The sequence below is a fragment of the Molothrus aeneus genome, chromosome 3 (genome assembly GCF_037042795.1).
Source record: "Molothrus aeneus isolate 106 chromosome 3, BPBGC_Maene_1.0, whole genome shotgun sequence".
Taxonomy (NCBI): Eukaryota; Metazoa; Chordata; class Aves; order Passeriformes; family Icteridae; genus Molothrus; species Molothrus aeneus.
This window is the reverse complement of record NC_089648.1, coordinates 110,949,936-111,094,114: the sequence shown is the minus strand read 5'-3', so window position 1 is coordinate 111,094,114 and position 144,179 is coordinate 110,949,936. Positions and strand designations below refer to the sequence as shown.

The window sequence follows — 144,179 nt, the reverse complement described above, 5'->3', positions numbered from 1 at the left end:
GTTAGAAACAGAACAGCAGCTTCTCATCAATATAACCATGGCCACGGGTCGGCTCGGGAATGCTGCTCGTCTTTCCTGGGTTTGCTGGGAGGTCAGCAGGGCTGGGAATTATCTCTGCTGTCCCTGTGACCCTCAGGTGTCCTTGAACCTTTTGGTGACTGCTTGTTCTCAGCTGTAAAATATCCACTACCAGCTTCAGAGATGAGTCAAGCCCAGGGAAAAGTGCCAAAAGCCTCTAATTCTTGGGTTACCGAGGAATATTGGCGTTAGGAAAAACTTCCTGACTTCAGGAATGGCACAGCACTAAGCAGGTTATCTACAGCAGCTACAGAACATTTCTCAGGAGCAAATCAGCTGAAATCTGTCAGGATGGCTCTGAGATACTTGATCTTAATGCAGAGAGAAACATCAGGTGATTTCTTTATATTTTTTCCAGCTCTTTCAATCCTGTCATAAGGTGTTCATTAGTCAGCAACTTCCAGGGGGAGATTCAACTTCATTAAATCCTTTGAGATGCAGGGAATGGGTTTTTTTTAGGATCTTTGCTGTTTGTGCTCCTGAAATGCTTCGAGATCTGAGCGAAGGCACTTTGCAAAGGCACCCAGCAAAGTTCACTTTACCACTCACACTAAGGCAAGATCATGTGGCTGTGTGAAGGTTCAAGTGGTTTGGCTCAGGGTCATTGCTCTGTGTCTTCATAAAATGCAAGAGCAGCCATTTTCTGCTTGGCACACAGGATCTGCCTTATTTTGCATTAGATCAAGCTCTGTTCCCTCTCAGACATGCATAATATCCAAGCTTCCTATTCTAATCAGCTGTAAGCAAATCCCAGTTGTTTGGCAGATTGCAGGCAGTGAAATAGAATGTAAGGATATCTGCCCAAAGCCTCACCAGACTCTGGTTTCTTCAAGGATCCAGCACCTATTGAGTTATTTTGCTTTCTAGAGAGCTCAGGTGCTTTTTGTATCCTTGTGTTGTCTCTCTCTCTTTTTTTTTAAATAATAAAAGATGATCTGTGGGAGGGGCAGCTCCTTGCAGCAGACCTCAGATAAAATTCTTGTGTCTGCCAAGGTCAGAATAACTGAAATCAACATTTAGAAAATGCAACTTTGTCAGTCTGGTCTGTAACAGCTCTGGCTGGTGCAGCAAACCCACATTTTAGAAATGGGAATTCTCCTCTAGTCCAGATACTCTGCTGCATTTCTCCAGCACCAGTTGAGATCCTCAGTGTTCTGTCCCCCTGCTCATGAAGGTGACAAGCAGGATCTCATCCCCAGGTGATGATGGTTGTGATGTTTATCTTTTTTTCTACCTCTGCTCTTCATCCTGTGCCTGGCTCACACCTGGCCAGCAGCCATGTGGCTGTGGACAAAAGCTCTTATCTCCTATCCTGTATTTTTAATCCTGTTATTGCAGCTCTGGGTGTTCTTATTATTCACATAAATATGTAATTCCTTCTAAATCCTGCTAAGGTCTTCAGGGTACTTCTGGAGAACTAATTATACCTAGTTTCATTTTAAATGCTAAAATGTGTTTAAAAAGTCAAAGGTCCCTTTGGCATGAGTATCATGAGAAAGAATAAGGCAGAACTTTGCATTTATCCAGGATCATTCTCTGTATGTGCTGCTATCAATGTGCTGCTCATTTATCTCCTCTCTGAACTTAACAGTCACTCTCTTATCTCTTCCCAGACACCAAGGCTTCCCTTGCCTCTAATAATATTAATTGTCACTCTTCTCTGGACCTTTTCTATTCTTACATTCAATTTCTAGTGACCTGGGGCAGGTGAGTGGGGACCCAAGCAGAGCTGATTTCCATATTTCCAGGGTAAATATTCCAGCTGAATCCAAGTCCTCTTGTTCTCTGACCTCCAGCCTAACATCTGGGTTTTTTTTGCTGATCACTTTTGTGTATTGATTGAGAGTATCTCATCTTGGAATAGTCTTTCCTGAAGAGCTACTACTGATTTAGACCTGGTCATGTACGTGAGGAGTTGGAATTTGCTCTTTTCCATGTGCAGTGCTTTGCTTAATGCCAAGATAACAAATGAAGTTCAGTCGTGGGAGTGTTAATTGCTGTGAATTTCAAAAATACCAGCTTTATTTGTATCCAGTATAAATAATTCTCCTTTGCAGAACTTTATTTACTGTAACTGTTCATGCCAGTTGTTCTAGGGCACAGCTTGAGTGAGTCAAGGGCTTGTGCTGGGTTCATGCACAGAACCTCTTGCTCTTTGCAATCATGTTGAGACCTCTAGATGCTGCCTGCTGTAAGGACAGTGTGAAAACAGAGGTTTGGTGCTGTGATTTCTGTCTCTTCGAGCTTTCTTGATTTGCCTCAGTCCTTCGTGGTGTTGTTTTTCCTGTGATTATCCTGTTTAAAGGACACAGAAGGAATTAGGAACAAAAAGCTTGTATTAATCAGCTAAATTGTTCTTTTCTCAGGTATTCTAACGTGGATTCAGGAGGCAGGGAAAGCCATGACAGTCTTGTCACACAAACTGTGTGAAGTGGCCCCTGGCAAGTTCAGGCTGTATTTTATGTGGTTGTTCATAATGTTTGGGCTGTCCAGAACAGCTCCAAGCTGTGGGAAGTTTCCCCTCCCTGCAGGATTCATCCAACCCGTGTGTAATGTTACCCCTGGAACAAACCCCCTGAAGTGAATTGTCAGGACCCAGGACATTCCTCTGACTACCCTGAGTGATTTGAAACCCCAGCAAAGAACTCAAAGACCTTAGCACAAAGTCAGAAACACCTATGCCTTCGATTTTAGTCCATAGGAAAAAATTACCAGCTTTGTGTGAAAATTTACAAGCCACAAAAATTTGAGTAAAATGATAGCTAATTTGTCACAAAGTGAAAAAGTAAAATTTTAAAGTTTTAGAATGGAAGTTCAAAAAACAAAATAAAAGAATCTGAGCATGTCCTGTCCTTCTTCTCCTTCTTCTTGTCCTCCATCTTCTACTAAGATAGTGACACTTTTTAATTAGTTGAAAATAAAGACAAACTGTCTAATATAAGTAATAAGTATTGGAAAATTATTATAAATAATTATAATAATTATATTATAATAATATAAACAAATTACACATAATTCATAGTATAAAAAGTTAACACCACCCCAAGGGCAGTGGCTGTGCCACAACCCAACCTGCTAAAATAATCTCAACAAGTTAAAGAAAGAATGTAATAAATAAAAGAAAAATAAACAACCCTGAAAAGCAGAACCAACAAATCTTGACTTCTTCAGTCGCAAAGCTGAAAAAAAAAAAACCAACTTTCTGATACTTCAGGGGTCATCTCAACCACCACGAAAACCCAAAAGTGAATGACAGAATTCACTTCCTGAGTGGTCTGGGAAGTGTTCAGAAGGAATTCAGGACCAGGCTGGCACCTTGTCACTCTGCTTTGCTGCAGCCAGGGCTTTGCTGCTCCTGTCAAAAAGGAGGATCCAGGAGCACCACCCAGCCCAGACTGGGTTTATAATTTTAATTTAATTTAAGTTTAATCCCAGACATTAGGATTTTCCCATTCCTGCTTTCCAGAGCTGTGCAGAGCCTTCCTGCTGACTCTCACTGCAGCTCAGCTCTGAGCAGAGTCCAGCCCTACCTCAGCCAGAGGAAATTCTCTGCCATGGAGTAACAGATGGGAGGTCTTTACACAAGTAATAGAGAGAGTCATTACCAGCATAGTGAGCGAGGAAAATTCCAAAGTCAGACTCTTAAGTTGTTGCATCATATATTTATGGGCTCTTGGTCAGACTGTGGAGCACTTTAAAAATGTTTAAATGGAGCACCTGAAAAAATGTTCTATCAGAGAACCATATGGGCTTTAGCCACAAAAGTCATTACCACATCCTAGATTATTTTTTTATTCTTTTGGGGTTGTTGTGGTTTTTTGGGGTGTTTTTTTTTGTTTTTTTTTGGTTTTGTTTTTTTTTTGTTTGTTTGTTTGTTTTTTTTGGTTTTTTTTGTTTGTTTGGTTGGTTGGTTTTTTTGGTTTTTTGGTTGGTTTTTTGGTTTTTTTTTGGGGGGGGTTGGGTTTTTTTTGTTTGTTTTTTGTTTGGTTTTTTTGTTGTTGTTTTTTTGGGTTTGGTTTTTTTTTTTTTTTTTTTTGTGATCCAGGATAACCCAGCTTTCTTATTTGTTTGATTTTCCTTTGGAACACACGTAAGATTTAATTTGTTTTGAATACTTTGCTGTGTGTGAGTGAGGAACTCTGTCAGCAGCATAGAAGAAGTGCCTTTTATAAAAATGCTTTTCTCTCTGGATAGGGAATAGCAGCATCCCCATCCATGTCAGGCTTGGCCTTTTTGGTGCTTTTGTTGCATTGTATCTTTTGGTCACAGTGACTTCACAAGAGCTGATCTTCCCAGCTGATGATCTTTCTGTGCCTGTGAAGTTGTTGTTCCCAAAGTGGGTGACCTTGGCTGCTGCACTGTTAAATTTCTGTTTAGTTCTTGCCCTTAGGATTCTCTATTACTTTTTATGGTGCTTCAATTCAGTGTATTGATGTGGCTTCTGACTTTGGTCTCAGCAGATTCATCACCATGTGCGGACTTTCTGTCAGGATCATTAATTGGTTTTATTTTTAAGATGCTCCAAAGATGATACTTGAGGAGTATCCCTGATTGTTGTCTTCAATACCATTATTTTTTCAGCCTCTTCTTAGTTAGATGTTTCCTTTCTATCCTATCTCGTAATTATGCTAACCTTTGTATTTCCCAAAATCATGAATAATTTCCCATTCGTCACTTTATCAAATACTTTACTAAAAGTCCAAAAGTGCTAAAAATAATTAGTTTTTCTGGCCAACAATTCCTCAGTTGGCTTTGGAGCTTTCCTACCAGCACTGTTTAAGTCATGCCTCCTAAAGGATTGTCCCCAGGGAACTCAGCTGATCTGAGTGAGGGTGACAATGACATTTAAGAGGAAGCACATGGCAAAAACCATGGCTCAGGGCAAGGAGCACAAATCTTGGAGTAAAGAGCTGTGGATTGATTTAATCTGGTTTCTTGGCTCTGTATCTTTTAACTTTGATGCTCTTCTACCTGTAAATTCTTGTAATAATATTAAAGAGTAAGATGAAGAAAGACAGTTTCAGAATACTTTGAAAGGAGTTGGTGATCTGGGTATAAAAAGTGCTCTTGAAATATGAAACATGATGGATGTTGGTAAATGAAATAATCTTTTGAGTCTTTAGTGCTTATTATTTACAAGATAATTATTCACTATACTGTAGGCAAAAAAAAAAAAAAAGAAAATAGTAAAAAATTTGGATAATAAATGCAGGTATTTCCTCTCCCTATGGATGGTTAGTGGTCACTGAACAATCTTTAGCAAATAAAGAAAAAGATGCTTCTGCTGCCAGGTTTGAGAAATATTCTTTAAAGATCCCAAAGTTTCCTGATGGCTTAAAATGTCCCTTAAACTTCCTTTTTTGCTGTGTTGTCTTTGAAGAACCTCCTGAAGTTGGTCTTGGCACTGTAGTAGTTTAATTCACTGGCATTACTGGGTTCATTCATTATTTCTCATTTTCCTTTGCTTCTGTCCATCTCTTGTATTGTATTTATGTTGGAAGGGAAGAATAGATTGATATTTAAAAATTAAATACATTTTCTGCTACCTGGCTGTAAAACACTTAATGGGATAACAATTTTGGCCCAGATCTTGGAGATACTGTGTGTCAAGAAAAATACATGTATTGAGCCAATGTCAGATTTCATCTTGATTTTAGGTGCTGGATATCCAGGTGAAGGATAACTTCAGGTGCTGCAGGAATTGGCCTTGTCTGTGGAGTCCTGTAGGATCCTTTCATTTAGCTGAATTAATTTTTATTTTCTGAAAATGCAGCAGCAACTGGGGGCTCTGCTGAGCTGAACCAAGTCTGGTCCAAAACTGGAAACTGAAAACAAAACCTTGTGGTTTTTTGAGGGAAAATGCTGGTGGTGATGTTGGGAGCTGTCAGTTTATACTGAGATATTAACCCCAAATTTCATGATTGGTATTTTTCCTCTCCTGGAGGCTTGGGACAAAGGGAGGCTCCAAGATTCCCATCCAGAACAACTAAAACCTTACTGAAGCTCAGGTGAGGGAAACCTGAGGGACCTTGGTGCTCACACTGACATTATTTACACACATCCAGTGTGGTGGTGTTCGCAGGGGTCCCAGGACAAGAGAAGAGAATGTTGACTCCATGTTTAGAAGGCTGATTTATTATTTTATGATATATATTCTATTAAAACTATACTAAAAGAATAGAAGAAAGGATTTCATCAGAAGGCTGGCAAGCAAGAAGAAGAAGAAAGATAACAAAAGCTTGTGTCTGACCTAGAGTCCGAGACAGCTGGACTGTGATTGGTCATTAATTAGAAACAACCACATGAGACCAATCCCAGATGCACCTGTTGCATTCCACAGCAGCAGATAATCACTGTTTACATTTTGTTCCTGAGGCCTCTCAGCTTCTCAGGACAAAAAAATCCTAAGGAAAGGATTTTTCATAAAACATGTCTGTGACACATCCAGGGCTGAGCATCCCACTAAAGCAGAGTTTTGAGGCAGGGATGGGCTGTTATCAGAATACCCAACCAGATGAGCTGAAAACTGAGCTCTGCCTCTGCTGAGTGGAATGTTTTGTTCCAGAGAGCAAACAAAGATGTTCTGAGTAATGTAAAAACCCAAGTTTTGCTATTTGTTTATGTTGCCGTATAAAGCCTTGGAACCCTCTGTTGTCCCGTGAGGGGTGTGTGTAAAACCCTCAGTGCTGATTAGAGTTTGTCTGGTTGGAATTGTGGGGCAGCAGCAGCAGAGCAGCCCTTCCCAGTGGGTGGGCCAGGGCTGATTCCTGGTTCATCCCTCCTTGGAGATGTTTCACCCATGGGCTTGACCCTGCCTTGGCTTTGCTTGTGAGGACCAGATAATCCAAAATACAACTGAAATAAATAACTCTTGCCCTGTAGCACGTTAAAAAATGAAGATGAGATGTTTGTTTCACAGTTGTTTGCAGAAAGGTTTTGTTTATCACTCGCAAAGTCCAGCGCATTTAAAGCACATAAATATCCCTGCAGCATGGAGGTCTCCATTTAAATATTCCAAGTAAATAAAAGGGAACAAGAGATCCTATTATTCATGCTTAGATGCCTTGTTAGGAAGAGCTTTGAAGATGCAGTTTGCTTACACAAACCAGCAGGACAATTCTCACTTTATCTTGTCTCGATGTGTTGGTTACTTGCTGGCTTCAAAAAATGTCCACTTTTATTTTATGAACAATTTAGTGAACTGCGTTGGCTTTGAGAGTCTGATGGTGCCAGTAAGTTTAAGTTTAAGGATATTCAAAATCTCAGCTGTCAGTGTCTTCAAAAATGTCCACTTTTATTTTATGAACAATTTAGTGAACTGTGTTGGCTTTGAGAGGCTGGTGGTGCCAGTAAGTTTAAGTTTAAGGATATTCAAAATCTCAGCTTTCAGTGTCTTCAAAAATGTCCACTTTTATTTTATGAACAATTTAGTGAACTGTGTTGGCTTTGAGAGGCTGGTGGTGCCAGTAAGTTTAAGGATATTCAAAATCTCAGCTGTCGGTGTCTTCAAGGTGCCTTAAGCAAAAAGTATCTGTGTGTTTCAAATTGCTGCAAACTCCAAATCTTGCCATTCAGGAGAGGCCTGTTGTGTAATTTCAGAAATGCTCTTATCACCAAATCCAATTAGAAGGAAGAGTAAATCGCCACCTCGGATGTCTTAACTATTCTTTTTTTTAATTGTTAATTATCTCGACAGTAGGGTGCTAGAGATTATCTTTTGCAAGTACAAGGCTTTCAGAGCTATTATCAATTAATTCTGCTTCTAAACAAATTCTAGGATAATATGAATAGCTTGATAGGATTGTGGTCCTCGAGACCACTGTCAAAATTCTGAGAAAATGATGTTGAAAGAATGAAAACCTCGTTGTTCTGTCAGCTTTGAAGGTCATCCAGCTTTACCCACTCCCGTGCAAGGTGTATTTTTGGCATTTTAATCTACGTGGCAGAGGAGATTCCTGCTAAGAAACATCAGTGAAATGCCTCTCTTGGAGTTTAGACAGCGACTTGTAAAGCCAGAATTGAGAGTCAGCTCTGTTGTGTGAGGGTTTTTAATGTGTGCTGACATGGCTCTGGAATTTATGTATTCAGACACGTCCTGAGGTGTGAAATTATTTCACTTTCTCTCTGTCTGGTGCTCTAAGTCATCTAGGGCTGGTGAGATCTCTCCTCTAGATTTGCACTTGCAATGAAAAGAAATCCAAGAATGAAACATTTCTTAGAGTGAGAGGCTTAAAAACTGTGCTGTCCCTGGACAGAGTGTGGCCATACCCTGGGCCTGAAAGCTCAAGTGGGGAATGAGAGAGCTTTTTAAAAAATGAGGATTTTTTGCAGTTTATTTCCAAAGGTGATATAAAGTTACAGTAGATTCTGCATTGGATAAATCCCCTGTTTTTTTATGTTGTGACTGGATATGTGTGCAGGTTGGACAGAAGATCTGGGCTTAATTCTGGGCTTCCAGAATTGCTGGGACACCTCTTGTCAGTGCTGTAGGAAAGGTCAAGCTACAGTCCTGCAGTGGTTTCTCCATTCCTTCGAATCCATGGACCTGTGGAATCCATTGGCTAAATGATGGTGCTGTGGAAAAAGCAGCAGAGAGCTGCAGCCATCGTGTTTGTCAGTGGTTTTTCTGGGCCAGGGATTTTTTTCTTAGATTTGTTTTGCTGCTTAGGTCTGGTTGAGCTGATGCCTCAACTGAAGTTCATCCAGAGAGCTGCACTTCCCATCCATGCCTGGTTATGTTTTGCAGTCCTGGGGGAAGTTCTCAGCTCCATCAGAGTTTATCTGTGGAGGAGATATCTTAATTTTGCTGTCAAAAATAAAAATGACTTTATATCATGGGTTTAGTTGACACCCATGTCATTACTAGGGAATCAGTAAAAATATCAGGAGATAAAACTGGTGGTGTCATCTGCTGACCTCACTGAGAGTGGCATTAGTGATATTCTTGGCCAGTATTTACTGGGAAATAAACCAGTCATTACACTTTCTGATGAGATTATGCTCTGAATGTCACTCCTCTGACAGTCTGTCTCATGCCATGCTGAGATAAGATCTCAGGCACAGATGACAGACTAACTTCAGAAATATTTCCATTGATTTGACAGCCTGAATAATAGTTCTGCCACAAGCCACAAAGGCTGGAACAGTGACCTCTGGCTGCTGGGTGGTACTGGGGTGATAAATGTACTAATGAGAGATAAATAGGTAACTACATTTGAGTGTTTTCTGTACCTTGTCAGTGGAAAGCAGAGGAACTCATGGGAGGGAAACCAGATAGGGAGCTGAAATTACAGGCATCTTATCAGAGCCAAAGGAGCAGCTTTCACCTCATGTATTTTGAGACACCAGAGAATTTGGCAGGGAGCTCCAACCCTGGGGACAGCACAAGCTTCTGTTCATCCACAGGGGTGGGAGCTGGACAGTTCTGCTTTTCCATCCCTCTCTGGGCTGGTGGCCCAGCCTGTGGCTCTGGCTTTGCTTTCAGCATCCCTTGGGAGAGAATCTTTGGGAGCTGCTGTGGAAGGAGCTGGGCCCAGCTGCCTTTTCAGCCGTGTCCTCCCGCCTCCCTTGGCTGCACAACCGCTGCTCTTGGCACGTGGGGGGAGCTGGACCGGGGAGGCAGCTGGGCACAAAACATTCCTGCAAAAAGGAAATGAAGGAGAGGATGGGATCATTCCCTTTGCTCTGTGATTAAATTGTGTTAAGCTGGACTGCAGCCTGAAGATAAATCTCCCATTTCTGGAAGTGTCCAAGGCCAGGTTGGATGGGGCTTGGAGCAGCCTGGGATAGTGGAAGGTGTCCCTGCTCATGGAAGGGGGTGGGAATTATAGAAGGTCTTCAAGGTCCTTCCAGCCCAAACCATTCTGTGACTCTTTGGTCTCAAACAGAGGAGTTGGAGCCCCCACAAGAGTGCCAGGATATTTCACTTGCAGGTGAAGCTCTCGCAGGGGTGGAAGTGGGAACCCAGGGATGCAAACACAAAGTGAGGGAGTGAGCTTGCAGCATGTCTGCTGTTCTTCAGTAAATATCCATCTGTGTATTCTTGCCACCCATTAATTTCAAGGTCAGTTGTCCTCCAGTGAGGGTCATCTGTGTCCCCCTACCTGAGTGACCTCACCTGGGAATGATTCAGCTGCAGCAGCACTATGAATTGTTACCTGCAACACATTTGAGCCCCTCCACTCTGAACCCCTGCCACACTTGGAAGTTCTAACCATTAGGTTCTGCTGTAAACCATGCATTTCCTCAACTTGGGGTCTTTTGATCAGTTTTGGGGGGCTTTATCTCTTTCCTTATCTGGAAAAGCACCAACTCCACCCATCCTTCCGTGGCTGTCATTTCAGACACTTCCCTGGCAGCTGCAAAGCTGATAGGAAGCAACAAAACTTCCACTGTGGATTATCAGGAACACTACTGAGGCATTGCTTAATGCATCTGATATCTCAGCCTCGAGAACAGAAGGGCAAAAAAAAAGATTGGCAGCTATAGCAGGAATTCAGAGAGGGGCACCTTGGTGAAGAGCTGGGGGGAGACTTCTTCTTCCATTACAGAGCCCTGGGCTGAGATGGATTCCCTCTCCATCATTGTCCTAAGCACATTATCCCTGAAAGAAAGAGGGTTTCTCTGAATCTGCAATTTTTCTAGGCTTCAGTGTTATTGAAATGAAACGGCTTCAAGGATATCTACATTCTTTACCATCATATGGATTCTCATCTCATGTAAATTATTTGGCCACTTTTCATTTTAATCCTCCACTGTCATTTTCTACAAAAGAGATCATTTGGTTTCTTCATGGAAGGTATTCAGCTGACAGCTGCCCTTTGTCTAGAAAGCAGTGTGCCTTTGCAGGAGTTACTTGTGCCTGTTCCTTTTTTTTCCTTCCTTTTAAGTTCATATGGCTTCATATTTTTCATCTGTAGCTTTCAGAAACTTTTCAGACTGTGAACAGGTTTGTGGCTGTGAAGGGAATTTCAGACATCCTGCGTTCTTTCCCTGTGTACCTGGCTGATAAGAAACAGAACTAGAGGGCAGAATAATTAATTTACTGCGAGAAGAACTGTAGTCCAAAAAAATCACAGTGTTTTCACAACTTCTACATGAGCAAACAAAATAGTCAGTGATGAAGTCTTGAATATTTTTCCATGGCTTCCTTATCTTGGAAACTTAATTATTCTCATCTGCTTCTCAGGAATCATAGAATCATATAACCATAGAGTCATTAGGGGTGAAAAAGACCTTTAAGATCATCAAGTCCAGCCATCAACCAGCATCATGTTCACCACTAAACCCTCAAGTGCCACGTGGTGGGAGGTTTAAAATGTTGTGCTTTGCCACAAGACCTTGATGGGATGGGGATGAAATGTGATGTATTGGTAGAGTTTATGCACAGGGGATTTGGAGGGTGAGGAGGAAAATCAGCAATTAGGGTTGGATATTTAGGGTTACCTGGAGCTGTGAGACCTTTTCCTTTCAGGTTATGAACTCTGATGAAGCAGCTTGAACTCCTTCAAACACTAAAAGCACAATGTGGTCATGGAGAGAAACAGAATGGCCTCAAGAACGGCCTTAAGCTGAAGAGGGGTAGATTTAGGTTGGATTTTGAGGAGAAATTCTTCCCTGGGAGGGTGTGAGACCCTGGCACAGGTTGCCCAAAGAAGTTGTGGCTGCCCCTGGATCCTTGGACATGTCCAAGATTGGGTTGGAGCAACCTGGGATGGTGTCAGGTGTCCCTGCCCATGGCAGGATGTTGGAAGTGAATTCTCTTTAAGGTCTCTTCCACCCCACACCATCCTGGGATTGAGTTCTGAGGAGGAGATTCAGTTTTGGGGAGCACAAGTTGAGGGCTGGCCAAGTTTATGGAAGTGTGGGGGAAGGAGAAGTCCCATCACTAATGAGGACAAGGAATAGTCCAGCAGGGGGAGGAGAGGCAGGTTTTAAAATTACTGTCAACTGCAGAAACAGAGTTTTAACTGCTCCACTAGTTCCCCTTCCAGGTGGTACCTACTTGACTTTGGGATCCCCACAAAAAGGACCAGGACAGCTGTGTGAGAAAAACTCACTGAGATTTTTGATGCTTTTTCATAAATTGAGATTTAGGGTGAGAAGAATTTCACATTTTCTAGTGAGAATCACTTTTCTTGTAGAAATTTTTAGACATTTTACGTGAAAAGATCAGAAATTCCTGTTTGAATTTAAAGAAAATGTTTCAGACTGATGAGAAATGTCAGGCAAATTAATTATTTATAACTTAGTTGTAAAATGTTTAGAGATAAGAATTACTGCTTTAGCAGTTTCTGAATCACAAAAATGACTGGAATACACAAAACTCCCTCATTTGCTAGAAGAGATGCCTCATTCCTTGTCCAGTTCTGAGAGTTTGCTCCATCACAGGGAGATTTCCTGTTATCCCAAAGAAATGTAAGCACGGGCTGAAGTTTTGTTGTTGGTAGAAAATATTTTTATTTGTTGGAGGCAGCAAAAGCCTGGCTGTGGCTTGGGAAAGGGACATTGTTGAGTTAGGTGACAAGAAAAGGGTCACTGGTAGCTCTGGTGTTGTCTTTGCTGCTTTAATTAGCGTCTCAATTTCTTGAATTAACAAGAATGGGCACTTCAAGGTCACCCTGATTGATAATTTTATGTATTTTGTAATTCTTCCATGAATGTTGTTTTTTGTACATGTGGTGCTGTTTAGGACTCCAGGGCAGGCAATATGTTCATGTAAATAACAGAGCAGCAGTTTTCAGCTGTGATCTCTTGATGCTCCTTTATCTCAGGGTGCTTAGAAGAGGAAATGATTCTTGGCTCTGGGCAGAGGGCAGTGCTCTGTAGGTGGGAGAGCTGAAATATTGCCATGGGTCTGCTGAACTGGGATCTTGAGCTTCTGCTTCCATCACTAACTACTGGAAAAAGCATTTTCTGCTCTGTCTTCCAAGCTCTCCATTCCCCAAAAATGCACCTTTGTCCAGAACCCTGCAACCCCTTTGAACAGAAATTTGCAGGTTGAGATGGACACACACATCACTTCAAAGGCTGGAATCACACAAAGGGGATAGACGTGGAAGAGGGGAGAATACACTTTAAAAATTACCATGTCCAGAGGGCCTGATGTGCATTCTAAATTCTCATAAAGCTGAACAAAGACACCAGTCCTGTGTCAGGGAACTCCTCCTTTGATTCTTCAGTCACCTTAATTCCAGCAATTAGTTTGCTCTAATTTGACAAACTCCCAACTTTTCCAACACTTGAACTGAAGTTTGAGGCAGAGCTGCCCTTCATTTAGAGAAGATTGAGCTATTCCTGTGGTCCCATTTGCTCTCTCCTAGGAGATCACCTGGAAGTACATGAATGGTGCAACTCTCTGAGCTCATGTGAGATTTCTGTTACTCACTGAGCAGCTTTGAAATAGGACCCCATTTTGGGCATAGCTGTGACTGTAAATGACTCTGTGAGCAGGGGGATGACGTAGTGGCACCTAAAATTCAACCTGAGTGTTCAAAGTTTGGACAGAAACAGTTCCTGTATGGAACAGAATCTGGATTTCCATAGAAAGTAACTGGGGCCATGAATAATGGAAAATAATAATTGCCTCAATATGCCTGAATCTCCTATTACCAAATGATCTACAGTTAAGGAAATAAATATTTTATTTTCAAATCCAGAGCAGCTGTCCAACAGCTGGGCCTGCTGCTGATCAAAGTTGATAAAAGAAATCCTAGGATTATATATTATGGATAATCTACATAAAAACCAGTGGTAGGCCCTGCTTGTGGTGTGATTAGCAGAGTCCATTGAAGAAAACAGGACTTTTTGTTGGTTTTAATGCAGATCTGATAAGCCCTGTGGAATGTAAATCAGTTCATTAAAATTTGCAGAACAGTTCAATGAGGTAAAAGAGGAAACAGTTTTAACTTCTATAGGATGTTTACTGCATATAAAGTACAATAAAATCACAATTATTCCAGAAAAAATACTGTTAGAAACGTGCTGTACTCAATGTGTTGTTCTGAGGAAGATTGAAGAATTTTGAATTGTGGTTTTAAAAAAACAGTCTGACTCTAGAAATCATCCTGTGTAATTTCATGGCATCTCCACACCACATCTGTCTCTGCAGAATTTGTGGGGTTTTGCTTAATACAGATGTTAAAAGTATGTATGGATGTGTATATATTAACAAATACATCAAAATAAATGTTAAACAGCTCCTTCTACCTAAGCTGGGGCTGTGTCAGGGGATAAATAATAAATAAATGATGGTAAAATCAAAGGCCTGTGGTGTCTTGGAGATGATGCTTCACTTGACATTCTTAACTCTGATATCCATGGAATTGCCTACATTTTTGAGTGTCCTAGTACAATATTCTAAATTCTGAGATAATACTCATTTGTCTGAGGGATTTGGGAAGTTTCCTTCATTCCATGTGGACATAAGTGCAGGCTGATGTTACTTTACCATAAAATTCACTGTGGTACCTTTGGAGGAATGATGCATAAATCAGCAGCTGACACCTTTTAGTGGAGCTGCTTTGGAACCTTCATACTCTGATTTCTTAAGGAAAATTGAGGGTTTTTTTCTCCTTTTGCAGTTACTTCAATGAGAATCAATATCCCGACGAGGCAAAGAGAGAAGAAATTGCCAACGCCTGTAATGCAGTTATACAAAAACCAGGTGAGGAGCTGCTGGGGGGGTCCTTCCAAAACCAAAGAGGTTTCAGCACCTTGAGTTCTCAGACTCATGTTTGGAGAATCATTTGGGTTGGAAAAGACCTCTAAGGTCATCAACCTTTGACTGATAAATCAGGTTTTTGGAGGAGGAAGGAGCTCAGCTCTCCTGTTTTTCAGTGTTTTACAGCTTCCTGACATGGATCTCAGATTAGAACCTGGGTGTGAATGGAGGACCTTCTCTTGAGGTCAACAAGTTGCATTTTCCCCGTTTTTGGAGAAATTATACTTAGGAGAGGAGCATGAATATTCAGTGTAATGTTAGTGGATGCACCTGCCTTTGCTTAGTTTTGCTAACCAAACATTTACATAGATTTCAGAACTTGTGTTTTGGATATATTTAGATTTCTTACAACCAGAATAAAAATTAATGAGAAGGCAACTAAAGTGTGAGTCATGCACGTGGAATCACAAAATTATTTAGGATGGAAAAGCCTCTGGGATCATTGAGTCCAACCATCCCCAGCACTGCCAAGGCCACCACTGATCCATGTCGTCAGGTGCCACATCCACAGGAATTTTAAATCCCTCCAGGGATGGGGACTCCACCACTGCCCTGGGCAGGTGTGACAGGGCTGGACAGCCCTTTCCAGGCAGGAATTGTTCCCAGTATCCAATATCCCAATGTTGGGAACAATATCCCAGTTGTTCCCAATATACCCGAGCATCCTTGGTGCATCTTGAGGCCATTTCCTCTTGTCCTGTCCCTGTTCCCTGGGAGAAAAGATGGATCCCCACCTTTTTATCCTTTCAGGGAGTTGTGGAGAGCTAGGACTGTCACAGGATAGCTGAGGGTCAGACAGTTTAGAATGGAAGTGACCTTTGGAGTTCATCTGGTGAGGCAGGACCAGCTTAGATGAGATTGTTCAGTTTTAGTATCTCCAAAACCAGAGGTTTTCCCATCTCCAGGCCTCTGTTCCACAATTTTGAGCACTCTCATGGCAAAGTACTTTTTCCCTAATACCTGCTGAAATTTTCCCTCAAAAATCCATCAGGTAGAGGACCAGAGAGCTGAGGATTTGATTCCTGGCTGTGTTGCTGGTTAGTGGAGCAACTTGGAACAAAGTGCTGCAAGGCCGTGTCGGGGAGCAGTAAAACACAGCCAGTGCTGCCGATGCAAAGCATTAGGCAGCAGCCAAGCTATCAATTTCCAGAGTTTTCTTTCTTTCACTTGTCTCATCTCTCCTAACTTATTTAAGTGTGCAGATTGCTGCAATTACATGGGTGTTTTGTATGCTGAATAAATAAACTTTGGAAAGGAGTCAGAAGCAGGGGGGGCTCAACCCTGTGTAGCCTGCAGAGGTCTGAGGATGCAGATGTGGGAATATTTTATATAGGGTCAAGAGAAACTAAGAGGTTTCCAGGATGTCCTTGGAATACTGAATCCCTCCAGTCTTCCCTTATTTGTGCTGATGACCAGATAAAGGCATAGTTTTCTATAGCTGCCTTCTGGTTTTGGGGAATTTTTTGTTGGTTTAAATGTAAAAATCCAGTTTCCAGCATCCACCCCCATTCTCCCAAAAGATCCTGAGTGTCCTGGCACAGTTGGGAGGGTGTGATGGGGGCTGAGAGAGAGGAAAGCAGATTGCAAGGGTGACACAAAACCGCTTAATTCATTTTACTGCTGTATGAAACAGTGAACTGTACCCTCGTGACACATAGTAAGAGAAGGAGCCCCAGGGATGGGGTTTGTGGCAGGAATTTCAGTTTTTTGGAATCTCTATTTTGTGCTCAAACTGGAAAAGCAGCCCTTCATTCTCCCATGGCTCTGGATTGAGTTGGTTAAAGCTGCAAACAAATTCCTGTAATTCAGATCTTTAAAAAACAGAAGAAAAGGAGACATTTGTCAGTTAGTGCCACAGCACTTAGACACTGGAATGTGATCCACATAAAGTTCACTTTTTTCTCAGTTATAATAACTTATTAACTATTTAATCTATATCTATTAATTATTATAATAACTATTATAATAACTTGCCAGTGCTGTTTGTGTTTCAGGGGTTTATCCTATAAAATCCCAGACTAGTTTGGGCGAGCAGGGACCTCAAAGCTCATCTAAAATTCCAATCCCAGAACAGGGACAGGGACACCTCCACTATCCCAGGTTGCTCCAAGCCTTATCCAACCTGTTCTTGGACACTTCCCAGGGATGTGGCAGCCACAGCTTCTCTGGAACCCAGTGAGTAACACCACTGAAATATTATTTTAACACCACTGAACTATTATTTTTCCCTCTGTTGCTTTCCTAGGAAAAAAGTTGTCGGATTTGGAGCGAGTTACCTCCCTCAAAGTGTACAACTGGTTTGCCAACAGGAGGAAGGAGATCAAGAGAAGAGCCAATATTGGTAATGTATCACAGAGCCTGCCTGCAGGGCTTGGGGTTTGCTCAGGAGAGGTGGCAATTACGTAAGAATAAATTAGTGAAAACACCAGAGGTGCTGACAGCCTCGGGAGAAATGTGGAGGAATTATGAAAATGAATCCCTTGCTGTTCCAGATTTTTTTGTGAAATACGTGTAATTTGTAGAATTCTGTCATCAGTGCAGGAAAAAGTGATGCAGTTACAAAGTTTTACTGGAAGATCAGCTTTAAAAAGCAAAGTGAGAATTTTATAGGTGGAAGGGGAGTTGCATTTCCCTCCTTTGAGTATCCAAACTCAAATCTGAAATGAAACCTCAAAATAAAGGAGATAGAAATGTTGGCAGGTTCACAAGCTTAGTGTGGTTTTTATCCTGGTTATACCTCTGCCCCTGACAGCTTTCCAAGGTTTTGCCCAGGGACATGTGGCTAGAAAAAAGCCACTTTTTTTGTTGATAATCAGGAAAAAACAAAAATCACTTCAGAGTTAACCCTCTGGGTTCTTAGCTGATTGTAGGGAAATCAGAAGTGGCTCTGAACTTGTTGGAAGGAGACCCTCTGTGATGTGGATAAGATATTCTAAAGAGAATAAATCACCTCAGTGATTTATTATTTTGTGGATTCAACAAACTCCTGCCATTCATAAAAAGTTTGATGCCCTTACTTAGATATTATGCAGAATTACTTTTGCAACACATGGGTGAACAGACATCCATATCTGCTCACTTCAGTATTTTTAATTATTTCAAATATTCCACTATTTTGCCTTATTTCTGAATAATAAAAAAGCTCTCTTATTATACCATTTAACACGTTACTGAAGTTTAACTAAATTTATTTTTCTACAAGTGAAAATGGCTTCTCAAAGGGATGGGAGAATAAAGCAAACTTAGTGTTTGGAGAGGAGGTTTGAAAAGAGATCGAAAAGAATCAAGGGGAGGTTTAGATATATGGATCCTACTGGAAGATGGATTTTTTTTGTTTTCAAATCCCTGAAGTGCTTTCAGAAATTTCTCCCATCTATTTTCAGACACTCCCCACCCCCTTGAGTCCTGCCAGTCCAAACTATGGGGGAAGATTTACAGGGAATGCCTTTGCCACCCCAGTACCTCAGAAATGACGCTGACTTCTCTTAGGACTGGCTGGAAGACAGGGATTTTTACTCTCAGACAGGTCTGGAAGTTGGCAGGGAAGGATTTCAGGCAAACCAGTGTTTGTACCTGTGCTACATTCCCAAATGTTGGAGAGTGACGAGAAAGGTGCTAAGAACTAACCCTGTTCTTCCAGTTATTCTAACTTCCTAAAAAAGCAAAAAAAAAAAACCCTGAGTTACTTTAACTTCTCCAATGCATCAGATAAATGAGGGATCCATTTGCTTTTTTCGAAGAAGCAGCAATCCTGGAGAGCCATGGAATAGATGTACAGAGTCCAGGAGGTCACTCCAACAGCGACGACGTGGACGGCAACGACTACTCAGAGCAGGTGAGCACTGGAGCCTCATGGCCCAAACAGGGAGAGCTCAAACACCTCAAAAGGCCCTTTTGCCTCTTGAAAATCCTGTTTCGTTTGGCTTTTATGTCATTGTGATGGGGAGAGGGTGAGAATACCCAGTATTGACCCACGTGGATTTGTTGCCTCACAACAGGACACTTGGCAAGTACGCAACGGGGAGGAGGAGGGACGATGTTCCGAGGGAGGCAGAGAAGCAGAGAAGGTAGAAGAAGACAGGAGGATCTGCTCCAAACAAGCAAGTTACACCCCTCACACCACACACAATGTCTGAGGCACGGCAGGAGAGCCTCACCTCAGCCAGAGCCCTGCCATATCCATGCTCTCCTTCCCTGTCACTCTGAGTTTCCCTCCCTCAGGAAGGGATGGACAGGTTTTTCACAGTCCTGTGTGTTAGGCACCAACAATTATCCCTAAAAAACCGGGCACCTCTTGCATCTCTGATTTCTTCCTGCAAGAAAGGCCCTGTTCTAGCCAGGGCCACCCCTTCTGTGAGCTGCTGACCCAGCCCCAGCCATGAGCAGGAGGGAGCCCTGCCCAGGACCTTTCAGAATTCCTTGTGCCAGCCTTTCCCAGCAGGATTCTGAGCACTGAGCACCCTCCTGGAGGTTCCTGAGCTCCCTCTGTTCTTTCAGGAGCTTCTCAGGATCACCCCTCAAACACTGGCAGACAAAGGGTGAAGGCTGGGGGGAAAGGATTTGATTTACTAAGCTCTGGACTTTAATTGGCCTATTCCATATTGTTCTGCAAGAGTGTGCCACTATTTGGATTGTTTACATTGAGACAGAATAGAAATTTTTCCAGAGTATAAATCTATTTTGATTTAGGTGTCTTTATCTGTCTTTTTTGTTTGTTTGTTTTTGCATTTTAATCCTTGCCTGTTCTCTCTTTTTCTTGGTTATTTTTAACCCTTGACAGCAACTTCTTTTTTAAATTCTCTAGCAAAAGAATACCCCTTCCCACACTGCCTACCCTGCCCTCACCTACCCTAAAGCTGGTGACCCTTCCTTCACACACCTTCCTGACAGGTATTGCATCCCCTTCCCAGTTCTCCCAGTGTTTGCCAAACCCCCGTGGTTTGGAACCAGTGATTCAACCAGTTCACTCCTGCTTTTTAGAGGAGATATTTTTGTGCTACCCCACAGCTGGGCTGGATCACTTTTCCCTGCCTCTTTCGGGAGAATCTGGGAGTTCTCCCTCTGCAAAGGCTGCTGCTGGAGTGGAACAGCAGCTGAGTGTCCTGGAATGAGTCCCTGGCACACTTGGCTCTGGCCCAGTGCAGCAGATCCCTGGCAGAGGCATCCCCAGATGCTCTGCTCCTGATGGGGATTGAGACCCTTTTTGTAGGTCAGCACCAGCAGATTTGGTGGGACCAACTTTTCTGGCTCTCAGTGATGAGAAGCTGCTCTGTGACTGCCATAAAATATTTAGAAACCACTGCCAAGCCCAGAAAATTCCCTGTCAGACAGACAGGACTGGAATACTGAGGTGGAGCATGAACTGAACTATGTTTTTCTTCTGTGCATTAACCAGGATACTTTGAAAAGATAAATAAATGGGTTGTTAAAGTTTAAAGATCTTTGTTTAGAGGCCTTAGAAATGACATTTCTCAGTAATCTGGGCTCCTCTACGAGGTGTAATTAGTCATGAGCAGCAAAGCAGATTAAATGGCAAGTTCTCCTGATGACCATTTAGCATCCCTTAGTTGTTAAACCCAGAAATTCTGTTTTCCACAGATAGACTTAAACTCTTAATAAACTTTAAAACACAAAGTTCATCTGAATACTAACAAAGGGCCTAAACCCCAGATTTTAGGGCTCTGTATTTGTACCATGACAAAGATTTCTGAGTGGCCCTAAAATTTACCAGACCCTTGTTATAAATGAATGAATCCTTCTAAATAACCTCAGGATTTTACCAAATCCTGGGGTTTTTTTGTCCTCCTTAACATTTGCCACCCATCATCTTAATTTAAAAATGCTCTATGCATGTTTTAAATTTTAAATCACAAAAGTTCATCACTTGAAGGCTGTTGGGATACTGATAAATGTTTATCATTTCCTTTCTGTAAATGGTAATGATTTAAAAATCCAAGATCACAGGTGGGTAACTATTAGTGCCCTGTTTTAAAGAAGGGAAAGCACCATGATTTTTCCCAAAATTCCCTATTTGATTTATGGTGGTTCCAATCCCCTTCAGTCACTGGTTTTCTTAGCATTGGAAGAGTTTTCCAGCATCTTTTCACCTGTATCTGTGTGAATTCAATGTTTCAGAGGATGCTGACTTGGACCAAGGCTTAGGCTCAGTTTGTGTCATGGTTCTGGTCAATAATAGCACTTAAAGAAAAAATACTTCTCTAATGTATATAGAATTATTTCATTCTAGTAGCTTCCAGCTTCTGTAAGTCAGTAGTTTTAAGAGGCTTCCTGAGTTTCCATAATTTCTAGCAGACTAATTTCCCCTGGATTTGTCAAACATACACCTTTTAAAGCCATTTTTACTTTTGTCTGATGTAAAAATCAGTGAATCCTGAACTGAGCTGTGCTAAGTGAGCAGTGCTTCCCACTGCTGCCTTGGACCACATTATCATTCCAGCGAGTGTCTTTGATTATTAGATCATAAAAAACCAAGGACAATTGTCCTCTTATTTTCCAATTATTTGTAATCAACATTTATCGTATCAACCGTCAGCCATTTCTTCCCCAAACTGGAGGACTTAACTCTGTTTAGCTTCTTCTCATGAGGAAAACTCTTCCCTTGGGATGTTTTTTTTCTCTGCCTTTTCTTTTTCTGTTGTGGCATCAAATAGAATCAGAGAACCCACAGAATGGTTTGGGTTGGAAGGGACCTTAAAGTTCATCTTATTCCACCCCCTGCCATGGCCAGGGATGACCAGAACTGTATATTCCAGCTATAAGCATGGACCCGTGCCATGCCCAGTGATTCCTGTCTTAATTTGCTTTCCTGATTTAACCTTATGTATCACTTGTGTCTTTATAATTCAATATTTTCCTCCACAGCTGGGTCCCCCACTCCCTGCCTGGTTACCTTTGTCTGCACAGTGAGGGAAACCAGTCCTAAACCAGTTGGAAACCAGTCCTAAACCCACATTATGACCCTGCTCTGTCCCTCTACAATCACTTGGCGCATTTTTTTTTTTTTCTCCGCTGTGGTTTTCTGGACTTGTGGAATAACCCTGCTTCTCTCTGCTCCTTCCCACATGGTCCCCAGGATGACAGCACTAGCCATAGTGACCACCAAGACCCCATTTCCTTAGCTGTGGAGATGGCAGCAGTCAACCACACCATCCTGGCGCTGGCCCGGCAAGGAGCCAACGAGATCAAGACAGAGGCTCTGGACGACGACTGATGCCAAGAGAGGGGAGGGTCAAAGCAAGAAGTAACTTAGTTTTAGACGTAGCACCTTAGCAGACTTTCCTCAGTCCTTAATATGTGTTCTTACAGTATAACTTTGCAGTTTCTTGTACGTCAGTTAGCTGTTAGGGTCTTGTTCTGTGAAGATGGCATGGTGCCCTCAGCCTTTGCATATACTCTCTCAGTATTAATTCCCAATAAATAATCAATCAACCAACCAACCTCCCTCTCCCGGCCCCCAGTGGCTAGAAAGGTAAAATTAAAAAAAAAAAAACCTAAAAAAAGAAAAAAAAAGAGAAAAAAAAAAAATCTTGCTGCTCTGTCTTAGCATTCAAAGTGCTTCCAGGTATTTTAGACAGCCCTCAATTACAAGTCTTTAGGCTACACTTAAAATCTTGGATAACCTTAGAGATGGTGTTGAAACCGATAGTCCGTACGCTTTCCCTGCCCTGAGACTGGAAGGATGCAAGCTGAGGTAGTGGCACAGGGTCGATGGACACCAGACTGGGAGTATCAACAGAGAGTAAAAAGAACACTTAGAAACCCCACTCCAGCATGGGAATAAATGATTTCCAGCTGCAATAAGCCGTGCCTCACTGGTCACACAGTGACTCCGTTTACTTTTCGGGTGCTGTGCCGAGAATGTCCATTGGAAACACATTCCCACATTTCAGTTGATGCTCACATGTTCAGCACAGACATCCTCTGCTCTCACAAGCTGCGTGGCTTAGTGGAGAAGTGCTGCCTTCTGCCTCTGCGACCATGGTTGAAGCCCAGCCTGGGATCAAATGAAAAATGAGCTGAATGTCTAATGGACAGCAGTCCACTTCTCAGAACCACTGCTCATTCTTGGCATGGCTGGCAGTGCCTGCTCAGAAGAGGTCTAGACTCTTGGCCATCTGTCATTAACAGTTTCACCTTTAATTCCTCCTCTCTCACCTTTTCTGTCCCCGCTCTGCTCCCCTCTCCACTTTGCCACTTTCGAAAGCAATGTTTTCCAGGAAGGTTGTTAAGGTCCTAAATGGGTGAGTGGATTTTTACACGCCTGTGTAAGTAATGCCTACGTCCTGACTAGCCTGAAAGGTTACTGGAGAATTTGACATCTGACCTTTGCTAGATAACCATCAGAGCATAAATATTCTCCTAAATATGAACTTTTTTTGTTTGTTTGAAGGCAGGAGGATCTCTTACCTGAGAAATGGGGTGTGAATGTTTTGTGTTCTCTTTACTCTGTCTTTGTTAAGGTGTGAGAAAGCTATACTGCTACGAGCAATTTAATTAATAATTGGAAGCCATACTGATAATGGATGTGGTAATATTTGTAAAGCAAACCTACTCTAAGTAGCAGGAACTAATGGAATTGTTTTCCTTGATCATATGTAGCACTTTTGTTACTTTTTTCTTAAAGATATTTATATTTGATAAGTCTTTTTTTTATCATTTGAGAATTCCAAATACCAAACAGCGAACTTGCATTACAGTCACCCTGCGATCACCTTGTCATCTAGTATCTAAATGATGAACTGTGTGTGCATCTAAGAAAATTACATCTGCTAGCATTGTGTGGAAATGATCTCCTGGCATCCTGATAAAATGATATGTTGCTGCCGGTAAGAGGATGGAAACAGCATGAGAAGCGTTAGAGACGGGCAGGGCTGTGTTACATTAACAGAGAACAAATTCAAACAAACCTACAGAAATTTTTGTATAGAGACACATATAGACAAGTTTGCATAGCATTTCCTCCACATTCCTCTTTATCTTCCCAGTTTGTGTGGGGATAGCCTAAAGAGGGGAAAACAGCTCAAGGATGGGTTTCCCTTTCCTCCCCTCCGCTTTGGAGGTAGAGCAAAGGGAAATTCCTGCTACTCGCCTTGTTCTCATCCCTTCCTCCCTCTTAACCCTCAGAGAGGTTCGTGATGGCTCCAGTATGGCTCCTCAGCAGGTTTTGAGCCAGGCTGAGCCCTCCAGGTCAGCTTTTCCTCTGTCCATGTGGAGCAAAGTGCTCCCCCACGTGCCAAGGGGATCCTGTGCTCTCAGAGGGCACCCCCGTGCCACCTCTCTGTCCCTTGGAAGATCTATAGGTAGGGCTTGGCCTTGACTTCCACTTATGGATTTCATTGGAAAATGTATGTGCTTTCCTTAGATACAGATCACTGGAGCAGAATGAAGCCGTCTTTTTTTTCCTGTTTTATTGCATTTCTGGAGTAGGCAAATTCATGAGTAGCATCAGGGCGGACTCAGGAAAGGCAGGACTTGGATCAGTGACCATTGCACCACTGCAGTTATTTTCTTACTGCCTGTATGAATGTTTTGGTACTTAGGAGTGAAAGGATGGGGAGAGCTTTTATTTCTATTTTTGCACAGCAGAATGATCGAGCAAACTCGAGCCTTAGTGGAATTTTACCTACTTATTCATTCCACAGTCACACACTGAGCTGACAAGCAACATCCACGATTTATAGTAAGGAGATTTTAATAATCGATGACCTCTTTACGTTGGGCTTGCCACCACCATTTGTTCTGGCTGTTTCATTTTAAAAAGAACAGACTCAAACTGTTGGACAGCTGCAATTTTAAAAGAAATATTGCTTATTGCTTACTATAGTATCTGTAAAAAAAAAAAAAGGCATTGTTTGAAGCTTTGCCTTTTTAAAGCAATAGGGAAGAATAAAAATAATATTAGAACTTCTGTATCCTGATTATAGGTTCATGTGATGCAGGATCAAAGTAACACCACTGAAATTGTGTGTCTGTACCATCTAATGTAGAATAATCTGGTCTTAATTCTGTTTGTCACTGTCAGGAAGCTGCTGACATCCCACACAGTATCTTCTCTGAAGGTTAAACAGGTAAAAAACCCCTTGTGAGCAACTGCATATTGGCAGATCTTCCTGGGCTGTAAATACCCAGTTTTCTACCTTCCCACATTGTCATCTTACCAGAGAAAATATCAAGTATCTGGGGAATCAGCCCCTTGGTTCCGTGGGGTCCGTGTTTGGGGTGTGTCTGTTCTGGCTTCTCCTTGGGCACCAGGAGGTACCAGGAATGAGTGGCACCTCAGAGGAAGGAGTGGCACCTCAGCTGTCCCCGGGGTGCTCCTGGCAGGTTGTTCCCTTCATTCTGGAAGTTCATAAGGAGCCATTTGCAGCTGGTCAATCCCTTTTTGGTTTGAGGTGAATGATCTGTGATGGGACAGGTGCTGATGGTACCGAGGCGAGCAAGTGTGATCTGGAGTAAGTGAAACAATCAGTGGAGGGTGTGTCCTGGAATTCAGGAATCCTGGAATTCTTTCTTTTGGGGGTTTTTCCACAATATGGGAGTTGTCTTTGTCTTTCTGTCTGTGGGCTGCCTTGGAAATGAAGCCTCATTTTGGTAGCACTGCAGTGGAGTGGCAGTTTGTTGTAGCCAGGCTGGAGTCACTGCAGTTTGTTCTCTGGGGGTTCCCTTGAAGTGGCTCTGGTGGCACATCCAAGCTACCTTTTTGTTCTGTGAACAGAGAAGAAGTTAATTTAAGAAGCTCCTCATCTGTGATGGTCACAGATTGCTTTTACCTTTGTAGAGTGAGTTCTGGCTGATATTTTGTCCCTCATAAAGTCCTTTTACTTGAGTTGTTGTCTCTGACCATCTTCTTAAAACAACAATTTCTACCTCCACTTCTTTTCCGGATTGTTTTGGTGTTGGGTATTTTTTTAGATTCCCCCCACACACACCTTTTTCCTGAAGTATGAGATCCCAAACATTTGCAAAAGCCTTATGAGTTGATAAAAATCAGCGGATTTGTTCTCTGTTGAATACTCTGCAGACACACATGTGGTTATAGTGAAATCCTGTGCTGGATGTGAGTCTGCAGTTGCACCCTTGCAGCAATTAAGGAATCTCATTAAGAGCCTTCAGGAGGTCCTGGAAAGGGTTTGGACACCTCTGTCCATCATTTGTGGGGCCGTTGTGTGGGCAGGAGGGGGCAGATGGGAGGGTTGGAGCACATGTCACATGCTCGGAGATTGCAGGAGCTGGGATTGTCCAGGCTGGCTCTGGGGACATCCCAGATTTTGGGTTTTAACTGTCTTAATAAATTAGTTTTAACTTGGGGGTCCAGTGCAGGATCAGGAGCTGGACTTTGATGATCCTTGTGGGTCCCTTCCAACTCAGGATATTCTGTGATTCCAGAGAAGACAGAGCCAGGCTCTTCTCAGAGTGCCCAGCAAAACCCTGAGGGGCAGAGGGCTAAAGTTGCATGAAGGAAAATCCCAGATGAATAGAAGTATTTTCATGCTCAGTGGTAGAAATGGCCCAGAAAGTCAGTGAAATTCCCATCCTTGGGGATACTCAAAATTCAACTGGACAGGGTTGGATTAGAGACCTCCAGAGGTCTCTTCTGACCTAAATTATTCTCTGATTCTGTGCAGACCTGCTCAGGCTGAGGTGTTCCCTAGTTCTGATTTGTACATGTTGACTTGTTTAAAGAAATTCTGTTAATTTGTTGAGGGTTTTTTCTGTTTTGTTGTTCATAAAAATTATCTTTTCTAGTTTACTAATAGAGGGGAGCTTTATTTGCAGGGTCTGGCTCCAGGCTCCAATCAAGCCATAAGTTAGAGATTTCATTAATTATTTGCTCTGTTTACACAGTTCTTCAGGGATATTTGACTTATTCTGTTTGTTTCATTGCCTAACATCAGACTGGTAAGTTTTTCATGTTTTTGTAACATTTGTGATTTGTAGATCAGTTTTTGCCTTCATTTGTGAAGATTTATCTTTGTCTTGCTGCTGTGAGTGCAAGTGAGAAACTCCACATAGCTGAACCTATTTCAGGAAAAATTTGGATTAACTCAAGACCACTGGCGACTACTGTGGTGAGCCAGAAATTTTGGGTCAGCAAATCACAAATTGGTGATTATTAGGAGCTGAAAAGGTTTGATTGGGAAAAAGTCAGATTATGCTCACTTGGATCCCCCTTTCCTCATGCTGTTGGCCACTTCTAGGAAAAGCAATGTGGTAGCTGAAATAGGTTTTATTTTTCATACAGATCAACCCACTAAAATTGGTGTAAGAATTTTTCAAACTCAGAATTGCTGCCCTCATGCAGGATGTTGGTTCCCTGTGCGTGATCCTAATTGGAATCCAAAGCTGGAGTCATTTTCCTTTGCAAATTACTAAATTCACTGTGAGACCCTGCCCATAATCCTGAGCTGGGGATGGTTTCCAACTCCTCCTCTGCTTTATCCCCACTCATTTTAATTAATATTTATAATAATGTTCCTCCTCCCACTCCAGCTCCATCCTGGTGCAGCCTCCCTTCCCAGGGCTCATCAGCTTCTTTCAAACTCATGGTGTGATTACCAGCAAATTTTAGGGGTTTTTGTCAAAACTTTGCTCTTATTTTATCTGAGTTTTCTCACTCAAGTAGCTCTTGCACTCTTTGAAGTTATTTAACTTGATAATATTCTTTTGATCAAAGTCTTAAGCTTGTAGGCAATAATCTTTGGTTTGGTGCAGCTTTTGGCATTTGGCAGGAATCTTTCTTGGCAGGATTGGTCTTAAAATTGTGTTACATGTCAGTGACCTTAATATATGTTCCTTCCATGGATTTTGTGTGTTTGTAGCAGCAGTCAGGGGTTGGATCCTGATCCCAGCTACTTCAGTGGAGTTTTGTGGAGTTTTCACTGTGATTCCTTGGAAGGGAAGGTTGATGGCCTGACCAAAAAAACACCTTGCAGTTCCCAAGAAGAGTTGCAGAGATAGTTCAACCTAAAACATTCCCCTTTGGGCTTTTGAGCATCTGGGATATTTACTCAGGATATTGGATCAGTTATTGGCCAAAAGGGATTTGGTACAGGCCTAAAACCTTCCTTTCAACCTCTCTTGCTGCTGTCAAATTTATGGGGTTTAAACTGTCTGACTAAAGACCTTGCACATTCATGAAAACCAGAGGCATTCTAGAGATGGCAGCTACAAATCCAAATTTAAAATACACTGAAATTATCTTTTTTTTTCCTTTGTGAGAAATGTGTTACAACTAGAGGAGCACGGTTGAGTGTTTTGAGGACTGTCAGTAAGGTGACAGTGATTTGATGTTGGTTTTTGTCCAACAAACGTAAATCAAATCAAACCAATGGAAGTTTATCTCAGTGGCAGCAGTGAGGCAGAGGAAGAAAAATTTAAACTCTTTTACTAAAGGGTTTGTTGCCATCCTTGGCCTTAGGTTTTGTCACTTAAAAATAGCCTGGAATTGTTTGTTGTGTAGTTTATATCAGAGAATTGTGGAATGGGTTGAGTGAGAAGGGATTTTAAGGAGCATCCAGTCCCACCCATGCCATTGACAGGGACACCTTCCACTGTCCCAGCTTGCTCCAAGCCCCAGAGTCCATCCTGGCCTTGGGCACTTCCAGGGATGGAGAGCCCCAACTGCCACGGAGCTAGAAAAGAATTCGCCATTTGAAACACGGGGAGGGGGAAAAATTCACAGAACATTTTAAATGTCCCTTTTAATCAGGCTGGTGCAGCAAAAGAACCGATGGGCTTGATGGCTGCAGTGTGGAGCTGTTTCCCATTCTTTCAGGGAGGTCTGGAGTGCTCCAGCCAAGAGCTCAAGCAGGAATGAACTGAAGCCATTGAGCTGGAGCAGGCTGGTGCTGGGCCTTTGATGTTTCTGTATGTGCAGAACATCTCTCCCTCAGCTGCCTTGGCAGAAGCCTCCCTCTGCCATTTATTCCCTCTCTGCTCAATGGCAGCGGGTGTGTTCTGCTGATCAAAACACCCGGCACACTTGTGCTGAATCCTTTCAGGCTGCAGCCAGGGTAATTGGGATGGGCAGGATAAATGCATGGGAGTATGGCAGTCACAGTGATGGCAGAGCTCTTTTCAATGCCTGGGTGTCCCTGACGGGTAATTAGCAGCTTTAGAACTGTGGGGATTGGCATGGCCGTGATTAAAAGGATTTCTGTCTTTTCTGTGATTGAAAACAGAAGATCTCCCACCCCCTAATTCTCTTTTAATACCGGTGTTATTAGTGACACTTGGAACACAGCTCCTCTGTAAACTTAAATAATGACCTCAGTGAATGGTGACTTAAAACAGCAGGGACTGAACCGAGCTCAGTTTTCTATGCAAAGCTGCTCCTCCCGATTCTGTGTTCCTGCTCCACGTGCTTGTCACTCCCAGTGCGTTTGGGAGACAAAGAGGACATTTGGTTGTGTGACAGCCTGGGGACAGATTGCCCAGGGCCTGGTTTAGCTCTTCCGGCTCATTTTGGATTGAAGGAGATGAAGAGAATGAGCCGTGAACTCCACTGGACTCATCCTGAGTTTTCCTTGGAGCAGGGAATGTCCCTGGCTCTTGGGCACCATTCCAAATTCCCATTCCTTGTTTGGAAGCCTTATCAGCACTTGTTGCCGTGTTCTCCACCTCTGCTCTGTCAGCTAACACAGTGTAGTGACAGGGGCTAACTCCCCTTTTCCCTTCAAAAAAATCTCAAAATACCCCCAAAGAAGAGTTGGCTGGACACCATCCTTGCCATTCACCCAGGATATCTGGTGGTGACCCAAAATATCGTATTTTCCCCTGATCTGTAGCTGTAGTCTCCAAAAGCATCTGCCACAGGGTGTTCTGTGCCTTTTAAATCTGTTTTTGTGAGTGTCTGTTGCCCACTGAGCACTGCAGAGGCTGTGCTCCATTTTTGCCCTTAATTTTCTTGACCAGATTTTTCCATAGTGCTGTTCTCCACTTACCAGGCAGGTTTCCACATTTTGTTGGCATGTAAAGATGCTTAGAGGGACTCTTGAGTCAAATTTAGTAAAACTAACAGCTTCCTATCACCAAAAAATCCTCGAGAGAATTTAGGGACTTCCTTAGGCTTTTATTTAAATCTTCCAGTTACTTTCCAGCTTCTTTGCACTGACATCCATGTGAATCCCAGTTCAGAGCAGACCTGTGGCCGTGGGTACTTCAGTTCTTCGAGCACAGTTCCCACCACTGCACTCAACAGTACCAATGGGAGCAACTTCTGTTTTAGAAAATACATTTTTAGATATTCACTTGCTGCTGTCACTGGCCTCAATTCAGCTTCCCTGTCCTCCTCTCACTTCTCCTTAACTAATTAAAGTCTTCCATGTTATGGCAAGATGGCATATGTAGCTTAAATAACCCACCTCTTTAATTAAGAGGTTGGATTCAGCCTTCTGAGATATATTTGACACCATTTGAGATTTAAAAATACATTTTACTTACACAGTTTATCTGTCAGATCGCTCAAGGAGGGCAAAGAGATAATGAAAGTAAATTATTAATTAATATTTCTCACCCAGTATATTCCATTAAGAATATTAAGCATTTGTTCCATTCCTCAAAGCACATTTGGCTTTGGATAGAATTTTTTTTTAAAGTCTGCCTGCTGATGAAGTTGCTGCTGTCTCTCTTTGACAGGGCTGTAGGGACAGGGTGGAAAAAACCCTTCAGGAGCTAACCAGAGCCAGGAATTCCTAATATCAACTCACTGACCAGGTTTCCCACTTCCTTTATGCATTGTGGACAGATCTTTTCAAGCCCAGCATGCCACAGACTGTCCCTGACACATCCAATCTGCTTGAAAACAGTTGGTGAAATTATGGAGCGAAAACAGCAGCAGGAGCATCTCCACCTCCAGGATAGGGGATGGAGTGGGATGAGTTTGGGTTTGGAATGGTGAAGGAATTCGAGATGTTGCTGGGAAGGGCCCAGGGGCATTGCACAGCATCTGGAACTGCTCCCTGAAAGGGGGAAACACCTTGGGATCTTTGTTGGTGAGAGAATTGGAGTGGTTTAGGAGCTGGAATTTGAGCCGTGCTTGTGTTCATTTTCTCACGGAGGTAGTTCAGAGAATCCTGGATTGGTTTGGATGGGAAGGGCCATTAAATCAATCCCATTCCCATTCCTGCCATGGGCAGGGACCTTCCACTGTCCCAGGCTGCTCCAAGCCCTGTCCAGCCTGGCCTTGGGCACTGCCAGGGATATCCAGGGGCAGCCACAGCTTCTCTGGGAATTTCATCCCAGCCACACCCTCCCAGCCAAGAATTCCTTCCCAATATCCCATCCATCCCTGCCCTCTGGCAGTGGGAAGCCACTCCCTGTGTCCTGTGCCTCCATCCCTTGTTCCAGTCCCTCTCCTGGAGCCCCTTTAGCCCCTGGAAGGTGCTGGAAGGTTTCCCTGCAGAGTTCCCTCTCAGTTCAACCAAACATTCCCACCTTGGCACACAGGAACAATTCAAGCAGTTCAATTCAGCACTTCCTTCCTTCAGAGCTCTTTACTTACACAAATCTTTCTTCTGTAGAGCTTTGTAAGTCTCAGTCCTCTTTTTCCAGGGCCTTGGAGAAAAATGCTCTTGAGATGTGGGAATGTTTATAAATCCATTGGATAGATGTGATAAATTTGTAAAGAGTGATGCAGAATAGAGAGACACTTTCAATTAGGGTTGGGTTTGTTTATTTTTATTTCTATTTTTATTTTTATTGTTATGAAGTAGATGGAAATAGGGAGTTTGCATCAGGATTGTGGGAGGCCACTTGACCTTCAGGGTCTTCTTGTAGGTGACACACTGGTCCCTTCTGGCCTTAATTGTAAATCTGTGACTCCAAAGAGATAAAACGTGTCTTTTACCTTTAGAACTTGTTCAGAATATTGAATAGTTTATAGAGATTTGAGTTCTGGAGGGGTTCTCTGCAGCAAGAACTTTCCATCAGAGAACACGTTGTGCCTTATGTCTCTAACCCCAGTTCCAGTTCCATACAATAAAAATCTTGCACCATTACCCCAAAAAAATCAGCATAAATACAATTTGATCAACTACCACCCTTTTATTGGGCTGCAGTGCCTCAGCAGCTGATTTCCACAAATGCCATTTTAAGAGGGCTTCAGAAACATCCCACAGCCAGCACAAGCCCTCTTGCTAAACTGAAGTCTCCTTATTTCCTCCACGGAGCCTGCATTCCTTGAAGGAATTCCTGTGGACTCTGAGCTCAACCCTCCTCAACTGCTCTGAGCCATTTGCTTCCCTCTGAAGTTGATTCTCAGTACTGAATTTGGCACATTATTTTCCCAGATTTCAATGCTTCTCATAGAAATAATTTATTTTATCTTGCATGCAAGCTCCAATAATCCCATTTTACCTGGTTTGCCTGTTCTGAAGTGCTCTGACCTGAAGCTGTTGTCCTTGCAGCCTCCTAGTGAGGGATTTATGTTGTTTCCACCCTATAAAAAGCAATTCAGTGTAGGGCAGAAACTTCCAAACTTTCTACTCTGGGGTTTCTCAGCTCTCAAACCCTTCCCCCTTCCCTCCTTGCAGTTGGGATGATTAAAAAAATCACAGAAATAGCAATTTTTAAGTATAATTTTTTTATTATTATTATTACTTGGTCTGTCTTCTTTTTTTTACTGGGAAGATTTGTTTACTGGGAGACATCCCCCTTTCCTTTGGCCTATTAGATGGTGCTGTATCCATTACTTACTTGAAGTATATATGAAATAAATAAGAACAATTTTATCTACTTTGGCCGGTTTAAAAACAAAAAATCAGCTCATAAATTCAGCCAGTTTACAGCAGGTTCTTCACTTGCACAATCCTGTGTGAATCAGGGGGTTGGACCATGGGAGAGGGACAAGGTGGAAATGGTTTTTTTTTTCATACAATCATGGAATGGTTTGGTTTGGAAAGGACCTTAAAGCTCATCCAGTTCCTGCCCCTGCCATGGCCAGGAACACCTTCCCCTATCCCAGGTTGCTCCAAGCTCCATCCAGCCTGGCCTTTTTTTGTTCCAGTTTATTTTGCCTTGCTTGCCCTTTGTGTTGGAACCTTAATTGGAGCAGTGGATTTTCCTGGCTTGGGTGCCTGCTTTTAATGTGGGTGTTTGGGACAGGATGCCTGGATTTGCACAGCTTTCCCAGGAGTCTGCTGCTTCCCTTGGACACTTCATTTATCCAGGGTTAGGGATCCCTCATTGCAGCCAGAGTAGCTTATTTTATTATTATTCTTATTGTTAATAAGAATAATAATAAAATAAGTAGCTTATTGTTATTATTATTATTATTCATAAGTTGGTTTAGGCTTGAAAAATCATTGGAAAATCTTGAAGTCAGTTTTCCAAATGAAAAATTACAGTGAAAACAGTTTGGATTTTGAGCTTCCCATCTTCCAGTGTTACCCACTGAATTTTCTGTTCCTTTTTTTTTTTTTTTTTTGCTTCTGTGTGAATTTGGATGTCATCCTGAGCCTTATGCTGACCTGAAGCTGGTTTTTGGTTGCTCTGAGGTCAGAGCCCTGTTTGGTCTTTCGGGAGTGACAAATTCCCCATTCTATCGCCCAGTAAAAACCCAAAAGCAAGATCCCTTTTTCCTTGCTGTTGGCTCCTGGAATGTCTTTCTGAATGTCATCAAAGCCTCCCTGATTTTGCTGCTGGAGTTCTGGATGGTTCTGGGCAGCATCTCTCCCCTTAGTGCTGCTGGCTGAGGCTGGGAGAGCCCCGCTGGAAATCAGATCCCGTGGGATGGCACAATGGGACAGGCTGTGCCCTTGGGGAAAACCCAGATTTAAACTCAGTTTAGCTCCACAGCAGTTCTGTCAAAGGGTGACGAGTCAGAGTCAGTTGTGGCCATGGGGAGCACCATTTTCCTGCCACATTGCCTTGGCTGTCTTCCTCTTGGTCTTCATGATCCTCCCAAAGCCTGGAAGTGGGAGATTTGTGCAGTACTTCTTTCATTTTAGGTTTTGTTTTTTCTTAATGTCGATTTAAAAAGTGCCTAAGTGAGGAACAGGACTCCAGAGTGAGCTGGAGGAATAGGATTAGACCTCATTTCCCTCTTAAGAAAAGAGCCCTCCCTGCATCCCTCCACACATCCCTCCAGTGAGTCCAGAGCCCAGCAGAATTTGGCTGGAAAAACTCCCCTGTTCTTCCCTCGTGCTGCCCCCCTTGGTTCTCAGTATTTTGGGAGGGATCTCATTCCTCAGCCAAACGTTTGCAATCTCTGGTCTGGGGTGGATGGCAAAGAGGATGGAATTCAGTAGGAAACTGCCTCTTGGATTGCAGATACAAAGAGCTCTGTGTGATAAATCCACCTCTAGAAAACCAGGTCTGGGTGGAAAAAGCTGATGTGCTTCTTTAATCGCCTCCTTTGGAATCACAGAATGGTTTGGGTTGGAAAGAACCTTAAAAATCATCCAGCCATGGGCAGGGACACCTCCCACTATCCCAGGTTGCTCCAAGCCCCATCCAGCCTGGCCTGGAACATTTCCAGGGATGGGGCAGCCAGAACCCCTCTGGAATCCCAAAGGCAGTTTCTTCCTATATTCTTAATTATTTCTAGGTTTATCATAGTGGCACCTGCTAAACATTTTGTCCAAATAACCCTAACTATTGGCAGGTGGTTATAATTTTGTAAAGGTGAGAATTCTATGTGGGTTTGAAGAATAGAGGTATCAGTGATAGTTGAAAATATTTCATTAAAGGAGGATTTCTTCTGACCACAGCGAGAGGAGGTAACAGAACACTATGAAGGAGTTGTAGTAACACTTGAGGGTTCAGCAAATGAAAGCAATCCGTGTGTAAATGTTTTATTTTTCGTTAGCAACAAAATCTTCTCACTCCGACAACATCTGAGGTGGGAAGGCCTGGGAAAGGACTGTTGGCAAGGAAAGCTGTGAGGGCATCTCTGCAGAGGGCAGGAACTCAGCCTCTGGGGAGTGGATGGGTGCTGATAGAAGCAGTGATCCCGTGGGAATCCATTGCTGGGGTCCTGATGGAAATCAGGACATTTCCTGATGGAAATCCACTTTTTTAGTGGAGCCTGTGGCACACACAGACCTTGGCCCTGCTCCGAGATGCCTTTTGGAAGTGAGATTTTCCCTGAGCAGTGATTGTCACTGTCAGTGGCTGTTGGTGACAGCAGATGGATGCTGTAGTTGAGTGTTGCAAGCCCACGAGTGAGGGCACAGTGGAACAACCTCAGAGCCACACAGGAACAACAAAACCCCAGTGAAGGCCGGGGAGGTTCTCACATCCAAATTCCGTGTGCCTCGACTTTGTCCCACTGTGCTCTCGGCCCAGGGGCTGGTGCCAGCCGTGCATCTCCTGTCTGGGCTGTGCTGGATGGCTCCAGTTGCCTCCTGTCACTTCAGTGTCCCCAGATCCACCAGTGACCCCCCAGAGGAGCCGTGTCCCATCCCTGCCCTGTCCGTTCCTCCTCTCCCACCCAGCTGCTGCTTTGCCCCAGCTGGGCCCTGTGTCTCATCTGCTGTAGGTGTCCTGCCTACCTCAAGAGGTAACCATGGGATCCTGGAGTGATGTGCTCATCCTCTGGTCGGTTTTCCATGAGCACTAGCACACACTCACACTCACACTCACACTCACACTGGAATGTATATTCTCCTTACCCCCCCCAGCCCCCAAATAACCTCTTGACCTGATCCTTGCTGTAGCCACCACCAACTCCTCTTGCAAATTGGATGCTGCTTTAAATGTGAAAACAAATGTTCAAGAAGCTATAAAACCTGAATGAAAGCTAAAGCTGAATTTATAAAGCCTTGTTGCATATGAGCCAAAAGTGCAAAAAGCTCTATATAATGAACTAACCTGCCACTCATATAAATATAAATATATATAAATATATTAAAATCAGACTGTTCTACAAAATTGTGTATTTGTATTTTTGTGTACGTACAATTTTCTGCTAAGCAGAAGGAGGATGTAGTATAGGATGATGTGAGAAGAGATTTTGTTTAATCATATTTCTTTGTTACTTATTTTTGTTAACATCCAGATGCCTGTCTTTGTCTTATGTGTATGACACTGTTCCAAAGGTGCAGTATCCCTCTCCTGCCGTGTGTCCAACCTCCTTCCTCCACAGGGAACGAGTCAGGTGATGCCCCTCATCATCATCATCATCATCCTCATCATCATCATCATCATCCTCATCATCCCCTTCAGATCCACCCTGGTCTTGATCATAGAGGCTGCTCGTTCAGCTGAAAGATGAGATGTTTCATTCCCCAGCTCCTCTTCGTGGTGAAGTTGAATATTCATGTTCTGGTTGGCTCCTCTGCACGTAGTTGTTCCCTAAACACGTTCCCATGGCCTGCTGCTGCTCCTCAGCCTGACATTTTAGGGGAAAAAAAAATGGATTGGATAGGTTGGGAGGGAGGATGGGCAGATCCTCGTGGTGGGAAGTTGCTTGTGGAGAAGGAAGTGCTGGGGTGGTCCCGGGGTGAACCTCAGTCCCACCCCTGGGGCATGGAGGAAGCACCTCGTGTTCCCCACGCTGGCTGCTCATGGAGGGCTTGACTGTCAGGAAGGAGGGCTGGGGAGTGATGGGTTGTAGCTCTCCCTGTGCCCCCTCAGGAACATCCACCCCTGGTGGCTCTGGGGCTCTTTGGCTCTTTGGGAAGGTTGGAGCAGCTCTGAGAGGGGCCCATCTGTTCTTGCCAGATGCCCTTGCAGTGAAGGCCCTGAGTGTTGAGAAGAGCATCCCAAACTCTTCTCCCAGTCACTGCCTTGACCTGCAAGGTGCTGGTAGCTCCCTGTGAGGAGAAAAGGAACAGTGTAGGAAACCTGAGAGCCCTTGGTGTGCTTGGGAATTGTTATTTATCCATCACAGAGAAACAAAGGGCCAGAGGAGACTGGATAGAACAGGATGTAGTGGAGTAACTGATGGGAAGCTTGGAGCAGATGATGGAAGTTCACCTTCAGTCCCACCATAGCCCCTTGAGGAAACTGGTCCAGCCTCCCTCCCAAGTGCAGGTGAGGGTCAATATCCATCACACCTGCACCTGGCAGCAGCTGCTGTGAAGATGAACCATCAACCTCTCCCCTTGTGCCCTTTTGGGTTTTTTTTTCAGTTTAATCCCTGTCTTTGTCAGAGCTGACCCGTGGCCGGGGGAGGGCGATACTGCACCTTTCTACGTAGGGCTCATATTTATAACAATGTGTAATGACTGTAGCAAAAGTCCTTGTTTCTGTATGTGAATGGACAGAGAAACAAGTGCTCTATTGTATTGATTAAAATAGTTCAAATGAGTCCTGTATCATTGTATCTCCTATTCTGGATTAGTGCCTTTTGGACAGTAGACTGTTCTGTAATTAAAATGTAGTATAACTGCTTTTTTGTACAGTTTTGTTTTAATAAAACTTTTTTTTAATTTGTGTTTATTTTAGTATTGTACCTATTAGAAAATAAAAACGTATAACTCAACACTGACCCTTCTCTTCTGTCATCCTTTTTGTGCAGGGCTTGTCTGAGACCTAAAATGTGTCCTGAGAGCAAAGTGAATGTAGAAAATTTGGATTTGTTTGGGGAAAAATTAATTCTTTGTGCACTCCCCCTTTGGAAGGGATGAAGGTGGTGGGGTGGTGGATTTGGAGCAGTGGAGTCACTTGGAATGTGAGCCATGGGTTGATTCCAGAGACCTTTTGGGGCAGTTTCCACTCAAAGGAGATGTTGAGAGTGGAGTTTTCCCTCCTTTGCCTGGGGTTTGTCCCAGGTACAAGTTCTGGCCATACAAAGGTGCTGTGTCCCCTTCCCTTTGGGAACCTCCCCCAGCAGGCCCCCAGAGCCTCAGGAAGGGCCCTGCGAGCCCCATCCCAACCATCCACGTCTCCTGCTGAAGCAGCTGAGCTCTGGAGGGAGCAGACCTTGTCTGACAAACCAGAAGATGCTGAATTATTGAGAAGCCCCAGGCAGGAGGGGCTGTGGCCGCCCTTTGGTCCTGAGCAGCTTGGGGGGGTCTCAGAGAGGATTTATGGGGTGGGAAGAGCTTCCTCAGAGTGGGAAGAAATTCCTGCAGGAGGTGTGGAAGCTGAGCTGGGTGGCAGAGAAGACACAAAGTCACAGGAATTGATTCATTCGGTGAAATGGTGCCCAGGTCCTGCCATCCTGGTTAAAATCAGGATGTGCAGCTGTGGCTGGGGGGTTTGCTCAGGATGGACACCCCAAAACAGGGAGGAAGGCAACTCTGGAGGGGTGCAGATGATTAATAATGAACTTCAAGGGGGGAAACACCTTTCAGACTGCTCCTTGTGCCTCTCAGACATCAAAGAGGGGGATAAAATTTATCTTAACCCTCCCCATCATCAGCTGCTAGAGCTGCTGTGTTTGCAGAGGGAATTTTCTGGAGAGAGGAGACTGGGGATCATGGAATCCCAGAATGGTTTGGGGTGGAAGGGACCTCAAAGCTCATCCAGCCCCACCCCTTGCCACCTTCCACTGTCCCAGGCTGCTCCAGGTTCCATCCAATCTGGCCTTGGACACTTGCAGGGATGGGAAAAACACTTCTGGGGTGTCTGGCAACATCTGGCATGCTGGATGAAGCCCACTCCCTCCTTCACAGCTGAAAACCAGGAATAAAGTAAAAGCTCCATTTGGAGATGTTTTAAAAAACACAAGAGGAATAAATCCACGTTGGAGGTCTGTGCTTTGCAAAGAAGCTGCACTTCCAGCTCTTTGTGCCTGCTTTGGTGGGAAACCAGATTGATCGGGGAAAAACCAATAATTTCTCACAGGTTGGTGTCCAAAGGTGAGCAAAACACCCTTGGAAATGTGCCCAGCCCGTGGCAGGGCAGCTCCTCTCTCCACTCAGGGTGAAGCCCAGGAGCTGCTGCCTCCCATAGCAAAGTGTTTGAAGCCAAGCGAGGCCGATGGAAGCGGTGTTAATTTGAAGGAAAACGGGGAAAAGAGGTGTTCTTTGTTAGTTTTGGAGGTTTTAAAAAAATTATTTTCCTGCTCTTTTTGATGGGAGTCTTTTCAAGCCAGCTTTGGCTGCAGAACAGAACGTGGCAGCGTGGGGAAGGTGCCACAGCCACCTTCCGGGAAGAGCGAGGTTTGAACAAAGTGATGCTGCTTCAAACAGCTCCTGTGTTTCAGCCAAAGAGGTTTTTTTTTTTCTTTCAGAAGGTAAAACATAAAAGGGAAGTGGCTTTAAAGGAAAAAAAAAAAGCTGTTTTCGTGTGCTGATTGCAAGACAGTGCTGATAAAAATATCCTTTGCTCGCTGAGTTTCAGTGGGGATGGGGAGGATCAACGCGGTGTTTGTTGCTTTAGAAAAAAGCCAAGATAAACTGAAAAGCTACACAAAATAATCCCAGTCAAACCCTGCCTGTTGTTTCCAACATGAAGCTGCATGGTGCCAAAGAGAAAGGAAATGATGTGGCCCAGGCAGGGGGTTTCAAGGACATCATGAAATGTTGAGGGGGGGTCTCATCGCCCTGAGGCCTTGGCAGGGTTGGATGTGGCAGCTCCCTGAGGCACTGACCTCCTGGAGCAAGGCAGAGAAATCCTTGGGATCCTCAGACCACTGTGAATATCAGGAAAAAATTCTTTCCCAAAAGGGTGGTCAGGTACTGCCACAGCTGCCCAGGGAATGCTGGAATCACCATCCCTGCAGGGATTTAAAAGCCCTGTGGATGTGGCACTTGGGGACACGGGTCAGTGGTGGCCTTGGCAGTGCTGGGGAACCACTGGAATCAATTTTGGAAGCTTTTCCAACCTAAACTATTCCTATTCTAAACATTTTGGTGCCATGAACTGGAGCAACAAAGCACAGACATCCCAGCTCTAAAGAAGATGTTTATTCAGGTCCTGCAGGCGGCATCGCACGTATGATACAATATTACAGTCATTTAGTATGGTACAGAAATAATTAAAAACTTTACAGCTCATTACAAAGTCTCTTTGGATTTCAGCTCATTTAAAGTACACAGAGCCCCTGCAGGGTCTGACCCTGGCAGGGCCACACGAGCTCCCGGGGAACCCAACGGGATCACGGCTTGGGAACGGTGGAGAGGGCAGAAACCAAAGACGGACACGGGAGATGGAGCAACAAGACACTTGATCGTGACCCCACTGGAGGTGTTGTGAAGTGTGACCAGCCCACACCGTTCCTCACCACCTCATTCCCTAAAATCCAGGCACCCCGAGGCTGCAGCCCTCACTGCTGGCCCCGGGATAAGGCACTGGGAAAACGAAATGTTGTGCAAAGAACCGGAGGAACCAGCGGTGGGAGCATCACCATGGACAGGGCTGGACAACACCCAGGCCCTGCTCAGGTGGGGTCCCACCACTCTGGGGAGGAATGAGGGGGGTTCTGCCTTTGTAGGAGATGGTGTTGAACGTTCCACCCCAGCCAAGGACAAAGCCCTCTGTTCAAGGACCCGGGCGGTGCCACCACACAGAATTTGCTTCTCTTCGTTTTCCTCAACTCAACAACATCATGGAACAGCAAAGGGCCAGAACCTCGGGATGAACAGGCTTGATTTTGGACATGGAGATCAAAACACCTCAAGAGCTGAACCTAACACAGGAAAAAGCCGTGGCTTGGCTTGAGAAAACCCCAGAAAGTCCCTCTGAGCAGCCTCCTCTTGGCTGGCTTGGTGCCACAGACACCCTGTGGGGAGGAGGGACCCCCAGCCCTGCAAACACAGGGGGGATGGAGCCTTTCCAACCCAACAATGCCATTTCCCAAGAATCTGAGACCCACCCACAATTCAGGGACACAGCCAGCAGGACTGAACCCCCGAGAGACACCAGAGGAGATGAGACACTCGATACAAACGACACTCGCCCGCATTAAATCTTCTTCTTCCCTGTATAAAGTGCATGAAAATCTTGGAAATATCTGCATAGCTATTCACACACCAGCCTCAGTGCTGGGTGGTTCCAGTTAACAGCACCTCCTCCTTTAGGCTGAGAGCAGAGCTTTTCTAATATTATCAGTAAAAAATAGATATTATTACCTCCATGATGATTTTTCCCTCTTTTCTGGTCAATTGGCTTAACTGGGGTGAAGTAACAGATGGCTTTGAGTAAAGGAATGTGCACTCACTGTGCCAAAAATCTGAAAAACACCTTTAGAAAAGACCTCACTTGCCCAGGAAAGCTGTGAGGGAGCAGGAGAGAGTCAGGGAATCCTCCAGGAACACCCTCATGGCCAAATTTGATGGTTTTGGCTTTCTGGAACTTGTGCTGCATCAGGGCGATTTTAGGGTGCCATGTGAGGAGAGGTTTTGTTTCCAAAGTCAGGGGAAGGGATGAAAAGCAAGAAAGCTCTGAGCAAGGTCCTCCCACCATGAAGGCACCGTGGGCTCCTCGTGCTCTTCCTGGAACCACCCCAGCCCTGCTGGACAGATTTGCTTCCAGAAGCAGTTATCCCAGAGGAGGGATATCCCATAGCTATCCCAGAGGAGGGATATCCCATAGCTATCCCAGAGGAGGGATATCCCATAGCTATCCCAGAGGAGGGATATCCCACAGCTGTCCCAGAGGAGGGATATCCCATAGCTATCCCAGAGGAGGGATGTCCCACAGCTATCCCAGAGGAGGGATGTCCCACAGCTATCCCAGAGGAGGGATATCCCATAGCTATCCCAGAGGAGGGATATCCCATAGCTATCCCAGCAGGTGTGGGCTGCTCTAAGCACCCTTCACATCCCTCTCTGTGGTTCTGCAGCACAACTGAGGGTGGGAGGAGAGGGAATCCAGCCCCTGGCCACGTGTCCCAGGTGTGCAAACACCAAACCACGGCCAGGGCTGGAGCCCAAACGGGCCAGAGGAGTTTATAACCAGCAGCAGAAAACAGGGAACCACCAACCCAGCTCCTCCCCTTCTCTCCTGCAGCCTGGACACCTTTCCCTGGGGAAATCCTGGATTTCCAGCACAAGAAAAGAGGCTTCAAAAGGACTTGGAGGTTCCTCCCTTTGCATCTCCCCCAAAGGGGCCACTGAGCAAGCAGGGAGGAGTTTTAAAGACATCCCTAAACCCGAGTATCTGAAATGCTGAGACTAAAAACACACAACTCTGGGGAGGGGCTGCTTCGCGCCAGCTTCTTCCGGCAGCACATCAGAACAAAGTGCAATTAAAAACACGGTCAGGGTGGAGTTCAGGGAACCAACAAGGCAGTGTAAGAGGCATCAAATTAATTAGTGGGTGGTCTTTCATTGGCAAGACTCCTCAGACCCCAAAAGGAAGAGTTTCACTGTATGGGTTGCGTTCATGAAACCGGTTTTAATTTTAAAACCCGGGATTTCAGCATCAGAATTCTTTACTACCAAATTCCTCCCCCATCGTGGTGTGGATGGACAGGAGCTTCGTGCAAAGGGAAAAAGAGGGAAAACTGTACACTAAAAATATCTTTAAAAAGCTGCTCTGTACATTTTATATTAAGATTTCTTGAGGAAAATTTAGGAAACACTGAAACTACTTACACCAAGCTGGAAGGATACACAACCCCTGGCAGTTCTACGCAGGCTGCATTGGAACCCAGCCCGCTTATTTCTGCTACAGATTAGTTTCTATTTTAATTTTATTCCTTCTGCATAAATGATATTAATTACAGTAAATCAGCATAATTATCTCCTTCACTAAGCATCCCTATCTCCTTTGATACCAATGGAGCTTTTCCTTGGACCTCGGAACCAGATGTTTAAGGCACTTGGATACCCACGGGCAGCGACTGGAGAGATATTAAAGTTTAATCATTAATTTAGCATCCTAAATAGTCCCCACGTAGATAAAACATCTATTGCTCAGGCTGTCCAATCCCCCCGTGATGACTAAACAAGATACAAACAGCTCAAGATAAAAAAATCTGTGGCTTTTCAGGATTTGATAGGAAAACCACTGTTGGCCGATCCGTGCGTGGACACACAGACAGGGATACATCCCCTGTGCCACAGGCAGCTAAAAACCAGCCACAAATAAAATCAAGTTTTATAAAAGCCAGCCCAAACCTCCCCCTTTCCAAGAGAGAGGCTGGTTCTGGGGATGACAGAGGCACCTCCTCTTTGGATCGGCGCTCGAGACGGTGCTGGGAGAGCTCCTCTGTGGGGGATGATTGTAAAGCGCAAACATTTCACGTTTTAAAAGAATAAATAAAAATAAATAGACTGGATTGATCCTGTTATGAGGACAGAGACACCCTGCTTGGCAAAATTCCGAGTGTCTCCAAAGGCTGGGTGGGAACAGGGGAGCACTTCAGTGCTGACACCTCTGCTAAAATCCTCTTGGCCCACAGGGAGGAGCCAAGAAGGTCCTGCCACTCTGGGGCAAGTGAGAGAGGGGATCCTGTCATGGTGAGAGCAAACATTAAATGGACCAAAAATCAAAAATAAGACAGAGCTGGCCATGGGCTTTCTCCCATTCCCAACAAACCAGTGGGGAAGACCACACTGCTTTCCACAGGAGAGTGGGATAACGGGGCAGTGATCCAAACAGGCACTGGGCCCAGCCTCATAACCCAAGGGCTGCTGCTTCTGTAAATAAAGGGACTTTAGGGGTTCTTTATCTCCAAACAAAGTTCTGCTTTCACTTTTCTGCCCATCTGGAATCATTCCCACCTTGCCCTTTCACGGCGGATTACACGATACTGACACAGCTCTTACGGAATTACAACAGAGCTGTTGCTGTGGGGAGGCTCTTCAAGAACTGCCCTGCACTTCCAGGGAAGCACTGGTGCCTGGGGAGGATTTTGAGGCTGTTGGGAATCTGTGGTTTGACCGATTTTCCTCTGAAAGGAGGAAGAGAAGGAGCTCATTACACCCACCCAGCGCCGCGCGCCGGAACCGGCTGCCGTCGGCTGCCCCCGGAGGCGTCAGGATTTGGGACAGGAAACGAAGGATCCAGCACCACGACGAGGCAAAGAATTATCATGTCAATCACCCAGAGCAGAGAGAACAAACCCTTCATTAGTGTTTGCCACCAACTGGAAGTTGGGATGGTTGGTTTCGCTTCCCGAAGCCACCGGCTCCCCCGGCCGCATCCCAGGGCGTTTGCTGGGCTGGGATCTCTCAGTTTGCCCAGGATTTTCGGTTCTCTGCGTTCTTCTGGCTCTTCTCCAGTCTCAGAGTGGATCCTCCTTCTGCCTTGGCCAGGGCTGTGAGGGAGGCCAGGTTGGAGGCTGACCCGGAGAAGTTCCCGCTCCTCCTGTTCTCCGCTCCCTGCAGCCTCAGGCCGGAGCTGCGGCGCCGCGCGGGGCCCGTGGCCCTCCTGACCCTACCCGGCTTCACCAGCAATCCATAGCCCGGGTTACACCTGAAATACTGCTTCCCCCCGATGGAGCCGTCGTTCTTGCCTGCAACAAGACAATCAGAGTGGTTTGGGAAGGGTTAAATCCCATCCTGGTCCAACCCGGCACCTTCTGCTGTCCCAGGTTGCTCCAAAACCTGTCCAGCCTGGCCTTGGACACTTCCAGGGATGTGGAAGCCACAGATTCTCTGGGCCACCCTCACAGGGAAGGATTTTTCCCTACAAAATGGGGTTTATTCTGTGCAAATTGGTGCTACTGCACCCAGAGAAGGAGGCAAGGAAAACGTGCTGAGAGGGGGAACAAATGGTCCTTAAAAATACACCATGGAGGGAAAACTTCCCTGCTGAATCCCAGCAAGTGCCTCTGAATGGGACACTCTGCCTTGTCCTTTCTTCCCAATTGCTCTCTAATTTCTCCAAAAGTGGTAAATAATCACTTCTGTTACCAAAGTACTGGGAAGGAAGGAAAAGCAGACATTTAAAGAGCTTTTGGCTTTCTGAGCTGGTGTTTGAAGTTGAGGATTGTCATTCTTGCCAGGTTGTAAACCGTCCATAGAACAGGAAAGGTAATTTCTCTGCGCTGGTGCTGTTGAGATCTTTCTATTCCTCATTTTAGATCATTTAAAATTCTCAGGGGAACTGTTCAGGGATTACTCCCATCCATAAAGGGAAGGTGGAAAGATCCAACAGCCCTTTAAATGATACTGAGTCACAGGTTTGGCTTTTGGGGTGTTTCCTTCCTCCTTCCACCAGCAGCACGTTGGGTCCAATGTATCCTCACATGGCCAGGACTTGGGATTTCCATGTCCCTGAAGTTCTATCCCTGTTTGCAGCGTGACAAAGACACCACTCTGTGACCACCTTCCCCAAGGGAAGCTCCAGATGTGCTCCAACAAATCAGGGTCTTATTCCTTGTGGAAACAGAAGGGGGTGAAAAGAAACATTCCAGCAACATCAGCAGCAGAGTCCTCAGCAGGCCAAAAATCTCCTTACTTTTCCATGGAAGCTGCTCCATAGAAATGTTACTGGGATGTTACAGAATCAGCACTGGAGCAGCCTGACAGAGGGAGGGTGACCTTCCAAAATTGAAATGAATCTGTAAATATATATATATATTTTTTAAATTTTATTTTATTTTTTAATGAGGCACGAACCCAAGACTGAGGAACTACTACAGCTTGCAAAAGGATCAAGAGCTCCAGTTTGCTTTCCAGGGTGGAAAACTCCAGAGAGTTTTCTGAAAGCAGCTGGGAAGTCACTGCCCAGTTCAGCTCTGATGAGGACATGGGGAGGGCACAGGGAGATTTGGGATTTCTGGATCCTGGACAGTGTTGTGGTGGATGAACTGCTCCAACCCCAAATGTGCAGCAGGGAGGAGCGTGGGCTCCCTGGGATGTGCTGATTCACCACCCAGCCTGGGAATGCTGCACTTGGCTGAGAGGATTGGAATAAGGAGTTTTTCATGCCCTGGGTAACCCAAATTCTCTCACTGTCACTGCACTTCTCCTGGATTTTCCACTGGCACTCCCTGACTTCCCCCAATCCTGGAGAGGAAAGGGGTTGGGAAGCCTGGACTCCAGCAGGGATCAATCCCAGCCATCATCTTCCTCTCCTCTCCTCTTGTGCTGGAGACAACCCATTCCCATATCAACAGGAGCAGCCTCCCCAGGAACTGCATCCTGGTTTCCAAAAAAATCCTGGAAACACTAAATTCTGGGAATTCCACAGCTGTACAGAAAAGAGTCAGGCAGGGATGAGATGTGAGATAGTGAAAGAAACCTCAAATTACCTGTATCACCTGGTGGTCAGGGGATGATTATTTCCTACTGCTTTTCACATATATAGGGATGTATATATATATATATAGAGTGTATATATAGTATGTGTATATTTATATACATATACACTATATATATACTCTATATATATAGCATGTATATATGTGTATGTATATATTTATATATAGTGTACATACATATATAATGTGTGTATATATACACACACACACACACACTATATATATATATATACACACACAGAAATAGTCTTTTGCAATTTTAAAGCTTACTTTAAAATAAAATCCCATTACCTCTTAATACCTATTAAGAGACTTTGCAACTCATTTAGCCTAAATGTCCCTTTGAGCTAAATCCCACAACTCCTGTTGTGCTTTGAACACCCTTATCCTCACAGCAGAAGCCCAGGAGAGAATCCTATGGACACAAGGCTTGTCCTGCAGCTGCTGCATGGAAGAGGAATCCTGATTCCTACTTCAGTGTGAGAAGCCAAAGAAATGACTGAAAAGGGACAGTCAGGGATCACAGAATGGTTTGGGTTGGGATCTCAAAGGGGTTGGGAGTGAGAGCAAGTCTGGAAAAAGATCACAGCAAGGAAGACCTTTTACATTCCCCTTTTCAAAATGCCTCCTGCAATGAGCAATAAACCCCCCAGTGGGTAATAAACCCCCCAAAAAAGCAGCTTTAAGATGAGCTCTGCCAGCTGGGACACACCAGCTGCTTCCCACCTGACCCAGGGGATGTTTTACCTGAAGGCAAATCCAGCTCCACACCAACCCATGTTCCTTCCTGGAAGTCTGTGGGCCCAATGTACCTAACAGTGCCCGTCTTATTGGTGCCAACTGTGACATATTCTCCCTCTTTCAGCCACTCAGGAATTTCGTTGGCATCTTCAGAGTCAGAAATCACCTCCAGTTTTTCCTCTGCTGTCTCTGACCCGTTGTGGTTCAGTCCACGGGCACTGGAGGTGCTCTTTTCTCCTTCCTGCTGCTCTTCTGTGCCCAGGGAACTGGTGGGGTCTGATCCCAGCATGCTGGTGAAGGATCTTAGCTCTGATGTTTTCACCTTCTGGATTTTGAAGGGCGAGGCTGCAGCGCTGGGCTGGTCGGGATGAGCTTTGGGAAACCCCAGTTCTGAAGCCCCAGTGGATGTTTCCTTTTTCCTGGCTGGTCCTGCTGACTCCACTGATTGTTTGGATATTGACTCCTTTGGAGTGGAGGTAGAGAGAAGAGGTTTTGCAACAGTGGCTGCAGTGGCATCGTTCCCCTGCTCGCTGGGACAAGGAGAAGTGCAAGACTTTCCATTCACTTCAGGGCTGTCCCTCTGTTTGGGGGGAGCACTTGGAAGGCTGAAGGTGGGGGGATTCTCCCTCTTTGTGGCCAGAGAGCTCTCAGGAGCCCTGTCCTGCACATCAGAAGGGACCTGAGCCGCTGCAGGAGCAGGGGAGTCACTCCCTGCAGGTGTTGGACCTCCCGGCTGAGCCACAGCGTCGCTTCCCGCTGCCAGGGCCTCGGAGAGGGTGGCTGTGGAGACACTGTGGGAAAAATACCCACTGGAGGCTTCACTCAGGGGGCTGGGAGGTCCCTCCTGGCAGTCCTGGGCCTGGGTGTCCCCTGTGGGCTGCTGCAAAGGCACTTTGGGTGTCTTCTCCAGACACTTGTCCGCCTCGGGCGTCTGCGCCGCCGTTTCCAGCGGCTGCTTTGCTGCTTCCTCTTGGTTCATCTGAAACACAGGGGGAGAGGGGCTGTGTTATCCAAAATACCTGGGCTAAAAGCACAGATCCCAGACCTCTGGCAAGCACCAAGGCTTTGAGCTTATCTAAATCCCTGTGTAGCTGCCATCTGCAGAAGATGGAAGCTGATCCCCAGTCAGCCCTGCCAGCGTGGAAGGATTGTCAGCTCACTCCTCCCATTAGTAAGGGAAGTGTCAACCCCAAGAAATACACTCCCCAATATTTACTGAAGAATTATTTATATTACAGGACTGGTCATTTGCTGTTTGAACAGCAGGATTTATATGGAATGGGAAGCAGCCATGATCCATAAGTCTCTCACAGTTATTTGGCTTAACCCACAGGGTGGATAAATCATCCCCCTGCACCTAAACTGTCATTTCTGTCCCCATTTCCAAATGCCATTCCCACCTCAGAGCCACCAGCACCTTGCACTTCCAGAGGATGAAATTAACTGCACCTCATGAGATTAACAGCCCATTTCAGTGATGTATTTCTTGGCTGTAAAGTTTACTAAATCTGATAGATCAATATCTTTTGCCAGCACATGTACTCTAAAAGATTAGGATGTCTCTAAATCTCTTTGGGAAGGAGGGAGGGGGAAGAGTGCTAATAGGAAGGGGGGTGGAAAAAAAGAGGTTGGAAAAGGGCAGATTTGAACAAATCCTGTATCAGGTGAACATTTTTGTTTATTATTCACAATTTTGTGATTTCTCCCATCTAGTGTCCCAAACTACAGGATTTTCAGCTTATTCCCAAAATGCCTTTTCCACTGGAAACTTAAGCAGCATTTGAAGAAAGAGGGATTTGACTGGATTACTAGAATTTCAGAACCAAAGGTTTGCTAAGTAAAATGTAATTAAAAAAAAAAAAAGTTTTTTTTTTTTTTAAATATTCCAGCAGATTAAAAACATATTGTTCACTTTTCTATGGCAAGGGTGGTGTCCATCTGGACTCAGGAGCTTTGCTCTTTCTCTGGATTTTCCCTTTGGATAACACAGAGTTTTCTAAGACAATAAAAGCACAGTGGGAGGAAGCTGATGTGCTGCTCAGGAGAGTGAAGTTCTGCTGCAAAGTGGGAGATCACAGGCTCTATTTTCTCTCCAGCTTAGCAAGAGTTTTTCCATGATATCACGACAAAAATGGGGAATTAAGCTCCACACTTAGAATAGCCACATCCTGCTTATAGACACTGTCAGAGCCTAGAAATTTTCCTTTTTAAAGCAGCAAACCAGCTAAATTTCAGCTAATTATCTGCTAATGCTTTCAAATATCAAAGTGGAAGCAGGAATAGGAGAGGAGGCTTTACCAGGACCTGAAACACCCAGCAGAATTTCACTGTCTCACAGCCAGGCAGCAGCACAAGTGCAACAGGTTTTAAACAGCTGAAGCTTTGGCCACCTCTGGCAGGTGAATATAAAAATTTTATCCTCACATCTTGGGATGTGCTCACCTGTTTTATCCTTGCAGCACTGGCCTCCAGACTGGCTGACTGAACCATAATTCGTGGGACAGCCTGGGGGGAGGGAAATGAAGAGAATCAGTCAATGACAGGATTAAATATTGGCAAACTGGTAAATGTTAAGGCTGGCATTTGAAATTTTGGGATCCCAAGCAAAGCTTTGTCATGAAAGGATGGAAAACTAAATTTTCAGTGGCTGAAATGGAGTTTGTCAAAAAAAAAAAAGAGGGAGAGAGGCTTTTTACACAGGCAGAGGGAATGGTTTTAAGCTAAAAAATATTTAGATTAGATATGAGGATAGAATTCTTCCCTGTGAGGGTGGAGAGGCCCTGGCACAGGGTGCCCAGAGAAGCTGTGGCTGCCCCTGGATCCCTGGAAGTGTTCAAAAACCACCTGGATGTGGCACTTGAGGACATGGACTGGTCCTGACCATGGGGGTGGTGCTGGACTTGATCTTCAAGGTGTTTTCCAACTTTAAGGATCTATGGTTTGATCTCCAGAATTTTTCTCCTTTTCCAGTCTCTAAATTCAGTTTGGATCTGAGCATTATTGGCTTTAACACAAAAAGGAAGGCAGAATCCATGTCTGTGCATCCCCTTTTCCAGGAGGACATTCCTCCTGGCACTGACAATGAATGGCCCTCGCTTGCTCCATATTCAGGTTTTTATGTTGCAGATTTGAAGTAATCCCTCTCCTGAGAGCAGAGCAGCACATTGTGACACCTGATATAAATCTGAGGTTATGCTGTTGGCTTGGGCTGTCGCACAGGAGGGGAAGGAGCCACCAGATCAGTAGAGAACCCCAGGAAAAGGAACATGAAGAGAAGGAGAGAGGAGAAAAAGGCAGAAAAATCTCTTTAGCACTGTCAAATAATGCACTGCAAGGGCAGGTTCAGGCTCTGAGGGGCAGAGCTCCTTAAGGCAGACACATTACACAATTTGGGAGCTGCCTGCTTTTATTTTTTTATTATTTTTTTCCCCCAGGGATTCCTTCTGTACAAACACACAGGCAGTGCTCAGCTCCCAGACAAGTGATTCCCAGAACTCAGCACTGAAATCTTCCAGCTGAAGAGTGAGGAACCTTCTCTTGCATCCCTTCTAAGCCCAGTAAAGCAGGGATATGACTGATCTTACCCCCAAGAGGAATAAACATGGGAGAGAAGGGCAGCTTTTATTTATACAGAGATTGTGCCAGGCATTAAAAAACCAAAATGCTTCAAGGTAGAAACTAAAAAGACAAAAAATGGACAAAACCCCGAGAGGGTCACCAAATAAATTTTTTAAAGACATTAAAACTTCAGTTCAATAAAAGGAAGCAGGAGGGGAGGGGTTTTGGCTTGTTCCTAAACCTGCTAAATGAAAATTCACCCCTGGAACAGGGTTCAGAGCAAACTGGCTCTGTTTGGGGTGCACAAGTTTGTGCATTTTGAGATCCTCACTCGGTCAGGACCTGGGGCTCCAGGAAGTAGATGGAATAGAATAAACCAATGAAGAACCCCTGCAAAGTTTAGGTTTTATAAAATTTGGCCAGCCTTAATATCCAGAAATAAGAACTCAGAATTGGAATAAGGAAAAGTATTTAAAGCAGTTAAATCAATGCCTTTGATTCCCTTTTCTCCCTTTAAAAAAACAAATAAAATGTTTGTTTGGGTTTTTTATCTCTCAGAAAAAACCAATGAAGAACCCCTGCAAAGTTTAGGTTTTATAAAATTTGGCCAGCCTTATTATCCAGAAATAAGCACTCAGAATTGGAATAAGGAAAAGTATTTAAAGCAGTTAAATCAGCTTCTTTGATTCCCTTTTCTCCTTTTAAAACAAATAAATAAAATGTTTGTTTGGGTTTTTTATCTCTCCAAAACCTCCAATCTTACAACTTGCAAATCCCCAAAAATCTAAAAATCCAGTTGGCATCACACAGCAAAAGAAAGAAAACCATTAGGCTTTAATCACTCCTCATCCAATTCTCCTCCTGAAAGGATGACAGATCGCCAAACTACAGAAAATGTGCCATGCAAAGTTTAGAAAAGCAGGGAGAAAAAAGGAATTCTGAGGGTGCTGACAAGAAGCAGCAGGGCAGGAAACCCCTCAGAGGGCACCACACCAGACCTGTGGGATGAAATGCAGTCAAATTCCTTGGGGAGGAGGCTGAAAACAAAGTGTTGGGACTATCTGGGAAGACACTGCTGGATGAAAAATATTTCTGGATCCAGAGCCAAATTCTATCATTAAATGTTTGTAGGCAGTGGCTGCTAAACTTGATGTATCTATTTATCCAGGAGCCTTTTACAGTGATGGATTCTGGCAGAATTTCTTCAACCAAGCTGACAAAACACAAGAGTGAGGGAGAACATGAAAGCTTTGCACTTTAAAGCATCTTTGATTGTCTTCTCCTAAGAGCTGCTGCTCTGTGCAGGGAGGTGATGAGGATATAAAAAGCTGCACATGCCCAAGGTGGGTGCACTCACATCCCAGAAATCCCCCAAGGGCTGGGATGGTCCCACACTTTGGGCAGCAGGGGAGGAGAGGGGGGGGATTCTGCCCCTCTCAGGTCAGACCCCACCTGCAGAGCTGCCCCAGCCCTGGGGCCAACAGCAGAAGGACCTGGAGCTGCTGGAGAGAGACCAGAGGAATCCACAGAGATGCTCCAAGGGCTGGAGCCCCTCTGCTCTGGGGCCAGGCTGGGAGAGCTGGGGGTGTTCCCCTGGAGAAGAGAAGGATCCAGGGAGAGCTCAGAGCCCCTTCCAGGGCCTAAAGGGGCTCCAGGAGAGCTGGAGAGGGACTGGGGACAAGGGATGGAGGGACAGGACAAGGGGAAATGGCTTCAAACAAAAAAAAAGTGGAGATTTGGGTGGGATATTGGGAAGGAGTTGTTCCCTGTGAGGGTGGAGAGGCCCTGAGGTTGCCCAGAGAAGCTGTGGCTGCCCTGGATCCCTCAAGTGTCCAAGGCCAGGCTGGACAGGGCTTGAAGCAACCTGGGATGATGGAAGGTGTAAAGGTGTCCCTTGTCCTGTCCCTCCATCCCTTGTCCCCAGTCCCTCTCCAGCTCTCCTGGAGCCCCTTTAGGCCCTGCAAGGGGCTCTGAGCTCTCCCTGGAGCCTTTTCCAGACTGAGCACCCCCAGCTCTCCCAGCCTGGCCCCAGAGCAGAGGGGCTCCAGCCCTTGGAGCATCTCTGTGGATTCCTCTGGACTCTCCACAGCTCCACGTCCTCCTGCTGCTGGCCCCAGGGCTGGGGCAGCTCTGCAGGTGGGGTCTCACCTGAAGAGGGCAGGGGGTGGGACTGGGTGAGCTTTAGGGTTCCTTCCAACCCAAACCATTCCAGGATTCCATGGTGATTCTATCAATCTTAGATTTTTTTTTTTTTGCCATTTTCTGCTCACTGAGAGGTCCCTTTGCACCATCTCTGAGGTGACCAAAGGAGAGCCCAACCTGCCACACTGGTGAGCTCGAAGAGCAAAAGCATTTGTGTGTCACTCCCCAGTTACAGAGACACCAACATTAATCCTGAATGAACATTTTTTTATCCCATATATTCCACATCTATAGAATGGCCACCTCTTCAAAGAGCTCAGCAGAACACATTTGGTATTTCTGTGTCATTAAGCACTTTGTGAAATGCCTCTGGCAGCAGTGACTGATGCCTTCAGTGCAAAGCCTTTGATTTGGTGTCACTTGGATGAAAATCCCTCAGCATTAACACTCAATATGCAGAAAGTTCAGTGGCATTTAAGAGAACAAATCAGGCCAGTGCAGCCAAGAATTGCCCTGTGAATGCCAGGAATGGCTTAGCCAAGGTTGATACAATCCTAAAGGGATTTTATCCCAAACCTCCACTGTTCTTTTTGCTTTCCCATCCCCAGACAGGAGTGGCTGAGCCCAAGGGACCCTCCCACTGACAATGTTATGGAGCCATCGCTATTTAACAGCAGCTACTGGGAACTTCTGCAGCAAAACAGAGATTTAAATCCATTAAACAGAGATTTAAATCAGTTTGGAGCACTCAGGATAAAATATTTCCACGAGGTGTGCATGGGAATGCAGGGAGGAATCCAAAAATTCCCTAGTACACTGTCCCCAAAAAAAGATTCCACCTTTAAAAGGTACCTCCCTGCCCCAACAATATTCATCTTGAAACTTATTTTAAAATTGACTGCAAAGTCATTAATCACTCAAATATAGAATCTCCCACCTTCCACAAGGAGATCTGAAATCCAGTGCAAGTTAATTTGTTGGGGTTTTTTTTTGTGTTTGCTCATTTTCTTCTCTAAACACACCCTGTATTTAAATATTAACCCAAACAACTCCCTCTTATTTCACAGTCCCTATGTGAAATGTCTCAGCCTGTAGTAAGACATCAGAATTCCCCACTTCTAGTACAATTTATACAAAATTACCCACACCATTTCCTATGCAGCTCAATTACTTCGTTTCTAGGTCCTGGCAGATTAAAAGAGTAATTCATACCCATTTTTAAGTTAGTTTACAAAGAAATTCGAGTGGTTTGAAACTTCCAAAACCAGTTTTCCACACTCATTCTCATCAAAAACTATTTGTGTTTGAGGATGACAGGGAAAACTGAGCTCAGAAAGAAATCAAAACACCAACAACTGAGTCACAAGGAGCCACACGAGCTCTGCTGTGCAGCTCTGCTGACTGCAGCATCCAAATGATTTTTCACTTGGAACTCTGAAGGAAAAAAAAGCCTTCAAGATGTTAAAGAAGGTTCTCTGAGGCCACATTATTTACATTTGATTAAGGAATGTCAGTTCTAGCAATTATACTGTGCACCAGGCCCATCCATGAAACTGTTATTTTTTAATGGACTGCCAGGAAAGGGTTTTGTCTATTTAGAAAGCCTTTCATTAACTGCATTTCATTAGTTTTTAAGATTAATTTCTATGCCTGCATCAGAAGGTGGAAGGAAAAGAAGTGACAGCTGCCCTCTCCATGTGGCTACACCATAAAGCAAAAATGAATTATATGGAAATTCAAAGAGTTTATATTTTTTTGTTTTATTTTAAGTAAATCTGTGACTCAAGATCTCTCTCTCTCAAGACATCTGAGCATCCAAAAAGATTCTTGGATAGGAAGGTGACCAAAATCCACTCACCAAATTGGCCACAGTAATTTCCTTCTGCCACAGCAATGCCAAAAACCCAGAAAGTGGAATTTGATATGTCCATTTTTAATGTCAGCACCCAGTGATGCCCTGAAATGTGATTACACAGGCAGTTCCTGGAGAGCCACACGGGGTCACAAGGGAAAAGAACAGGAATTCTGCTTGGGGCACACTGGGAAAGCCTCAGCATGTGAATAAAAAAAGAGGGATTTCAATTCCTGCATAATATAATTAAGCACAGGCAGATGAAACTCTGCTTCTCCCTCCACCTGCATATTTTAAACAAGGATTTTAAGCTTCTCCCCATCAGCAGGGAGGGTCAGAAGGCTCCAAATCTTACACTCTGGTTCTCAGCTTTTTCAAGAATGGGCTGGGAAAATAAAAAGCAATTCCAGCCATTGAGAAAGCTTTAAATTGTTGGGGTTTTTTTTATTATTTACAGACTACTAGCAATTAATTTAAAGGCACCAGATAAAGGAGAAAAGAGGCATTTTCTAACTTTAAAGTATATAAACAGCTTCATCAGAACCCAATCTTTTAGGTACATAAACAGCTTCATCGGAAGCCATTCTGCAAGTTACATAAAGAATCCTATTATGCCAAATTAATTCAATCTAACTAATTAGAGAGCAGGAAGTTCTTTCAATTATTTTATGTGCTGTCTGAGAAACACACTTGAATACGAGAGCAGATTTCATTAATTGCGGTTCATTATTCTCCAGATTAGTTACTAAACTTGCAGCAGAAGGTCAAAGACAGCAATTTTGTTCACTGCCACCACCTTGACTGGGATGTCTCTGCCTTTTTTTTTGTTTTTGAAGCACAAGGACCCACTCCAAACAAGGGGAGATCACTTTGTAAAGGTAATTTTGGGTGGGCTCGCCCACTTTAATGTTGATGCTGCTCCAAGCAATGGGCAGGACTGAAATAAAAAGCTGCTAAAATAATTTAAAAAGTGTATTTTAATAATCACTGATCAGGACTGATCTCCTTTTTTACCAGCACGGGATCAGAGATTTGGTACCACACCCACTTGGAATAGTCATGGTGAACTTAACTCCAAACCTGGAAAAAGGTTCAGTCCTGTTCCTTGGAAATCTGCTTTTCATGGAATCATGGAATATCTTGAGCTGGCAGGGACCCACAAGGATCACTCAGTGCAAGCCCTGGCCCTGCACAGAGACCCCAACAATCCCACCCTGAGAGAGCTGTCCAATCCCTCCTGGAGCTCTGGCAGCCTTGGGAATGTCACCATTCCCTGGGGAGCTGTTCCAGTGCCCGAACACCCTCTGGGGGAAGAACCATTTCCCAAAATCCAACCTGAATCTCCCCATATCTCAGGTCCCAGCCCAGGAAAGGATGATTCAGATCCTCCCATCCCCTTTGTCATTTCAATTCCTGAACCTTGCTCTCCCAAATTGTTCTTTACAGCAACAAAACTCCAGCAGTTCCCAGTTAAGGGTCAGATTCCTTTGCAATTAGAGCCAAGAAAGTCCTTTAGGCTTTGCCTCTCCCTTACAGGATTTTCTCCCACCTTGCACATTCATTTATGTCCCCTGCCACTGTGCACTGAAATTTCCTTCTCCCACAGCCTTGGAGGTGCTGTTCTGCATTCCCTGAGGCTGAGAAAGATCTCAGAAAAATTATCAGAGCTCAATTTTGGTGTCCCCTCCGTGGCGCAGTTTCTCCAGCTCCACAGGAGTTCCTGGCTGCCTGGAGTGACCCCCTGAGCCCCCCATGTCCCCCTGTGTCCCTCAGCCATCCATCACCACCCCCAGCTCAACTCCCATGCCCACATTTGCATCCTCAGGCCATTAGAAAGAGGCAGCACTGGAAATTATGGGATGGGATGGGATGGGATATTGATGATCTTCAAAAGCCAGATTTGCTGTAAAGGCACCTCTTCATTTTTGTGCTGGAGCTGATTTTGGGGCAATTCCTTCTGGTTTTTTTTTTCTGTCTTCTGTGTATCTTTCCTTAGGGTGGGATTAGGAAAAGGTTTTTTCCCCAGAGGGTGTTGGGGCACTGGAAGAGCTCCCCAGGGAATGGTGACATTCCCAAAGCTGCCAGAGCTCCAGGAATGTTTGGACAGGATGGGACTTTTGGGGTGTCTGTACAGGGCCAGGGCTTGGTCCAATGATCCCTGTGGATCTCTCCACCTCAGGAAATTCCACAATTCCCTGGGATTGCTGACAGCAGTGAAAAAGCCCCATTTCCCTATGGATAAAGCTGCAAGGAATTTGTAAAACCTCTTAAACCATGGAGGCGCACTTGCAATACAGCTGATTTGTTCCATTGCAAAACTTGAAAGTAGAGAAAAAATCCAACATTTCATTACATTACACAGACCCACTGGTCATGGAAACCCTGAGCTGCTCTCCAGTGCAAGCACTGAAGCACCACCCACTCCTCTTATTTTTTTTAAAATAACAAAGCATTAATAGCATTTTCCCTATTATTAAAAATTGCTGAGATCATGACCTGGTTGACTTTCCATAGTAATCCATAACATAAACTAAAATCTCATTAAAGAGATGTCTCTGTAGTTTAAAAGTTGATTTCAAGACAAATCATCCAGGACTGATCTTGAACAGGAAAGGAGTGGGAACAGGTGGTTAGACTAGAGGCAGGAAATTAGGCCTCGTTTCTCCTCTCAGCTCTCACTGATTCACTGAGGATTCAAGAAGGTGTGAAAGGCTCTCACTGCAATTGTAAGAGCACCTATTTGCATCTTTCCATACCCAAATACCTTTAAAGAAAGTCACCACCTTCATTTTAATTCTCTACAGTTCATAGATGAGGGAGTTTGTACAATTCCAGCCTCAGCACCAAGCAAAAGGTGAGATTAAAATGTAAAATGAATCCCCAATCAAGCTAAGAGTATTTTAAAATTGCCTTGTTCTTATTTGTGCCAGAAATTTCTTTTAAAAATATTTAAGTGTTAGTAGATTTATTTTTGCTCTATCTATTTAATATTTTACAGTATTTCTATTATGCCAAAACAACTTCCTGGGATGTTCTTGTAACAGCAGGTTTAGTTGTAGCAAACAAAATATCTGGATTCATCCACAAAAAAAAAAAAAGAGTTGTTCAGGGATTTTAGAATTTGTTTGGAGGAAGATATTCTTTAAAATGTTTGCCTGCATGGCAAGAGGTGAAGAAAAGTCTGAGTTAGTAAGTGATGAGCTTCCAGAACTCCAGGCAGAGAAGAGGGTGAGAGCAGAGCCAGCATGGACAGAATGGAATCCCAAAACCTTTCCCACCAGATCTGGCTCCAGATTCATCTTCAAAACAGTTTGTTAAACCTTCAACATTTACTCTAGAGGGAAATATTCCTTTATAAATAAATATTCCTCATAAATAAAGGAGATTACATGATTTAGAATGGGATTCTCTATTTCATCTGGCGTTTTTTTGAAAGACAGAAGTGTTTTTCCAGTCAGCCTGACTGTGCATCAACCTCTGCTCAGAGCACAGGAGCCACATCTGGAGCAGGTGGGAGCTCTGCAGCACAACACCCAAAAGGGAAAAAAGGAAATCAAATGCTTCCCTGACATGTGGAAGAGATAAGAATGAACAAAACAACTGCCCCAAGTACACAGGGAAAGATGGTAAAAGGTGACACAAGCTGGGATGAGGGGTGGGGATTTGAAATAAGGAATTAAAAATAGAATTACATTTTCCTCCTGGCAATACACAAACAACAAGTGCCCTTCATAAATTTTACCATTGTTGCTGTGAGTGGGAGGCCCATAAATCACCCTGGGAGTGGAGCTGGCACTTGGAAAAAGCCAAGTGGGCTGAGTGTGTGTCAGTAAGTTCCAGCAGCTCCACTAACCCTGGACAGGATGGAGGGGAAATGGATCAAAAGCTTGGTTTGCTCTGCACCAACTTTTCTAAAACATCTCTCTGCCAGCAAGCCCAGCAGCACTCACTCACCAATACTGGATTTTGTGGGTGATTTGATGCCTTACCTGCTGTGCAAGGGGAGAGCTCTGCCTGCCCTTCTTCTCATCTCTAACAGGGAACAGGGACTTCAGCAGCTTTGGCATCTGAGGCACGAAGGACTTGACAGGATTCAGGTAGGAAGCAGCCAGGCTACCAATACCTGTTGGAAAAACAAAATATTCAAACATGAAAAGAATTATTCTTTGGAGAAAGGAAAAAAAAAAAACTCCAAAGCTGACCCAAAACCTTCTATAAACATTTTTTAAAAACTTCTTTTTAAAGGAAGCTTTAACTTTTAAAACTTCTTTTCTAAGATGACTTCTGTAGTCAAAGAATTAGCCAAGGGAAAGCACTCTCTGACTTTTAGTGACACTCAGGAGCTGTGACTTTATTGAGCAGTGACTTTATCCCACATTTAGGAAGTTCCCTGAGCTGTACCTGGATCAGGAGAGTTTTGTGAGTTAAAGAAGAGCCTTACCTGGATCAGGGGAGTTTGTGAGTTGAAGAAGAGCCTTACCTGGATCAGGGGAGTTTTGTGAGTTAAAGAAAAGCCCTTACCTGGATCAGGGGAGTTTTGTGAGTTAAGGAAGAGCCTTACCTGGATCAGGGGAGTTTTGTGAGTTAAGGAAGAGCCTTACCTGGATCAGGGGAGTGGTTCTGCTGCCCAGAGCCTGGCAGGGAGCTACGAGATGGACTAATGCCTCTACTGGAGTTTGTGGCACCTTGGGACACATCTTGCTGACTCTCCCATCGACCCTAGAGGGGGAAAAAAAAAAAAGGTTTTTTTCCAAGTTAGTACAACAGCAGGAGCACAGCAATCCTGACACACCCTGCACAGCCCCTCTGCCAAGCCCAGAGTGCCAGAGCTGAGGAAAGACCCTTCCCCAGAGCTGTTTTAGTTGGCAGACCCAGCCCTGCAAAGATGAGCACCCTCAGCATAAAGGCACAGAAAAGGTTTATTTCTAGACCTCACAGCTGTAATATTTCACTCACTTATGCTGCTGTGTTGTGGAAGCTGAGTATGTTACAACCAGGTGAAAATAATATGGTGCTGTCTGCCCAAAATTCCTGAATATTTTGTGTAACTACTCAGGAGAAGTGGAAGCAGTGCCAGGAAAAAGGGTGAGGACAGAGCTTTAAACAAGACAAGAAATACAAGACCTAAAGGCGGGATATTTGTGCCTGGAGTCAGAGAAAGGAGGAATTAAACACATTAACAGGAAGCAACTGTGGCACTGCAAAGTTTTCTGGCAAAGAGAAAGCTGGAATATCCCAGCTGTGGATAGCAGGACAAAAAAGATGAGGACAGGTTAGGGTTAAGACATGGGTTTTGAAGATTATTTTCAGCCCTACAAGAGCCTGATGCAGATGAGGAAGAAACAGTGACAGAGAAAAGAGCAGCTCCTTTGCCTTCCCAGGATCCCAGGGCTCTCTGGTTGGGTTTTCCCCTGGATCCCACACACCAGGGGTGATTTCTCTTGCTTTTACAAAGGTCCACTGTGGTTTTGGAACTTTCCTCTCAAACTCACAGCCAGACACTGGCTCAGTGACAAAGCCTCTTGGCTAACAGAGAGAAACTCCAGGCCACTGTTTCACAGCAGCATGTGAGTGTGAAGAATCTGTGTGTCCAAATCCATTTTTTATTAATTCTTCTATCTTGCTAGGCAAAATAATTTATAAATTTGTCTGCAATGATTACTCCAAGTGACTGTCCAGGGTGTGGCCCTGCTGGAAGTGAAACCAGAATTCCACAGGGTTGTCCTGAAAACACCTGAGGGAGGCACACATGCAAAATCAAACTGCCAAAGCAGCACCTTCTCCTTCACCTAATTTAGAGGAGAGGAAGGCAACTCAATACCCATTTATGAGCCTATGGGTCAAAAAAGTCCAGGCTCAGACTCTTCAAGAAGTCTCAGGGTCTTGTGGGAAAGCGTTGTCCTGTTCAGGTGGCAAAATGTTCTCAGGATGAGCGTGCAAAGCTTCACCTTTCCACAATCAGGGGTTGCAAGGACAGGATGGTGCAGCCAAAAAAAAACCCCTGAAGTCTAATCCCTGATAAAAACTGAAGTCCAATCCCATTTAATTTTCTGGTGAAGAGTTGTGCTATGGTTGGTGCAAAATCTGGATTTTATTGTACACCTGAATTTTGCTTGTGTTTTGAAAGATGTAACAGGAAGAGAAATACTTTCACAGTAAAAAGGTGCAGGAGTTATAAGGGATGGAAGGACCTGCTGCATCCTAGACCATAAGTTTAATGTATTTTTTCCTGGAAGAAGAGGGGGAAAATGTGGTTTTTCAAGTAGCTCCCCACTGCTGGATGCAAGGAATTAATCTGACCTTGAACATAAAAATAATGACAGGCAGCCAAACTAATCTTAACTGGAACCTGAAGTCATGAATGTTTCACAAATAATAAATAAGCCAGGATAGGAGGAATAGATTTCTCCACTGGGTTGAAGGTCATGGTGAGCAGCCCAGGGCAAGAATCATTTCCATTTGGATCTATAAGTCAGTCCCAGGGAAGCTGCTCCTGCTTTGAATAGCCAAGTAACCTCACTTGGGCAGAGCAGGACCTGTCCTCAGCCCTCCTGCTCCAGGTACAGCCAGTGCTGCACCTGGGAAGACAAATTTGGGATAACTGATGGGTGTCTGAGGTCACTGAGGCATCCTAAAAGTGAAGCTGATGGAGGCCAGGCTGGGAGCAGCAGCGGTTTGTAAAGCTGCTGGTTTTGAGGACTTTGGTGTTTAAACCCTTCTTGGAAGCTTCCTGCTCTGCCCCTGCCTTGAGCCTCCAATTCCAGCATCATCTTTGACCTGCAACTCATTTATTTCTTACACACATCCAAGAGTCGTGTCTGAGGCTGGAAAACTCCACAAAATGCTTCTTTCCTATTCCTCATCCCCAAACTCTTATTTTTTTGGGGCTTTCGTGTTTCTATCAGTGCAGATTTCTCTCAGGTTGCCTTATCATGTGCAGAGATTAATAAAAAAATAGAAGACTCAAACCAAATAGCACAAGAATCAAACTAATCTTGAAATATTGGTTTTGTTTCCTCCTGGCCTAGTCTGTCATTACCCTGGTTGATGTTGGCACTGGATTAGGAAAAAGAGCTATGGAAGAGTGAAAAGCATCTGAAAGCTTCGTTTCTGGAGAATATAAAGCTTGATTAGTGATCCTTTTGGATCTTGGGATAGTGATCCACTTAAAAAGACAAATGGATCAAAATGCCACATCTTGAACCAAGCCCAAGTGCTTCTGGAGGCCACAGAAAAAGAAGAAACAGAAAGAATATTACAAATACTCAAGAGTATTGTAGCTTGCTAGAACAGGGACTCAGTGCAGGTAAAGAGCAACTAAATAATTTTCTGAGTCATGACCTGTGTAGTCAGAAGTGCCCTTCACTGACTGTTCCAAGAGTACAATGGTTTCAAGGAATATCTTGACTTTCTAGCCCTGTTTGGGGAATGCTGAAAAACAGAGTAGGTAAGAACCAGCAGAACCCTTTCAGAATATTCATCCTGCACAGAAAGAATGGCAGCATTTGGTGACTTTTTCTGTAGGAAAAGGCTTTTTTATGTAGGATCTTCCAGAAATTTTGCTTCAGCCTTGATACTATAGATGACCACATTTTCTATGTCATTTTAAGTATTTTGTCAGGAGAAATAAAATTAAGGTCCTGAGAACAGGAATGAGAAAAGAAAAAAGAAAAAATTGTGTGGTTGTTTACTTAAGGCATGTTGGGTTTTTGAACTACATTTGCTTTGGAGAGAGTGCAGAGATCAGTTTTAGCCTGAAGGTCAGATTTGGGACCCTCAACTCTGAGATGACAACAAACCATCAAAATTGGGTTAATCAGGGCAACAGTTGGAGAAACGTTTGGAAAAGAAAATACTGGAGACAACTGAAGTGTCAGCTACTCAGCAGAGGGAAAAGGTAATTCATGAATGATTTTACTATGCTGGATTGAAAGATAGCCCATGTCAATCTCACTAAAATAAAAATAAAAATGATTATAAACTATATTAACTCGATGAAGTTTCCAGGTTTCCCATCTGGACATCATCCAGCACTCTCCTGTGCTGCTTTGTGCATGCACCACTAAAAGTTTTAAGACTATTCTTCTTATTATTTTTTAAGTGCTGTGAATCTCTTCTCTCTCAACAAGGGTGGTGAGAGAAAGAGAGGAAGCTTATAAATCATTTGCCCAGAGGAGTCATCATTTCATGAATATATTTGCTCTCTGCCAAGGGACCAAAGAGAGGTCAAGTGATTTAATTTAACAAATCCAAGTAGCCACCAGAAGAATGCACGTCCCTTGACGTGTTTTAATGCTGTTTATAAAGTGGTTTATTTTATAAAACCTTCTCCTTCTTCTCCTCTGCCTTCCCTTCTTCCACACATCCTCTCCATGAGAAACCCCAGGGGATTTATTTCATGCACAAAATCTTTAGGGCAGGTAGGGATGATCACTACCTAAGTCATCTGGAGGCTTTACCTGACAAATCTTTCCTTGAAGTTGACAGACCATTAAAATGCAGCCACTGGGTAAGAGAAATGAATAATTCTTGTGTTTTATTATTTCAGCAGTTCAGAAAAGGCTTAGGAAAAGGTGACCATGGAGCACTGGAACACAAGCAAACAGCTGGGACACACAGCTGGGACAAAAGGCACTTGTTCTCATGAACAGCAGGATTATTCAAGTTCAATTTACACAGTGTCAATTTGCTGAAAAAAAACCTCTGGTTCCCAGAAAAACCTGAAGGTTTAATGGCACCATCTTGTCTTACTTGGAGTTTGAGGTACACATACTGGGCCTTTGGGAAAGAAGGACAAATGTCCAAGACAAAATGGTTCTTGTCAGAGGTGTTGCAAGAGCAACTTGTGATATTTTTCATCAATATGTGATTTGGTCTGATCTGTAAAACACCTCAGAGGTGCCTTCCATTCATTGTGCCTCTGATTCATCCTGTTTAGTCAACTCAGTTTTTAAATTCTGAATTAAACTGAATTAAATTTCCAACAAAAGCCCCCTTGAACATGAGAATTCACTCCGAGTATTTGATATAAAGACTAAGATACTCAATACCCCTGCATCACTTGATGTGCAAGGAGAAATCAAACTCATCTCACTCTCCCCACATCTGCAGTGATAACAGGAGTAAAAATTGCCTTTTTCTCATTTAAGCAAGCAGACAGAACCCAGAGGTTCAGGTCAGTCCTGCTGACAATATGAAAGTCCACAAAACTCTTCTGAAGTAAATTCAGAAATTAAAAATTCCCAGGAATGCAGAGCTCAGTGTGAGTTGTCCTGCTCCCTGGAATCCCTCTGTGCTCTCAGCACACTGGGATACTCTTTAAGGTGGTTTTTGCCCAAAATGTGCCAATCCCACACCTCTGCTCCAGTCCTGGAGAAGGACTTTTCCAGCTCTTCAGGAGGATGTGACCACCCATCCATGTTTTTACTGCCAAAGTCTGCAAGATGAATCCATGCCTCAATTCTTGAAATTCCTGAGCTGCCTGCTGTAGTTGCATTGACACCATCTTTAATTCTTATTTCAACTATATTCTTGTTTAATCTTTTTTTTTTTTTTTAACAGGGGAATGAGCCTTGGCTCTTCTGAGTGATGGAGAATGGAGCAAATCCCAAATTTTACCAGCATGGATGGTGCTTGACATAAGAGGAATGAGACTCAGGAGCCCTTTCCACAAAGCTAAAAATCCATGGTAAAGGCAGCAGGGACGCAAGGAACAACAATTAGAGAGAGAAATAAAGAAATGGAATAAAAGTTAAGGAAAGGAATATCCTGGAATGTGCAAAGGGCTTCCATCAATATTCTGCACCCAGTTCATGTGTTGTCACTGTCTTGTGACTGCTTTTGCCTGTGGTACATTAAATCACTTGTTTGGGATTGGCTTATTATCATAAACAACACCCAGTTCCTGGTAAAATGGCAATAAAATAACAATCCATGACTGCTGGAGAAGACTTCTTTGCCCCCAAATTTCTCACCCAGGGGCAAGGACATTCAGCTTAACCAAAACTCTGCCTGTCAAGCTCTTCTCAGGTCCTTTATGCTAAACTGGCCAGGACTGATCTCACCAGTGAGCTCTGTGATGTCCAGGTGCTATAAGGACATTTAAGGATTTGTTAAATATTTCACTGGGATTACAAAAGCTTTTGCTCATCTTCTAATTGAAACTGGATCATGGCATGACAGAATAGTTTGGGTTTGGAGGGTTTAAAGATCACCAAATTTAAATTCCACTTTCTGCCATGGGCAGGGACACTTCCACTAAGCCAGGCTGTGCCAAGCCCCGTCCAACGTGGCCTGGAACCAGAGATCCCTTCCAAACCAGGAATTCCCAGCTGGGGAGGTCCCATCTCCATGTCCTGAGGAACAAGTGCCTTGGGTTGAAGCTCACTGCAAGCAAGGGGAGCAGCTCCACCACCTCAGCTCCACATTCCTGCAGCACAGAGTCTCTGGCAGCAACTACAGCCACGGCCAAGAGCTGCAAAACCTCATGCAAACCATTGCCAAAAATTCCAGCTAACCAAAGCTTGGGTCATTCCTCTGAGAGCACTACCACAAAATTAAGAAAAAAGCATGTTTTCCATTGGCCCAGTGATTATGTTAAAGTCATTTGTTCACAGAAATCAAGAGCTGCTCACACTGAACTATAAAAGCCATAAAGGCTGAGCAAGATTTGAGAGAAAGTCTCAATGTTTATCTCATCTCCAGGCTAATATTCACTGGCAGATATTTAGATATTTGCTTGCTTTCATGTCTGGTTTTTTCAGCTGAGAGGGAGTTATTTCTGAAATTACTTCACCCTGTCCAAAAATCTGTGAGAGATGGCACTGAACAGCTCCAGCTCTTTAAGAACCCATCAGATGCACCCAAAGAGAAAAGTTCTCTGCTTTGTACCAGTTCACACTGCATTAATGACAGCATTTCAATGGAAAAACTCGTTTGCTCTGTGCTATGCAAATGAGGCACCACCAGCAGCATCTTCAAAGCAGGAAATAAAAGCGTGTGAGTGAGCAAAATCAACTTTATAGTGAGATAAAATTATTATCCCACTCATTAGGTGGACCTAATGCATTACCTCTGCTGGGACCTTTGGACTCTGAAACATGCAATGAGAGAAATCATTGAGGGGAAGGGAGGAGAAAAACAGAAATCATTAAGAATCCTAATCTTTAATTTTTGCTTTAAAAGCCTTACAGTATTGAAACACCCCACAGTTCTCTCCAAATAGAAGTTGCTACAAACACTTTATCACCTGCACATATTTTAGCATTCTCTCCATGGATCAGATGTAGCAGATTTAGCAACCAATGCTGGAGCACTACATCAAAATTCTATTATTCTGTGCAACTGCATTATGCATTAAAATGCCTTGTCACCACCAGATTCTCCCCCTCAAAATGACTCCACACTTGCTGGGCAGAATATCTATCAGGAGGAGATCCTTCAGTTGATCTAGGATTTGGAAAATAAGCTTAAATTTAATTTTTCACCTTTTAAAGGAATGCTTTGGGTCTACAATGGTGTTTTTAAGGAGTGAAATGGGCTGGATTACCACCCACCACAAGATGAGGACCACTGGGAGGTCAGGGACTTTCTTCACAGCCTTTATTCTGTCTAGAGCTGGACTTGAACATAGGGACCCAAACCTCTTCCTTTCTCCCAGAATTTTTTCCTCCACTCAGGTGAAAGCTCTGGAAGAGCTCTAAAGCTGGAAAATGCTCCTGAGCATCCCACAGGGGCTGGGACAAGAGCTGGGAACTTCCCCAGAGAGGCCCAGAGCAGCACATCCAAACCTATTTCTGTCCCAAGGATCCAGGAGCACATGGGGGTGGCCCATTTTTCACAGATATTTCCTTTTTATGCTCCTAATCACTGGTAGAGTAGAGAAATTTCCTTTTTTCCCCAGTTTTCCCAGGAGATCTGCAGATACTCACCCTGTTACTGCTCAGGTTATAAGGGGGGGCTAAATCCTGGCGGCTTGCAGAAAGCTGGAAGAGTTAAAAGAAGCAGAATTATTTCTTAACAAGAACTTCAAAAAATTCATAACTATGCCTCTTGACTAGTAAGGCTGAAAAGAAACAGTTTTGTGGTTAAAGCAGAAACAAAATCCAAGAAATTAAAGGTGAAAATTTAATTCTTGACCTGGGAGGAGCCAGAATTTGTCATTAGTTTGATAATCAGTTCTATCAAATAATTTCTTTCCAAATTTTGGGTAGAAGAAGTCTCATTTTTATGCACAACACTGGTACAAAGCTTAAGTTCAGCTTACACTTGTAACTTGTTTTCACATCTTCTAAAGAAAAAGAGAAAAAAAAACCCCTTCAACTTGGAAAGGAAATGAAAAATATCCATTGTTCAGGGGAAAAAAAACCCGAACAGCACAGAGGGGTCAAAAAGAAGGAAATTCATTGCTCTATTCCATGACTCCAGGACCTGAGAATGAAGAGTGGAGCTGCTGGAGATGCCAGCAGGGAGAACTCACCCGGTTCACGTTGGGGGAGCTCAGGCTCCTGCGGTAGAGTTTTCCTTTTCCCATCAGCTGCTCCTTTACAGCAACTTCCTGGCAGTCACAGAGAGCAAAACGGAGAAAATAAATGTATTTGGCAAGAATTAAAGCTCTGATCATCCCAGGATAGCTTTGTCTATACAAGTAAAATGTTTCTGAGCTGCCTTGTGGCACAGGCTGCTGTCTGTAAAGTTTACACGGCTAAAATTATGAATGGATAAATTTTAACATCTGGTATTTTGCTGATTGGCACGTGTAGGATTTTGCAGTCTTGATTCTAGGAGATGACAGAGATGCAAAGACTGAGACTCTCTTTCCTAGCTGTGCTCCTATTTTAATCCGTTCAACTAATTATAAATGACAGGGAACTTGCTTTCAATATTTAAAGTGCATCACACTTCCCTGTGAATTTATAGTGGGCAGGCACAAGCTCCAGCTTGTTTTGCATAACTTTTCTCTTTGTGCTTGCATAATTTATATCCAGGAGAACAATTTTCAACAAATGTTTTTCTCTCCTGTATTTTTCCTGGTAAACAGATCAAGTTATAGTACTTAAAATTAACCCAATCAATGTCTTTTTTTTTATTGGCAGGATGGCTTTGGTGAATTCAAAGTAGAATGTGGGCAAAATGACAAAAAATCTACTGGCAACTGCAGAAACTATTGGTAGAGCTTCAGAAAGCAAAAGCTTGTCACAGACATGTTTTATGAAAAATCCTTTCCTTAGGATTTTTTTCTCCTGAGAAGCTGAGAGGCCTCAGGACAGGAACAAAATGTAACCAATGATTATCTGCTGCTGTGGAATGCAACAGGTGCAGCTGGGATTGGTCTCATGTGGTTGTTTCTAATTAATGGCCAATCACAGCTGTCTGGACTGTCTCGGTCAGTCACAAGCCTTTGTTATCATTCTTTCTTTTTCTATTCTTAGTCAGCCTTCTGATGAAATCCTTTCTTCTATTCTTTTAGTATAGTTTTAATAGAATATATATCATAAAATAATAAATCAGCCTTCTGAAACATGGAGTCAACATTCTCATCTCTTCCCTCATCCTGGGACCCCTGTGAAGACCACCACAAAAGCTAAGGCCGCACAACTCCTTTTCCTGAACCAGAATTGGCAACGAACAACCTTAAAACCAAACCAAGCCCCCCAGAACTGAGCCCTGAGCAGGGAACTCCAGCCCCACCCATGCTGGAGCTGCGTGAGGACATCTCTGCTCCCCTGCATCTTTGCCACAGGCCCACTTTGGGAGGCTGAGGTGTGCACTGGGGTATTTTTGGGGGTTGCTGGGTATTCTGTGTGTGCTCAGGAGGGTGTTTGGATGGCACACAGTGTTCTCAGCACTCCCTGCTGCAGCCAGACCTGGCGCAGCCGGTCCAGGGTGAGGATGTTCTCCACGGCCAGGACGCTCCGCAGGTATTTCTCAATGTAGGCTTCAGAGTCAGCTGAAGCTGCATCTTCCACGTTTGCTGCCATCCTGGCCAGTGCCTCCCTCTCCTCAGCCCCCTGAGCATCCTGGGGAGGCAAAAAGAGAGGGCAGAACTTGAAAATAAAACCAAAATCTCCCACGTCACTCCCAGAGAAAATGCATTTTTAAACCACTCGGCACCAGCTCAGTACTGTTTGTCCTTAAGCTCAGAGGCAGATGAGAATCATGAGAATAGTTTAGGTTGGAAGAAACCTTAAAACTCATCTCATTCCACCCCCTGCCATGGGCAGGGACACGTTCCACCATCCCAGGTTGCTCCAAGCCCTGTCCAACCTGGCCTTGGACACTTCCATGGATGGGGAGTCCAGAACCTCTCTGGGCAATCACTGCCTCACCACCCTTGGAGAAAAGGATTTCTTCCTAAAATCTATTCTAGATTTCTTCCTAATATCTATTCTAAATTTCTTCGTAAATATCTACTCCAAATTTCTTCCTAATACCCAATTTAAGATTCTGATCCAAATAAACACCTTGTGCCATGCAACCTGCACAGGTGCTCCTGCCACTGTCACAGACATCTCAAGCTGTACGTGGTTATTGTTTTGAGGCTTTTTGGGCTCTTTCTGAGAGTCTCACAGCAAGACATTGCCATTAATTAGCAAAAGGGCTGCATTCAGATATTTCATAATTAAAAAGTGCTTGAGCACATTTGGGGCGTTATCTAACCTGAGAGGAAAACAAAATTTCAAGTGAGCTGCAAGAAGCAAAAAAAATAGAACATTGCTTGAGAAGCATTTCAACACAGAGTGCAAAATGCAGCAGAACATGAAAGAGCCAGGCAGCAATCAGAGTTTTGGCTCTTCATGTGTTAATGTTTTCACAAGTGCCCTGATAGAGCATCTCTTTGGAAAGAAAGGATTAGCATCTAACTGGGAATATGCTCAGGAATCAAGAGTTGCATAAAGACATTACTGAGAAAAAGCCACTTTGTTATTTTTTTCCATAGATTCTCGTGCTCCCTGCAGCAGGCACTTCACCTGCCCATTTTTCCTCCCTCTTTCCCCCCCCCATTTCTCTTCAAACTGCCTCTTCAAGGACCTGAGCAAATAGATGCTCACTCAACAAAATACACAGTGACACCTGATGAGACAGAGGCTGCTGCTAAGTCACAGCATGCAAAGGAACAGGCTCCATCTTTTACAAACCGCAGTTTATGCTGGCAGCAGCGAGAGCCAGCACGCTCAAAATGAGGGGGGAAAGCACAAAATTGGAGGCTCTTGGCCAATTTGAGACACTCTGGTTACTTCCTCACCTCTGGAATGTTTGAGACTATCTCAAAAGTGACGCCACAGCCAGGGATGGAACTTCGGGGGGACATTCTCCGGAGGAAACTCTGTGCAAAACCCTGTGGGGAGGAAACACAAGGAAAACGTGGATTGATAGCTTCCAGCTGAAATAAATATGAGGAAAATGTGGATTAACAGATTCCAGCTGTGGATTAACAGATTCCAGCTGAAATAAATACAGTTCACAATGAAAGAAGCCCAAACTCCAAAGTCTAACCAATAAATATGTAAGAGCCAAAGATTTCAAACTGGAAAAAAATCATTTGCTTGCTTATTGTGGATACAGAGAAGGAGTCACTTCCTTCCTTGCAAGGTGACTGTTTCACCAAGCATCAGCTGCTTTTAGAGGTGCTTTTTTTTTTCTTGACAGAGCCCTAGGTGACTTGTCTTGAATATTGACAAGTACAGACATTAAATTCTTGACCAAAGAGATCGTTATGAAGAATGATTTAAGGGGCATGGTCATTGTTTATGCTGACTTGGCGCCTTGCAGGGTTAAGAACTGGACTGTTGAATTAATGCAGAGATGAGTCATTCAAAGATGCTGCTGAGACAAACTCCCAGGAAAGGTTATTGACGGGGGTTTTCAGAAAAACAGGAAGAAAGCCAAAGATTCTGTGTCGGATGAAAGTAAAAAAACGGCACTGACTAAATCTGTAGAAAACAGAATTGATGAAGACTTCACCCGGTTGTGATTATTGGCACATTCAATTGATCTGTTCAATACAGTCTCCCATTCCATATGACAAAAAATTCACTGCTCTTCCCTTGCTGAGAAAAAGCTTCTGCCTGATGGAAGCACCAAGAACTGGGGTTCTACTTCCAGCTCTGGGAGTTCCCTTCAGGGTTTCTGGGTGTGACCACACCTATTCCCTTTGCTCTTGTTTCAGATTTTAACTACAGATGTGCAACCAGAATAACAATCCAGGCTTTCTGCTTTGTCATTATCACTGCCAGGGGAGGCTGGATTCTCAGACAGTGCTGAACAAACTCTTCCTTCCCCATCATTCTCAGAATTTATATTATTTTCAGGGCATGATGCTGCAAATGGAATGACAACTTCACTGCCTGCCATTTATCAAACACCCTGCTCTCACCTACACATTATTGCAAGAGCATCAGCTGGAAAACATAAAGGACCAAGAGTGATTAATTCTGGTGAATTAACACAAGGGATCTCTCCTTCAACTATTCCTAGGTGATACCTGGAGGTGTAAATACAAGTGGTTAGCAGCAATGTGTGGACTTAATACAGGGCTAGGGAAACAGAGAAGTTCCTTTATGCAAAATACAAACTCTTGAGCTCACAAGAAATTAACTCTTCTTCTTTTTCCAGTGAGAAAGCCCTTAAAAGTGGTTAAGAGAAAAACTAATTCCTCATATTTAGATGCCTTAAAAAAACAAGCTGTGTCATCATCCACAACACAAGGGATACCAGGAAAACAACTTGGCAGCTCAAAGCCCCACTGGACGCCGCTGATCCGGCGCTTCCACGCGGGCTGAGATGAGGGGAGAGAGGAGGGAATGTGAGTCCTGGGAAGTGGGAAGGGCTGCAGGAGCTGTACCTGTCTGCCATAGACGTTGACACAGATGCGCTTGCGCAGCACCAGCTGCATCTCTGCAGGGTGGCTGAGCTGGACAGTGGCTCTGACAATCAGGTAAACCCTCTCCTCCGCCGCCGTCCCCTTGCTGAGCTGGATGCAGTCGTGGACCGTGGAGTCCCATGAGGCTTCTGCTTTCACCTGCAAAAGTGGGGGGGAGAAAGAAAATAAATGTATCCTCTAATAAGCATAATTAGGTGTATAATTAACTGTAATTAATTAAGCATAATTAGCAAAAATACATAATACATAAATTTTGAGAGTCGGCTTCTCCGTTTCTCTCCCTGTGAAGAAAAAATCCCTGCACTTTAGAAGAGGCCATTTAAAAATCAAGATCAGTTTGCCAAATGAAGATGTTGGGATTAAAATGCCAACTTGCTCAAACTCTGGAACATTTCCTCTTGAAAAAAGATCTTTGAATATCCAGGATCATTGCAAATAAATTATAAAATATGCAGAAGTGCAGGACCATTTGGCCTAATTTATTAAGATAAACCAGAGAGCAACAGAGATTGCAGTGGAAATCTTCCATCACACCACAAAAATTCTCCAGTCTGTATTTGAGAAATAACTTTGCTGAAGCCTTTCTAGCAATACAGCAAAAGCTGGATTATTTTTTTCTTGCGTGTTAAAATATAAGTATTAATGAAGATTTAAATGGTTTATCTTCAAGCCATAAGAAAAAAGGCCTGGTAGCCAAATTTCCAGGCTCTAAACACAAATCAGGACCAAAAAAAAAATCCCTAACAGAACTACCAGGAATAAAGCTCCTCTAAAAACCAAAAAAAAATCAGAGAAAGGAGCAAAACTGTAAGGAATAAGTCGGAGATTCTAAATCTAATAGTAGAAATTATAAACCAACAGCTGTAAAGTTGTGAAACTATGAGTTATGTGGCAAAATGGAGGATAATGAGTGTAACAATGCAGAGGTTAAAATGTTAACAATTAAGATTGACTGTTTTTTCAGCTGGGACTTTTGTACTCTAATTTGCTCAGGGGTTTTGCTTTGTTAAATACAAACTGAATCTCAGGTTTTTGGGATGAAGGAAGATCCTTGAGTTTTACTATTTTCCAAATCATGGTTATACTTCCAGTGAATATTCCTTGAAAACACAGTTGCTCACAGGAGAAACAAGTGCTTTATCACTTTTATGACCTATTTGATGCATTATTTTCACATGTGGACATATAAAAAGAACAATTAGAAGACTGAAATTCCCTGGTCTGCAGCTTCCCTTACCTCACTGTCGTGATGCTTCACAATCTGCAGCTCAAAGAATTCCTCCTCCTCCTCTGCCACCAGAGTAGCATCCCAGCCTCCTGCCTCTGGGTCATCCAGGTTATCCTGGGAGCTGAAGTCATCAGCTGCAAACAGGAGGGGATGTGGAAGGTGAGGAAACACAAAGCAATCATCCTTTTTAAAAAACATCAGCAAGCCATGAATTCGCATTTTCATCCCCAACTCCCCACCTTAGCTACTTAGACTTCACCAACAAAATTAAAGCTGAATTGTTCTACTTAAAAAAACCCATCCAATTTCTATACAGAAAGTGTGCACAAAGATTTGGGGACGCAGACTCCAAGGTGCCTAATAAAGGGCAGGAATCTCCCCCCGTGGCAAACACACCTTCCTTGCCCACAGGTGAATTTTCAGCTCATTTGGCATCAAATATGCGGTGCTGTTAAGATAAACTGGTGGTTGAACAGGAGAAAACACAGTACTTTTAGATCATGATTAAACAAACTCTTGATCTGGCTTCTGAGAAGCTCAACCTGTCCTGCCTAGAGTCCCTCTCCATGAATTATTAACCAGCTCCTCTCTGAAGCCCTTGGATCCATGGATGTGCTGTTCCAGGTGCACAAACCACCAGTGCCAGAGGATTGCAGCCCAGGTCTCCTCCCAACAGGCTGAGTGTCACCTCCCCTTCTCACCTGACACCTCTCATCCAAATGTTAACTTTCTTTTAAACATCCTATCAAGGATTTGTTTAACTGATTACTTCCTGGATTTTCTTGGAGCTTCTTGGTTCCAACTCCCCATCTTTGGTAGGAGCATGTGACAAATACATTGTTCAAACTGGATCTTGCATTGGGATGCACTGAAATGGGATTATTAAAACCCTACGGTTTCTTCCATACACAATATTGCTTATTTTAAAACATTAAGCAATATGTTTCAGGAAAAATGGACACTTCTCCAATTCATCCATCTGCCATTCCAGGCTATGGTTAATTTTAAGAGCTTGCTTCAATTCTGAAACCTCAGTGGCTGGACAAAGTTTGTTTCCAAATTACTCTGCCATCTTAAGGACCACTTACCATTCAAGTCAAGGAATATAACAGGAATGTGGGTTTCCATACCAGCCACAGGAGTCCTAAAATACAAGACAGGGACAATGGTGGCATTTAAAGTAAGAGAGATTTACCCAGCACACGTCCCTGGTGGTCCAAACCCCCAGGACATTGCATTCAGTCTGCAATTTTTAGCCAGACCATTGATAACCTTGGCAAACATCTTTTATTTTAATTTACTGCTGCAGACTCCAAGAGACTCAAATAAATTAGTATTTCTTTTATATCAGCTCTCTTAGAATTATTATCTTCTTTGACCTCTGCTTTCTGAAGTGTTTTCTCTCTCCTAAATCCTAATAGCAAAGTTAAATTTATTTAATCTGACACACACATTCATGAAACACAAACCCCTCTACTTTAGTGATAGCAGGGAAAATGGGGAATCAGAAAAGCCAGTCTCAAAGTTTTTAAACTAACACTGATGCTGCCACTCCACACAGTTATTACTCTTTCTTACAAAACACATCTTGAGCCAAAACTGATGAATTTATAGTGAACAAGAGAGTCTTGTAATATATGAAGTGCTTGAATCATACTGAACATTCCCTCTGGTGCAAACCAGATTCTTCCTGGAGCAAGTTTCCTGCAGCTCCCCCCCTGTTTTCAAACCTAATGAAACACACTGATGTGAAAGTTATGTGTTTCCAACAAGAACTTGATATTTTTATTATGTTTTAGAAGCTCTGACAAACTTCAGCTTCAAACTCCATGACACTCAATTCCATCAATAAATACTGTTAGAGGCTCACTCAGAAAAGATATTCAGGAAGTTTCAAGGGACTGAAGTTGAGTTGGAGGTGAAACAACCCCAAATCCTTATCTGCAGTTGTTGCTCACAGCTGATCCAGCACAGCAGTCTCAGTCTAGTGCTCTCTACTATTTTTAATGTTCAGAAAATTACATGGAACACTTGCTGACTAAACAGAGTTTGTTCTCAAACCAGGAGTGCAACAAAATGCTCCTGGAGATGCAGTTTTATGATGAGAGGGCAGCCTTTTAAGTGAATGAACTAGGTGGTTAACATATTAGCTAATTTTTTTAAATGGCAAGTGCAGTGGTAATAAATATTGATTCCTTTTTTTTCAGAAGGTTATAATTACACCCTGATCAATAACAGCATCGTTTACCAAACAGCATTTCTGGATTTCAGAGACACAACCTGATAAAATAATTTAAGCAAGAGGCCTAATTTTAACAACTTTGCTCATACAGGGTACAGAGGCCAGATTGAAGAGAGAAAAAAAAAATGGCCACAATCCAAAGGCAGGAATGGGCTGTGCATTATTTTTATATCCCTCCTCTGGGAATGAATGTTCCTACCACTCTGCTGGAGCTCCAGGGATCCCACTGCCAGCAGAAGGAACCATCACAGCATTCCTTTCTTCTGTGAGGGTCAGCCTCATCTCCAAGAGCTGAGCCTCCCGATCCGCGTCGTCCTCGGTTTTATCTGCAAGATGTCAGGAGGGCAGTCAGGACAGCAGAGCAGCTCTGAGTGCCTCTGGCACATGGCAGGGACTTTCTACCCCCCATGACAGAATAAACCTGCTCTGCTCACAACCCAGCACACAAAGAAACACCTCAAACCAACAAACAATTTCATAGAGGCTTCTCCAGCTTTAACTTCACCCCCCCAAAAAAGCAAATTACTGCTGAGTTCAGAGATCCAACTCTCCATGGACATCTTTTCTAAATTTGACAACATATTGAGATAAAAAGTGTGTGCCCATCTCTCAACCTTTTGCCTTTAACAGCATTTTCCTTACCAGGCTTCCCCACGAGTTTCTGCAGCTGCTGATCAAGGTACTCCTGGCGCTTTGTTAAGGCACAGAGCCACTTCCGACGGAGCCTCTCCAAATCCCTGTCCTAAAAAGGGGAAAAAAACCACATTAAATATTGCCCCAGGAAAGCCAAGGTTTCCTGATTGTGGTTTGCACATTTTCTACAAACCCTTCTGCTCATCCTACACCCAAGCAGAAGATGAAGACACATCCAAACCCTTCAACTTTCCAGATCTTATCTGAAATATTTTTGCTTGCCAACTCTTTTGCTTTTTTTCTGTACTACCCAGCTGAAATTTATACAATTTTATACAATAATTTTATACAATTCTTTGCCCTCAAACTACTCAAAAACTCACTAACCACTGGAGCTGGAAATCCCAGTCCTCACCACTCCCCTCAGTGTTTAGCAGCCTCCTGTCAGGAATCCATCCCTACCCCACACCATCCCACTCTTATGGCATCTGCAAATGTGCCCTTAAAATTTTTTTTTCAAGTGCTTATGTCCTTTAAAAAAACCCCAAAACACCTAAGTATCCCTAAGAACACTCAGTTCCACCTCTAATATGCTTTAATCTGAAAACTTCTGCATTTGTAGGAGAGAATTTCAAATTTTTACCTGATAACTGTCCATTTCATCCTCTTCTTCCTAGGCCAAAACACAAAAAAACCATGTAATTAATTTTTTTTTTTTGATAGCAGGAAACATACTGAATGCAAAAGGTGTAACTATTTTAAGCACTATTAACAGTCTTACATAAAAATAAAAGTCTGAGTTTAGCAATGGTCACAGAATTAAAACCCACTGACATCCCAAAGATTTGCTGATATCATCTCATCTAAACACCAAATAGAACAATCCAGTAATTATAATGGAAAAATTGACAGTTATGTTAACTATCAGAAGTCTTAATAATTGAAATAAAGTGGAATACAAGAAAGAAACAGGAGAAACACCTTAAAACATGTTGATCCTGGACAGCAAAGAAAAATGCTGTTTTACCTCTCTAGGACTAAAGTGTTTCAGCAAGTGCTGAAAAATCAAAATCTGGTATAGAATCCCAGAACTGTTAAGGCTGAAAAATACTTTTAAGACCATTGAGTCCAACCATCAACCAGCACCACCACCATGGTCAGCACTGAATGTCAAGTGCCAAATCCACAGATTTTTTTGAACACTTCAGGGATGGGGATTCTACAACTGCCTTGGGCAGCTGTGCCAGGGCTGAACAGCCCTTTCCATCAAGGAATTGCTCCAAATAACCAACCTGAACCTCCCCTGGCGTAATTTGAGGCTGTACCTTCTCATCCTGTCTCTGTTCCCTGGGAGAAATCCCGATCTCACCTGGCTGCCCCTTCCTGTCAGGGAATTCCAGAGAGGAAAGTTTCCTCTGGAGCCTCCTTTTCTCCAGGTTGAGCCCCTTTCCCAGCTGCCTCAGCCCTTCCTGGTGCTCCAGCCCCTTCCCCAGCTCTGTTCCCTTCCCTGGACATGCTCCAGCCCCTTGGTGTCTGTCCTGTCATGGGGAGCCCAGAACTGCCCCCAAAACTGAGATGTGTCCAAATCATTGGAGGTAACTTTGCTGCAAAGGAGAAGAACTGCAAAAATCTACTGCAATTATTAGGGAATTAGAACAGCAGCCACACCAGGAGTGACAATGCAGACTTGAAACTTTTTATTCCCATTATTTTCCCAACTATAATTCTTGACCTTCATCCCAAGTAGAGCCACTTGCAATAAGCACAACTGCCCCTCCTCACAGGGAATGGAAAAGGAATGAGGGCTCCAATCCTCAAGGAGTTATTACTTAGCTAGTTAAGCAAAAATGAGCCACCAGAGCCTACTTTTCTACCTTTATCATGAAAGCAAAAACTTAACTAAGCTATAATTAAAAAGCTACAGAGAAAAGGCATTTCCTTAGTTCAAGGTCTTTGGAAAATCTTTCATATTCCACAGATATCTGATTTAACTGAGATAAGAGAAATGATAATGAGGGGACTAAAAATCCAGGTGCTGATGTCCGAAGCCTATTGTAAGCAACAGGTCTCATAAAATCTGATTTTCAATGGCCCTTTCCCATGGGGGTTATCAGTGTCACACATAACTCACTGGTTTCTCTCTCTCTCAAGTTGAGTTGAAGTCTTTCTCCTTGATAAAATGTACTATTTTGGGGACTGCCAGCTCTGTGGGATAAGTCTGGAACTGGTCAGTGGATCAGGAACTCACTGGGGAATAAATAAGGTGAGGCAGACAGGATGCTCCCCTGGGAATTCTCCCTACAAAACAGGCTGAAAATGGCACTTGTAGGTTGTGGGTCAAGGAAAAACTGCAAGAATCAATCATGCTGTCCTAGGAGGGAAACTTCCTCCATTCAGGGGTTTCCTGGCTTTATAGGAAGGAAATGTGGGTATCAGGGGCTGCTGTGATGGAAAAACTGCAGGGAGAGGCAGCAGGAGCATCATGGGGAATAACAGGAACAATCTGCCCAGGATGCTGCTGGAAAGGTGGAAAAAATTCCCCTTTTTGTACCCCAGACAGACAGTGGGAAAGGACTGCCTTGGTTAGGAGACAACAGAAACCCCAAGTACTTCAGAGCTCAAAGGAAAAGCCATCCTGATTAAGCAAAAAAAGGGGAGCAGACATGGATTGGATCGTACACTGTCAATAGGGTAAATATTCTGGGACTTCTCCTACTATTCCACTTAGCTGGCCTTGTCTCAAATCAAACAAATTCAGAGACCTGTTCTGCTGCACCAGATTTTGGCTTTGCCAGCTCCAGGGAGTCACTGAATTCTTATTTATCTGTTGGAGAGAAAAAGTCAAAGTGCACCAGAAACTCACAAGAGCACTGCAAGAAGACACTTGGAGTGTCTCCTAAAAAGAGAGGGATGCACATGGGGTGCAGTTTGTATGAGACTGTCCAAGAACTGCCCAACATCTGCTGTGGGCCATAAGTGCTTCCTGGAATTCTAACATTTGGAATTTGACACTATTTAAATATACGTTGCACTGGTTTAATTTGAATTTTTAATTTGAATACTTTAATTTTTGTTTTGAATGCTTACTTAATATTGCTTTCCATGTCTAATATTTGAAGTAAAATCTACACAAAAAACTCCTAATGGATTTTAGTAATATTTGCATATTCTTTTCTTCTTTGAGTCTGTTAAGGCTGTGCTGCTTTCAAAAATAGGAAAAAAATCCCAACCAAAACCAGAACCAGAAGAGACACAAAACATCTTAAAAGTGTTATTTTTGCTATGGGAAATGATTCCCTTGATGCTTTCCAGCTTTTGGAAATAGCTGACAGTAAATATTCAGAGTTTTACCTGATAATTTTGTGACTTGACATGTTTTATTTGAACACAGCCAACACCAACAGATAATATGGATTCCTCCATCAGTGGCAAGGTCCCAGATTCCTGCACAGATTTCACTTCAACCTGGATTCGTCGAGATTGCCCCTGGCCAAAAAAGAACAATTTGAAATGCTTGTTTAAAAAAAAAAAAAAGAATATAAAGTGCTGAAAGTTTAATTCCAGAGAGACCTCTACTGGCAGCCATTGGCAAGGAGAATTATATTTATCTTTTGGGAAGAACAAAGTGCTGCAATCCCAATGACCCAGTGTTTAAGAGATCCCCCTCCTGTTGCAAGGATTTATATTTACAGGATTTATGAATTTACAGAGAAAAATAAAAATTCAGCATTCAGCAGCTCCCCAGTTTACTTTTCTGGAGTGTTTTCAAACATACCCTTATAGGGTTTTATTTTTAATACCTTTGAAGGTAGAAAATGGGATCTTCTTCCCACCTACAAACGAGGAGAGCAAATAGTCTCACTGAGCTACTGGAATTTCAGTGAGCTTTTTCTGGCTCTGCTCTCCTTGGCTGAAAATTCTGACTCACTGATGGTATCAGTGCAGCAAAGCAACTGCTCTTTAGTAAAATTGTAAGGGGGGAAAAAAGTAACTAAAAAGAAGAAAATTAAAATAAAAATCAAAGGAGTTGGTGAGGTCAGAGGAGCAGCCTGTATCTAACTCTTACTGATTCCTCATGTTCTTTGGGAGCAGCTTATCAATAGCTCATCATTTTAAAAATGTGAGCTGCTCAGTTAAGCATTAACAATTTAAAGCAGGTAGAATTCAAAGAACAAAGGAGTGCTTGACTGGAAGGATCAAATAAAAGAGAACTCTTGGACCTCTTTAAAAATTAATGAAGCTCAGAGGAGACTGATGTCCCTTCTGCCAGGTGCTGGCACAGGACAGAGCAAAAAGGTTACAGGGGAGGCTTTGACCACCTTTAAGCTGAGTTTTGCTCTGCCTCCCGCTTTGTTTTCCACATCATCACATTTTGCACCTAAACTTGACAACATTTCCTTGGCCACCCAAAGCAAAGCTCCCCAGGTGTTTCTGGCACAGCTGGAACCCTGCCTGTGCCAGCTCACCTGTCTGAGCTGGAAGATGCCTCCTGTGCTGACATCCTTGGCAGGGGTCACCTCAACTGGGCAGTACTCCCCGTTCTCATTGAGCTCCAGGATCTGGACCCACAGCTCCACTTTGCGGGTCACCTCACTCCACCTGCAGAACAAGTCATGGATGTTTCTCCTCTTTGGATGTTTTTTTTTTCCCCCAAAGAAAAAGGAATTAAAACATCAAAACACTGAGCTTACAGTGCAGAGTGAAGTAGCAACAACTGCTGCAAAAAATGCACCATTTGTGAGCACACAGGTACCAGCTGTGCAGAGCTTCTAAATTTTCCTGACAGCTATTTTAGTCAAACATCAGAAATAAACCTTTTCCTGATTCCAATATAAACCCCAATTCCACATTTAAGCTCTGGTCTCAACTCCTGCCACAGAAGCTCAGTGTTGTCAGGGCAATCAGCCTGAGATGGAAGACAGAAGAATGAAATATGACATTGTCTCACAAGCTCTCAAAATTCAGAGCACTTTCCTGACCTTCTTCATATCACTGCCTTCTCTCAATTCTTCCCAGAGCTTAATAAGAAGCAGCCATTTTTGTAGAACTTCAAAATTAAAAAGGATAGAGGTGCTCACTACTTAGCTACCAAACATAACCCACTACTTTAGAGCACCCTTTTCCTCTTTGCCATAATTCCCTGACTTTTAAATTTCCTTATATGCAGCTTAACAGTCAACATAAGATTAAGCTACAAGTAAAAAGAGAAGTAACTGCCAATAAATTAAGATGCAGAGCTGCCTTCTAATTGAAGAGGCAAAACAACTCACATTTTAAAAATGCTGCTACAATATTACTTTGGGGACATCAAATGGTGCCAGCAAACAAAAAACATCTCCCTGTGGCCTGAATTTCCATAATATTGCATATTTATCCAAATTGAGGTAATAAGGAATAAAACTTTTCCAGTGGCAGCATTACAGGGATGGCATTTCATGGCCAGGAATGGAGTAATCCAGTGGCCTTCAGTTCAAAATCTGACTCCTTACCCCAAACCTGCTTCAAAACTGGGCACCTCAGGTGGTGATTTTTCCCAAATTCCAAACCAAAGATGTATTTCCCCCATGTACCTGTCCCGAAGGCTGCGTGTTTTGGCTTGAATTATTCCCAAATCCCACAGGGCTGGGTTTTTTCGGTCCCCACTCTGCTTGTGCCCATAAACTTCAATGGCCAAAGCACCATCATAAAGATGTTCCATGAAGTCTTCAGAAATATTCACAGAAACCTCCTGGAAAGGACAAATCAGTTGGTAACTGTGACTACAAGACTCAGGCTGGGAGATTTTACTGCCTTGACTTTAATAAAAGCATTTACTAAAATCCCCCTGGTTCCCAAGACACAATCCAGGGGAAAAGAAGTGTTGGCTCAGTTTGTAAAATCAGGAGGCAGGTCAAAGGAATGTGATTTTCCAAAGATTAAAATGTATAAGGAGCTGAAAAATGACGACAGGCTGTTGCAAGCCCTGAGCCAATGGCTCAGAAAAAACTCAAAGCACATGTTGCAATGCTCAGAATCAGAAAATCAAAACTCATCAGAAGGTGTTACATCCATTTCACAAATGGGAAGAGGAATAAATTGCCCAGTGTGATGAGAAGTGCTAGAACACGTTGACAACTGGGGTGATTTGGCTGAGATTCATCCAAGCTGACTTTGGATGTCTCTATAAAATGCCTCTGCTCAGCTGCTCCAAAGCCAGTGGGAAGAAAGGGTCTGTCCTAAATAGTCTGTTGTGACCTCTAACAACCCAACTTCAGCATCTGCAGCAGCCCCATATCCCAGAATTGGGACATTTCTCTTCATTTCACCAGTTTAGAGTGATCAGCTCAGATCAATTCATCAGAGTTTAGAGTGATCAGCTCATATTTATATGAGGATATTTTATATATGTGACATAAAATATCCTCATATAAATATCCCTCATCCACAGTGAATTTTACTGTGGATAAATTCCAGTGTATGTTTCTCAGATGAACTGATGTTTTCCTTATTAACCCACTTCACCTTCAGTAATTTTTGTACAATGACCAGTGCAGAAGAATCAAACTTAAATGGACTCTGAAGACATTTGAGTTCTCATTAAAAAAAAAATTAGTGTATCAACATAATGAAATTAAAAACAGTATTAGGGCATTATGAAATAAAATATGAGAAAATATGCAGATAAAACTGCTGCACAAACTTAACCTGGGTTTTTTTTTTTTGCCTGCCTTACAGTTTAATGAATAAAACAGAAAAAGAAATTACATTGCAGTGGTCAAAGACAACCATGCACCGTGGCTCCTTGCTGATGGAAGACTGGGAAGGATCCACCTCAGGTGCAACAATAACTGGCTCCACTTGATCCCAGAATGTGTATTTGCAGAATACAAAGTTGGACAGGTGCTGTGGCAAACCTGTAGCTTGAAGTATTTTAATCTGGAAAGGAGGTGAGAAAGAAATGAAAAGCACTTATTCATCAGGCATGGAATTAAAAACATCACCTAGCAGAACAATGCTCCACTGCAAAGGATAAAAAAATAAGAACAGAAAAAAAAAAAAAAAGAACATTAATAAAAAAAAATAAGAACAGGAAACCAAAAACAATTCAGCAAATAAAATTTCTGCACTGATACTCATTGGAGACAATGTTTGGAGTGCAGCAGCTGAGGACAGTCACTAGATGTCACCAGGCTCATGTTTCCTGGAAGGGACATTCTGCTCATTTTTAACGGTGAAATGCACCAAACTCATTGCAATTGAAGAGAATACCAAAAAAAAAAATCTCATATTTCCAGTGGCTCCTTTATGCTCAAAAAATCCTCGGTTTAAGATACTACTTATTCTTATTCTGTGATGCTGAAAATAACCTAAAATCAACTCCAAATAATGCAAAATTAGCCTGTCCTCTCATCAAATCAATGCCAAATAGAAACAAAATGTTGTGAATTCTCATTCTGATCTAAACAAAGCCATCATATTCACCATATATTTAATAAACCTTTATTCTCCATTTGTCAAATTAAGACCAAATGAGCAGGACTTCTGATCCTCATGATCAGGCAGGAGTTTTTTTTGCCAAAAATGCCCCATCCTGCTTGTAAGCACTGGAGCTCTATGGGACAGGATAAAAAGTGGGGGGAAAAAAAAGCACAATTTCTCCCAAATTGTTCATATTGTCCAGAAGTCAGCAAGACTGGGGACCACTCCCTCTAATGTTTTTTGCCTTTCTTTTCTTACCTGTAGCTTGTAGTTTTACTATCACAGAACTGCTACTAAATACTTCCTATTAATTTTCTTTTTTTATTGCTAACAGTAATAAACACAGTCCATATTTTACAAAATATTTAATATTTAGAGAAAGAAATATTGAGAGAAACAGAAATATTAAGAGATAATGATTCCTAGAATGACGGGAGTTTATCTCCCATCTCTTGATTGGATTCTGCAGTGATTCCTGAATTGGATATTGCAGTGCCAATCCTAATACAAAGACCTTCCCTGGATTCCAACAAAATTCCTGGGGTGAGCCTTTGGCATATTAATGTAATTAATGAAAGGAATAAACACCACCTAATTATCTTGTGTTACTTCAGCCATTCCAGAAAGAAAATAAGGTTACAAAGAGAAGACATCCAATGTCCAGAAGCCAAAGATTTCTTTCTGACTCAGGACAGGAAGAGAAAAGCTTGCTCAGAGGTTGGGATACACCTGGAACTCACCCTGCAGACAAGTTTTCTCTCTGGGATGTCATTTTCATTTGAGTAGTCAGGACTGTCCTCACCTCCCACCAGCCTGTCATCGATTTCCCCGCTCACTCGAACAACTTCCACGTGGAGACGACCTGAAACCTGGCAGGGCAGGAGTCAGAGTTATTTGTGTGCCAGAAAACAGTGACAGCCCCTCCCAGTCTGTAAGCAGCCATCACTTCATTCCTTTTTGCACTCTGCATTTGTTGCACTATGTGAAGAATGCTGTGGAGCAAGGATCAAAAAGCCTTTGTTGCAAAAATCATAAAGAAATCAGACACTGGGGTGACTTGGGGAACAATTTCACCTTCAAACCAGTCTCTGGAGGGTCTGCAAAGTGCACACTTCATGCAGAGCATGGAGAATGTTGCCTGGTGTGCTCTGCTGTCTTTAGAGTTGTTCTTATAGAATATATTTAAGAACCTATTTTCTTGATGGCAGGCAGTGAAACCAGTGGAGCTACAGCTCATCCTAAGGACTTATTTTGGGCTATTTCCCTCTAGAAGCTTTCTCCTTTCACAATCACCTTGCTGGGATTCAGAGCTGTCTGAAAACTCCAGTAAAATATTATGGGATTTACACAATTCCACACTGTTAGGGAAGACCTTGAGTACATGAAACTGGAAATTATCTACTCCATGCTGGTAGTGAGATCCACAGGCTGTAATTAAACAGCTGGGTAAGGATAGATTTTAAAGAATGACAAACCTCTCCCTTCTGATTGATGATTGGAACAGCATATTGAAGCTTCACATCATAGAACAGGCACTCAAGGAAAACATTGGCTACTCCAATAAGGCTGTGGTTCTCCTGCTCATCGTAGAAGGGATCAGCTCTCCTGAAATAAGCTCTCATCACCTGCAAGCAAATCCAGAGTCTGTCAGGAATCCAAACCTCCAAGGAAACACTTCTCAAAGTGTTGCACAACCAGCCCAGTGAAAGAAAAAGGGACTCAAGCAAGAGGCCAGATTAGATCACAAGAAGAATGGAAATGGATTTTACTTTGGGTGAGGCCTGTCCTGAGCAAGTCCTCCTTAACTTTGCCAGATTCCTGAACATTAACTGCTCTTGTGTCATCTGCAGCCTCCTATTGTGTGCTCCATTCCCTCACCAAACTGTGCACAAAGGCAGGGATCAGAGTGACAAGATAAGGGTTAATGAAATGCTGAGCATCAATTCAGTACTAGGAAAAGCAAAACCTCAGGGAAACTCGGCTCTCTGCATATTCCCTCCCCACCTCCACCCAACAATCCTCCTGAAAACGTAACAGGAATGCAATTACAGGAGGACTTTTTACTTACTGGGTTGTCTTCCTCACAGTCTTTCCACTCCTGGTAAAGGTCCCTCATGTCCACCAGTCGATTCTCCAGCTTTTCCAGTGACCAGATCTGTTTGCCTTTCCCTTTCCTCCTCACCTGGATTGCAGGCTCACTGAGAATTGCACCTCTCTGTTTAACAATTAAAGGGATGCCAAGAAGGAATTCGTGTCACAACAGTGAAAAAAGAGTTTAAAACTAACACAAACTTGAGAATATCTTTGGGAAAAGTCTGTTCCTTTTTTTTTATTCTGGCTTGAGCAGCCAAATCCAAGTGTGACAGGCTCTGAGTTCAGCTGTCACAGTGTATTGGTGCTCATTTTAACTGGGCAGTCTAATCTCAGCTACAGGCACTGGTTTCCATGGATTTTCACCTTGCATAAGTGTTAGAAATGGGAACATTTAAGTATTTCACAAATACCCTCAAGTTAGAGCAGGCCTGGAGCTCCAGCTAAAATAACTAATGCCTGCAACTTTCAACTAGTGCAGACACTTAACCCCCTTTATCAACCTGTTTCTGGATGTGTCTTCTCCAGAAGACTGTGAGAAAAACTTCTAAAACAACTGACAAAAATTATAATCCTGGAATAAAATCCAGGAACAAAATTATAATCCTGGAATAAAATTTACTGCACTAACGACAGTCTGAGTATCACCAAAATACTGATTTGGCTTCAAGAAATAACACCAGCTTTAGTTGCCAGCCTGAGACACAGAAGTCTGGGTTCAGATCCCTCCTTCCGAAATTTCTAAGATTCCTGGGAACAAGTAACTGAAATCCTCTCTGCTCCACTTCCTCCCTCCATAATGGGGATGGCAAAATTTTCACAGCTCACTGGGATGATGCAAAGTCAAATGTCCACAAAGGGATGGTAAACACTTGCAACAGATGTTACCCAACCTGCAGAGACTTTGTCACTCTGCAACAGCAGCAAGTGGGAACTTCAACACCAGGGGAAAGGTCTTGCACCCAAACATTTATCTCTTAAGGGACATTATAAAATTTTCATGGTATAAAATAAGATAAGGATGTAGCAGAGATGTATTTAATGCACATTAGTGGAAAACTAACTCAATCGTTAGAGTAAAAGAGATCTGAACACTGAGGGACAAACTTACTTAACAACCATTTAATTCAGTCAGGGTGACTGTACCTTGCTGTTGGCATTAAGGCTTGAAGCTGGGATCTGGAGGGTCACTTTGTACTCTGTCCTCTTGTCCAGTTCCTCTCCAATAAAATTGGCTTCTCTCACGTACAAATTGGCTTTAACAATCTGCTCTCGCAGCTTCCTCAGGCTGTGGGTCAGCATTTCTTCCCTGGAACAATGGGAATGGGAAGGGGAGACAGGGAAAATCATGAGGTTCATGAGAAGCAAAATAAATGGATGAGGAGACAACTGAGAGCTTGTGGGTGAGGATTAAAGAGGGAAGGGACAGGTGACATTATAGAGGGGCTGCTACAAATATTGACAGGTGAGCCCCTCCATAAAACCCAGAAGCAACCTCATGTTCACAAGCCCTGGACTCCACCTGAACTCATGCAAAGGTTTGGACACTGCCCTACACAACATCCTGGGGTCCATCCCGGGGCTCCCAACAGAAGGAGGACATGGATCAAGTCCAGAGGAGGCCAAGGAGCTGCTCCAGAGCTGGAGCCCCTCTGCTCTGGAGCCAGGCTGGGAGAGCTGGGGGTGCTCACCTGGACAAGAGAAGGATCCAGGGAGAGCTCAGAGCCCCTTCCAGGGCCTAAAGGGGCTCCAGGAGAGCTGGAGAGGGACTGGGGACAAGGGATGGAGGGACAGGACACAGGGAATGGCTTCCCAGTGCCAGAGGGCAGGGATGGATGGGATACTGGGAAGGAATTCTCAGCTGTGAGGGTGGGCAGGCCCTGGCACAGGGTGCCCAGAGAAGCTGTGGCTGCCTCTGGATCCCTGGAAGTGTCCAAGGCCAGGCTGGATGGGGCTTGGAGCAACTTGGGACAATGGAAGGTGTCCCTGCCCATGGTAGGGGTGGAACTGGAAGGACTTTCAGGTGCCTTCATACCAAAGTAATTTTATCATTATATTTATATAATTTGTATTTTTAACACAAAAAATCAGGTGTATGAAATTACATTTCAACTGGGAACCACCCCCCACATCTGTATGAATTTAGCAATATGAAAATTAGAGCGCTGCTGGCTTTGGAGACTTCTCCATGCATCTGCTGAACAAGCAGCTTTTGTGTGACTCATTCCTGAGTTTTTCCCACCACAGATGTGGATGTTCCATGTTACAGAGAAAGGTTTATTCAGACATGAGCCACTTGCTCACTGGCTTTCCTGGCAAGTGTGAGAAAAAGTGGCAATTCTCTGCAGCCCAGGAATCTGGTGCCACAAAACATCCCAGGCACACAACTAGCACCTTGGCAGGCTGTCTGAAATATTTGTTAATTCTGAAGTTGCTTTTCTATCCATATATATTACATTTGTGTTTTTCATGACTTTTCATGACTTGTGTTTTTCATGTCTTTACCACACTCATTTATTTAGGGTTTCATCTTCCTCCTGCAGCTGCTCTTTTTGACAGCAATAGTGGAAAAGATTATTTAAGGGCTGAACTAAATAACCTCAGTGCCATCACCCAGGAAGAGGCAGAGTGGACAGTGACCCCTCTGTGGTTATTAAATGTTTTTTACAATTATTTGGATTAAAATTCTTTGTATCATTCTCTTACTCCCTTTTTTTTATTTGCTTGCCAGAACCTGCCCAGGTCAGACAGCTGGATCTGAGTCAAGAGGAAAAACTTTCCAGCAGCTGAGTCATGCATGACCCATGAAAGAACAAACTCACATAGGAGCCTCAAAATTTCATCCAATCACCTTATCTTCAGTTAAATTTGCTGCTGATCAGGATAGAGCTTCTCCTTAACAACAAAGCAGGAACTCATTATTTCTCATATTTTCTACCATTTTAGGTCTGGTTATTCTGGAGGTGTTCAAGGCCAGGTTGGATGGGGCTTGGAGCAAACTGGGATAGTGGAAAGTGTTCCCGTCATGGCAGGGGTGGAACTGGATGGTATTTGATGTCCCTTCTGTGATTTTTAGATAAATATTTTGGCCGTGTCCTCCCCAAGCCCCGCCACGAGTCCTCACAGAAATCCACCGCAATCGCAGCACAATGAAAATTTTACCAAATTTGCTGCAGAAATTTGACTGAACACCCCTGCTGGCCCCAGGGGGGTACCCACCTCTCCTCTGCCCACTGCCTGAGGCGCTGCTGGGCACTGGGGGAGTGGAAGGAGAACCTGTCCATGCTGCGGAAATGCTGCTTCTCGGGCGAGAGCCGGCGCCGCAGCTGCTCCAGCTCGTGCTCGTACATCAACCTCTGCCTCTCCAGAGCTGATCTCTTCTCCTCCTCATGCTGCTGCTCCAGGCTTTGCAGGATTGACTGCATTGGGTCTAGGCAGAGTTTGAAAATAAAGAAAGTACTGCAGTGAAATTCATGCTGAGGAGCGTCCTGGGTGTACGGTGTGAGCGCAGGTATCAGGTAAAAAGAGAGAGTCTGGTTTTGTTGCAGTGTGTATTTAAAAAATGCTGCTGAATTTTGAAGCAAAACAAATGTTTACAAGGTAGATGATTTAAGAGAATTAAGAAAAGGGAAAGCCCAACTTGGAGGAAAAAAAAAATCTTCCTATTTCCCAAAATAATGTCATTCTGGGACAGCTACATAAGACCACAAAAACTCAAAAACACGGTTTCAGAGACAGAAATCATTGCAGTTAATGCCTGAGTGAGACATAACACAAGAAAAATAAACAGCCAAGTGAAAACACTTTGATTTGAGACTGCAGTTCCACCAGCATTCCACTTTTGGCTTTCCCCTTAGCAAGAACTGCCAAACCAAACAGTCTGCCATGGTTATTTTTCCCTCCTCAAGCAGCACAAAAATGACTGTGATGAGTCATTCACAAGGAAAATTCTCCAAAAGGAAGTTATAAGGGAAAAAGTCTGTGGTTATCCTCATATTTTATACACATTTCCAAATAATTTTTTGTGGCTCCTTACCATTACTACCAAGAGCCTTCATGGTGACTTCCATCTGGGCATATTCATAGCTGAAGTTAATCTCACTGGACACCTCACTGGAATTGTCTCCATCTATATCCAGCTGCTCCACACTGTTACTGCACTTCATGGAGTTGTCCCGCTCCTCATCCTCATGATCTGCCTTCTTCTTCTTCTTTGGCAAATTCAGCCTTTAAATAAGAGGAAAATTTTTAGAGAATTATTAAATTGCACAGCTCGGAAACATAGGCTTGCTTTCAAATATTGTTAAAATTCAGTAGAGCCTCGAAATCAGAAGCTTTTTTTGCCTTTCAAATTTTATTGATCTCCTGTGGGTGTAATTTTCCTCAGGGCAAAAACAGGAGCAGAAGGTAAACTAATTAATCCATTCTACATTCTCATAATTAAGTACCTCATGCTACCAATAATACAGTTTAGATAATCATGACATTTTTTAGTCATTCCACATCCAAATAATTTAGAGGCAATAATGAAGTGATAGCTCACTTTTTTTACGTGGGTTCTCCTTTTAAGGATGAAATAAAGCAATGCCATTTTAGACTGTCATTCAAATTTACTGATTTTTGAGGTATTTCAGAGGGTTTCAAAGCACAGTCTTGAATAGAAAATATCTACCAGTGATGCTGTCTGATACAGGAAGGTCACAGATGTGGTTGGGACTACAGGAGACAGAGAACACAGTGACCTTGTAATAACATTTAGCATTAAAAACCAGTCCAACATCAGCATTGCTTTTATAGTCCCCATCTTTCCTTGCACCTTAACCCAAAACAAAGTGGGTGCCAATTTACAATTCCTGTAATAACTTCTGTTACCTGAAGAAGTGGTTGTTTCCCCACAGGATTCTGTCTCCGTGGTGGAGCTGGATGGGACACACGACAGCAGAGCCATTTACAAATGTCCTGGGAAAAGGCAAAAATCTGAAGTAAATATTTTTATATGAAGCTTCATTTTTTCCCCCTCCCAGTATTACTTTCATTACTGCAACAAGTAAAGGTAGGAGAAGAGATTTAGGGATTGCAAACAGGCAAAATATTCCCAGAAAATTCACTGATCTACCCAGTGCTGTTTCATACAAGCTTCAAATTCAGCTACTTTTGACCTCTTAAGCTCATGAAGTTCAGTACATTTAGACAGATACTACTACAGCTGTGTCTGGGGAGTAAAATTAGAGCTTAAAAATGAGCAGCCTGAGAAAACAAAGTCACTAGAAAAAAACACTTGCACACTGCTCTGAAATACAGACACAAAACAGAAATATTTGAATAAGGCAATATTTGACAGAAATTTTTGAATGAGGCACCTTTGCTACATGAACAGCTTAAAGATACTAATTAAAATAATCAGAAACTACTTTTATTTCAGAGTCAGATTAAGTTTGAAAATAGGATTGTGAGATAACTCAAATTTGAAGGGAATCTCAGGTTGTCACTCAGTCCAATCTGCTCCAAGCAGGATCAGCCACAAATCAGGGTAAATGTGCAAAGTTAGAATTTGGTGTATTAACAGTAAGTTATTGGAGATGCTGACTCTGCATGTCATTTTGTGATCAATCTGAATATGCCAGCTGCTTCTCAAGTAGAGCTACTTAACTGAATAAAGGAACAAAAGCTTCAGCAGCTCTTTGCATATCAACAGATCTCCTAGAAAATTAATTCAAATTTTGATAGGAGTTACATCTACGCAGCTGCAAATCAGTGAGTATCTACTTGCTGAAAGCACATGCAATTTACTCATCTCCTCTTTAAAAATTTGGGCTACAAACACCCTCCCTGAGAGAAATCCCACTGGAATGGAACATGAGTTGACAGAGGAACAGGTGACAATTAAAATGTAAAAGCAGAATTTTTCTTATTACGAAGGAGATAGAGAAGTTTGTTTTCCAAGTATCTCTGTGCACCATTAATCAGAAAAGACTGGATAAAATGACAACTATCAAACAGCTGTGGCTGCATTTTATTCCTTCACCTGGTATTTTTTTGAGGGGTCAGCATAACCTGGCCTTCTGGGGTGATGTCTATGATGCAGTGCTCAGGAAGAATTCCCATTCCACACAGCTGGATATCTTGAGAGTTGTCTGAGCCTATTAATGTGTGCTCCTGGGGAAAAATTAATTCAGATGTTAATGATGGATTGCAGAGGTTCACTGGGTCTAATTCACCCTTTCTCCTTCTGGATGTGTTGTGTCATCTGGTCCCAAAATGTCACAGCTGTTCAATACTTCCCTTAGAGGGAAAAAGAGAAGAAAATCAACTTTGTGTCACAATAACAAGCAGGGAAGTTTACAGGTAATAGTTAAACATGAAAATGAAGATAATTTTATGATTTAATGGAGGAATCCAGTGCCTCAGACTGATGTAGAAGCCAAAGGAATAAAGGATTTCAGGCAGGAATTTAGAAAGGCTCTCAGTGGCAGATCCATTGTGGATATGGAGGTTCCACCTAGATCAGCAACAGCTCAGGAAAATCCTGGATACTCAGGGTATGGGGGATTTGGAAGATGAAGGATCACCCCACACATAAAATTGCTGAGGTTGGAAAAAAGCACTTTAAGACCATCCAACCATTCCCGAGCACTGCCAAGGCTACCACTGCCCCATGTCCCCAAATGCCACCTGCACAAGGCTTTTAAATCCCTCCAGGGATGGGGACTCCACCACTGCCAGGGCTGGATCCCCCTTTTGGGACAGAAATCTCTTTTTTAGGCATCTCCAAGCAATTTTTGAGGAATAGATTTAACAGTTTAGACAGGTCAATTTAGGTTGTTCTTCAGTACTTGAAGGACCTGGTGCACACACAGCTCAGAGAGAAAGTGGGCAAATATTCTGAGAAACAAGAGAGTTAAATCTCAGGATTTTAGGAAAAACAGCTGCAAGTAATTTTATCACAATGATTTCAAAGCACAGGGATTTTTAGACCAAAATTCCCCAGGAGAAAGATAAATCTGAGTTATTAAAAAAAGTAACAAAGACTAATTGAAGGAGACAAAATCTACCCCAAGGAGTTTTCCCTAGAGAAGGAAAAGAGCACAGATCCACCTGAGATTTTTCCTGCTGGCACTGATGGGCCAAAGGCTTTGTCCCACTCTTGTCCTTGTCCCCAGTGACCACTGGGACAAAGTGGGATCTGTCCCAGTATCTGTCAGTGATTTAGCAGCTGAGTCACACTCTGCGCTTTTACGTGCAAGTTGTCTGGGAAAGAGTCAAAAAAAACTCTCCAAAGCCTCAGCTCTTTTCTCCTTTTTAATGTGTTTTTTTTTAGCAGATACAACATGGAAAAAGTGTTTTCCCTTGTTTCTATTGAGATATCGCAGAGCCACGATGGCTGATATAAAAGAGGATCAGATATTTCCTAAGACTGACTAAACCAAAACCATCTTTCAGCTTAATTGCTGATTTTGTGGCTGTTTTGAGAGTTACTATCCCACTTCAAAGGGAACAGAATGATTTAATGTGAAGCTCAAACTGCTGATGTTCGCTGCAAAATTTTTAGAATTTGCACTCCAAGATGTGACTTTAAAATGGTTGTACCTTGCTTCTCCTCCTGAATCCCCATCTACAATTGTAAAAGCCACAATAAACTGCCCAAATATTTCAGCACAGAGTGAAAAAGTCACATCATATGTTTGATGGTTAATATCAGAAACAGGGTCTGCACAACAGAAGTGCTGAGGCAGAACAGAACTTTTTTTCACTTTTGGCAAGTTGCACAAAGAGGATTAAAAATTCATTTCATAAACTGAAGACAGCAGCCAGAATTTAGACTACACACAGAGAAGCTGACTACTGATATGCCCAACTTTCAGATAAAACAATTTCATGGGTAAAAGCTTGTGAAAGTTTGCATAAAAAAACCCAACCAACAAAAACACCTCATCCCAGAACAGGAGACAGTTTCTCAAAAAGAACAAGTCTAAATTTCTTTTAAAAAAACACCAAAGAAAACCAAAACAAACAAAAACATCAAATCCCCAAACTTTTCCTGTGCATCAAAGAATTACATTTGAAACAAAAAGATTGTACTCATAAAAATCTTAATATTTTTAGACATACAGTTCTATAGAACTCTCCAAGTACACCTCTCCAAATGAATTAGAGGCCTGACATTACAAAAATTTTATATACAAAGATATATTTTTACCTTTAAATAGTACACCAGGAGTTCATTGAGAGCGGGATCTGCATTCAAATTAACCAGGAAGCATTTATTATCCCCAACTTTTATTCCAGAGGACTGCAGGGATATGCCAAGGCTTTCCAGCTGTTTCTGACGCTCCTGGAAGAGAGCAGCCATCAAAACTGAGCTGATTGATGCCCAAACATTCTGAAATCCATTCCCATCTGCTCGAGCCACCAGGCAAAAATGATGGATTGATACTTCTAGAACAGGAAATTCTTTCTTCTGCAACAGGTGAGGCACAGAAGGTTCAGTTGTACCAAGCTCTGCTCAGGGCTATCTGTGATTCCTCCTGTGGCTCCGTGCTTTGGTCCCACACATTCCCATATTCCCAGTGGGAAATGAAAGCAGCTGGGAGCAGCCTCCTGCAGCACTGCAGAGCATCTCCATGACCTCACTGGAACAGCAAAATGCTACCACAAAGCCATCTCTAGAGCCCTTTATTCTCCCTTTCCAGCTAAAAAGCAAGAAGTTAAGTTAAATCCTTGCCAAGCCAAGCTCCGTGTCTATCCTTTGTTCCAAAGCAATCAAAATGACAAAAAACTGGCAACCTGCTATTTAAGTAATGCAAAGAACACTTCCTGCTGAACAAGAATAGCAGCATTTTGGATGGTGTTTTGTTCTTGTCAAAAGACTTCATAGAAATGCCCAACAAAGCATTACTGTGCAAAAAATGTCCATCTCTCAAAGGGAAGGGTTTGGGTGAGACCAGAACAGTGAAAGAGGAACATTAAACATTTCTGACTTAGAAACAGAAAGGGATTCTTCTACCAAAAAAAAAAAAAATCCACTGGGATAGAAAAGTTGAGAATTGTTCCCAGGAGCAGAGAGAAACTGAAGTGAGACTCACTGTCTGCAACAACAACAACAAAAAAATTAGAAATAAATATGAGAGACTCCTCATAGGATTACTGGGGGAAGCAGCAACAGGAGAGGGTGAAATTATTAAGCAAGAAAACCATACAAGAGACCTACACTGCTTTCCCAGTGCTGCTGAGACTTTTAAAAAAATCGAATTAGATAATGTAAGAATAATCCTGGAATGTTTATCTTTACCTATCAGTGTGCTTTATATTAAAAAAACTGAGTATGCCACAATATTCAGGATCATTCCCTGCTCAGTTGTACCACGTCCAATCAAGATTAAAACTGCAAAGAAATGGCACAACTCGCTCTTGATTTTTTGTTCCCTGTCTCCACATAGGCTTACAAACCCAACATGATGCCCTTGTAAGGGAAAGTCATGTGTGTGTGTGAGAGAGAGAGAGAAAACAAAGAACAGAGGAGAAACTGCAGTGTGATGTCAAAGATCTCTCTTCCGATCACCAGTGCCAGGCTCTGAAGTTCACAAAAATCCTCATTATCTGCAGAGATAAAGCACATGTTGCCCCAAGGAGAACTTGGCCCACAATGTGGATCTCATAGGATTAACTGAGAGAAAAAGAGCCAGTTCCTGTTAATTTTTTTTTTCAAGACCTAATGTTAATTAACTTAAACGCTGAAAAAAACATTAGAAGTATGTCAAATACGGAAATTTTTCACTGAAAATGTGAAAAATTGCCTGTTCATGTGGCTGGTGTTTAAGGCTTTGAACTCTTATTGATGCCTCTTTGATGGTCCTTGCTGTCTATTAGGACTCATCCTTTCCTCAGAGATTTATAAATATTCCTCCTTCCTACCTGTCTACCCTGACACAATTTGACAGACACATGAAAAAGCAGCAAAGACAACATGTGGAGGACACAGCACAGCCCCCTTTCCTTATATCCCTGTCCCACTTGGGGGCAGAAAATATAAAAACAAAACTGAAGTTGAGCCTGGGAAAAAAGGAGAAGAGGGGAGAAGGTGTTTCAAGATTTCGTTTTTATTTCTCATTACTCTACTGTGATCTGATTGGTACAAATTAAACTCATTTTCCCCAGTGAAATCAGTTTTGCCCATGACAGTAATGGATCATTTATCTCTCCCTGTCTGTATCTGGACCCAGGAACCTTCTGTTACACCTTCTCTCTCCTGTCCAGGTGAGGAGGGGAGTGACAGAGTGGCTTCCACTGACTTCCAGACAGTCCTGGAACAGCCTGTGCTGCACAAACACTTGTCCTCATCCCTCCTCTGGAAAAAAAAATCCCTTTTTCAAGGCCCATGAAACTCCCAGCTCTGAAACATCCTACCAGGCTGGGAATTTAGAGACAGAAAGGCAGAGAGCAAATGCAGACATCAAGGCACATTTAGTCTGAAGAGCTGAACTCATTACTTCAGTTTTTCAACCTCCTCACACATTCAAAGCCTAGAAACCATTGTGTAGGACAAGAGCAGGATTTTTTTACTATTATTATTTTTTTTCCACCCTTATACACAGGGAGGAATTGCACTGAAAGGCAGGAAGCCCTCATAGTCACAGGCAGCACTTCTTACAATGGATCTTTAAAACCAAAGTCAACACAGTCTATTCTGATTGTGGCATCTACAAGAGGGCTTTGTACCAGAGGCTCCATTCTCCCCATATTTATTACACACTATTCATCACCTCCCCACAGTCCTCCCCCTCCAAAGCTCCCCTCTGCAAATATATACATCAGCATTTGTGTGGGAAGAACCAGGAGTGTCATGCAACAACCGTGGTGACCTGCCTCATTTTTCCAAGGTAATCATCTCCAGTTATGGTCTGAAGCCCTAAATATCAGTTTAGGAGCTATTAAAACACACACAGATCCTCAACAGCTCTATTTTTTATCATTCTGAATGCCCTTTGCCTGGTGCATTGAGGCAGTCAGTCCATAACCTTGCACTGAATGCTCTCAATGCTCCCTCATCACAAACAATTTTACTGCCTGAAGAATATAAAAACCCCTGTAATCCTCTCATCCGTGGATTATTTTATTTTTTTTGTTAAATAACTTCTCCATTTGCATACAGTGACAATTTATTATTGTCACTGGAGTGGTAATCTGGGAGGCACCCATCTATCACAGGAATTAAGTGAAGCTTTTCAAAAGGGCAGCAAGCTTGACCTACTTACCCATAAATGTGGGGAGAGACTCAGACAACCTCTATGAACTGACAGACAAAGAAAACAAACCTATTTTTCATAAAAAATGGGGGCAGGGAAGGAGGAAAGAAAGCAGCAAACCTGAGCTATCTCCTCAGTTTTTCGTAATTTTTCTTCCCAGGTCACGGTCATCTCCTGAATCAACTTTTCTGATTCCTCCAATCGTTCTTTTAATTCTGGTGATTTCATAGCCTGCAGGAATAAAAGCAAATGAAACAAGAAAAGCTTGTTGTGCTCTGTGTTTTTTCCCTCTGCAGCCACACAGATGGGGGAATGAATAAAGGCAACATGACTCATTTTTCAAGGCACCCTAAGCAGTAAGTAAAGGGGTCTTAAAAACACACATTGCACGTAAAGGCAGAATCCACCCAAAAGTTCTTTAATTAGTTTAAAGTACAGATGTTAACGTGGAGTTTATGTGCTTCAACACAAACCAATTACATGATACTGGCAGATTTGCACAAAGATACTCATACAGAAATTAATCTTATCTCTACATTCCAAGTGACTCATGTTAAAGCCAGTTTTGTTTTTAAAGATCCTGCTGCTCTGGCTATCAAACTCTCAAAATGACGCCTCACATCTCAGCACACTGCCATGCCACCAAAATATTTTTATTGCTCATTTTTAAATGGCCTGATGTGTGCATTATTTTTTCTACAGGAAAAATGCAGCTCTTCTGGTTATGCATCTTTGCATTTCTACATGCAGTTTACAGAGTGAGTATCAAAGGAAGCTTTACAGTGAGCTTCCGGACACTGAAATTCCATTTTCTTGCTAATTTGCCACTGCTCTAATTTTGTCTGGTGAAATATTCAAAGGCCCATGTTCCAAACACAGACTACCTTAAGGAGATACTCCCACAGCCACCCATCAGACACCACAAAAACTGAAAGGGTATCAGCATCCCCCCATCCCTGGAAGTGTCCAAAGCCAGGCTGGATGGAGCTTGGAGCACCCTGGGATAGTGGAAGGTGTCCCATGGTAGGGGGTTGCTCTAGAAGAGCTTTAAAAGGTCCCTTCCAACTCAAACTATTCTATGATTTTTAAACTTCCATCTCCATAGTGGGATTTCCTCCTCTACAAACCCTGCTCAAAGAGCCTGTGGACTTCCTCATGTCATTATTTCATTACTGCTAATGAGGAACATGGGTTTGGCTGGCTGGCATTTATGCAATGCCAATTAAACAATGGGAGCATCATTCTCCAGCATCAAGACACTTCCTTACCACAAACCCAAAACTCCTCACAGGAATCCAGATCAAGGAGTGGCCTCATTACACTGCAGTTCCTTCAAGAAAAGGAGCAAGTGCCAGGATTGGAAAATCCTGTTTTAAGACAGGAGTTTCCTCTGCCTCAAGACACAACAGTCTAGGAACTGTCAGCTGATGTGTCCTGTGTGGGCTTTTTCTCCTCTAAATACCTAAATATGTGGTTAAAGGGAGGATTTTGGACAAGGGTCTGGAGGGACAAAAGGGAATGGCTTCCCATGAACAGATGGCAGGGATGGATGGGATATTGGGAAGGAATTGTTGGCTAGGAGGGTGGTGAGGCCCTGGCACAGGGTGCCCAGAGAAGCTGTGGCTGCCCCTGGATCACCTGGAAGTGTCCAAGGCCAGGCTGGACAGGGCTGCTTGGAGCACCCTGGGATAGTCGAAGGTGTCCCTGGCCATGGCAGGGGGTGGGACTGGATGAGCTTTAAGGTCCCTTCCAACCAAAACCACTCCATGATTCTGTGAATTCCACACAAGAAGCCAAGGCAATTTCCAAAAAAAAGTAATTAACAATACTAGAAAAAAACATTATCAGGGCAAAGGGGTGGACACTACCAGGGCAGAATGATGAAGCCCAGATACTCTCAAGGTTCAATTTGTCCATTTCTTTGGACAATAAGTGAACATTTTTACACATTTCAGCTGCACAATGACCTCAGTAACTCTCCTTATTCCCCACAATGCCGAAGTAAACCCCAAAGAAATGAGCCTAGCCTGACCCCAGACCCACAGGCTGCTTCTCTGCTGGAAGCAGGTGAATTCCCAGCTCAGGAAGGACAAGCTGGCGCCCTTGGCACAGACAAATTAAAACATGATGTTAATTCCATCAAAAAAAAAGAAATTCAAAATGCATGGATTATAAAAGAAAAGGGGAAAAGAGGATAATTCCATACTCTGTGAGGGGAAAGTCAACTGTCAAGTTCTGTCCCGGTTGTTTAGGAGAGAAAAGGACACTGACACCAAAAGGCAAATAAAACCCAAACCCCACAACTTGGCAACTTCTATATCTGGAAATGAGCTTTGAAAATGTAACCTGTCATAATGAGTCAGTGCTTTTGTTCACTTCAGGAAGTTATTTATGCACATTTCTGGAAGAACAATTAGATGGGCAACAAATGTAATGAAGTGAAAGGAGCACAAGGCTGTGAATGTGGGGTTTGACCTTTACTGTGCAGCCTCTTAACAGCAAATTGCTCTGGCTTTTCCCTGCTCTCTGTCAATGCCACTGGGATGACAACTAGGGTGGGATTTTAATACTTAGGAAATGAAATATTTATTATTTCATCCTTAGGAAACACTACTTCATTACTTTGGACAGCTGCCATTATTTTGGGAGTAATACTAAAAAATGAAACAAATGGGGATTACTTGCAACTCTCAGAGTACTGCTAAGTCTGTAGCTGATATTTTAGAGGAATTTTTAGATATTTAATATTAGGATATTTAACTTGAGACACCTTAAAGAAACTGATACACACAGAGAGCATGCTTAGCACATTAGGCAGCTCAAATGAGAAGAGTCCAAAATCCACAAGTCATTTGCAGTATCACAGCCAGCATTCCCTGCATACCTCAGGATGCAAATGTTGTAATCATAATTTTTCTGAGCTTCAAACCACAGGGATTACATCACCATTGGTTTGTCCCTTTGGAAACAGAACTCAGAATTACACTAATTCTTGGCCTTCATCTAACATTTAGACCATGTTTCTCTTGAAATGTCACTCCAGAAACAATCACAGAATAGGTTGGAAAAGACCTTGGAGATCATCGAGTCCAATCTATGACTTAACACCACCTTATCAACTAATCCATGGCATTGAGTGCCACATCCAGTCTTTTTTTAAACACCTCCAGGGATGGTGACTCCACCAGCTCCCTGGGCAGCCTATTCCAATGCTCAATCACTCTTTCTTGTTAAGATTTTTTTTCTAATTTCCCATTTTTTCTAATGTTAAGCCTAAATTTCCCCTGGTGCAGCTTAAGGCTCTATCCTCCCATCCTGTCACTGCTTGCCTGGGAGAAGAGACCAACCTCCACCTGGCTACAACTTCCCTTCAGGGAGTTGTAGAGAGATATTGCCTAGGGCCTGTGAGAGATTCAACAGCTGGAAACAGGCAAAAAAACTATTTAACTGAAGTCACATCTCAGAGGATGTGGCCAAGCTGAATTCTTAAAATATATCAGCAGAGCTCTGCCTAAAAATCACCCAGTCTTAACTGGAACTATCCATGCTTCCATGTCCTCTGCTTCACAGAATAAAACCAAGAATGCTCAACAAGATGCTCAATATCTCAATGAATGCCTGTGTTTCAAGATGGACATACAGAAAAACGTAAATAAATTATATAAAGGGAGATGGAAGCATCCCCTGGACGCTCTGCAACATTCCCTCATGGAATTCTGTCTTAGGTTACAAGATATGGCTGGGATGTGTATTCTATTTGCCATCTGTTAGAGGTGGGGCAGTTATCTTCTGTTAATTGGGCAGTTTTTCTTTATCTCTTCCATAACCAATCCTCCCTCTGGGAAATACCTTCTGCTAATGGGCCAGTGAGTGTCACTGCATGGCTGATAAAATTCCATCATCCCACTGGGAGATGCTCCACCCAGAGGGAGGAGCCAAGCATTCCTACCTGGATATAATCTGAGATTTGGAATACCACAGGCAACCTTTTCCCACTGGATTCCCAGAGGAGCAGCTTTCTTCACTGGATTCCCAGAGGAAGACCAGGCTCATCTACACCACCACAGGACCTTCAGAGGAAAACTAAACCCTTCTACAGGAGTAGAAGGAAGCCCTCCCCACTGCAGGAGGGCTGCAGCCACCATTTAATTGGACTACTAGCAACACCCTGAACAATAGGGTGTCAGGTTGTATTCTGACTCTGTCAGTAGTATCTTCTTTTTGTACTATTACATTTGTATTTAAGTTTCCTAGTAAAGAACTGTTATTCCTGTTCCCATATCTTTGCCTGAGAGCCCCTTAATTCCAAAACCATAACAATTCAGAGGGAAGAAGTTTACATTTCCCATTTCAAGGGATGCTCCTGCCTTCCTTAGCAGACACCTGTCTGTTCAAACCAAGACAAAATCTTTCTGTCGAGCCGGCTAAGCTCTACAGGGGGTCAGTTCATATTCTGACTCTGTCAGTAGTATTTTCTTTTTGTACTATTGCATTTGTATTTCTTTTTCATTTTCCTAGTAAATAATTGTTATTCCTACTCCCCTGTCTTTGCCTGAGAGCCCCTTAATTCCAAAACCATAACAATTCAGAGGGAAGGGGTTTACATTCTCCATTTCAAGGGAAGCTCCTGCCTTCCTTAGCAGACACATGTCTTCAAACCAAGACAAATGCCTTCTATAGAGCTGTAGGGGGATGGAATATAAGAAAATAAAGGTAGTGTAGAAAGTAATCTTACCCCTAAGAAGTTGCAGCTGAGGCAATTATTAGAGATTAAGAACAGGCCACAGCTGTAGCCAATGAGAAGAGTGCTTTAAAAGAGTGGGTTGTTTGGTTGGCTGGTTAAAAGGGGAACTGGAGTCAGTTGGCTACTGTGAGAAGAACGGAGAGTCAGTGCTTAGAGGAGCTGCCTATGAGAAACATCAAGGAGGCATGAAACTTGCAATAAGGAGACAACACTATGGAACCTCTGCAATATAATGACAACAGAGAGCCAGCTAAGCCTGGGTGGGGGTTTTCTGGAATTGCAAGCCTCAGGTTTGTACCTCAGCCTTGGTGAGCTGCTCCCGCAGCTTCTCCACCTCCTCACGGAGCTCGCGGATGATGCGGGCGTTGGGGTCCTCGTTGACCACGGCGTGGTTGACGATGTTCTTGGCCCTGTCCGCGTAGCGCAGCGTCGACAGCGTCTCGTCGTAGTTGTCAGCCGCCGGGCTCACCGTGGCCACCATGGCTGTCTTGCTGTTGCCGCCGAGGCTGTCCTGGAAGGTTTGGGAGGGGTGGTTTAGAAGCAATATTTTTATTTTGGTTTGTTGGGTTAAGAGTTTAAGCCGTGTGAGTTAAGAAAAGGTTGCAATTTTTCAATGTTTGTTTTTGAAAGCTTGCTTGGGAAATGTCACTCTTGGATTTCGACACTCTTGGTTTCTTTCAACAGGAACCAAAAAAAAGGCCTTGTTTTGGGCTTTACAGGGCTTGGTAAAGTATTCAAAGTTTTCTTTCTATGTTTTCTGCTTAGGTTTACAAACCAAAATGTAAACGTTTCAGCACTGAGCTTCTCAGATGCCACTGAGGGAGCTCAGGAAAAACCATGATGAATTCAGATTATCTCATTTTAAAGACTAGAATACTGATGCCTTCAAGAAATAAATTACTGAGATATCTCTTCATAAACAATATAGTTGATTTTACTCCTATAAACATTCAGATTGGGGCCCTTTCCTTCCTCCCACTGGCACAACTCACAAATCTAAACTGAGTTATGTAAGAAATTACCCTCCTGGAATTTGGTTGAGAGAGAAGGGCACAAAACAAGGATGGAAAGAAGCAAGGAAGGAAGGATTCAATCTTTTTACTGACCATAAGACTATGGTTTACAATTTCAGCCAAATATAGATACATGAAGATAAAATATTCTGGTTTAAATTGTACAGCAGATTTTTTTTTCTGTGTGGCACTTTGGTTTCTTTGGTTTGTCTGGAATTTTGGGGTGGGTTTTTGTTTGTTTGTTTTTAACCCAATATCCTTTTCTGAGACAAACCACGCTCTTAATTTTCATCTTCAATAACCCATGAAATGTAGGTCAGGCATTGCCATTAGAACAATCTGACTGCATTAGCTGCTTGTCAAACCATTTCAGTTCCAAAACACACGTGGAGCTTTCCCCAGCAATCATTAAAATGCCCCTTTAAGTATTTGCCCAATACTCTCCTTTTGGCTGCGTGATGCCTAAACCAGTTTGACAGGAGTCAGGCTGTTGGCAGCACTTGGCTGTCTCTGGTCATGCAAAAGGGCATGGAACTCATATGAAACATAAATCTCTGTATATTTATAGTGTTCAACACAGTCAGCACAGGCAGGTAAGTGTATTTATGCAGAAATCAGCAGCAAAGAACAGTTTGCTGACTGATCTCACCATGACTTTACTCATCCAAGGATCAGCCAGTGTTTACTCCAAGTTAATCCATGGCTTGGGAGGGTCCCCTCTTTACCACAGACATGTTTTTTTAACTGAAAACTTTAAGACTAATGAATCATTCCATGGGATTTCCTGGCCAAAAATTAGGAGTGATACCCTGCAACTGCAATCCCTGTTCTGCATAAAAAGCTGGAGTCTGGCAGGGAGCTGGCCAGGTACTCCCCTTCCAAATCCAACCTTAACTGTTTGCACTGTGGGAATGTCCTTCTGCACAAATTAGCTCCAAAATAGGATGAATTCATTATTTGAATTGCAGCTCTGCTGTAGAGGCAGCTGAGAACACTGTAACAGTGATACATCAGAACCCACAATACACCCATTATAAACTGGGCAAAGTCCTTCTTGTAGCAATTCAAGCCCAATGCCAGACTGTCTGATAAAGTTTTATGTATAAACTCCAAGTGCTGATTTCACTGGTTTCTTTAATGATAAGCAAGAAAGGTGAAAAATTAGCAAATCAGCCTCTCATTAGTGAAAAGAGTCTGTAAACCAGCCTGGCAAGGCTGGGTTTGCATGTGTTAGAGAGACAGAGTGGAAACAAAGAAGTTATTTTGAAGAATTAACTAGCTTTTTCTCCTCTAGCAGTAAGATTATTGTGAAAACAACTCAAAATGTAGAGCTCAGAAATTGTATTTTTAATAGCAGCCATCAGGCTTCTGATTAACACAGGAAAACAAGATGTTTGTGCCAATACAATTTGATTAAAACCAGAAGTTACAGAACTGACAAAGATATTTTGCTCCCTGCATATAACCTGATGCCACTGCTCAAGCAATATTTTTCAAAATGGCACTTTTGTCTAAAATCCTCAACAAAATTAAGCAAAAAGTTTCAGATCTTGAGGTCTCCTGAACTGATTTCTCAGACTTGTGGAGAGATACTGTATGACAGATATTCCTGCAGTTAGAACACATTTAGTCTGCTTTGATATCATAATTACAAGTTGAAAGCCAGGGAGAAAGCTCAGCCCACTATCATGGACATATTTTATGAAAAATCTTTTCATTAGGATCTTTTCTCCTGAGAGGCCTCAGAAACGAAATGTGAACAATGATTATCTGCTGCTGTGGAATGCAACAGGTGCAGCTGGGATTGGTCTCATGTGGTTGTTTCTAATTAATGGTCAATCACAGTCCAGCTGTCTCGGATTCTCTGGTCAGTCACAAGTTTTTATTATCATTCCTTTCTATTCCTTGCTAGCTTTCTGATGAAATCTTTTCTTCTATCTTTTAGTATAGTTTTAATATATCATTTTCTTTTAATATAATAGATATCATAAAATAATAAATCAGCCTTCTGAAACATAGAGTATATTCTCATCTCTTGACTGCAATTCAATCTCATGGCTTCTCCAAACAGGCCCCTTTAAACGAATAAATCCCTTCTCTGATCTCTAATTAAAAAAAAAATATAAATGTTCCCCCTTTCAAAAACAAAGCTTCAATGAGAGCTTGTTTGTTAAAAAACCCCAAAAGCCCCCAAGCCTTGATGTTGGACACAAAGAGGGTTTGCCTGAAAGGAGGCAGAACAAAAGTGGGCTCTCGTTCCTGCGCCGCGTCCGGCTGGCGGTATCGTGGCCACAATGCCTCAGACAGGTGCTGAACAGGAATTGCAGTCTGCTCCCTGGATGTGTTTAGAAATGGAGCAGCAGAACTAATTCCAACAAGGCTGGAAATTCATCAGGAAGGTTTCCACCCTGCTCCAGCCACATCAGGAATCCAGAGCGCACCGGGGCGAAGTGAAGCTGTGCAGTGGCTTTGTTGTCAAGTTGCAGAGAGCCAAAAAAATAATTTGTTTCTTCTAAATGAGAGTAAAAACTCAGTGTAAATAAAGAGAGGCAAAAATGTATTTAAACACTGAAAAAGCCTCAGTGCAAGAACACTGTGCTGTGAGAACTTGTTTTACTCAGACACTGTTTGTGTTGTGCCATTAAGATTTTTACATGGCTATTGGATATCCAGATCTGTTAGGGATAAATAATTTCACATGTCCTGCTAAAAGGTCTATTAAAAGGCAGCACTGAGAAAAATGAAGGTTTGTGTGTCAAGAGGTTACAGGAGCAGGGATTTTGTTTTACTTAAGCATTAAATTGAACTTGTTTTCAAACATCTGCAAGGAAAAATGTCATTTTTTTACATCTCCACACTTCTGTACAATGTGCAAGTCACTTTGTCTTTTTCTTTCCACATGTGCAGTTAAATCCCAGGGATATGAAATTTAAACAACACTTAAAAACATTGCTAAGAAAGGGTGGGGAAACCAAGACAACAAAGTATAGCCAGATCGCCTACAAAAAAGTAAGAGGACAAAGAAAGGCTGGTGATGCCACAAATCAATTTCTTCTCAGATTATTTCTTTCTACCAATAAGTATCTCAATTGCTGCTGGATAACAGCTAAACAGAGCATAAAGGGAAAAAAAGAAATTTGACTTACACAGATCTCATATGTAACAATTTGGGTTTCTTCATTTAGACTGTACACATGTTCATCCAAGTGCCATCATGAAACACTCCTTTTTCCCCCAAAAAAACAAACCACCAAATAAGAGTTCTGCACAGTTCAGAAAATGATTTAACTGCTCATTTCATATGAACAGCATCTCTGAAGTCTCCTGACCTGTTCCTCAGACTGTAACTGGGATAATGCTCTGCAATTATACTCTGCTGACAAAAGTAAAATATCTTAGCAATTAAATTAGACAATTAGGAAAAGGTAATTGTCTTAATCAACATCTTCAGAGCTAAGCATACCAGGATGTAAAATCAGCTGTATGCAGAAATAACCCAAATTAAATTAGCCCCAAGGTTGTGTGAAGCTGTACTTACACTGACCCATAAAATATACACTGCTTTTAATTTTATTTTTGAAGTTCCTTAATCCTTAGGCCATTGCAGGTCAGCAGAAGACACATACTTAGTCTGCAGAGATATTAATGGCTTACATCCAGCTCATTTTCCAAAGACAATTATGGTTAACATCAAACCCAGAAAATGAAGCAAAAAGCACAGAATTTTGATGTCATTCAATGAGACTCTTCTCCCCCTTTCCTCTCTTTTATTTCACTTTAAAAAAGAATATTAAAAAAAATCCCTTACTTACTTTAAGTAACCAAGTGAGCACAGAATCACGATATGGAACAAATTTGTTCTTGTTCTTGCCAGCAGCCTGATCTGCCAGGGCAGAAATAACCAGCCCCAGAGTTGTGAGGGATCTGCCCAGAGAACACAAACAGTCATTAACAAGGGTAAATATTCATAAGTCAAATGCATATTTAGACAGTGACTTTCTCTCTGAAAACATGCTCTGAGGAAAAAATTCCTCATTTAATTTTGATCATTTCTTCTTCACAAAAGCACCACTCTTATTTTTTTTTTCAGTATGTTTTCAGTCTTAATAATCAGGTCTTCACACTGAAATTCATGGCAGCTGCAGGAACACAAATATTTTTTAAAAATATGGAGATCTTATTCCCATATCTAAGAGTACTGCATGTTAAAAGGAGAATTAGAAGGAAAGGAGAAAAATTGACTACAAGAGCTTTGCAGAGGGAAGAAAATGAGAAAATTGACTACAGGAGCTTCAGACTGTTTTACGAGTAGGCTGTATTTAGCAGGAAATGGTGATGAAAAAAGGAAAACAAACAATTTCAAAGCCTTACTTGTTAATGTTGCTTCCTTCTTTCAGCCTGTCTCCTGCAGCACCAGTTTTAGTTGCCCTTTCACTACCTGCCAAGTCCACCAGGCTGAGCTTGCCCACCTTCTCACCTGATGTCTGGGGAAGGAACCAGAGAACAGCCCCTGTTAGGACACTTCAATCAAGTTACACTGTTTGATGTATTTTACAACAGGAATCAAACTTCATTTTTGGTGTAAACTCTTGTTCCAACCCCTCTGAGAATGGCTGGATTTGAACAGTGCCCTGTGCTAAGTCACTACCTGCTGCTTCAGAAACAACAGGGAAGTCATGGATATTGTGAAACCAGGTAGTCTGATATTTTCAAATATCTCAGAAATCTCAAGAGGAGAGCACACTAACTGCTGAACCATGAAAAATTCAGAGTTATGGCAAGGGAGTCACAAGCAGAGACATAAGGTTCACAATCCCATCTTGAAAACAGTCTCCTAAAATCCTCGGATTTTATACCAGAATTTCTTCTGTTTTCCAGTGACCAGGAATTAACCTGATGAGAAGCATGTTATAATTTACATAAATTATCACAATTGCAAAGTCTCCTTTATTCTCATCAGCCTCCCGGAACATGATCCCAGCTAAGTGAGTATTTAAACCTGTAATGCACATTTTGTTACAGATCCTTTCACCTCATTTGACCCAAAATGACATTCTGAAACACTCCATGAACCCCCTAAATCAATCTGAAATTGAAGAGCCAACTGTCTTTGAGAACATCTTGCTCACATCACGTTCTTCTGCAGCATCTGCACCTCCAGCACCCCAGGATCCCAAATACAAAGTGCTGCATCCCCATAAAATGAACGGGATAATTAAAATCACTAAGTTCTCAAAAATTACACCCTAAACCTATCAAAATATGATGTGATCATGGGAAGTGCCATTTCCAGGACTGAAAAGACCAGCAGATGGGAGAACAGGGAAATCTGTTGCAGAAGTTCACACAGGGGTCACTGGAAGGTGCAGAGAACATGGACAGTCACAGCCACTCTGCATCCGGGCTGAGCAGGACCACACAAAAATCAGGTATGAAAAGCATGGACAAGAGCCACAGCAAAACTGGAATGAGAAAATATGGAAAAATAAAAAAAAAATCAGCACAGTATGATGCTGATTTGAAGTGCAAAGGGGAAAAAAATCCAAATAAAGAATGAGGAAAACTGTGTGGATAAGAAGATTGGTGGAAAATGAGAAATTAGGATGAAAAAAAGCCCAAATTCTCATTATACTTTCCAATATTTAGGCTCAGATTTGCTCTGTGGACACAAATTTCCCCAAGGCTTTGAAAACATTAAAGAATTATCCAAGCACAGAATTTATCAATGAAGTTTAAAGATACTTCTTTCAATTCCAGTTTATCACCATTTTCTGTGAGGGACTAAATAATATTGACATAATGTATTTCACGCACCCCTCCAAGGCATATTTATGTATAAGGCAACATAAATTAAAATATTTGCAGCTTTAAATGCTTTATCAATACTTAATATTTACACATAAAATCATTAATGTCATTCAATGCAAAATATTTAATATTAGTATTTTTTTCAATTTAGAAAGTTGATAATTTAAACAAATTTGCATAATTTAGCAAGCTGATAATTTATATCAATTTGCATTAAATAACCACATGAAGGGGATCACCAAAGGTACACTCAAGTGTATTTCCATTTTTCACCTATTTTATATTTAGCCTGTACTACAAACTGCTGCTTCCAAAGAAGTGGGTCTTTTCCTGTGAAATACATTAATTAAAGCAAGGGACACATCCCAGCCTGACATTTGGAGCTTGCAGCTGGATTTTCTTACCCCTGATTGCACATCATAGAGGGTGTGGGTGAGGATGATCTTGAAGACTGCGTGGGACCGACTGCTCTCCTCGTTCATGTTGGTGGCAGCCACTGTCCGAGATTTGTTGCCCTCAGACATCAAGGACTCGATGTCCTAAATACAATTTTCACAGCCATGAGTATATCTGCATTGACATCCTTTTCAACTACCTCCAAAAATCACCTCATCTCGGTCAAATACAGCATTTTCTTGCTAAGCCTCCCATTTGTTTATTCAGGATTATGTGAGGGAAAAAAAAAATCAAAGCTTTTTGGCTCTAGAAACTCCACAGTGTCATGACTTCACCCACTCTTCACCCTAGATATTAAATTATCAACAAAAATAGTACACCTGGCTGCACAAAGCAACACTCAAAAGCAGAGAAAGAAGTGAGGAACAGCAATTTGTGTTTGAACCTTGCCACATTTTAGCCTCAAGCTGTCATGGTCTGAGGATCTGGAATACAGACAGAAGGCTCAGAGGTTTATAAAACAGAACCATGTTGAAAAGGACATTATATTCCTCCAAATTTTAAGAGCTTATTAAGTACTTTGATCTTTTGTGATGAGAAAGGTGCAGCTCCCCTGCTTTGGGGTTTCACAGCAATTGTGTAAAATGGTTAAGACCTTGGGGTCTTGGGCTAAACTTCTATTTCTGCATCTGTAGCTGGGTGATGCTAAAACAAACAGTCAAACAAAGGACCAGCACAGACCACTGACTCCAAATTCTGGATTACAAAAAGCTGCTGGGCAACATGGAAAGGCAAAGCATGAAATGTGTCCTGTCTTAAGCAGAAACCACCACGGAGAGCTGGATGAACACCTGGAGAAACTGCAATTGCACTATTTTCATGTTTTGGTTAAGCTGACAGATTCCATCCCATATTTATCCATTTTCACCACAGTAAGTTAAAACTCCTTAAAAAACAGGGCATTTTGTGCATGCACATATAAACATTTACTGTCCTGCAAGCCAGTTTCATGTGATGCTCTCAAGTATTTGCTTGGTAAACAACCATTAGTTTATAATTCCAGCGTGTGCTACTGGGAAAGCAAATTACTGAGTAGAGCATGACAGGCAAAAAGTGACACAGTGGGGCACTGAGAGCCTGTCTCTGCTTAATCCTGGGCCTGTAATTAATCACAGAACACTTTCTCATGACAGTCTGCACTCATCTTAATGCTGAGAGGAAATCTGTTCCATTCAGCAGCTGGATTACTTCCAGAATTACTGAGCAGCACAAGACGAAGGGAGTTTCTGCTCTCAGCCCTGTTCTCCCCAGGGATCACATCACAACAATCTGCAGCTCTCTTGCTCTAAGATTACTGATAAGGAGCATTTTAGTAGTTCTGTCCAGCTTAAGGGACAGCACCTGGGGTTTAGGATGTGAAGATAAGCCTTTCATAAAGTTGATCCTTACCTTGTAGCTAGCAACAGCTAGTTTGGATAGGCCATCTACGTAAGGGCCATAAACACTGTGTTCTCTAACCTTTAATGACTGACGGCTTCTGGTTGGGGGAAAAAAAAGGGATTTATAAGCACATGACTGACTTAAGACAACATTTACACAAAGTCCATTTCTCACTGACACATCTCAAACAGGATGGTCTCACAAATACCCACTGAAGCACAGAGCAAGGGCCAGAATGCAAACACAAAAAAAGCTTTGTAACACATAAAAAGCTGACACAGACAGTGTCGTCACTTCACAAAAGGTACATTTACTCCAGGCTTTTAGTCTTGCTACTTTATTTTGATTTATAATGAGGAGATGCTGAGATCAGGAAGCAGCAAAAGCCATCCCAGGCAAATGTTTTAGATGGGATCCATTAAGGCAAACTGGTTATGTAAAGGAAGAGTGTAGGACAAATTCTGCAGTGCCATTCACACACAAATTCCTCACCCTTTGGGGTCAAGGAGATCTCTGACTTTCTCATTGTAAATCTCCATGTAGGATACTTCCACTTTGAAACTCTGCTCTTCATTTTCTTCTTTCTGTGCTCTTTCAAAGAGTCCACTGCAAAGTCTAGGGATTAATCCAGGCTGATCAGCAGTACCCATCATGGTGTAGGATTTTCCAGACCCTGTGTGAGGGAAGCTGTGATTAGAGAACGTGCAACAAAGGTTCCAGCTGCGCAGAATATTGATAGGAAATAAAAGAGGTTAATTTTTTTTTGCATTTTAGTAGAAGGTATTTGTTCCATTTTCTGCCTTAAAGTAACCCAAACACCACTGAGCTAAAGATTATTTTAATTAAAAGGAAAAGTAAAACAAGAAATTTGGTTCAGAGTGCTGGAGAACTTTTAGATAGATACAGCCTTACCGTAGATGACAAGCCACTAATGAGAAAACCCCTCATATTACTCTTTAAATATTACATTAAAATGACAATTCAAGATTATTTTAAGCACAGAGGCAGAAAATCTGAGCAATGCTCTGAGCTCAAGGACGATCATGGTCACGCCAAAGATTATCATATGAAGTGTGAGAAATAAGGGTAGCCAGCAGCAACAAAACCTTATTTCTCATCCTGCCCACCTCATATCTGATGTTACAAAAGAGGAAAACATTTATTATCTACATTAGAAGGTATTTCTCCTCCAACAATGTCACAAGAGCTGTGGAAAGAACCAGAACACAACACCTTTGGAGGAAACATTTCTCCCCTACTCTGGGACTCACCTGTTTGCCCATAGGCAAAGATACAAGCATTGTAGCCTTCAAAGGCATTCTGAAGAATATTCTCTCCAAGGCACTTGAAAACAACATCTTGACCTAGAAAATAGAACCCACAAGCCAACACTGTAACACAGCAAGAGCTTTTTGTCCCTCAATTTGGATTCTTTGACAATTAGGTAGAAGCTGTGAGGGTTTTCCTGCTGTTGCTGCCTAAATCACATCCAGTGTTTGCTCCCTGGAAAGGAGCAGAAGATGTGCTCCAGATTTATGCTGCTGTAAAAATTAGGGGCTGGGATTATCATGGATATACCTGGATGTGCTTAAAGCAACATCTTATGAAGGTTCATACTCAGAAGTTTTATCAGCAGAGAATCTATGACCAACTGCAGAATTTAATCTGCTGGGGAATGACACCTCCTCAAAATATACTCAAGCTGTGCATTTTAATGACAGTCAGTTGATTTTAATCCAAGAAAATCAGCAGAGCACTGGAAAATTTTACTGTGTAAGACATTGGATATTCTCATGAGGAGATTTTTGCAGAGAAGGAATCACAAGTATGTGGAAGATATGGATATTCACAGGGTACTTTGCACTGGCAAAAAGTAAGGTGTAACATTTCTTTTGTAATTGAACTTTGAGCTTTTTGGATTATTTTCCAAGCAGAGGAAGGAAGGCTTAAAATATCTGGGTAGTAACTTGAACAAAATTTATTTTCAGAATTAATTTTATAACCCAAAAAACTCAAGTCTGAACAAGGCATGACAGAACTTTATGGACTGAAAAGTTGTCTCAAATAATGTTCCTTTAAGCTCTTCCTTTCTCTTATTGAAGTTCCTATCTTTACAGCCAAATTCATGCTAAATTCCCCAGCAAAAGCACCAAGAACTGCGCCAGGCTCAGCTGGGGTAACACTTCCACTGTATAACAGACCAAAATATCAGTTATATAGGCACCACCTTTAGTTTGAGAAACAAAATATGTAACATTCCTATGTAATTTATATGGCTGAAAGTGTCACATTTTTCTCAGTGGCTTGATAGGCTATTATTCATTAGTTATTTGTTAAAGAAATTAAAAAGAAGTGTATGTGTCTTTGATTTTTCTTATGATTTTTATGAAATAAATATTAAGTTCAATTGATCCCAAATTTTAAAGAATAACAACTGTGAAAGGAATAAATTATAGGAGTGATAACTCCAAATACAGTTCATATTTTACCATAACTATATGTCAAAATGCATGAAAATAATACATAATAACTTTTAACTGAATACATTACACATTCTCACTAAAGCATCTGAATTCACATACACTTAAATGAAATGAGGTTTTTATTAGTATTAATATTCCTTTATTAGGTTTTACTATGATGCCAAACTCCCATCAGCACTGAAAAACATGAAATTACACATAACAATGCTCCTCAAAAGAAATAAATTGGTTTGATGCATTTAAAATGAGGGAGTTGGAGCAGTATTTTAAATAAAGCTGTAAACAGGAGTAAAGCATCATTGTGCTGGGTTTCTCCACTCTCTGCACTGCAAAGGGGTGGCAGTGCCCATTGCTGCTGTCATCTTTAGAGAAAAGGAACTGGAATGATTGAAGATTTTCCCTTTTTTGACAGCAGCCAGTCATAGAAGGGACAGCATTTTGTGCCATATGGCCTGTGCCCTGCAGCAAGGACTGTATTTTAATCAGATCATTCCCACTTGGAGACAACCAAGCCACAGTAAATATTATTACCTGCATATTTTTCTTTGACAGATTCATCCATGGACCAAAAGCAGTGATCATATGCAAACACCTGCAGGAGAACAACCAGGACACCTCAGAACAGCTACAGCCAAATCCAACACGTTATTCACATTCTGACATTCTGAACTCAACACACATTCCCACTGAATTCCTTATTTTCTAGCAGTTTGAAGCCTAAACAAACACTCCATTTTCCTGCATGCTTTTATTTGTTCCTTGTTTCTATTTGTTCCTTTCTGTGCCAACCCTACTCCCCACTCTCCACGTGCCAACCCAGTGGATGTCAAGGACCTCTCCATTTCTCCTCCAAACCCATCCTTGCAATGCATTTTTCACCAGAGTTTCTCTTTTGCAAACTGACAGATGTCCTCTAGCTCTTTCTGCCTCCCATCTCTCCGTGCCTCTTGTCTGCATAAATTAAAAACAAGCCTTCGGGTAGGAAGCTCTTTCCATACAAGAGGAGTATGTATTTATTTACATTCCATGACAAACCAAAGCAGTCATCAAAGTCTAATATTTGCAAGGAATAATAGAAAAAAAAAATCAGTTTTATCATGAAAAGAGCAGCACTGTAATATTTTTAATAGAAAATTTTCAATTTTGCCATAAATCCATCGAAAGGTCCACAGGCACCTTTCGTCCTGAAAGATGACCTGAAATAATACAATGTGTATTTTGGGACAGATGTTTGCAAAAACAGCTCCCCTGGGTATGTAACTGCAAGGAAAAATAATAATTAGGGTAATGTCTGACCTACATTCACAAAATTTATTCTGTAAGATGTAGGAAAAGGGAAGTGCAATGTGGGGCTCTCTGCCTGTGGATTTCCCCTCTAAGCTTAATGGAAACTGCTCTTTCCCCTTTGGATGGCCTGCATTGTTACACTGCTGACTACCAACATTTATGAAAATGCTTAACATAGCAAAATCCTTGAAATTGAAATAATTTATCTTCAAAAATACATTGTTTCCCCCTCCATACTACACTGATGTACCAGCATCAAGAGATAAAGTAGTTATTTTATATCCTCTAACTGAGGAAACAACAGCTTGTGTATTAAAAATTATGGTGCTCTTTTTTTTTTTTTTTTTTTTTTACTTTGAATTCATTTTACAGCTAAACATATTATTAAAGCATCCCAAGCCTTCAGAACATTTAATAAAATATCACTGGCTGCATGAGCACATCCATGGAGCTGAACCCTGATCTGCCAGGGCAGAGTCTTCAGAACAAGCACAAAGTCACGGGACCATAAAAACAAAATGAGTTTGCTTTAAACACAAATACCAGAAAATGCTTTTAAAAAGCCCACAAAGAACAAATATCCTCCATTCAGAGTCTGCAGTGCTGAGTGTGGATGTTCTCATTTGTTCCTCTGACTCATTTCTTGGCACGGGCTGTACAGAGCATTTCTGCAGCAAGGAGATGCTTCGAGTTTCTTACTCAGCAGCTGATCAGCAACAGAGCTCTGCAAAATGCTTTTAATATCTGGATAACCCAAGAGTGAGCAAGTGATAGGACAACTCTCACACACTGATGAAAGCTCTTACCTTTGGGTGAGTTCTGCTGTTCCCCCATGCATCAGGAGTGGAAAGGATTTGGTACAAGGTCAGGGGAGGAAAAAAAAAAAGACAAAAGAAAAACAAGGACTGTTAGTTGTAGTGATTTCAGCTTAATTGTGCCATCATTAATCAATGGAATGTTGTATTAAAAGTTCATTTCTCTCCTCAGATATCTCTTTGCTTACAGACCCCAAAGTCATTTTATAAACCCCTTCAGGGGCATGATTTGAGATGCTGTTTAGAGTTGATTTAAAATTCAAAGCTACTGATTTTCCTCATGCTGCATGTATTTCTCATTCTCTCACGGGCTTATTTTTCTTGTGACACCTCTCCCTCTTTCTGGGTGTCACTGCCTCTTAAAAACAAAGTACCCAAGCAGCACAAAAATTTCCAAAACCACTTGAACAAGAACTGCAGGAGTGTTATTCAAGAGGAAATTTCAGAGTCCAGCCCCTGGGCTTGCCCAACCCAGCTCTCTCTGGTTGCTGGGACAGCAGAGCAAACATTTGCTTCCTCAAAAGAATGAGCAGAGAACAGCAATTCTTCTACTCTGTTATGTGCAGAATTTAAAAGTTTGGGGGGGTTTGTTTGTTTGTTTTTAAGCAAGCACAAAATTACTGGAGTGACCTTTAAAATACCAGCACGGCCCCAGTGGATGACTGCAGGTTATGCAGCCTCCCCACATCAGAGGCTGGAGAAAAGCAGTAAACACACAACAAGCCACTGATACTCCCCTTGTCCTGGACCTTCCAAATGACATTAGGAAACTCTTGACATCAGCAACGAGTAAAGTCTTGTGACAAGCAACACTGATTTCTTTTGAACAGAGCAGGAGAAAGACATGGGAGCCATACAGGATTACCCTCAGAGCTCCTGCTGCTCACAGGGCTTGAGAAGCAAGTTTAAAAATAGTAATTTCTGAACACTGTCTCTCAAAACCAACTATTTATTACACAAATCCACCACCCCTTTTTGCTCATATCTGGATCTGCTGTATCTGTTTGACAGAACAGGAACGATGGGCACTTGGGAGAGCAGGATGATTATTGAAGTCAAGGTCTGAGCATTTTCTCTCAAATTTCTGAGCATTGTCTCTCAAAACCAATTATTTATTACACAAATCCATCACCCTTTTTTACTCATGCCTGGATCTGCTGTATCTGTTTGACAGAACAGGAACGATGGGCACTTGGGAGAGCAGGATGATTATTGAAGTCAAGGTCACCCCTTGTGTCACGGGGTCATCCAAGTCAGCAATGACAACATGACCCCTTTTCCTCTGCCATCTGGCTTAGTTGAAATAAAGGCTCTCCCAAGTCCTGGCAGCCAGCTTGGTGTGGATTCTAGGCTGTTACTCCTGGGTGGATTTTATTGAGGGAATCTCCTTCAGTGGGGCTTTGATCCAGATACAGCAGACTCCAGAGAGCCCCTCTGGATCCCCCTCAGAGAGACAAAGGAGCATCTTCATGGCTTTTTGTGCTCTGAAATGCTCATGGAGCACTTTGCTGCAGGACTTCACTGGAAACTGCCTTTAGGGGAGCTCTGCTTACAGGGCAGGCTAATTACTATTCCTACAAAAACCTCCTCCTTGTAAAACAAAGGGAGCAGCAACCCTGGATTCACAGTCTGAGTTTAGCACTCAGAGATGTGACACAGCCCTGCTCACATTCCCCAGCCCAATTCCAAGGCAGGATTATATTGCAACAACGCAGCTGATCTGCCCAGCCCTCAATATAGGGCATATTATTGAGTATTTGGGTTAAAGCAGCCATAAGGATATAATCTGAGAAGTTCTATCACAGATACAATTTTAAGATTATGGATTACACAAGGCTATGTATCATCAAGCTTAATTTAAGACCTTTAGTCTGAGCTAAGTATCTCATTTTCTGAAGGGCTGCACAAACACACAAACCCAGGTCCTGGGTCTTGCTTAATCCAAATGTGAGGGAACAGAAGCCCCACGAAACCCAGAGTGCAGCATTTGGGACACAGCACAGCTACACAGAGCTGCAGCTTGTGTCATGTACTTTTGACCACAAAGAGAATAAATGGGACAAATGTTTCCCCAAGGAAAACATTAAGGGTGCAGCCTGCATCACTGTGCTGTGAACACATGAGCCCATTAATGCTGCAGCTGCGTGCTGGGCCCAGAAACCCATGAAAAGATTTTTAGCCTGATGCAAAATCCCTTGGGAATGGAATAGATGGGGAAATAGAGCACCCACAGCAGCCTGGTTGGCTGCAAGGACACACTGGGTGCTCACACCCAAATGCTCCTGTCCATCCCAGAGGTGAGGAAAAGGTAAATACCAAGAACAGCACCACCCGCACAGCCGGGAAGGATCTCCCACAACAAAACGTGACAGGAACCTCGTGTGCCAAGAACAGGGAGGTGACTTTCCCCCTCTGCTCTTGTCAAACCCCACCTGGAATGCTGCACATGGTTCTGGTGTCCCCAGCATGGGAAGGACATGGAACTGGTGAAGCAAGTCCAGAGGAGGCCATGAGGTTGGTAAGAGGACTGGAGAACCTTCTCTAAGGAGACAGGCTGGGGAATTTCAGGCTGTTCAGCCTGGAAAAGGTTGTGTGGAGACCTCACAGCACCTTCCAGTGTTGGAAGGGTGGCAGGGAAGCTGGAAAGGGACTGTTCATCAGGAACTGGAGTGGCAGGACAAGGGAGAATGGGTTCAAACTGGAAGATGGGAAATTTAGGTTAAGATATCTGGAAAGAATTGTTCCTCATGAGGGTGGGGAGGCCCTGGCACAGAGAAGCTTCCAGGGGTGAAGCAGCCACAGCTTCTCTGGGCACCCTGTGCCAGGGCCTCCCCACCCTCACAGCCAACAATTCCTTCCCAAATTCCCATCTATCCCTGCCCTCTGGCAGTGGGAAGCCATTCCCTGTGTCCTGTCCCTCCATCTCTTGTCCCAAGTACCTCTCCATCCCCAAGGATGCTGCCATTTGAGGTGCAGGCAGCCCCTCGGCCAACAGCCAAAAATTCCCATCTATCTCAGATACAACAGAAGCAGCCAAGGCAGGGAGGGAAAACTTATCTTTCAGCCACTGAAGGATGTCACTGAGATGCTTCCAGCTACTTGTTTTCACTTGTATCCAGTCTGACAGGAATTTGCCAACTCCCTTCTCTTATCTCTTCTCAGTTCAATGTCAAACAGAAGTAGAGGGAATCTAATGCATCTAATTTAATTCTAAAATTAAAAAAGGAGGAAGACTATTCCAAAATAACATCCTACATTTAAGAGTATTTTATTTACTGCAGGGAATTGCAATGAGATGATCTTTAAGGTTTTTTGCAACTCAAATAATTTGGTGATACCATGAATATATTTGCTGTTTTGAGAGTGAATGAAGACATGGAGCTTGGGTAAGAATTTGTGTTTAAACCACCTCTTACACAGTGTAAATATGTCCTGATCCAGCTTCTTGATCAGGACACACTTGTTTTGTTATGAACATTCTGGTGGTTCCACAGACCTCAAGCCCAATGTAAAAATATGAATAAAATCAGAGCAGGTCCCAGCTGAGACCATCAGTGCATGTGCAATACCACTACCGCTTCAGTTTTTTAATAGAATAATTAAATTACATATTCAAACACAATAAACTGTTCAACCATAGTTAATAGAAGCATTTTAGAAACACCCAGTTTTTCCACGTTCAAAAGGGGGGAAGGAAGGTTTAGTAAGCCTAAGTGTATTTCAGATTGTGCAAATGATGAGGGGGAAAACACCCCAGCAAAGGAGCAGAGGTGAACCCTGGCTGGGGAGAGGAGAGCAGAGCTCAGCCCTTATCTCTTCTGTCTGGCTGACCCCCCAGCTCAGAGATAGCAGCCAGCTGGCAAATCAGCACATGCTCTAAATCAGTCACAGCACATCTCCCTTCTTGTCTAAATCAGAAACTGGCAGATGGGGCAAAGGGAGGAGAAAGGTGGGAGGTGGCAAGGCAGGAAAGCAGGGGAAAGAGCTCCAGAAGCTCTAGGACAGGAGCTGACATGCCAAGCATGGGTTTTCTTCTCTGTATTTTTTTTGAAAAAGAACATTTCCTATGGCAACAGCAACTGCAACAACATCCAAACTGTACATTTGAGTGATGCTGCCAAGTGGCACAAGGCTATGCTGGATTTATGGAATTGAAACATAACATTTTGTCATTTTCAGAAGCTTCTGGACTAGCAAAATATAATAAAAATTTGAGGGTTAGAAAAAAGAAAAAGAGAGGCAACAATTCCAACTATGAATCAGGAAAGTCTCAGCAAATCTCTCCAGAAATTCTTATTGCTTTCCACTTTCAATCTTCCATAACCATTGCAAAAATAACCATATCAAATTCCAGTGTAATTAGTGCTATTTTACACCCTTCTGCAGAAACTATCCAGCATAAACTCCAGAAAGCAGCTAAAATGCAACTAGAAAAAGAAACTGATGGGGAAAAACTCCTTGGTGTTTGCAAGTGAAAAGGCGTCAGTGTCCCCCCAGAGATCCCTCTATAAGGCCACATCTTTGTGTTCCCAGCTGGCCTAAAAAATATTATTATTAAAAATAAAGTTGACATGATGTGTAACAGTAATTTACTCTTTGGATGCAGTCATTCTGGAATTCTGGTATTTTATTATTAAGTTGTAGCAGGTAGAAGCTGTACAATAACTATCCTAGGTTCTGACAGACATAACAGCATCATTTACCAATACTCCCTGAAATTAAAGAACTAAAGCTACATTGGGCAGAGTTTGTCATCCCTTCAAATCTTTCCTTCCTTTCTTTCCTTGGTTAAGTATGGCTCAAAATAGCACTGGCATGGAAAACCCTGAAGCACAATTACTTTTGTGGCTCCTTGTCTTGGTTTGAAAAGATTGGTGCTTGTTCAGGAAGGTAGGAGCTTCCCTTCAAATGCAGAATGTAAACCCTCTCCCTCCAAATTATTATAATTTTTAAATTAAGAGGTTCACAGGTAAAGATATGGGAGTAGGAATAACAGTTCTTTACTAGGAAAAAAAAATAAAATAGAAATGTAGTATACAAAACAACACTGACAGTCAGAATAGGACCTGACAACCTGTAGGTCAGGGTGTTGGCAGTAATCTGATTAAATGGTGGTTGCAGTTTTCTTGGAATGACAGATGCGGTTCTGTTGGAGCAGTGATCTTGTAGAAGACTAGTTTTCTTCTGAAGGTCTAGTGCTGGTGTAGATGAGCCTGGTCTTTTTCTGGGAATTTCATGCAAAATAAACTTGTTCTTTTGGGAAACTAGTGGAAAAGGCTGCTATAGTGTTCCAAACCTCAGATTATATCCAGGTAGGAATGCTTGGCTCTTCCCTCTGGGTGGAGCATCTCCCAATGGGATGATGGAATTTTATCAGCCATGCAGTGACACTCACTGGCCCATTAACAGAAGATATTTCCCAGAGGGAGGAGTGGTTATGGAAGAGATAAAGAAAAACTGCCCAATTAACAGAAGATAACTGCCTCACCTCTAACAGATGGCAAATAGAATATAGACCCCCAGCTACATCTTACAACCTAAGATACTCCTGTACAGTGTTTTATGGAATCACAGAATGGTTTGGGTTGGAAGGGACCTTAAAGATCATCCCACTGCAATCCTGTGCCCCTGGCAGTGATACCTTCCACTGGAATTAAAGGTGCTTTCCCTTGTTCTCACTCACCTGCCACAAGCTTCCCTACTCAAACACAACAGAGCCAGGAGCACCTCAGGAACAGCAAATATCCCATTCCCAGCACCTCAGCACTGAGCTTTGCTAAGCAAATGAGGCTCTGTTTGAAGAGCAGTGGGTTAGAACATAATGGATTTCATAGACTGAAGGGTTTCTCAAGAAATCTCATCCTTCAAACAAGGTTTTGGGGTCTTGAGGGTGTTTGGGCACTGCCCAGGTTCCCCAGGGAATGGTCACAGCCCCAAGGCTGCCAGAGCTCCAGGAGTGTTTGGACAACGCTCTCAGGGATGCACAGAGTGGGATGGTTGGGGTGTCTGTGCAGGGCCAGGAGTTGGATTAATAATCCTGGTGAGTCCCTTCCAGCTCAGGAGTTTTTATAACTTTATAGCCCCTGGCCATACCTCAGAGTGCAAATATTGGTGTGAGAAGTGGAAGTTCAAAGGAAGCGCTCTCATTGCCTCAGCATTAGACACCTGCCTGAACAGGAGGTGGGATTTAACAACCCAGAGTCTTTTATTCTGAACAAACTGGGCTTATGATGTCCAAGCTTCCCTATCCTTCACTGTACTAACAGGACCTTCCTAGAGTGGAGAAGCCGGTAAGTGGTGGAGGAATCACTGAAGAGTTCCAGCAAGTCTCAAGGTCTTGCAGCAGATGCAAAGGAGGCACAAAACAAAAAAAAAAAATCAGGAAGATCTTGGATTTGTTTGAAATTTGGGAGCCCAGTTATGTTTCTGAAGCAGATCCTTTAATTGGTAGCTTGTGTGGGTTTTGGTTTTGGGTTTTTTTTCCTGTATGAATATAGGACTCAGAATGAAGTATTTTTAAGAGCCAGAACTGCAATGGTCAGAGTTTTATTGTTTAAATTTCAGCTGCAGAAATTCTTTCATGGCATAAAGAAGCGCCAGCCAATGGTGAAATAAAATATAGAGAATAGATTTAATGATTTTACTAACACAGATATAACCAAAAGGCAGCAGTATGATAGCTGATAACAAAAATCAGAATTCTTTGAGAAGCTGTTTCCTCTCCTTCTGCATATCAAATTGAACTTGCAATTCATTTTGCTGCTGCCAGGTATATACAATGAGAGGAAAAGTCAACTAAATCAAGTCTGATCACTTCAAGCTTATCCTGTGATACTCAGAAATCTATTTTCACAGAATAGTTCTAGAGATTGTAAAGTGCTTAAGGTTCTTGGGTTTCACAACTGTTTAGCAGTTTATAAATGTTTCTACCCCATTTTTACACTCAGGCCAAGTGGTATCAAAATGCTGAGGCGCACCAAACTCCAATTTTTGATGATGTTCTGCAAATAATATTTTTCTTACAGAGCCTCATTTCTATTTCCACAGAAATACTGAATTCTTTGGGCAAAAAAAACCACACTGCCCTATTTGAGCAAAAGATTTTTTTGCAATCAGAAACAGCCTCTTTAAAACAAAATCCCCTAATACATTAAAAAAAAAAAAAAAACAAAAAAACCTGTGAAAGAGCATACACAGTTCAAAGCCTAAACTTGTGTAGCTAAAAGGAACAAAGGTAATCACTGTTCCTTGGAAAATTCCTCCAGTGCTCCAAGGCATTCCAGGCGTAGTTGGCGGTTACTTAGTTTCTACTGACAAAACTAATTTTTGCCAGCTCACTCAAAACAATTAAAAAAAAAAAAGAATAAAAAAAAGAATAAAAAAGCCCCAAACACCAAGAACTCTGGTTGAGCAGCAGCTTTGTGGGTTTGGGGTATTTTGTACTTGGAGCTAAATTTTCTGTATTGTTGGTACAATAATCTGCTTAGTTCTGACCACATTCAAGCGGTGCATGGATCCCATAAAGCTGGTGTTATGACAAGGGGATTACAACTTTATCCTTTTGTTTGTAAATACTCAGATGTCAGGATACTATTGTGCTCTAGAGAATGTTTGGTGAACAGCCAGTCCCCAAACTTTCAATTACTATTGTGAATTACAGTATTTTTTAATCAAGTGGGCTGTAGCTACCTTTTTATAGTCATGAGAGGGAGGGAAAGGGCCTCCTTAGGATGTGGCAGCTTTTTAACTCCTCTAGGAGATTCTAAATGGAAAATGATGGCAGGTGGAGCAGCATGTACAGGAAAATACACAATATATGGTAATCTTGTTCTACAGCATCAACAAACTCAGCATTCACATCCAGGGTAACCTTTAGCCAAGCCACTGGCACACAGGATTAATCCCAGAATGATCTCCTGGGCACTGTTGAAAGCAAAAGATTGGAACTAAAAGGAATTTAATCCTTGAAAGGGTATTGCAAGAACTCTCTCATGTCCACCAAGACTGGGTTTTCCACCTTTGGTAGATCACCCAGCTGCATCACCCAATCCATAAACTCATTAGAGCCTCTACCTTACACCAGTATGAGTTCCTGTTTTCCTTGAAAACACAGATACACCGACCAGAATCACTTGGAAAGGCAGTAGATTTTTCCATGGACTCTGTGATATTCACACAAGTACCTAAATACAAATGTGTGCATCCAATATTCTTTGAAGAAAGAAGAATCCCAGAACAATTTGGGTTGGGTGGGACCTTAAGGCTCATCCAGTGCCAACCCCTGCCATGGGCAGAGGCAATTTCCACCATCCCAGGTTTCTCCAAGCCCCATCCAACCTGTCCCTGGACATTTCCAGGGATCCAGGGGCAGCCACAGCTTCTCTGGGCAACCTGTGCAAGGGCCTCACCACCCTTCCAGAGAAGAATTTCTCTCTAAAATCTCCTTCAGCCCCTCTCTGCTTCAAACAAGGAAGAGAAAAAGAGAAAATATGAGACATTTGCAGGAGTACAAAGGGGTCCACAGCCAAGGAGGCTCCAGAGCAGCCCACAAGCTCTTCACCCTCACATTAATAATTTATTCCACTCTAAGAAAATTACTGTAAGGACTCTTCAACTCAGGGAAACAAATGCCTCACCAAGAGCATTCTGAAAATGTTGGTAATGTTTTCTATGTCTTTTAAATAGGCACTAGCTCCCTCCAAACACAAATGTGTAGAAGAGGTGTCTCTTGAGTAACTTGCTCATTCCCCATCTACTCTCCTATTGAATTACCAACACCATGAGGCAGCTCTGTACTTTTAACACTTGACAGTCAACATTTTTTGACATCCCCAAAGAACTTTCAGTCATTTATCTCACAGCTGTCCAGGCAATTTCTGTTAGATAATCACCAATGCAACTTGGGAAACACCTTCCAGCCCTGAGGCCTAAATAAGAAGTGAAATTGCTTCCTTCACTTTTTTTTTTTTGTTCCACAGGTCTGCCTTGTCCTCCAGTGGAGAGGAGAGGAGGACTTTCCACCTTCCTCTCTTTGGAATTGGTTCTCCAACTTCTACCACATCCACCAAGCATTAAGCAAGTAGGAAATGTCTGGAGAGGCAGCAGTTCAAAAGGGAACATTGCTGTGGCCACATTTTATAAAGAAATCAATGGTGTTGTTTGTGCATGCACAAGGCATTTACGAGATTGGGAATTTCACTGGGTACAGCAACCTGTCACTTTCTGAACCTTGATGCAATTTCAGCACCACTGGATTTCCAGCTGATGAAGAGGGTGCATGCACAGTGCCAAAATTTCTACCTCAGAGCCATTTCTGGTGCCTCCAGAACCAGATGCCTGCTAAGCACAGCGTTATTTTCATGTGGTAAAGTCTATTCATGGCCTGTTTTGGATCCAGCTCCAAATGAGGGATTCAACAGTATTTAAAATACAAACACACTGGAAACCACAAATGATGTTGGTCTGATGGATGGTGGATGGGGAGGAGGGAGAAGATCAGAGCTGTAGGCAAGAAGGGTTGGTCATTAGCATAAAAAAGAGATTTGTTTTGGCTCCACCATTCAGTAACCCTGAAATTCCTCACTTCAGCACATCCACATTCCATGATCACAGTGATAACCCAGAGGCTGTTACAAGATCTGGGTACTCAACCCGAACCCTCCATCAGCATCCAAGGAGCCTGGGAGGTCAAAGAACATCACAACTCATCTGAACCATGCTGCAAACGAGAATAGCAGCTTGTCAAGGCACTGGCATCTCAAAAAGAGCACTTCAACAAAAACCTGACATGTATGAGAAGCCTCAAACATTCAGCTGGAGTAAAATAAGAGTTTATATGTCTCAAAAAAGAATGATGTCATGCTGTCCTTTGCCCTTCCCAGGGTACAGACTCTGTACCCCTCCTGATCAAAGCTTTCAATGCTGTCTATATTGCTCCAAGCCATTTAAGACAACCGACTGACTGACAGCATGGAGATAAGGAAGGAGGGAGCAATCAATATCCTTATCACCAGCCCTGGAGAGATCCAACAGATGCAGAGATGTGGTGCTTAAGGACATGTTTTAATAGTGGGTTTGGCAGTGCTGGGCTAATGGTTGGACTCCAAGATTTTAAAGGTCTTTTCCAACCTAAACAATTCTAAAATTCTATTATTCCAATTTCTATTTAATTTCTATTATTCCAATTTCTGTCCAATTTCTTTTCCAACCTAAACAATTCTAAAATTCTGCTATTCCAATTTCTTCCCAATATGCCATCTAAGTCCAGAAATCTTACTACAGGAGTACCTGGCATGAGGAAATAAACACAAACTTTGTCCCAAAGAAAGCAAGAGTAACTGTTTTCCAGGGTAACATTTTTGAACCGAGCTCCTCTTCTGGCTGACCTAGAAAAGCAATCCTCATCCTACCACTGCAATCAGCTGTTTTTCCTTCCCAGCATGAGGATGAGAAATAAGCTATAATTGACCTGTTTGCTGAAAAGCAAAGGGAAAATACAGCATATTATGAAAATTACAGGCAAGCCTTCACCATGACAGCTCAGCTCCCATGTCCTGTATCTGCCCTGCTAATGGCTCCAGACTGCTGAAAAAAATGTCAGAGTGCTCTAGGCAGAATTAAATATTTGCTTAAACTTAGAATTGCATTAAAGTGAACAGATCTGCATTGAGAACTTGTTCTGCAGACAAAAAGTAACATCTTTGGAGTGAGAAGGAAAGAGAGACCCCTTCATTATTTGGTGGGAAAAGCCCAATTATTTCTTCTTAAATAGGTCTTGCTGATTCACTGTTTCTTAGTGAATTATTTCTTCTTTCAATATTTTAATTTATTTCTTCCTAAATAGGTGTTGCTGATTCACTGTAGCATTCCTCTGCACCTTAAATTTCCCAAATGCATCTTTTGGCCACATGATGAACCTACCCATCTGCTTTGTCTATTCTTCTCCCTCCCACCTCAGCAAATGGCTGTGGTCATTTTTAAGTGTAAGAAATATTTTGTGAACTAGTCTAGAGTCAACACACTACAGAACCATTTCAAAGCACTGCAGTTCTTTCAGGCCCATTGTGCTCCAACTTTAAGCTCTCATTTGGACAATCATATAATCCTGAAGAATCTAATGAGGAAGATAATTTTGAACATGCTTTTATTCTTTACTTCTTGTTGCAATGAGTTATTCTTGTGTACAAAAAATACTTTCATTCAACACTTGCATCAACAGCCAGCACCCCAAAAACCAATGTGGCAGCTGCTGAAGGGCTTGTTCATTATTTCTGCTGATTTATTCATGCTGGGGAAAATAGGAATCAGGAACAGGCATTAGCAGAGGAGTGTGACTGGTGGGACCAAGTGCAGGAGCTACAACATCAAGAGTGCAAAACCATCTGGCCCCAAATTAATTCAGAAATGAGTTAGCTGGAAAAGGCACTGAAACTGGGCTTGGTGAAGCTACACATCATTTTTGGCTGACAAACATTCTTCCAGAGACCATGGCCTGCAGGGCTGTAAGGAGCAATCAAGGATTAAGTTATCATTTCATGCTCTGGCAGCAGATCTTTAACAAGGTGAAACATGCACCGTGCACCATCACTTATCCCTTTCAGCCAAGTAAATTGTGTCAGACTAAATCCCACCGTGCACTTTCCTGCCAAACAATCTCCTGGGCCTGGATTCTGACCAGAAACTCGCTGGCTTTTGCCAACCCTCACGTTGTCCCAGGGCAGGGCAGAGAAATGTTGGAAGGAGGATGCAATTCCCACCTCCCTGACTGCTCCTGGTGCTCCAGGATTAGATTAGGCTTCTAAAAATTGCAAACATGAGTCCTCTGGTCCATCACTGACTTTTATCACCTATTTTTGCAGTGCCTGAAGTGAAGGAGGGATGCAGGGCCTTTAGCCATGGGATGAGAACTTAGGCTCTGCAGGTTGCCAGCAGATTTTCCAAGGGAATTCAGGTAAAACCCAGGAGCTCTGGCAGCAAATCTTTCCCCAGCAGCCTCAAAGCACCTCCAAGCCAAGGTCAGAGTTGCTGCTGAAAGTGCCACAGCTGCCAACCAGATTTCCTCCTGCCTCACTCTTATCCCTAATTACTTCTAAGAGCTTCCCACAAGCAACACCATGGATTCACTTCCTGTGCTGCTCCTATTCCCAGAGCTGTTTATCTCCCCAGCATGCCTTCTCTTTTGAAATCCCTTTCAACACCTCTCCCTCAAACAAAAAAAACACCCCAAAAGGAGACTTAAACCTTTCCACAATGCTGTTTCTGGAGCAAAAGCTGTTTAAGGCTGTAGATATTTTTAAAAAGTCCTTTTCAGGACATTACACATGTGCTGGGTTATATTCAGTTCAGGCCAATTAAAAGTTCATTGTATGGTCAAATGTTCTGTGCTGCACAAATGCAGCTCTGTGGCTCTTTAGTACTTCCCCTCACTTAGACAATATAAAGGGGCTGAAAATAGGGAGAATAACAGACAGAACAGGGAATCACAGAGCTGGATAACAAGAAATGATGCCCCAGGGCTGTGAGTCTCATGTAGTTACTGAGAAAAGAATTTTAGGATGGTTTGGAAGGGACTTCTTAAAGGTCATCTCATTCAACCCTGCAAGGACACCTCCCACCATCCCAGGCTGCTCCAAGCTCCATCCAACCTGGCCTTGGACATTTCCAGGGAACCAGGGGCAGCCCCAGCTTCTCTGGGCACCCTGTGCCAGTGCCTCAGTACCTCTTTTTAAAACCCTCTCAGATCTATAAAATTACTTTGCTCCAAGTGCAGGACAGATCTAATGCTGTAAATTCAATGCTCTTTTTCTGGACTAAAACACCTACAATGCCCATCCTGGATGAAGACAACAATTGTTTGGCTTTTCTGTGAATGTCACCATAGTAAAGTGGTTTTATAGGAAGTCCCAGAGCAATCCATCACTCAAAAATTGGGACCCCTGTCTGATTCCCACTGCCACGAATGATTTGTACAAAATGGATACTTGGGCATTGAGGAAAATATCAAAATATATCCATTCTCATCAATGACCATGTGCTATAGCCCTGCAAAAATACTGTCACCAGTTAATTCTGTCAAAAAGCAATTTAATTAAAGAGAGAAAAACCCTTAATAACCAAGAAGAGCAATCACATTTCCTTGTAGGAATCTGAGGAATTTCTTGTTTGTACTTCCAAATTCTTCACCTAAATGCGGAATTACAGAATCATAAAGGTCAAAGAAGACCTCTAAGAGCATCAAGTCCAGCTGTCAACCAGCAGTACCACCACAGTCACCACTAAACTATGTCCCCAGGTGCCACATCCAGGCTTTTTTGAACACTTCCAGGGATGGTGATTTCACCACTGTCCTGGGCAGCATGTTCCAATGCTTGAAAACCCCTTCCACAAAGAAATTTTTCCTAATGTCTAATCTAAACCTCTCCTGGCACAATCTGAGGCCATTTCCTCTCATCCTGTCACTTGTTACCTGGGAGGAGAGACTGACCCCCACCTCACTACAAGCCCCTATCAGGGAGTCGTGCACTTTTGCAACCTTTAATCTACCATCACTACAATACCACAATTATAACAAGTTTTGTATCATTTCTTCATGAGGGAAATACAACCTGTGTTCCATGTGAGTTCTGCTCATTTGGGGCACAACACTCTGCAAAAAGTTGAAATTCTAGAAGCCTAGAAACCTAAAACAAGACCAAAAAAATCAACTCCACCCAAAATTTGAACTAATGTTTACCTCCTCACACTGTTCTTTCATTCCACAGTAGCCACCAGCACCAGACACTTGCTGGCAGCTGGTTTCACTTAAAACTTCTCTTTTCCTTTTCCAAGGATCTGTTTGGAAGACAAATTCTCGTACGTGCCACGTGGAAAAGAGTTTCGTGTTTTGTGGTCTCAGTGATTAAATAGTGTGATAGTTCACATACACAGTAAAGGAGCCATTAATTTCCTTAAAAAAAAAAAAAAACCAAAAAAAAAACCACCTAAAGGTGATACCAAATAAACTTGTCAGCTCCTGATGCCAAGTTTGCATTGCAAAGAAGTTATTTTTAGCCTGCAAGTGTGGGCTACACAGCAAGTTGCTGGTATTCATAAACAGGGATGGGATGTGAGGCTTTTCATGTGCACTGAACAGAACCAAAGGATGTTTCCTGTTGAATTTTAACTTTGAACTCCCAGGCTGCCTGCTGCTCTTCTCTTCTGGCTGAAAAATATCTTGCTTTTAGATGCAACTTGTAGCCTGCTTGACTGTGCTTCATATGGGACCGCACATGCCAAAGCACTTTACGTGACATTATCGTGATTTAGCACTGAGCACAGCAGTTCCCTAAAATAAGAATAAAAGCAGCTGTCTACTTGTATCTTGAGAAGCTCTTTTAATTATTTTCAACACACATCTCACCAAGAAATGCGTTATTTTTGCTAATGCTGAGTGAAATTTGGGGGTTAGAAATGTGCTCAACAATACCTTCTGCTCATGCTGAATTACACAGAGCAGTTATGAGTGTCTATGTTGATGAACAGGCAGATAATGGAATCTTATCAGATGAACAGGACTGGCTTACTCTCAATCTGAAGCAACTGCTCTTATAATCACCCATATTTTATTCTTCTAAATCCAAAAGACATCAGACCATTTGAAGAAGCTGGAAGCCAAATATTAAATTGTCCATTGAAGATTATACATCTAATGCTCAACACACACCTCTTCAAACAGAACGACAAAACAAGAATCATTAAATAAATTATTCCTCTAAAACTGCCCTGCTGGATTCCCTGGTGACTGCATTGCTCAGAGTCACAAAGCAGCTTCACAGCCACTGCAAAAACCCAACAATCACACTTGGAACATAACGTGGAATTTGAAGGTCAGCTCCTCTCTCCCCTCCTTTCTGTTTGTACCATAACTATAAAAAATGTTTTCTAACAGTTCCTTGTTACAATTCTTTGCCCACTTAGATCAAATAAACTCAACCATCTTCATTTCCATGGAGATATTTCCCCGGCTGTAACTCCCCCAAACAGTTCCTTACAAAACAAAACCTACCCACACATATAAGTTGCTAAAGAAAACATTATCTATCTTTAATGGCCAACCTCTGTTTTGCTGGGGGTAGGGGTGGGAATGGGAATGAGGACTCCTGTCAAAGAGGGAGGAAAAGTTACTGTGTGAAAATTGACCAGAAATCTCATTAAAAATAAACTACAGAATATTTGTGAATTAGTTGTTCCACAGAGCTCACACTTTGTCCAGCACTACAAACCATCATTTGGTCATAAAAGCAGTAACTGAGGGGAAAAATAATAACCCCCAAACTGGTAACTTCACCAAGAAGTTTGCTGTACACCAGCAGCTAGCAGAGATTTAAAGAGACAAACTGCAAGTGTGCTGCACCAGGGAAAACACAGACATTTAGTCAGTATTTCCTCTCTGAACAGGGAGAGGGTGAAAATCAACAGCCAAAATCATCTCTGAGATTCACAGTCTGGTCTGCTCATCTGGAGCACAGGGCTGAGATCACGGACATGAGCAGGCACCAGGTAAAATCGAATCACTCTGAACAGCCACACACACTTTCCTTTTCCACATTCCTTGCTCTTGCTGCTTGTCTCACACAGCCCATGGCTGGAGCCACAGTGAGACAGAAGTTTTCTGGCTCTTACACCATCTAGAAATGTTTTTCAGCTTTTTCCCCCTCCACTTAACAAAACCATCACAATTTTCTAAAAAGCCTGTGAGGCCAAAATGAACAAATCTGCATTTAAAGACAGCAGACCTTCTTCTGCAGAGCCTTTAGTGACAGTGCAGGACACCCATGTCTCCGTCCCACAGCCAGCCCTAAACTCATGGGTTGGAACCCACTCCTGCAGACAGACCAGGCTATCCTCCTCCTCCTCCTCCTCCTCCTGCTGCTGCCAACAGAAACAAGAAAGGCAAAGTCCTTATTTTGCAGGCAGGTTGGGAGACTATCCAAGGTCAGCTGCTCTAGGATGATGCCTATGTTGCAAAAAAATAGTTTGTTAACGGTTGTTTTCCCCAAAACACAGCCTGAAAGTGGGGGTAAAAGAAGTCCCTTTCCCTCAGTATCTTTTTTTTTTTTTTTTTTTGCAAAGGGAAAGGATTTTGACAAATAAACCCCCAAACTTAACCTGTCTGAAATGAGTATCAGACTTTCAGATAAAAACCTGTGAGACCGTAAGAACTAAATACAAGAACTGACACAGTACAGGGGAGAAAAAAAAGCAAAGGGATATTGATGTAAAAGTGCAGATCACATGTTCCAGCTGACTGAGTTCCTCAAAAATCAGCCTTCAGGACAGCCTTGCTGTCCTTGGCTACTACTATTGGTTCTCCTTGAACACAGGCTTGATTTTAACAAATTATATCAGCGAATTTATCCACTTTTGGTGTCCTAAACTGGTTGACTTTTAGCTGGTTGCATTTTTTTTTGTTTGTTTAATCACCTCTGATTATGAGCATCAAATTCTCAGCCATGTAAACACAATTATTTAGCAAAGCCCATATAAAAAAACATTGGCATTCTTAAGCAGCAATACCCTAAGGAGTGACTCATCTCTACTTTCTCTACTGCGTTCAGTTTTCTGTAATATTAAATGCATGTTTGCCATTTTCAGTAGTGAGATATGAATTTCTACAACCATTACAGGTGACCTATTGTATAAAATTAACTTCAGAGACTGTCAAGTTATTTGACAGCATTTAAAAGAGACAAGCTTCAAGAAATAAGAAGCTGATATGGATTTCACACCACACATTTGTACTGTTTCTGCCTCTAAATGTCATGAAATTAAATACAGGCAAAAAGAACACTCTAAAATCAAAGTATTCAGATATATACAGCAGAAAAAGTACAGGTTTTAGGAAAGACAGTCTGGTACCTTTGTCACCTTGACAGTATCCCTTTAACCTCATTATTGTTCTACAGCCAAGATAACAAAATAGACAAGATGTCTAATTACCATAATTTGCCACTCTGGCTTATAAAACCCTTAAATGCTCATTCATGCAGCTGATTGAATGAGTCTGTCCAAGCATAACAACAAACACAGAAAAGATGCTGGATATTCAATTTGGTCACTTGATGCCCCAGGAACACAGGATACAGTGAGAAAATTCCTCTTTACAGGTACTGCAGGAACGGGCAATGCCCTTGTTAGAACTGCCCAAGCTCTTGGAATGTGCAATCCAGGATTTCCTAACCAGCTCCCATAAAAACAAAGCCATATAGAAATTTAAGGTGCTATTTTAAGCGCAGGGTGAAGACAGGATGTTGAATGATGGACTGTCACTGCAGCCTCATCACATCCCATTTCTTTGCTTAATTAATCAGTAGCAGCTTGTGAGCTATGACTACTCCAACATGTTTGGGATGAGCAGAGGGGATTTATCCTTGGGGACAACCTGCCCTGGCCCTGGTTCAGGGCTGGACTGAGGGCTGACAGCAAAGCACTGCTGGTCACAGTGTCCAGGAAATCAATCTCCAGGGAATAAAGCACTTAGTACAAGTGGCACAATTATAAATCAAAGGGGTGGAGGGGTGGCTCCTGTGCCATTTTCTCCCTCCTCCCTGAGTACAATCCATAAATGAGCTTTTGTGCAGGACTGGAACACTGGGATGCAGCCTCACCTGCCCAGGCACTCAGGGCCACCTGGTTTTGAGTAGAATTGATATCAAAAGGACACAGGGTTTTGTAAACTCTCAAGAATCAGAGCTGGAATAAATTTCAACACTTGGCCCACACAGAAGAGCTTCAAAATATTTTTGTGTTAAAAGCAAATTCCTGACAAAAACCGTTCCTAGCACACATCTCCCTCCTTACACCTCTATTTCTACCCTCAAACTTAAATTTTCCCATCAGGAATTTAATGACCGAATGCTCCAAGGGGGAAGAGTTGGGTTGTGCAATTCCAAACAGGCAAGTTTCCATTTATTGTTTCACAGAATAAGAGGAAAATCCAGCCTCTCCAAGTACAACACAGCATTTCAAACATTACATTTGCCTTCCAGAGTTGAAAGGGAATGAAATGTGCTTAAAACATGACTTGCAAAAAGAAAGGAAGGGAAAATATGTTACAGGCATAAAGCTGCATTGTAAGAGGCTGCTTGAAAGGCTGCCAGTGCTGCAATTCCCCACAGCTCCTTTGTAACCCATGCACATTACAAACATCAGCAATACCTAGTATGATTTTTATTTTTAAGCTGAAGTGGGTTCCAATAGCAAGAAAGTGATTTTTTAAACTCTCAAGCTCTTTTGTTAGACTTTCAAAGGGTCCTGGCTTGTGTCAAGTCCAAGGCTCTTTTCAGAAATCAGGCAGAGGACTTGGCCTGCCTAAAAATCACTGAGCAAACCCAAAAGAAATTACCAGGGAAAAAAAAATCAGATCTTTCAATATCCTCCCCTATTTATTCTTCTCCAATGGAACTGCTTTTTTAAGTTCAACTGCTAAATGTAATTTTTTCCAATGACTTAGGAGTGCTTAAAGGAAAAATTAAATATGAAAACCTTTCAAATGACACAACCCTTAATGGGAAACAACCCTTCATTAGAAAGAAAAGCATGGACAAGTACTCACAAACATCCCTGCACTTGATGCAAATAAAATTAAATAAAAGTAACCCTGCTTAGTTTAACTAATGAGCCCAGAGATCTATCAATTACCAATACACAATGAAGCAGGCAGCATTTCAACCCCAGTGAATTTATTTGCTTTATATTCTTAAACATGGCTTATCAAACTAGCATAGCATGGTATTTGAAAAATATCTACATTTAAATGTTATAAACCTTAGATCAGGCTGGCTTTGGGTTCTTGAATGCATCTGCCCACTGATTCACTGACATTAACTCAGCTACCTGTGCCATCAACACACACTGGATGATTGAGAAACAGATGGAATAAATGTGAAACCTTCCTTGATTTCTTTTGAATAAAATAAAAGAATCACAAGTTTGTTGATGCCTCCTGCATTGTTCCCACTGCATGGATATAACCAAAGGGAACAGTAACTTATCCAAGGCTGTTTTGGCAGCAGAGCCTGAGCTCAGGATTTCTCATCCCCCCTCCCTGCTCCATGTTTTACTGCCACACATGCCAACCTAAGGAAGAGAATTTCACAGCACAAATCATTTTGTCCAGCATTGAAGGCCTTCAGAAAGCAGGGAAGAGGAAGGAGATGGTATTTCTTAAAGCCCAAACCCAAAGTATTGCCAAATCCAAAGTATTGCCCTGCCTTATCCCAGATGATTCTCCCCTTCTGCCACATTAACTGAGGTTTGTCCATGGAGCTGCTCCTGCCAAGGCAACCAGAACCATTCCAGAGCCTAAAGGGGCTCCAGGAGAGCTGGAGAGGGACTTGGGACAAGGGACAGAGCACAGGGAATAGCTGCACACCGCCAGAGGGCAGGGATAGATGGGATATTGGGAAGGAATTGTTCTCCAAGAGGGTGGTAAGGCCCTGGCACAGGTTGCCCAGAGAAGCTGTGGCTGCCCCTGGATCCCTGCAAGTGTCCAAGTCCAGGCTGGACAGGGCTTGGAGCAGCCTGGGATGGTGGAAGGTGTCCCTGCCCATGGCAGGGGGTGGGACTGGATGAGATTTAAGGTCCCTTCCAACTCACACCACAACCACACACCACATGAAGTCTGCCCATCATAGCCTCTCAATATTGAGAGATATTAAAGCTGGAAAGAAAAGCTACAGAGCCAACCTGACCTTGCCAACACCAACTCCACAATGACAACATTTGGCTACCACTGCTCCATTTGGAAACTTATCCTCATTCCTGCCAACAAGAACTCATTGTTACCTGTCACAGCCTGTTCCAACAGTTCATAACCTTTACCCTTAAGAGTGATACAGATAAATTCCCAATTTGGATTCTTCTAGTTTTTGGCTTTCATGCCACCTTTCCCTTGTCACAACACAAGTTCCCAAGGTGATGGCAGCACTTTGTATCAAGCACTGAGGTCATCTGGTGGTTCCAGCTCATTAAATACTTCACTATTTATGACCCCTCAGCCTTTAAAACCTGTGGTGGGAAGGTATATTTCAGGAAAACAAAGTAATTTCAGTAATGTGACAAATACATGCTGACAGAATGTATCTTACACACAAAATACCACATTTTATCTTCAGTCCCATCCTAAGGTGTCTTACAAACCTTTCCATGAGACCTCCTCATCAAGAATTAAGAAACAAGGCATAAGCAGCTAGAGCCATTCCATACTCCCAGCTTACAGACTATGTGGTTTATATAATGGGAAAGGATATTTTACTGAATTATTCCAATAAAATCCCAGAATGAAAAACGCTATGGCAAAGAGCAAACACACAAGGCTACAGCACAGAAAATAGCCTTGTTTTTACAGAACAGCTACTGCAAAAAACTTAAAAGCACCAAATTTTCAAGTACCAAAAAGCAGAAATAATTTTTTTTTTGCTTTAGCTAAATAGAAAGGACAAATCTATCAACAGGCACTTCATGTTTCTGTCAAGGAAAATGCTACACTAACGCTCCACCTAAAGAAGGATCCCCACATGAGAGCAGCACAGATCCTCACCCAAAATCTCCATGGCATCAGAAGTCTCAAGTGCCAGGAGATGAGCAGACAGTATCAGTAAACAAGTGGGACAGAAGGTAGAAAAGGGAATAATTAATCACTCAGATTAATAGAAAATAGCTGTCATTTCTAAGAATTCAATTTGTCCCTATTTACCTGAAGTGAGCAGTGTTGAACCCGCATCACTTCTGCTGCTGACACCACAAGATTTATCAGCAGTAAATCTTTCACTGCAATAAGCAGTCTCAGATGATCAACAATATTTCCATCTGCATCAGATCCTAAACCACTGCTAATTAAAAACCTGATGAAAGGGAATAGGCTATTTTGAAGCAGTGATTCATCAGATAAACATGATATGCACTGGTGGTTCTGTGTGCAAGGTCTACCTTTAACTACCAGGAATAAGATGTTACAGCATGTAGAAACATTTTTAAAAAAAATCAACAAAAAAACTCATTTCAATCCACCCTGTCCAACTCTCTAAGAATATGGAAAGATTAGTTTAATTTCCCACAGCACAGGAGGATCATAAACACTGAAAAACTCCTGGACACAGCATCAGTAGGTGATTCCTAATAAAGATACTTTTAAAAAACAAAGACTTAGAGCCATGCAAAGTGAGTGTTTACAGGAAGGAACCTGCTCTGCCTGGATCATTGCTGTGAAACAAAGAGACTTTGAAGTTCTCTGTGGCTGCATTGTTTCCATTGATAAATGGCAAGGTAAACCTTGCAGGGGGTTAAAACAAAACTCCAGCACTTGCAGCTCTTTTATGGCTTCAGGGAGAATTGTGAGCCAGCAGACAAAGCTGCCACATGCTCACTTCACTGATTCCATCAAATACTCCAAGTTATTGGTGAAGTAACTCATGGCTCTGCATTAATTAAAAATAATAAGAAATAATAAGAAATGATAAAAAATATTAAAGATTATTTAAAATAATAAAAAAAATCATAAAAATTAAAAATCGTAAAATTAATAAGAATTAATAAGAATTAATAAACCATTTAGAGCAGCTGTGGTCACCCGAGCAAGTACACCAGGCCAGGAAAAGCGCTCCCTTTAAAAAGGGAGATTCGCCCAAGAGGGCAGAAAATGCTGGGGTTTGATGCCTCCTCAGAATTGCTCAGGCCTGGGTTTGGCCTTTCTGAACTTAAATACCCTGCATTAGCAGCTCAGAGATGGAAAAGTGCTACTCAGGCCCAGCACAGGACCAAACCACCCCAGTTTGGGGTTACAACTACTCTGCAGCATTTAATGGCTGGCTGGAACCCCAAAAATTCATTAATCAATCTAGTTCTGCTTCCTGGGCAGCAAACGGATGGACCAGACAGGAATGAGTACTGTGCTCCCCAAAATACTTCAGAAGTGGTAAAACACTGGCAGAGGCTGCCCAGGGAAGCTGTGGCTGCTCCTGGATCTGTGAAGTGTTCAAAGCCAGGCTGGATGGGGTTTGGGATATTAGAAGGTGTTGGAGTTGGAATGGGATGAGTTTTAAGGTCCTTTCCCACCCAAACCATTCTGTAATTTGATATATTCCACTCAGATCAAGGCAATAGTTTGCTTATCCATGTTTGTACATCACAAACATGATGGATGAAAGGGAAAGGAGATGCCAGGGAAGGAGAAAAAGAGGAACCTCCTGAAGAAGCATCATCTTGAAAGCACTAAAATCACTTGCAGTGGGCTGTTCTTTATCCTTTGCGATCACTACGGGTCTCTGCACAAATCCTGCAGCACAGATAATTCTCTTTTTGGACAAGTTTGATTTGTCTTGGCCACTGTGCCCTTCCTGGGAAGAGGCTCCACCATGGCACCAGGGTGAAGTCACTCTGCAAGACATTTTGGGGTCCCTTCCCTTCTGTCACTCAAAAACCTTAAACAAGGTTTGAGAGACAGAAGAAACCCTCCCCCAAATTCTGATGCACCATTGGTACGATTTTTAAAGTTTCTTTCTTTTAGCATTTAATAATAGAAAAAGGCTACAAATGAACCTTATGGGAGAAGCCATAATTTGAGTATATTCACTTGGTTTAGCAATGAAAAAGATTCCCTATAAAGCATCAGTGGCAAGAGACTCACAGAGCAGGCTCCAGCGACTTGGAATTCAAATAATAAACTGAATATCTCCTTTTAAGGCAGAACAAGTACTCCTGCCATTATTACTCATTTTCCATACTGCCTTTGGTACTGTATTCTAAAAGAATCTGATTTATAAATAGGTTTTAAAATGTCTTCAAATGACATCCTTCAAATCATAATTAAAAATTAATTAATTGTTTCAGCATAAGACTTTTTCCCCCTTTTTGAGTTCCCATAAATAGATTTTCAAGTCTGACTCTAACCTCATTATTTTTCATTATGTTCCCCTGCAAATACAGATTAAAAACTTGCTCCAAAACTCCAGTCATAATTCCAAGTGCAATCATTTGCAAAACAGCAAAGATTTTTAACTTATGGCCATTTCTTCAATTTTTATGATATTTTATAAACCACTGTACACAGAAACCACAATTATGCTGTAATTAGTTTCTTGTTGGCCTAAGAATGCCAGGAGAGACTAAACTGTCAAGTTACTTTCTTTTGTGATAAAAATTAACTTCATTTTTCTGCAAGGATGGATTTCAATACTTTTCCTGAAGGAATCAAGCTCTTTCTAAGCATTAATCCTGACAATAAACGAGGTTTAATGACTTATATAAACTTGGCAACCGTTTTAGAACTTGTTAGTGCCAGTGAAGTCTTTGGAATTGTATCTGCCAAAATTTGCAGCAAGGCACATGCATGAGCAGAGCACTCCTAAACACTCATCCTTCTACCTCACCTGCAGTGTCTGAATTAATCTGTTCAAATTTTCTCCTATCCAACGTTTTTCCTTACAGCAAATTTAAAAAAACACTTTACCAGCATCTGCCATTGTCAAGTTCAAGGATCTAAGTAGTTAATGTCCAAAATGTGAGGAAAAAAAGTGTTTAAAATGCCATGGCAACCTGGAGGGTGTTTGCAAATTTTCCTGAAGGTTATAATCACTGATGTGCTGAAAAACCTCCCAGAGCTAACCCCAAAACTCAGGCAAGATGTTCCCCAAATGAAAAATGACTGAAGGAAAGAAAAAATGATTTTTAAATCCTTGGTTTTTTAGGACAAAGGATGTCCTGCAGAGGCTGTGTCCACATAAACCAAAGCAGCCAATTACACGAGCAGCCCCCAGCACTGCTTGAATTGGAATTTCTTTGGGGAACTAAGATTTCATTTAGCAGATAATTATTCAAGATGAACATCAGATAATTGTGATTAATTTTTACAGTTTCTGGATGGATGTCCTGTTAAACAGAATTTACCAAAAGGTGCAGACTTGTGGCTTGCCAACAACCCCTCACAAATGAAGCTACAATGAACTGCTGACATCACTACTGCCTTGAAAACGAACTTGTCTCTCACTTTCAAACATATTAATTATGGACACAATTATCCAGTGACAGCTGGTATTTATACTGAGTTCTGTCAGCTTAGTTCCCACATCTCACCAAGGCAGGTGCAATCCAAATTCCACTCGGAACCAGGTCACTCTTCAGCAGTACACAAACACCTTATGGTTTTATTAATGCACAGAGAGTTACATAAATGATCTCTGGAGATAATAAAGAAACATCTGGACAAAATCCTGGGTAAACAGCTCCAGGAGACCCTGTTTGAGGAGGGAGGGATGGAGCAGATACCTCCAGAGGCTCCTTCCAGCCTGTGACTCCACAGGCACATCCCAGGGTCCAAGAGTGCCATGAGTAAGGTGCCATGACTCCAACAGCAATTCCAAAGCATTCCAGGACTCCTCTGCCTCTCACCTGGAGGCAGCCAGGTGATATCCCTGCTCTGCTTGTCACAGAGAACACAGAGTCCCAACTGTGAAAAATGCACCTATTTTAAGATTGGCTTTTCGCAAATATTCAAATGAATATTATATGTGCTGTGTTAGAAAGTAATGCTGGATTCATTCTCTTAAGTAGTGTGATAAATAGAGTTTTAGGTTATAACAAAATGTTAAAATAGAAACTATGCCATGTAGAATACTTTTTTTAAAGAAAGGACTCACACTGAGATAGCAGCCACAGGACACCTGAATCTTTCAGAGAAAAAGAATTTATTGCCCTCTTATCAGAAGAAATGAACTTCTTCCCGCCTTGAAGGCACTGTCAGGATTCAGAGGAAGAAGCTGAGGATGACCAGACAGAATCCTGTGTTTGAATGGAATTTATGCATCATGTATGAGGTGTATGAATATGCAGCAGGCTGTTGTTTTTAAGGGTTAATCCTTTGTTAATGTGTGTCCTTTTTCGGGCTCCTGCTGCCCAGAAAAGATACCCAGACATCCATAACTCTTTGTCTCTATTGTCTCATAATGTCCTAATTCAATTTGTCCAAATTGTTATTACTCTAATTGTATTATTATTTTTATAACCATTTTATTACTATTAAACTTTTAAAATTTTAAAACAAGTGATTGGCGTTTTTCACATCAGCCATGGCCTCTGGAAAGGAGTTGGTGGCACGACCTGACCTGGGAAAGTGTCACTTGAGAAACCTGAACAGGAACTAGAGACAAAAAACATAAAGGTATGAGGAAATGTTTGGCTACAGAGTGCACAACTATCTCAGCCCAGAAAGCCAACACTATCCTGGGCTCACCCACAGCGTGGGCAGCAGGAGAAGGGGGGGGATTCTCCCTCACTGCCCTGCTCAGGTGAGACCTCACCTGGGACACTGCATCAGCTCTGGGGACCCAGCACAAGGAGGACATGGAGCTGCTGGAGAGAGTCCAGAGGAGGTCACTGAGATGCTCTGAGAGCTGCAGCCCCTCTGCTCTGGAGCCAGGCTGGGAGAGCTGGGGGTGCTCATCTGCAGAAAGCTCCAGGGAGAGCTCAGAGCCCCTTCCAGGGCCTAAAGGGGCTCCAGGAGAGCTGGAGAGGGACTGGGGACAAGGGACAGGACCAGGGGGAATGGCTTCAAACTGGAAAAGGGGAGATTTGAGTCAGATATTGGGAAGGAATTCCTGGCTGTGAGGTTGGTAAGGCCCTGGCACAGGGTGCCCAGAGAAGCTGTGGCTGCCCCTGGATCCCTGCAAGTGTCCAAGGCCAGGTTGGATGGGGCTCGGACCAGCCTGGGATAGTGGAAGGTGTCCTGCCCATGGCAGGGGGTGGAATGGGATGAGCTTTAAGCTCCCTTGCAGCTCAAACCATTCTGTGATTCCAAAGACTGACATCATTTCACAAAAAGCTGAACCAGCATCTACCAGGATATCCATCACACACACTCAGAGAACTCCACCAGTTTCACCTTGTGCCACCTTCACAAGTAAAACACCTCACTACTTAACCAGGAGATTGTTAATTATCACCTGAAATGGGGTCATGGAGGACTATGCCCAATTCCAAACCTATGTCCACATGCTGCAGTAATTACTTAGCACCCAGAACTGAGATTACTCTGTAGCACTTGCACTCCTGTGCAGTGTGAACCTGCCATGGTTCTACTAATCTCTCATAATTCCTGCACTGGGAACCCTGTGAAAGGCCTGCCAGTGCTCCTCCTGCAATTCAATTAAACTCTTAGCAGCACAGGAAGACACCTCAGTGGTGACAGGGAGAGATAAAACCACGTGTGCCAGCTCTGCAGAGAGGATTTGCACAGGCAGGAGCAGAGCAAGGGTGGGAGGTTTCAGCAGAAGTTGCTTCACAGCCTCTTTGCTGCTTAGGGCAGGTGTTTAAGTAAGAAAACTTGTAGAGTTGCACTAGAGATGCTGGTAAGCCTCAGCTGGTGCAAATGTGGTGTCAGCAACCAGAAAATTGCTTCCTCTCACAACCATCCCTATTTCTGTCTTCTCTGCCACAAAATCTGCATGTGGTTTTTCTCTGTCTTTTGCCTTTTTTTTTTTTTTTTTTTTACTTCACACCTCTAAAGTTTCTGCAGAAATTGTAATTCTGCCTCTCCACGGTGCCATGGCTGCAAACTTTGCAAAGATATTATCTTTTGGTGCATTTTCTGAGAAGAAATAAGAAATACAGGGTCTGTGACATACAAACATTCCAACATGGAAGTAAGGTGATGGCAAATACCATTCCAAGAGCTCAGAAGAAGAGGGAGCAGAGCCTTCAAACCAAGAAAAGGTTTAAAAGAAGAATAAAACAGTGGATAATGTCACTGCCATGGAATTCCAGAATGGTTTTGGGTGGGAAAGGACCTTGAGTATCACCCACTTTCAAACCCTGCCATGAGCAGGGACATCTTCCACTATCCCAGGCTGCTCCAAGCCCTGTCCAGCCTGGCCTTGGACACTTCCAAGGATCCAGGGGCAGCCACCGCTTCTCTGGGCACCCTGTGCCAGGGCCTCACCACATGGAACAATTCCTTCCCAATATCCCATCTAACCCTGACCTCTGGCAGTTTGATCAGAGCTCAATTTTGATTGGAGCTATTCATATTAGGTACTATTTTTTGCTCCCAAGCATAGCTAAAATTCAGATCATGAATGTACACATGAAGTAATGCTTTAAAAAATCCAGAGAGCTGGAAGTGCTCATCACTGCAGGACTGCTCAGATAAAGCTGAGTGGATATCCTGTTCCTTCATTTCATTTATCTGATCAGCACAGTAAGGCTACAACTGCTGAGGGACAGAACAAAATGCTGGCAGGAGGCTACAAACCCTGAGGAGAAAGGAAGAAAATGGTATTGTGCTTTCCAAAAGGCTGAAAATTCAAGTAAAGTGGATGAGCCTAAGAACCTCAGACAATACACATTAAGATATAGGGTTTCTTTACGTCACTACCAAAATATAAATGCCCAGAGTTCTGGCCCCACTGAGTGATGTGACCCAATTAATTATACACCAGCACAGGAAGCTTCTTGCTGGGGTAAAAAAAAAAGACCAAAAAAATCCCCTAACACAATAAACCACAAGATGACAACAATAACAAGAAGAACAAACCAAAAACCAATAAAAAAGCCACCCTCCCACACAGTAAAATGCTTCTTGGACTAGATAGCAACCAAAAAAATGGGAAAAATGCTAGATTTGTTTTAGAGGCTTGCAATGGAAGAAGGGAATCTGCAGTTCACAGTCAGATAAGAAGCATATGGTAGAGCTGAGGCAAGACTTAAATACCCTTGTGCTGCCACTACTCTTAGAGAAGTCCATCCTTCTTCTCCTGATGTCCTTTATGTCCAGTCCTCTTCCTTTAGCCAAAAAAAAATCACCATTACTCTGACTGCTCCTCTCCTCCAAGGAGCTCCAACTGGATAATTAGATTTGTAAAGCAGTATATGCTTATCAAGCCTCATGCTTATCAAGGCTGCCATGAACTTTTGAGCACTAATTAAAATGTCATTTTATTTCACATACTCCCAGAGCAGCGAATGCAACACACATCCCACAGGCAGATTTATATCCCCAGAATCTGTCCTGCTCCACACAAAACAAATGGATAAAGACACAACTTATTTGAATGCAAATTACGGGAAGATAGTTTGGTACTTTTAAAACTGCAAAACCACAAAATTTAGTGCTGCTTTTAGGAGGAGGCCATAAACAGCCAGACATCCAAAGCTTCTTTCCAGGATGGAAAAGCATCCCCAGCAGAGGGAAGGGTGCTGCCCATGCAAGAGCAGCAGATGCTGCATTTCTGCAGACCAAGCTCATGGAAAACAGAAAGCAGAAATACCTACAAGATGCTGACTGTTGATTTCTCCTCACAGGAGGAGGATAACAAACAGGCCTGTTGTGTTTTTCTTCATCTACTGAAATTCAGATAGAGGAACATCAAATATTGAAGCAAATCTTGAGGTGCTACAGCAGTTCAAAGTTTCTCATTTTACTGTAACACACAGAGAAACAAGTTCCTCTGCATTCAGTAGCTTTATTTCAGACTTCACAGAGCTGGTGACAAAATCAGAATAAACCTCATAAGTGTAAGGCAGCATCAAGTGCAACAGTGCCATCCTTAAATTAACACCACTACAACAAAAAAGGACAAATTACCTCAGACTGATGCACTCAAGTAACTAAAAACTTGTTCAAGTTTCCTCAGGACAATGACTGTAAGATACTAAGAGGTTTCTCCTTTTCCTTACTTTTCATACTAAGCTTGTATATAATTTAGGAAACAAACCCTGATAGTTTTCCTATTCCATTTTCTGAAACACAAGGAAATTAGAAGACTATATGTGATATTATCTGCCTGTGCCTTCCAGTTGACCATACAATCACTGATAATAAAATGATGAGGCATCATCCACCTTCTTAGGAGAGCATCAAACCCTGAACATTCAGATTATCTTATTTCAAATTAGCCTGGGGGACACATCTACACAATCAAAATTACTGCAACAGAGAGTGGGAGAGCTGTACAGCACAAAGTTATCCTGGTTATTTCTGATCCATCACGTTGGAGGGTGGGAAATATTCTCTCTTGCATTTCTTTCTGATCTCATTATATTCATCTGAGATCAAGATTCTGGAATTTAAACTCAAACATCTGCAGAACAAAATTGGTTGAGCATAAAAACAGTGATACATATATATATATATATATATGATACATATATATGTATGTATATATATATATGTGTGTATATATATATATATAAAGAGAGAGAGAGAGAGACTCCTCTTAAAACAAAATAATTTGTCTGTTTTGTAGATTTAACAAGTCAAGAAAACAAGTAAAACTTCACAGTCTCCCTGAAGCTTCAACAACCTGTTACTGTAAGTTTCAGAAACAGGTGGGCTTAAAAACCAAAACTGTTGAGGTAGTTCCCTCAAAATTGCCATAAATGGTTCAACAAAAGCTACATTCCACTCAAACATTAAACACATTAATTCTAATAGCTTCAACATGGCACCAAGAGGGGTTTTGGTTTTGTTTTCTGGTTGGGTTGAGGTTTTCTCAGGAAAACAACCCAGCTCTGGGAAGTGGCTCTACTGTTGGGAAGGGACCACAGGCAGTTTTTTGTTTGCAGCAGAAGTCAATTCCTCAGAGAAATCCCAGCCAAAACCCTTTGCCAGCCTCAGAGTTTTCCTGAAGGAAAAAAGTTTTCCTGGATGCTGAGCAATTATCACCACCAACCTGCAAATGCTGTCTGCAAGCAGATCAATAATCCCATGAGTACTTCAGAACCTGCAGACACATTGCACAGCAAAACCCTTCAATTTAGTGAAGAATTAAGGCTGCAGGTACTTTACAAATGTTTTGGGTTTTAAGGAGAAAAAGCACCAGAGATTAAGAATCAATAAAGCACAAGCTGAGGTTTGTACTTCAGATCACATGATGTGAAACAAATGAATTTTTCATTTATTTCCTCTTTCCCTCAAATGCAGCAGGTTATTACCAGCTTGGTCAAATGAGCAGCAAGATCAGAAAAGGCCCCTTTGATGCTCATCCAAGGAATACGGGGGGGCAAGGATGATTCCAGTGGTGACAGAGCCACCCAAATTCTCACTTCAGGAGGATATGGCTCATGTTAAAGCAGTTTCCACTTGCCTCATGGGCACAAAGCTTTTAAATAACAGATAATGCTAATTAATTATGACAATGTTTGCCACTAAAAAAGGTAGACATAAATAGGTGTGATCCAGCTGGTGGGAAGGGAAATCAGCTATAAAAGAAATCATTAACACAAGTCTC

The 144,179-nt window shown here is 42.6% G+C and overlaps 2 protein-coding genes across 10 annotated transcripts in view; one reads left to right on the top strand and one right to left on the bottom strand.

Annotated features, from left to right (window-relative positions):
• HMBOX1 (homeobox containing 1) overlaps positions 1-25,646 on the top strand; it is a 110,946-nt gene extending 85,300 nt beyond the window's left edge. For 4 of the 9 annotated variants that reach the window (XM_066547625.1, XM_066547619.1, XM_066547624.1 and 1 more), the window contains 5 exons: positions 14,661-14,743; positions 17,046-17,141; positions 18,541-18,635; positions 18,799-18,900; positions 21,894-25,646. In XM_066547625.1, the coding sequence (XP_066403722.1) occupies positions 14,661-14,743; positions 17,046-17,141; positions 18,541-18,635; positions 18,799-18,900; positions 21,894-22,031 (514 nt within the window). In that variant the 3' untranslated portion in view covers positions 22,032-25,646. The remainder of the gene's footprint in view (positions 1-14,660; positions 14,744-17,045; positions 17,142-18,540; positions 18,636-18,798; positions 18,901-21,893) is intronic. The other 5 variants (XM_066547628.1, XM_066547622.1, XM_066547627.1 and 2 more) reach the window with 5 other exon arrangements.
• Positions 25,647-39,598: 13,952 nt separating this feature from the next.
• On the bottom strand, positions 39,599-109,429 carry KIF13B (kinesin family member 13B). The gene is made up of 34 exons (XM_066547618.1): positions 109,347-109,429; positions 107,906-108,040; positions 106,065-106,177; positions 105,506-105,617; positions 100,979-101,191; positions 96,057-96,167; positions 92,891-93,025; positions 90,719-90,849; positions 89,566-89,652; positions 88,730-88,920; positions 87,913-88,123; positions 85,840-86,002; positions 84,671-84,817; positions 84,078-84,227; positions 83,343-83,471; positions 81,889-82,059; positions 80,715-80,872; positions 79,611-79,743; positions 78,496-78,630; positions 75,788-75,817; positions 75,154-75,253; positions 74,711-74,837; positions 73,358-73,413; positions 72,279-72,403; positions 71,003-71,179; positions 69,404-69,496; positions 68,025-68,177; positions 66,638-66,715; positions 66,090-66,143; positions 58,761-58,878; positions 58,149-58,282; positions 49,050-49,112; positions 46,614-47,586; positions 39,599-44,114 (listed from the first exon to the last, which is right to left on the bottom strand). Exons 2-34 carry the CDS (start codon positions 108,023-108,025, stop codon positions 43,831-43,833), a joined length of 5,175 nt encoding a protein of 1,724 aa, XP_066403715.1. The 5' UTR covers positions 108,026-108,040; positions 109,347-109,429; the 3' UTR covers positions 39,599-43,830.
• Between the last annotated feature and the right edge of the window lie 34,750 nt (positions 109,430-144,179).

Coding starts and splice junctions, on each gene's coding strand:
- KIF13B (XM_066547618.1), bottom strand. CDS start 108,025: ATGTCTGAGGGCAACAAATCTCGGACAGTGGCTGCCACCAACATGAAC. Junction 101,192..105,505: donor TGCTCACTTGGTTACTTAAA/GTAAGTAAGGGA, acceptor CAAACCTTCCAG/GACAGCCTCGGCGGCAACAG. Junction 90,850..92,890: donor TCCTGGTGTACTATTTAAAG/GTAAAAATATAT, acceptor ATTTTTCCCCAG/GAGCACACATTAATAGGCTC.